Consider the following 144179-nt stretch of genomic DNA (forward strand, 5'->3'; position numbering starts at 1 on the left):
CTAAGTGTTTAATAATATATTTACTATGTGATTAACAGTAGCTCTACTAAGTGTTTAACAGTAGCTCTACTATGTGTATAACAGTAGCTTCACTAAGTGTTTAACAGTAACTCTACTATGTATTTACTAATATATTTACTATGTGATTAATAATATATTTACTATGTGATTAACAGTAACTCTACTAAGTGATTAACAGTAGCTCTACTAAGTGATTAACAGTAGCTCTACTGAGTGTTTAACAATAGCTCTACTACGTGTTTAACAATAGCTCTACTAAGTGTTTAACAATAGCTCCACTATGTGTATAACAGTAGCTTCACTAAGTGTTTAACAGTAACTCTACTATGTATTTAATAATATATTTACTACGTGTTTAACAGTAACTCTACTATGTACTTAATAGTAACCCCTCTGTATGTTAAGACAGTAGACTGATCATTGATATTGAGAAGAAAATTCACCGTGTGTTAAGGGTGTTTAACATTCTATACAAACGTTAATGGGCTGTTAATATGAACAATTATGACGTTGCTATAGCTGAAGAAGGTAACCCGTATTTACGACTAAAACGTGTTTAATAAGCTTTGGGTTTCTTTTCTCTTAAAACAATGTACTGCTAAAGTGTGAATGCAAATTTTATATGGATGGAAAGAATTTGTTAGAGGAATTTAAAATAATTATACTTGTGGAGTGTGATGCCCGTAAGTTACGTGAAGTGTGGAAACTTCTTCATGGGTATTACCTCCTTGGATTAGTGGTCGGTCAAAGCTAGTTTGTTTTGTGTGACTACACGAAAAGGGAATTAATACATCACTGAAGAGATAGATGGCCATGACCTGATCTGGAGAGAATGTTAACCCTTAAGGTGAAAAATTGTAAATAAATCTAACGATTCTTGTTGCATCCATCTTAAATTCTTGAATTTGACAAAAAAACAACAACTATTTATTAAGCGCATGAAGAGGTTAACATTGTTAGAGCACTTGGACCTCGGGTTCGAATCTTGTCTCTGAACTTGCTTGTCATTTCATTTGTGAGAGATTTATAATAGAACGGTTAATTCACTGTTGGTTGGTAAAGAGTAGCTCAAGAGTTGTCGGTGGGTGGTGATGACTAGCTGCCTTCCCTCTAGTCTTACACTGCTAAATTAGGAACGGCTAGCACAGATAGCCCTCGTGTAGCTTTGTGCGAAATTCAAAACCAAACCAAACCACATTGCCCCAGTCGAAATATCGATAAAACTTGGATAATATTTAAAGTTACACGTATATTAAGTACAACTAACTACGAGTAGCTCAAATTAAATATCTTGCAATGGTAAACGTTAGTTAGAAGTAATAATACTTGAAAAATGTGTGAAAATATTCTTAGAAGCTGAGTCTTCCTAGTCTTCTTAAAACACTTGAAACTTCTTCGAGTCAATAAATCCAAGAAGAGAAATCTTAAACCATGTGATTTGGAATTTTTTTTATGGTACGTTAATCAATTTTCGTTTCTTGAGAGCACGCAAGAAAAGGACGGGAAAGGATGAACGACAGCGACGCGAGTGTGAAAAGTGGGTGTCTGGAAGGGGTAGATTTACTCAATAATTTGAGGGAATTATGGGTGAAATTTGAAACCTGGATCGACGTAAAGAAAAAGTAATGGAATTCTATGAAAATCTTTACAGCTGTTCGGAAGTAACAACAGTGAACAACGTGATTACCGAACGTTGAATTAATACTAATAACAGTGAACAACGTGATTACCGAACGTTGAATTAATATTAATAACAGTGAACAACGTGATTACCGAACGTTGAATTAATACTAATAACAGTGAACAACGTGATTACCGAACGTTGAATTAATACTAATAACATTTTACAAGGTGATTACCGAACGTTGAATTAATACTAATAACATTTTACAAGGTGATTACCGAACGTTGAATTAATACTAATAACATTTTACAAGGTGATTACCGAACGTTGAATTAATACTAATAACATTTTACAAGGTGATTACCGAACGTTGAATTAATACTAATAACATTTTACAAGGTGATTACCGAACGTTGAATTAATACTAATAACATTTTACAAGGTGATTACCGAACGTTGAATTAATACTAATAACAGTTTACAAGGTGATTACCGAACGTTGAATTAATACTAATAACAGTTTACAAGGTGATTACCGAACGTTGAATTAATACTAATAACAGTTTATTAAAGAAAAGATATTTAATCGGCATATCATCTACGATCTAAACCTTCATGAGACATAAAGACAGAACATGTTTTCTGCCCCACTGTGACTAAGTGGTACATCTACGATCTAAACCTTCATGAGACATAAAGACAGAACGTGTTTTCTGTTTCACTGTGACCAAGTGGTACATCTACGATCTAAACCTTCATGAGACATAAAGACAGAACATGTTTTCTGTTTCACTGTGACCAAGTGGTACATCTACGATCTAAACCTTCATGAGACATAAAGACAGAACGTGTTTTCTGCCCCTCTGTGACCAAGTGGTACATCTACGATCTAAATCTTCATGAGACATAAAGACAGAACATGTTTTCTGCCCCACTGTGACCAAGTGGTACATCTACGATCTAAATCTTCATGAGACATAAAGACAGAACGTGTTTTCTGTTTCACTGTGACCAAGTGGTACATCTACGATCTAAACCTTCATGAGACATAAAGACAGAACGTGTTTTCTGTTTCACTGTGACCAAGTGGTACATCTACGATCTAAACCTTCATGAGACATAAAGACAGAACGTGTTTTCTGTTTCACTGTGACCAAGTGGTACATCTACGATCTAAACCTTCATGAGACATAAAGACAGAACGTGTTTTCTGTTTCACTGTGACCAAGTGGTACATCTACGATCTAAATCTTCATGAGACATAAAGACAGAACGTGTTTTCTGTTTCACTGTGACCAAGTGGTACATCTACGATCTAAACCTTCATGAGACATAAAGACAGAACGTGTTTTCTGTTTCACTGTGACCAAGTGGTACATCTACGAACTAAACCTTTATGAGACATAAAGACAGAACGTGTTTTCTGTTTCACTGTGACCAAGTGGTATATCTACGATCTAAACCTTCATGAGACATAAAGACAGAACATGTTTTCTGCCCCACTGTGACTAAGTGGTACATCTACGATCTAAACCTTCATGAGACATAAAGACAGAACGTGTTTTCTGTTTCACTGTGACCAAGTGGTACATCTACGATCTAAACCTTCATGAGACATAAAGACAGAACGTGTTTTCTGTTTCACTGTGACCAAGTGGTACATCTACGATCTAAACCTTTATGAGACATAAAGACAGAACATGTTTTCTGCCCCTCTGTGACCAAGTGGTGCATCTACGATCTAAATCTTCATGAGACATAAAGACAGAACATGTTTTCTGCCCCACTGTGACCAAGTGGTACATCTACGATCTAAACCTTCATGAGACATAAAGACAGAACGTGTTTTCTGTTTCACTGTGACCAAGTGGTACATCTACGATCTAAACCTTGCCCCATGAGACATAAAGACAGAACGTGTTTTCTGTTTCACTGTGACCAAGTGGTACATCTACGATCTAAACCTTCATGAGACATAAAGACAGAACGTGTTTTCTGTTTCACTGTGACCAAGTGGTACATCTACGATCTAAACCTTCATGAGACATAAAGACAGAACGTGTTTTCTGTTTCACTGTGACCAAGTGGTACATCTACGAACTAAACCTTTATGAGACATAAAGACAGAACGTGTTTTCTGTTTCACTGTGACCAAGTGGTACATCTACGATCTAAACCTTCATGAGACATAAAGACAGAACGTGTTTTCTGCCCCACTGTGACTAAGTGGTACATCTACGATCTAAACCTTCATGAGACATAAAGACAGAACATGTTTTCTGCCCCACTGTGACCAAGTGGTACATCTACGATCTAAACCTTCATGAGACATAAAGACAGAACGTGTTTTCTGTTTCACTGTGACCAAGTGGTACATCTACGATCTAAACCTTCATGAGACATAAAGACAGAACGTGTTTTCTGTTTCACTGTGACCAAGTGGTACATCTACGAACTAAACCTTTATGAGACATAAAGACAGAACGTGTTTTCTGCCCCACTGTGACCAAGTGGTACATCTACGATCTAAACCTTCATGAGACATAAAGACAGAACGTGTTTTCTGCCCCACTGTGACTAAGTGGTACATCTACGATCTAAACCTTCATGAGACATAAAGACAGAACGTGTTTTCTGCCCCACTGTGACCAAGTGGTACATCTACGATCTAAACCTTCATGAGACATAAAGACAGAACGTGTTTTCTGTTCCACTGTGACCAAGTGGTACATCTACGATCTAAACCTTCATGAGACATAAAGACAGAACGTGTTTTCTGCCCCACTGTGACTAAGTGGTACATCTACGATCTAAACCTTTATGAGACATAAAGACAGAACATGTTTTCTTCTCCACTGTGACCAAGTGGTACATCTACGATCTAAACCTTCATGAGACATAAAGACAGAACATGTTTTCTGCCCCACTGTGACTAAGTGGTACATCTACGATCTAAACCTTCATGAGACATAAAGACAGAACATGTTTTCTTCTCCACTGTGACCAAGTGGTACATCTACGATCTAAACCTTCATGAGACATGAAGACAGAACGTGTTTTCTGCCCCACTGTGACCAAGTGGTACATCTACGGAAACTATCTTTCTGTGAAAGGAATTCAAAGCAACTATTTTATTTTATTAACAAACAAATTTATGATGAACCTATAAGTATATTATACTTAGTTTTTAAACCGTTTTAAGCAGAAGAATTCTCAATGTTTACAATTGTCTAAACAGGTGAAAATAATTACCGTCATTAAACTACGTGAGAACGCTTACCCGCTTGTCCGCCTTGCGTTCTGTTCAATTTTACAGCAGACGATATTTTTGTCGCGAGTCATGACATCATTACTGACGTGTTATGAAGCCTCACCCTTACGTCTTGGCAACAACAATATATGTTTCCTCATTCCCCAACAGCTAGTTCAATAGTGACTTCAACAACCAATCACTTGGTGTTGTTACACTATTTACATGTGTCTTGTATCTTATTGTCGACAGAGGACGCTGGTAGCGATCTCGAGTGATGTTGAATGAGCGTGTTAGATGTACGCGTTATTTCACTAGACTAAACAAATATTTTGTTCATCAGTTTGATTACATATTTTTAATTTCCTAATTGGATCTTCAATAATGGAGGATATTTTGACATTTTTAAAGCATTAGCTACTAATTACGACCGGATGTTTTGCTTTGATGTGTTTTTTTTTGTCCTCAAACTAAGTTTTGATACAAAAACCAAATAAATTGGAAAATGTCATCGAACGGTCAGGTAAACAAGATTCATTCTAGGAGGTGAACACAGATAAACGTCTACGAGTCTCTGCTTTATTTTATTGGCCGGGGCGGGAGAGGTGAGGCGTTAAACGTCTTTGTACGCCCCACGATGGGAGCTATTAGAAGGGCGAGTTTGAAGCATGTCTCCCGCCGTTGGAAGACACTTTTGTTACTGGTGCTAAGCCTATCGATGATATACGTATTGTCGATGTGTACCCAAGGGAACAGCTGTGATCCCAGATGGCAGCAAGAACATAGTGAGCAAAAACTGATTGGTAAACCGCTCTTAAACCAATCGTTCCTTTTCAACAGAAGTCGTGGGTAAATCTGTACTTTTCTAGGAAACGCCTTGGAAAACTTCGGATCATAAACAAGTTCCAACACAGACGTCTGGTTCAGGATTATATCTATGATTATCACGATGAACCGTTTTCCAGTTTCCGGCAACAGCAGAAGTCTGAAGCGGAAAACGCAAAGTGGAAGCGCCGATTACCCCAAGCTCTCATCATCGGCGTGAAGAAAGGAGGGACCAGGGCCCTTCTAGAGTTTCTCCGTCTTCACCCTGATGTCCGTGCCTCAGGCCCCGAACCTCACTTCTTTGACAGACACTATCATTTAGGGCTAGGATGGTACAGGTGAGTTTTAACTCTGTTTAGAAATGTTTGGTTACTTTACGATGAGTTTACATCTGACGTTTTCTTACTGTTCACGCTAGATTGGCATGTTCCACCACATGATACACTGATTTTTTGTTCCGTGTGAAAGAAATATGAATGTGTACAAACATTAGAAACACGCCCCCGATACACTTATGCAAAAACAACAACCAAAAAAACAAGAAAACAAAAACGCTGCCATGTTTTTAGTTAACACTAACAACAATAGGCGGTCCTCATGAGGTACATGTGTATAACTAAACGGCAACAGTTAGTTAACTTTGTATTTATTACCTCAGGTATTCTTGACCAGAACTGAAACAGTTTTTATGTTTCGCAACTAAATTTGATTTCTTCTCTGTTCGTTTCTTAAAACCAGAGTTGATATTTCTCCTGAGGGGACACAAATATTTGTCTTAACCCTGAGCTAATTAGGGTTTTCTTTCAACAGAGCTTCTAATATTTGTATTTATTAGGACTCACAAACATCTCGTTGTACCACGACTCACAAACATTTGGCTGTACCAAGACACACAAACATTTGGCTGTACTGAGACACACAAACATCTCGTTGTATCAAGACACACAAACATCTCGTTGTACCAAGACACACAAACATCTCGTTGTATCAAGACACACAAACATCTCGTTGTATCAAGACACACAAACATCTCGTTGTACCAAGACACACAAACAACTCGTTGTATCAAGACACACAAACATCTCGTTGTACCAAGACACACAAACATCTCGTTGTATCAAGACACACAAACATCTCGTTGTACCAAGACACACAAACATCTCGTTGTATCAAGACACACAAACATCTCGTTGTATCAAGACACACAAACAACTCGTTGTATCAAAACACACAAACAACTCGTTGTATCAAGACACACAAACATCTCGTTGTACCAAGACACACAAACATCTCGTTGTATCAAGACACACAAACAACTCGTTGTATCAAGACACACAAACATCTCGTTGTATCAAGACACACAAACATCTCGTTGTATCAAGACACACAAACATCTCGTTGTATCAAGACACACAAACTCTTTTTGATTTTCGGTTCAATCAACATTTCTTAAGATCCGCCTACTATAGTACTGTTACATACGAAGAACGTCTGATGGAATTAAACTGCTGTTCGTTATACGAGGTCTGATAATAAAGTTCTGAGACTTCTTCTGTTACAGGTGCCAGTACAGTGAACTTCACTGAGGAACAAAGAGTGATCTATCCCACCAACAAGCCATTTCTCCAGACCTTATACCCGTGTTGAGTAAAATGTGTTCAAAAACAAACGTATCTCATGTCGTAAGTAAGACCGTCGTTTATCAGTGGATAAAACGCTTCCAAGATGGCTGGGAATCGGTCAAAGATGACCCACGTTGTGGGCGACCGTCGACATCGTCCACTGATTAAACGGTCGCTAAGGTGAGAGAAAAATTCGAAGTGATCAACGATCAGCTGTCCACAAAATTACTGATGAACTGGACATTTCATCTGGATCATGTCACTGGACATTTCATCTGGATCATGTCACTGGACATTTCATCTAGATCATGCCACTGGACATTTCATCTGGATCATGTCACTGGACATTTCATCTGGATCATGTCACTGGACATTTCATCTAGATCATGTCACTGGACATTTCATCTGGATCTTGTCACTGGACATTTCATCTAGATCATGTCACTGGACATTTCATCTGGATCTTGTCACTGGACATTTCATCTGGATCATGTCACTGGACATTTCATCTAGATCATGCCACTGGACATTTCATCTAGATCATGCCACTGGACATTTCATCTGGATCATGTCACTGGACATTTCATCTGGATCTTGTCACTGGACATTTCATCTGGATTATGTCACTGGACATTTCATCTGGATCATGTCACTGGACATTTCATCTAGATCATGTCACTGGACATTTCATCTGGATCATGTCACTGGACATTTCATCTGGATCATGTCACTGGACATTTCATCTAGATCTTGTCACTGGACATTTCATCTGGATCATGTCGACTGTACATTTCATCTAGATCTTGTCACTGGACATTTCATCTGGATCATGTCACTGGACATTTCATCTGGATCATGTCACTGGACATTTCATCTGGATCATGTCACTGGACATTTCATCTAGATCTTGTCACTGGACATTTCATCTGGATCATGTCACTGGACATTTCATCTGGATCATGTCACTGGACATTTCATCTGGATCATGTCACTGTACATTTCATCTAGATCATGTCACTGGACATTTCATCTGGATCATGTCACCTGTACATTTCATCTGGATCATGTCACTGGACATTTCATCTGGATCATGTCACTGGACATTTCATCTGGATCATGTCACCTGTACATTTCATCTGGATCATGTCACTGGACATTTCATCTGGATCATGTCGACTGTACATTTCATCTGGATCATGTCGACTGTACATTTCATCTAGATCATGTCACTGGACATTTCATCTGGATCATGTCACTGGACATTTCATCTAGACCATGTCACTGGACATTTCATCTGGATCATGTCACTGGACATTTCATCTGGATCATGTCACTGGACATTTCATCTGGATCTTGTCACTGGACATTTCATCTAGATCTTGTCACTGGACATTTCATCTAGATCTTGTCACTGGACATTTCATCTAGATCTTGTCACTGGACATTTCATCTGGATCATGTCACCTGGACATTTCATCTGGATCATGTCACCTGTACATTTCATCTGGATCATGTCACCTGTACATTTCATCTGGATCATGTCACCTGTACATTTCATCTGGATCATGTCACTGGACATTTCATCTGGATCATGTCACTGGACATTTCATCTGGATCATGTCACTGGACATTTCATCTGGATCATGTCACCTGTACATTTCATCTGGATCATGTCACTGTACATTTCATCTAGATCATGTCACTGGACATTTCATCTGGATCATGTCACTGGACATTTCATCTGGATCATGTCACCTGGACATTTCATCTGGATCATGTCACCTGTACATTTCATCTGGATCATGTCACCTGTACATTTCATCTGGATCATGTCACCTGTACATTTCATCTGGATCATGTCACTGGACATTTCATCTGGATCATGTCACTGGACATTTCATCTGGATCATGTCACTGGACATTTCATCTGGATCATGTCACCTGTACATTTCATCTGGATCATGTCACTGTACATTTCATCTAGATCATGTCACTGGACATTTCATCTGGATCATGTCACTGGACATTTCATCTGGATCATGTCACTGGACATTTCATCTGGATCATGTCACCTGTACATTTCATCTGGATCATGTCACTGGACATTTCATCTGGATCATGTCACTGGACATTTCATCTGGATCATGTCACCTGTACATTTCATCTGGATCATGTCACTGTACATTTCATCTAGATCATGTCACTGGACATTTCATCTGGATCATGTCACTGGACATTTCATCTGGATCATGTCACTGGACATTTCATCTAGATCATGTCACTGGACATTTCATCTGGATCATGTCACTGGACATTTCATCTGGATCATGTCACTGTACATTTCATCTGGATCATGTCACCTGTACATTTCATCTGGATCATGTCACTGTACATTTCATCTGGATCATGTCACTGTACATTTCATCTAGATCATGTCACTGGACATTTCATCTGGATCATGTCACTGGACATTTCATCTGGATCATGTCACTGTACACACTGCTGTGTCTGTTCAAGAATTTTCGGCAGAAGAAACATCCCCAATCTTGCCCTGTGATTTTTTTCTATTCCCAAAAATCAAAATTAATTTGAAAGATATTTGATGACATTCCAATCATCCATACTAATGTGAAAACAGAATTTAGTCGCATGACACTTGAAGACTTCCAGTATTGCTTCCGATAATGACAGGAACATTGAAACAAGTGTGTATTAGCTGGGAGAGATTACTTTAAGTGGGTTAGCATATAATACTGATGTATGTACATTATTCTTCGGAAGAAAAGTGAGGTATTAGAACTTTATGATCACATCTCGTACAATGTGTGCTTTAGTTTTCAGTGCAACCAAACGATTATCTTAACTTTTCAGTCGATCATTTTCTCTGTCTAATTAAAAAATTATGCTTTGAAGGATAACAGCGTACCATTTGGTAAACAAAACAATTGATAGTAATGCGGGAACACCCGTTGAGCACGTGGAACTGATGCTTTGATCACGCCCCCTAGGCTCATCTCGTGCTATGTATCAGTTCGTTAAGTACACATTGTCTCACAGTATAAACTACACATTTAGACCATCGCCAATAGTACAACTTACATCCGTTACAGTTTGGGCTTATGAAATTCTATTCTAAGCTTTAATATTGGCTGCTATAAGTAACCAGTAGCGACAGGAGATCGTCTGTGATATTGTGCTGGTCTATGCCACACAATGCACTAACTTATCAATGTTCTCCACCCGGAAACCGGTTTCCATTCACTTCTCTCACAGCCCGCTGAACCTTAACATAAGACCTGAATAGCTGTACGCACAGGCACGATTTGTTTTGTCTCTCATTCTTGGTTTTTGTGTTCAAAGTAAGAAACTGAATGTTCTGTAGACCTTAAAGATTATTAATGTATTTTAAGTCAGTGGAGAATTGTTAAACAAAATAAATATATGCAAAAAAACCAAAAAACACCACCAACAATAACACTAAACTTTCCAGAGACGGAAGGAACGTTCGATAGTCTACAAAGTTTATTTTAACGCAATGGCCTATTTGAGCAATGTCTTCCGCAGGGATCGAGCTCTTAATTTTAGTATTATAAACCCTCACATGTACCGCTGATCCATTAGTGTGCTGTACCTTTGAAGGAAAACAGCTTTTATGTATAGAATATGATTTTTGTACGTTCAGAATAGCACTCATTCCCGGTAGCTCAGCAGGCTATGTAAGGGCTTATAACGTCAAAATCTGGGGCTCGATACCAAAGTGGGTAGAGCGCAGATGGTACATTTTTAAATGTTAATAATGATAGATGTTTCCCATACCAGATTTGTGTTTTGTTTGTTTTGAATTAAGCACAAAGCTACACAATAGGCTACTTGTGCTCTGCCCACCACAGGTATCGAAACTCGGTTTCTAGCGGTGTGAGTCTGCAGACATCCTGCTGTGCCACTGGGGGGGTCTTGTTTTTTAGTAATCGTGACGTTCCAAGTATAGGATTCTCTTTCGTTTTGTTACTTTGCCAGCACTTTCATTACATTTTGAGACCGAGGACGTTCTATAAGAGTTGTGGTCAAATGAGAACAAATGTAACAAAAGAGACTGACCGGGAATCTGACAGTTCAATGTTCGCGTCCCGTTGGTTACTTTAGTAAGAGGTGAAAAATGAGCATTTTCTACTATAAAAATGGTTTAATGTAAAGACAATAGGAAGGTTTTAACGTTTATATTTCATGAAAATGTTTCTGTTATTGAAATGTTAAATATCTTGAGGGACCACCTTCAAATTATTACATCACTGCTAGATTTTATTTCTTGAACACGAACAAAAGAGTTTTTATGACTACACAGTGTAATAGTATAACATCATACACAATGTACCCTTATAGTATAACACCGTACACAACACTTTTTTATTGTTACACAACGTACCATTCTAGTGTAACACTGTACACTCCATTTTTTATTTTTATTGTTACACAGCGTACTCTTCCAGTGTGACACCGTACACTCTACATTTTATTGTAACACAACGTACTATTCTAGTGTACACTGTACACTCCATTTTTTATTTTTATTGTTACACAGTGTACTCTTCCAGTGTGACACCGTATACTCCACGTTTCTTTTGTCACACTTAGAATACAATAAAATAAAATACTGCATCCCTCCACCATGTTGTATTAAGACCAATCATGTATAAATACATCCTTCCCTCATGTTGTATTAAGACCAATCATGTATAAATACATCCCTCCCCATGTTGTATTAAGACCAATCTTGTATAAATACATCACTCCCCATGTTGTATTAAGACCAATCTTGTATAAATACATCCCTCCCCATGTTGTATTAAGACCAATCATGTATAAATACATCCCTCCCCATGTTGTATTAAGACCAATCTTGTATAAATACACCCCTCCCTGTGTTGTATTAAGACCAATCTTGTATAAATACGTCCCTCCCCATGTTGTATTAAGACCAATCATGTATAAATACATCCCTCCCCATGTTGTATTAAGACCAATCATGTATAAATACATCCCTCCCCGTGTTGTATTAAGACCAATCATGTATAAATACATCCCTCCCCATGTTGTATTAAGACCAATCATGTATAAATACATCCCTCCCCATGTTGTATTAAGACCAATCATGTATAAATACACCCCTCCCCCATGTTGTATTAAGACCAATCATGTATAAATACATCCCTCCCCATGTTGTATTAAGACCAATCTTGTATAAATAGATCCCTCCCCATGTTGTATTAAGACCAATCTTGTATAAATACATCCATTTCCATGTTGTATTAAGACCAATCATGTATAAATGGATCCCTCCCCATGTTGTATTAAAACCAATCTTGTATAAATAGATCCCTCCCCATGTTATATTAAGACCAATCTTGTATAAATAGATTCCTCCCTATGTTGTATTAAGACCAATCATGTATAAATACATCCATTCCCATGTTGTATTAAGACCAATTTTGTATAAATACATCCATTTCCATGTTGTATTAAGACCAATCATGTATAAATACATCCATTTCCATGTTGTATTAAGATCAATCATGTATAAATACATCCCTCCCCATGTTGTATTAAGACCAATCATGTATAAATACATCCCTCCCCATGTTGTATTAAGACCAATCATGTATAAATACATCCCTCCCCATGTTGTATTAAGACTAATCATGTATAAATAGATCCCTCCCCATGTTGTATTAAGACCAATCATGTATAAATACATCCCTCCCCATGTTGTATTAAGACCAATCTTGTATATATACACCCCTTCCCCATGTTGTATTAAGACCAATCATGTGTAAATACATCCCTCCCCATGTTGTATTAAGACCAATCATGTATAAATACATCCCTCCACCATGTTGTATTAAGACCAATCATGTATAAATATATCCCCCTCCATGTTGTATTAAGACCAATCTTGTATAAATACATCCCTCCCCATGTTGTATTAAGACCAATCTTGTATAAATACATCCCTCCCCATGTTGTATTAAGAACAATCATGTGTAAATACATCCCTCCCCATGTTTTATTAAGACCAATCATGTATAAATACATCCCTCCCCATGTTGTATTAAGACCAATCATGTATAAATACATCCCTTCCCATGTTGTATTAAGACCAATCATGTGTAAATACATTCCTCCCCATGTTGTATTAAGACCAATCTTGTATAAATACATCCCTCCCCATGTTGTATTAAGACCAATCTCGTATAAATAGGTCCCTCCCCATGTTGTATTAAGACCAATTTTGTATAAATACATCCATTTCCATGTTGTATTAAGACCAATCATGTATAAATACATCCATTTCCATGTTGTATTAAGACCAATCTTGTATAAATACATCCCTCCCCATGTTGTATTAAGACAAATCTTGTAAAAATATATCCCTCCCCATGTTGTATTAAGACCAATCTTGTATAAATAGATCCCTCCCATGTTGTATTAAGACCAATCTTGTATAAATACATCCCTCCCCATGTTGTATTAAGACCAATCATGTACAAATACATCCCTCCCCATGTTGTATTAAGACCAATCTTGTATAAATACATCACTCCCCATGTTGTATTAAGACCAGTCTTGTATAAATGCATCCCTCCCCATGTTGTATTAAGACCAATCTTGTATAAATACATCCCTCTTTATGTTGTATTAAGACCAATCTTGTATAAATACACCCCTTCCTATGTTGTATTAAGACCAATCATGTATAAATACATCCCTCCCCATGTTGTATTAAGACCAATCATGTATAAATAGATCTCTCCTCATGTTGTATTAAGACCAATCATGTATAAATACATCCATCCCAATATTGTATTAAGACCAATCATGTATAAATACAATCCTCCTTATGTTGTATTAAGACCAATCATGTATAAATAGATCCCTCTCCATGTTGTATTAAGACCAATTTTGTATAAATACATCCCTCCCCATGTTGTATTACGACCAATATTGTATAAATAAATCTCTTCCCATGTTGTATTAAGACCAATCACGGATAAATACATCCCTCCCTATGTTGTATTAAGACCAATCTTGTATAAATACATCCCTCTCTATGTTGTATTAAGATCAATCATGTATAAATACATCCCTCCCCATGTTGTATTAAGACCAATCATGTATAAATACAAGTTTGTGATCTTGAAGGTTCTGATTGTGAGTGAACTTCAAAATAAAGATGTTGATTCCCGTTTGGCAACATGGCAGATTAAACCACCAAGATCAAAAACTTGTTGACTATAAAAAGTGAACAATCTTAAATGATTTTGTTTATTTGAAAGATGGATTGATAACGGAATATTAAGGCTCTCTGCTGATACTAAAATTTCATATTTTGTTAAGTTGGTGTCTGAACAGGTTGTTTCACTAGTGATTTAAGTCTTCCCGTTATTTTCAGGAGACAGATGCCTCTAAGTATGGAAAATCAAATCACTATAGAGAAAACCCCCGGTTATTACGTCACACCTGGAGTGGCGGCACGTGTCTACAATATGTCTCGTCATGTGAAACTTATCCTTGCTGTTCGTGATCCGGTGACTCGAGCCATTTCTGATTACACGCAAGGCATTAGTAAACAGAATGGTGGCAAAACGTTCGAGGACTTGGCTTTTATAAACGTGACCACGGGCCTCGTGGATACATCTTGGAGCGCCATCAGGATCGGTCTGTATGTCAAATACCTACAAAGATGGCGTCGGTTCTTCCCAGCTTCCCAGTTCCATATCGTTAGTGGAGAAAAGTTAATTTTTGATCCCGTGGGTGAAATGGCTAAAGTACAAGACTTCCTTGGCTTGTCCAGGCTGGTGGATGAATCGTGTTTCTATTTCAACGAAACTAAAGGATTTCCATGCGTACGCAAAAGCTTAACAAAGACTCATTGCCTCGATAAAACAAAAGGTCGAGCTCACCCTAAAATTAACGTCACTACCATTCACAGATTACGAGATTTTTTACAGACCATTTAACTTGGAATTTTACCTCTTTGTTGGACAAAATTTTGGTTGGACTTAGATTTGAAAAATAATCTTCGTATAAACCACATCTATGAAAAGCATTAAGCTGGGTTTACAATAATCATCGTAACAACTGTTTGTGTAAAAACAGTAGCTATGATGAACACGTGTTTTACACTAAGCTGTAAAATCGTTTTGTTTTGTTGTTGATGAGCTCAAAACTATACAATTGTGCTCTCTACACCATCACAGGTATCGAAATCTAAATCCTGGTCTTACTGCTGAGCCACTGGGGAGGTAGGATTAAAGTTTGTTTATGAAAGTTCACTTAAAGCCACTGGAAGACTACCTGTGCTAGCCATCCCTAATTTTGAAATGATAGACTAAAGAGAAGGCAGTAAACTCCGCCCACTTCCAATAGTTGGGCCACTTTTTACAAACGAATAGAGGGATTGATTGTTACGTGGTAACACCCCCACAGATTATCAGATGAGTACTCCAACCATCCTGATATGCCAAGCTAAGGTGTATATAACTACCGTTGTTTTTACTTCGTTGAGAGGATAGAGCTACTTGACCCACTAGGGTCACCAGATGGTTCTTTAAAAGACGAGAAACTTTGGAGAACCACATTTTATGAACAACTTTTCTATTTATCTAACCAACTGTATAAGCCTATATTTGACTTTGTAGGACAAAATATCATTAGATGTTACTAGCTGAGGTACTCCTACCTTGGACGTAAGTTATGTAAATTCATGATTAATGAAAGGTTATTTTTGGACATGAAAAGTTATTTACTTTATATATAATTAAAAAAAGCCCATAAAAAACAGCAAAACACAAAATGTGAAATAGTAAATTTGCACACATCTCAACAAACCATTCAGTGAAGATCCATCAACAGTAGCGATAAAAGAAATACAAAAAAAATCCTCATAAAAACCGCAAAATGCAAAATTAAAACTTTGTGTGTATTTTCCCATTGACCTAATGAACCTTTATACCAATTTGGGTAAATATCCCTGCGAAATATTTACATGGACATACAACAGACAGTACTATAACATTTATATGGAGCCAGTGTATTAGTTCCGCGTGTGACGTATTCATGACGTCGTATCTGCACCTTGAGAATGGAGAAAAATAAAGTTCCTTTTAACGTGAACGGAGGCGAAACGGGAAAATAGTGACACATATTGCGAATCTACATGCACGCAAAATAAAAATTTCGCGAAGTTGGGGTTGTACATCATGTAATACATTTTTTTTTCCAGTATCATATAAGCAAGAGTTTCATTATAGTATGATGGTGCAACAAGAATTCTATAATTAAGGAGCACGGTGATGGAGAGGGTGCGGTACGGAAGGGCATTCACTATATTTGAAAACAAAGATTAACTTTGGTATTAAAACCCATATCTAATTTGGCAGCTATACTTCTCAACAATGACCCTCTATCGGTGTTCTTATGAGATTAGGGTTCTTTACCCCCCTCTCGTACAGCCCTCCACAGTTTCACAGACTTTGGTCCATGGTTGACTAATCGGTTCAAAATGTTGTTGTTTTTTTAAAACAAAACAAAATAACAGCAGTCTGTTGGAGAAGTGAACAGGCATAGGTACGAGAAATATCTATAGTTTATACTGTAAATAAAAGTTTATATTAAGGTTGGGAGAAGAAAAATCCTGGGGTGAGGGTATTTCATGTTGGCGCTGACTGAGTATGGCGACTCCCTTGTGCCCCTTACTCACTCCCGTGGTACCTGACTTCCTTTATCAACTTTATAAAAAAGAATTTGTTCACCGTTTTGTTAATGGGACCATAAGATATGGACCACTTTATTGGAATGGCTTTCTTGAATCAAAGGGTTCTCTATCGTGATCACAATTTTCACCTTGCAAATGACGACCTTGATTATGGATGATTAACTGTAGAGACTTCATTCCTCTGTGAACTGTGAAATGCAGTCTTTCTTTGCTCTTTAAGTATTTTTAGAAGACAACCAATCAGGTTTTCGAAACATTTTACAAACCTGATCAGTGCAGTTTGATTTCATATACAAGAGTTCATTCAGCCTATCACACGACCATAGTTGTAGAACTACCGCGCCATCTACGGAGATGTTGTAGTTAATTTACATGCATTTCCTGTATCTATAATCAAAACTGACTATTTTCAGTATTAATTAGGCTAAGAATAATTGACAATGTGTTCTTTTTTCACTTGATTCAATAATTATGAATCATATTCCACGTGCCCAACAGAATAACCTGAATTAGTGCATCATTCGTTATTGACAGGAAACTGTGTGTTTGTAGACACGTTGAAGAAAGTGACGAAATTGGTAAAGAACCAAAATAGAATACAAGAAAAAATGTTGTTTTTTTATAATTCTGTGTTTTATTACATTGTGTTTTACGTCATTTCGAGAAATCCACGTGCGCAGAGTGCCGGTTGTTAACCTACAGTGTACAAAATATCGTGCCCAATGTCTATGATAATGACCGTTAAGATATCAAATAAAGTGTTAATATTAATGACTGTATATTATCCTTGAGTAACCAGCAAGGTATTCTTTTTATCTGATAGTTACCTGATGTGTCTAAAGCAATGCTGTCAGGTAACCATTGTTAACAAAACACTAAGATCGTTCATGAACTGTATTTCAACAATGCTGTCAGATAACCATTGTAAACAAAGCACTAAGATCGTTCATGAACTGTATTTCAACAATGCTGTCAGATAACCATTGTTAACAAAACACTAAGATCGTTCATGAACTGTATTTCAACAATGCTGTCAGATAACCATTGTTAACAAAACACTAAGATCGTTCATGAACTGTATTTCAACAATGCTGTCAGATAACCATTGTTAACAAAACACTAAGATCGTTCATGAACTGTATTTTAACAATGCTGTCAGATAACCATTGTTAACAAAGCACTAAGATCGTTCATGAACTGTATTTCAACAATGCTGTCAGATAACCATTGTTAACAAAACACTAAGATCGTTCATGAACTGTATTTCAACAATGCTGTCAGATAACCATTGTTAACAAAACACTAAGATCGTTCATGAACTGTATTTCAACAATGCTGTCAGATAACCATTGTTAACAAAGCACTAAGATCGTTCATCAACTGTATTTCAACAATGCTGTCAGATAACCATTGTTAACAAAACACTAAGATCGTTCATTAACTATATTTCAACAAATTTCTAACAAAAACCACGTTAAGTGTAATTTTTACTTCAGATTAACTTAAGTTTTTTTTATTTGGGATTTTTAATAAGTTATGTGTGTAAAAAAATAGCATTAAGAGATCCATCTTTGGTACTCTCACAAATCATTGCCTAGGGGGCCTTTTCTTCAATACCAGAATTCGTTAGGGTGACCAGAGACAAAAGTCTATAAAAGTTACGATGTAAATGTCTCACGAGGTACTAAAAACTGAAGGAAGAATAACTTAAAACAAAACTCACATAAACAACAGATGTTCTTTGGTTGGAGATGTGTAAAGCTAGTCATTCAATTTACGTGTTAAGCCTCGTCAGTAAAGTATAACTGGCCCGGCATGGCCAGGTGGTCAAGGCACACACCAACATCGTAATTCGAGGGTCGCGAGTTGAACCTTTGAGCCGTGGGGGCGTTATAATATGATGGTCAACCCCACTATTCGTTGGTAAAAGAGTAGTCCAAGAGTTGGCGGAGAGTGATTACTAGCTGCCTTCTCTCTAGTCTTACACTGCTAAATTAGTGACGGCTAGCGCAGATAGCCCTCGGGTAGCTTTGTGCGAAATTCAAAAACAAACAAAAACAAGCTCCACATGATCACATTGACATGTTAGTAGCTGCACGTGTGCTCGACAGGAAGACATTAGCATGTTAAATCGTAATTAAAATCGGATAAGTGCCGATATTAAAACATTAGTATGGTAAAATGGTTGTTTACTGTACATGTAAATATTACATGATCAAACGTAGTTATTAAAATAGCTGTATGTTTGAGAGGAAAGCATTAGTATGGGATTCAATACATGAATGAATTAATTGTGTTTCAGGGTTACAGAGTCGGTCCTTTTGTGTTTGTTGGAAGTAAAATTAATTCACTTTGTCTTGTGACACGTTTTCTAAAAGCTCGTGCTCGAGCTTTTTAAATAGCAATATTTTATCTGCTAATTGTGTGTTTTCAACTGTGTAAGATAAATAACTGAGATAAGAAGAAGTAAAAGAAGTATTCCAACAGAACTTATAAAAACAAGATAAAATGGATTTAAAATATATTAAGAGGCAGAACTTTTATTAAAATAAAAAATGAAAGAGTTGACAAGACCGGAAATGTAGGTGGTGAAATAAGAAGAGAGACAATAATACATATGGTAGTGTGAGTAACGTAAGAAACTAATGAAAACAACAGTAGATCGAAGAGGAAATACATCCGGAAGGAAGTGTATGGATATGGGAAATGATGGAAGAGGAAATAAAAAAAAAACGGGTAGAAATATTGAACAGAAAGATAACTGAAGTTGTAATAAATTAATTTGGATTGGATGGAAAAATGTATTTAATTAAAAATATGGACATAATGAACGTATTGTAGAAAATTACACACCACTGGTTACAAAAATGAAATTGTACAAATAAAGTAACAAAACATGTAATATTGTCGTCTCCATTTCGAGTTCTTTTTCATCCAAGACCTCTGGAAATGTGGTTCACATTAGCAATTACACACAATAATGTAAGAGTGAAATGAATCGCACAGTATGATAGCACCACCTTAACATACTTACCAACATCACCTCAATACCCTTATAACCACCATCTCAGCACACCAACATCACCTCAATACCCTTATAACCACCATCTCAGCACACCAACATCACCTCAATACCCTTATAACCACCATCTCAGCACACCAACATCACCTCAATACCCTTATAACCACCACCTGAACACACCAATATCATCTCAATGCCCTTATAACCGCCGCCTGGACACGCCACATCGCATCAATGCCCGTATGACCGCCGCCTGGACGCGCCAGCGTCGCCTCAGTGCCTTATAACCGCCGCCTCGGCGCGCCAGCGTCGCCTCGGCGCTATTGTCGCCGCCAGTTCGACGCGCCGTCGCATCGGCGCTGTTGTCGCCGCCATTTCAGCGCGCCAGCGTCGTATCGACGCTGTTATCGCCGCCATTTCCGGCGCGGCGACGTCGCATCGGTGCCCGTATGACCGCCGCATCGACGCGCCAGCGTCGCATCGACGCCGTTGTCGCCGCCGCATCGGCGCGCCAGCGTCGCATCGGCGCTGTTATCGCCGCCATTTCCGGCGCTGACGTCGCATCGACGCTGTTAATCGCCGCCAATTCTGACGCGCCGAGCGTCGCATCGACGGTTGTTATCGCCGCCACTGACGCGCCAGCGTCGCATCGGCGCTGTTATCGCCGCCATTTCGACGCGCCAGCGTCAGCATCGACGCTGTTATCGCCGCCGGCTGACGACGCCGGCGTCGCATCGGCGCTGTTATCGCCGCCGGTTCGGACGCGCCGGCGTCGCATCGGCGCTGTTATCGCTGCCGGTTCGACGCGCCAGCGTCGCATCGGCGCTGTTAATCGCCGCCATTTCGACGCGCCAGCGTCGCATCGACGCTGTTATCGCCGCCAACCTGACGCGCCAGCGTCGCATCGACGCTGTTTGTCGCCGCCATTTCGACGCGCCGGCGTCGTCTCGACGCTGTTATCGCCGCCGCCGGACGCGCCAGCGTCGTCTCGACGCTGTTATCGCCGCCAAACCGACGCGCCGAGCGTCGCATCGACGCCGTTATCGCCGCCGGTTCGGCGCCGAGCGTCGCATCGGCGCTGTTAATTGCCGCCATTTCTGACGCGCCAGGCGTCGCATCGGCGCTGTTAATCGCCGCCATTTCGGCGCGCCAGCGTCGCATCGGCGCTGTTATCGCCGCCATTTCCGACGCGCCGAGCGTCGCATCGACGCTGTTAATCGCCGCCAGGCTTACCGACGCGCCGGCGTCGCATCGGCGCTGTTAATCGCCGCCATTTCTGACGCGCCGGCGTCAGCATCGACGCTGTTATCGCCGCCATTTCGGCGCGCCAGCGTCGCATCGGCGCCGTTATCGCCGCCATTTCGACGCGCCGGCGTCGCCTCGACGCTGTTGTCGCCGCCGCTGACGCGCCGGCGTCGCATCGACGCTGTTATCGCCGCCATTTCGACGCGCCGACGTCGCATCGACGCCGTTATCGCCGCCATTCCGACGCGCCGGCGTCGCATCGACGCTGTTAATCGCCGCCATTTCCGACGCGCCAGGCGTCGCATCGGCGCCGTTATCGCCGCCATTTCGACGCGCCAGGCGTCGCATCGGCGCTGTTATCGCCGCCATTCGACGCGCCGGCGTCGCATCGACGCTGTTAATCGCCGCCATTCCGACGCGCCGACGATCGTCTCGGTGCTGTTATCGCCGCCATTTGACGCGCCAGCGTCGCATCGGCGCTGTTATCGCCGCCATTTCGACGCGCCAGCGTCGCATCGACGCTGTTATCGCCGCCATTTCCGACGCGCCGAGCGTCGCATCGACGCTGTTATCGCCGCCATTTCGACGCGCCAGCGTCGCATCGGCGCTGTTGTCGCCGCCATTCCGACGCGCCAGGCGTCGCATCGACGCTGTTATCGCCGCCATTTCCGACGCGCCAGCGTCGCATCGACGCTGTTATCGCCGCCAATTTTCGACGCGCCGGCGTCGCATCGACGCCGTTGTCGCCGCCATTCCGACGCGCCGGCGTCGCATCGGCGCCGTTGTCGCCGCCATTTCGACGCGCCAGCGTCGTCATCGGCGCTGTTATCGCTGTGTTTCGACGCGCCAGACGTCGCATCGGCGCCGTTATCGCCGCCATTCCGACGCGCCAGCGTCGCATCGGCGCTGTTATCGTCGTGCCATTGACGCGCCGGCGTCGCATCGACGCTGTTATCGCCGCCATTCCGACGCGCCGGCGTCGCATCGACGCCGTTATCGCCGCCATTTCGACGCGCCGGCGTCGCATCGACGCCGTTGTCGCCGCCATTTCAGACGCGCCGGCGTCGCATCGGCGCTGTTAATCGCCGCCATTTCCGACGCGCCGACGTCGCATCGATGCTGTTAATCGCCGCCATTTCCCGACGCGCCAGCGTCGCATCGGCGCTGTTAATCGCCGCCATTTCGACGCGCCAGCGTCGCATCGACGCTGTTAATCGCCGCCGGCCGACGCGCCGGCGTCGCATCGGCGCTGTTATCGCCGCCATTTCCGACGCGCCAGCGTCGCCTCGGACAGTGTTATCGCCGCCATTTCCGACGCGCCGACGTCGCATCGGCGCTGTTAATCGCCGCCGTCGACGCGCCAGCGTCGCGCTCGGCGCTGTTATCGCCGCCATTTCCGACGCGCCAAGCGTCGCATCGGCGCTGTTATCGCCGCCACCTGACGCGCCGGCGTCGCATCGACGCTGTTATCGCCGCCATTTCTGACGCGCCACGTCAGCATCGGCGCTGTTATCGCCGCCATTCAGGCGCATGACGTTCGCATCGACGCTGTTATCGCCGCTGGCTTCAGACGCGCCGACGTCGCATCGACGCTGTTATCGCCGCCATTCTGACGCGCCAGCGTCGCATCGGCGCTGTTATCGCCGCCACTTCGGACGCACCAGCGTCAGCTCGGACGCTGTTATCGCCGCCGCTTCGGCGCGCCAGCGTCGCATCGACGCCGTTATCGCCGCCGCCATCGACGCGCCGACGTCGCGTCGACGCTGTTAATCGCCGCCGGCTGACGCTGACGTCGCACTGGACGCTGTTATCGCCGCCATTTCGACGCGCCGGCGTCGCGCGGACAGTGTTATCGCCGCCATTTCGACGCGCCAGCGTCGCACCGGACGCTGTTAATCGCCGCCAAGCTGACGCGCCAGCGTCGCATCGGCGCCGTTATCGCCGCCAATTCAACGCGGTACGTCGCATCGACGCTGTTATCGCCGCCACTTTGACGCACCGCGTCGCCTGGACGCTGTTATCGCCGCCATTTCGGCACAGCTGCGTCGCCTGGACGCTGTTATCGCCGCCATTTCGACGCACTGGCGTCGCCTGGACGCTGTTATCGCCGCCAAAACTGACGCACGCCATCGTCAGCAGGACGCCGTTCAACGCGCCAGCGTCAGCCGGACGCCATTATCAAGCACCAGCTTCGCACAGCTGCATCGCATCAACACCATTATCACCGCCACTTCCGGCGCAGCTGCGTCGCATCAACACGCCATTATCACCACCACTTCAACACACCAACATCACCTCAACACTATTATCACCACCACTTCAACACACCAACATCACCTCAACACTATTATCACCACCACTTCAACACACCAACATCACCTCAACACCATTATCACTACCATTTCAACACATCAATATCACCTTAACACATATCTCTACTTCTCTGTTCTCACTTCCTGTATTCATATAAGAAGTCTGACTTTTCCTGAACCGTTCTGAGAAAATCCTCAGTAACAGTTGACAGATTTAGATGACTAAGCCAAGTTTTCACAATCAAATGGTACCAGCAACTTCAGGATTAAAAATACTGAGACATCACCAGCACCAGGGGTTTAGGAACACTTAAATCGTAAATGGACACCAAATTCTCCAATTCTGAAAAGTTTGTTTCAGATATGTTCTAAGATGAAAATGGGAAATTGTTTATAAATTTTAATATAGTAAACAACTGCCAAGTGTTGCCGTATATATTACATTTATCAAATTTTAATATAGTAAACAACTGTCAAATGTTGCCGCATATATTACATTTATCAATTTTAATATAGTAAACAACTGACAAATGTTGCCGTATATATTACATTTATCAATTTTAATATAGTAAACAACTGTCAAATGTTGCCGTATATATTACATTTATCAAATTTTAATATAGTAAACAACTGACAAATGTTGCCGTATATATTACATTTATCAAATTTTAATATAGTAAACAACTGTCAAGTGTTGCCGTATATATTACATTTATCAAATTTTAATATAGTAAACAACTGTCAAATGTTGCCGTATATATTACATTTATCAATTTTAATATAGTAAACAACTGTCAAATGTTGCCGTATATATTACATTTATCAAATTTTAATATAGTAAACAACTGTCAAATGTTGCCGTATATATTACATTTATCAAATTTATTATATCTATATGCCGTATATATTACATTTATCAAATTTTAACACGGTAAATTACTGTCAAGTGTTACCGTGTATTTAATAACATTTATCAAACTGTAAAAATGTCACAACTGTCAAATGTTGCCGTATATATTACATTTATCATTTATCAAATTTTAATATAGTAAACAACTGTCAAATGTTGCCGTATATATTACATTTATCAATTTTAATATAGTAAACAACTGTCAAATGTTGCCGTATATATTACATTTATCAATTTTAATATAGTAAACAACTGCCAAATGTTTACTTACATATTACATTTATCAAATTTTAATATAGTAAACAACTGTCAAATGTTGCCGTATATATTACATTTATCAAATTTTAACACGGTAAATTACTGTCAAATGTTGCCGTATATATTACATTTATCAAATTTTAACACGGTAAATTACTGTCAAATGTTGCCGTATATATTACATTTATCAAATTTTAACACGGTAAATTACTGTCAAATGTTGCCGTATATATTACATTTATCAAATTTTAACACGGTAAATTACTGTCAAATGTTGCCGTATATATTACATTTATCAAATTTTAACACGGTAAATTACTGTCAAATGTTGCCGTGTATATTATATCTATGAAATTTTAACACGGGAAATTACTGTCAAATGTTGCCGTACATATTATATTTATGAAGCTTTAACACGGGAAATTATTGTCAAATGTTGCCGTACAAGAGAACTGCTTATACAGAAGTTAAAGGGTATAAACTGTACTTCAATAAAGGTTTGATGAACTATAGGAAACCAAGAGAACTGCTTAAACAGAAGTTAAAAGTGTATAAACTGTACTTAAATAAAGATTTGATAGACTATAGGAAACCAAGAGAACTGGTTAAACAGAAGTTAAAAGGGTATAAACTGTACTTCAATAAAGATTTGATGGACTATAGGAATCCATGAGAACTGGTTAAACAGAAGTTAAAAGGGTATAAACTGTACTTCAATAAAGGTTTGATGAACTATAGGAAACCAAGAGAACTGGTTAAACAGAAGTTAAAAGGGTATAAACTGTAATTCAATAAAGATTTGATGGACTATAGGAAACCAAGAGAACTGGTTAAACAGAAGTTAAAAGGGTATAAACTGTACTTCAATAAAGAATGAATGAGAACGTTTATCAAAGAATAAGGAATGTTTTAGGTATATATAATGGGTAAGGAAAACTGTAAAATGGGGATTGAGCCTCGTTAAAATATGGTGGGGAGCTGATCTCTGAAGATTATGAAATGGTAAAATAATAAATTAAATGTTCTCTTCAGTTTTTATGAAGGAAGTTTTAGTATTATACTTCAACCAGAGCACTTATTTATATTTTTTAAAATCAGCAGTTTTAAAATGACAACAAAGTATATTGTTTTTAATTTTCTCTTATTCGTGAAGTATAGAACTTCTATTTGTGTGAAGGTTTCTCGGCATGGCCAAGTGGATAAGGTACTCGACTTGTAATCTGACGGCGGCGGGTTTGAATCCCCATAGCTCCAAACATGCTCGCTCTTTCAGCCGTGGAGGCGTTATAATGTGACGGTCAGTCCAACTATTCGTTGGTAAAAGAATAGTCCGAGTTGGCGGTGGATGGTGATGACTAGCTGCCATCCATCTAGTCTTACAAGCAAAATTAGGGACGACTAGCGTAGAGAGCCCTTGTGTAGTTTCACGTAAAATACGTAACAAACAAGCAAAAGATTTATGCGTCTATAGCGCCATCTGCTGTTAAGACAATGAATTATATAACGTCATTCTCTAAAATATTCAAACGTTCAAGTATGGAATGAAATATTTCCAATTATCTATGTTCGATTTTTCCTCAGAGTCTTGTAAATAAGATTTTTTTAAAGCATAAGAGCATTTTATGTAAATTAAGGGACTTTATAGTTCTAATTAAAAAATTGGCAGTAGTTAATGACCCAACAATTAAAAAAAGTAAAAAAACAGATTTTTTAGAGAAAAAATACCTTTTCGCTGTAACATTCGGGACTTACAATAATGCAAGAGTACAAATAGCTTCAGTATTACAACGTAATAATTAAGATGTCAATTTTTGTTAAAACGCAAAAATACAATTTTTACACGATTTTGTTTGTATAGGGTGTTAAGACATCTAAAGTTAAATTATTTAAGTTAGTTACTACAGACTCTAAACTTTTGATCTTCCAAGTTTACAGATGAAATAGGTGTATCTGGAACTATCTATCTCAAGGAGAAACTCAAATTTACAATTCTATTTATAAGTTATTTTTAGCTTTGAACATGAAGTAGGCTTACTATTCTTGTCATAAAATGTTCGTTCGATCGGCAAAAAATATCCTATGAAAAAAGTTCATCAGACAGATGTTAGCGACATCTATTCTGGTTATCAGTTACTAAAGAATGAAATATTTTACTTGTGATTTGAGATAATACAGTAATTTCTGAACCGACCAGACGAGAGTCAACGTTGTCTTAGAAGTTTCATTCGACGTTAAGTGTTTACCTAAAACGTTTGGATGCAATTCAAATAATTCGAATCTAGAGTAAACATAACTGTATCTCTGTTTAGAAACAAACACACATACACATAATTATGACTCAAGGTTGTGACATACTTTATTAACAGTTTTCCTTTATATTTTTCTTTTCTGTCACATAGGACTGTGTCTGGCCTAATAATTAACGTTTCTGCCTCTCAATACGAAGTTAAATTTCGAGATGATTGTTATAAAAGTGGCAGTCAATGCCAAAACTAGCTGATGCAACGTTACAACTAGGTCAAATAATTACAAAAAAAAAGGCTAAACAGTGCTAGAACTAGGTCAAACAGTGATACAGCTAGGTCAAACAGTGCTACAACTAGGTAAAACAGTGATACAGCTGGATCAAACAGTGCTACAACTAGGTAAGTCAGTAATATAGCTAAGTAAAACAGTGCTACAACTAGGTAAATTAGTGCTAAAGCTAGGTCAAACAGTGATACAACTAGATCAAACAGTGATACAGATAGGTCAATCAGTGCTACAACTAGGTAAATCAGAGATACAGATAGGTCAATCAGTGCTACAACTAGGTAAATCAGTGCTATAGCTAGATCAAACAGTGATACAGCTGGGTCAAACAGTGATACAACTAGATCAAACAGTGATAGAGTTAGGTAAAACACTGACTCAACAAAGTGAAACAGTGATACAACTAGATCAAACAGTGATAGAGTTAGGTAAGACACTGACTCAACAAAGTGAAACAGTGATACAACTAGATCAAACAGTGATACAGTTAGGTAAGACACTGACTCAACAAAGTGAAACAGTGATACAACTAGATCAAACAGTGATAGAGTTAGGTAAAACACTGACTCAACAAAGTAAAACAGTGATACAACTAGATCAAACAGTGATAGAGTTAGGTAAGACACTGACTCAACAAAGTGAAACAGTGATACAACTAGATCAAACAGTGATACAGTTAGGTAAAACACTGACTCAACAATGTGAAACAGTGATACAACTAGATCAAACAGTGATAGAGTTAGGTAAAACACTGACTCAACAAAGTAAAACAGTGATACAACTAGATCAAACAGTGATAGAGTTAGGTAAAACACTGACTCAACAAAGTGAAACAGTGATACAACTAGATCAAACAGTGATAGAGTTAGGTAAGACACTGACTCAACAAAGTGAAACAGTGATACAACTAGATCAAACAGTGATACAGTTAGGTAAGACACTGACTCAACAAAGTGAAACAGTGATACAACTAGATCAAACAGTGATAGAGTTAGGTAAAACACTGACTCAACAAAGTAAAACAGTGATACAACTAGATCAAACAGTGATAGAGTTAGGTAAGACACTGACTCAACAAAGTGAAACAGTGATACAACTAGATCAAACAGTGATACAGTTAGGTAAAACACTGACTCAACAATGTGAAACAGTGATACAACTAGATCAAACAGTGATAGAGTTAGGTAAAACACTGACTCAACAAAGTAAAACAGTGATACAACTAGATCAAACAGTGATAGAGTTAGGTAAAACACTGACTCAACAATGTGAAACAGTGATACAACTAGATCAAACAGTGATAGAGTTAGGTAAAACACTGACTCAACAAAGTGAAACAGTGATACAACTAGATCAAACAGTGATAGAGTTAGGTAAAACACTGACTCAACAATGTGAAACAGTGATACAACTAGATCAAACAGTGATAGAGTTAGGTAAAACACTGACTCAACAAAGTGAAAAAGTGATACAACTAGATCAAACAGTGATAGAGTTAGGTAAAACACTGACTCAACAAAGTGAAACAGTGATACAACTAGATCAAACAGTGATAGAGTTAGGTAAAACACTGACTCAACAAAGTGAAACAGTGATACAAATAGATCAAACAGTGATAGAGTTAGGTAAAACACTGACTCAACAATGTGAAACAGTGATACAACTAGATCAAACAGTGATAGAGTTAGGTAAGACACTGACTCAACAAAGTGAAACAGTGATACAACTAGATCAGCTAAAAACAGACCATAACAATGAGTACGAATAGTGCCAGGTTAGTGGAGATAGTTCACTGTTACTAATCAGTATACCACTATCTTACTAGTCAGTATACCAATACCTTACTAGTCAGCATACCACTATCTTACTAGTCAGTATACCACTATCTTACTAGTCAGTATACCACTATGTTACTAATCAGTATACCACTATGTTACTAATCAGTATACCACTATCTTACTAGTCAGTATACCACTATCTTACTAGTCAGTATACCTCTATGTTACTAGTCAGTATACCACTATGTTACTAGTCAGTATACTATTATGTTACTAGTCAGTATACCACTATGTTACTAGCCAGTATACCATTATGTTACTAGTCAGTATACCACTATGTTACTAGTCAGTATACCATTATGTTACTAGCCAGTATACCATTATGTTACTAGTCAGTATACCATTATGTTACTAGTCAGTATACCACCATGTTACTAGCCAGTATACCATTATGTTACTAGCCAGTATACCATTATGTTACTAGTCAGTATACCATTATGTTACTAATCAGTATACCACTATGTTACTAGCCAGTATACTATTATGTTACTAGTCAGTATACCATTATGTTACTAGTCAGTATACCACTATGTCACTAGCCAGTATACCATTATGTTACTAGTCAGTATACCATTATGTTACTAGTCGGTATACCATTATGTTACTAGTCGGTATACCATTATGTTACTAGTCGGTATACCATTATGTTACTAGTCAGTATACCACTATGTTACTAGTCAGTATACCATTATGTTACTAGTCAGTATACCATTATGTTACTAGTCAGTATACCACTATGTTACTAGTCAGTATACCATTATGTTACTAGCCAGTATACCATTATGTTACTAGTCAGTATACCATTATGTTACTAGTCAGTATACCATTATGTTACTAGCCAGTATACCATTATGTTACTAGTCAGTATACCATTATGTTACTAGCCAGTATACCATTATGTTACTAGCCAGTATACCATTATGTTATTAGTCAATATACCATTATGTTACTAGTCAGTATACCACTATGTTACTAGCCAGTATACCATTATGTTACTAGTTAGTATACCATTATGTTACTAGTCAGTATACCATTATATTACTAGCCAGTATACCATTATGTTACTAGTCAGTATACCACTATGTTACTAGCCAGTATACCATTATGTTACTAGTCAGTATACCATTATGTTACTAGCCAGTATACCATTATGTTACTAGCCAGTATACCACTATGTTACTAGCCAGTATACCATTATGTTACTAGTCAGTATACCATTATATTACTAGTCAGTATACCATTATGTTACTAGTCAGTATACCATTATGTTACTAGCCAGTATACCATTATGTTACTAGTCAGTATACCATTATGTTACTAGCCACTATACCATTATGTTACTAGTCAGTATACCATTATGTTACTAGTCAGTATACCATTATGTTACTAGCCAGTATACCATTATGTTACTAGTCAGTATAGCATTATGTTACTAGTTAGTATACCATTATGTTACTAGTCAGTATACCATTATGTTACTAGTCAGTATACCATTATGTTACTAGTCAGTATACCATTATGTTACTAGCCATTATACCATTATGTTACTAGTCAGTATACCATTATGTTACTAGTCAGTATACCATTATGTTACTAGTCAGTATACCATTATGTTAATAGTCAGTATACCATTATGTTAATAGTCAGTATACCCTTCTATATACTTCAGAAGAAACAACAGATATTTTAATGTACACTTTTTATGACATCTTTTCACTAGTGAATAGTTATAGCTTTTGTGTTATAACGAAATGTCACGTCCATTGATAGAGTGGGTTATCTGAAAACATTTACAATGGTGCTGACACAACTAACGTAACTAGAACTTATCCTAGAATGATATTTTAAATAGGACAAAATAAGTTATACTTGGTTTACTATTTTTATCAAATCAAACATAAAAAACTATTTTTTTGCTTGTTTGATGCTTTACTGTTTATAGTGGTCATTAGATGTCGCTACAGAAAGATGTAGGTGGCTCAGAGGAGGCTTACGTGATGACCAGAAACCTACTTAAAGTAAAACTGTATCTGAAGACGGCTGGTATGGGTATTAAAACTTTTATTAAAGTAAAGTAAAGAACAGTGTTTCGACCAGAAGATGACCTAAGAAGAGATACAAAGGATATTTTCATTTTTTTTTGTTTGCGCAGAACTATTGAATAAGTTATCAGTGTTTTGTACACAAGGGTGAATCGAACTATGGGCTTTCCAGCTGTACGTAACTAAGCTTACTGTCGATATAAAACTATAAAACAGTTAAAAGTAAACAGAAGCCTTAGATGTTAATGGTATCCACGGGAGTTAGTTCTTCGCTATGGCGGTAGAGGGCCTAGTGGTTAAAGTGCAAACTCGCAATCTGCAGGTCAAGACTCATTCCCGTCACACTAAACATGCTTGCTCTTTCAGACATGGGTCATTATAATATGACAGTTAATCCCACTATTCGTTGGTAAGAGAGGAGCCCAAGAGTTGGTTGTGAGTGGTATTTACTTATTTCCTTCTCTCTAGCCTATCATTGGTATATTAGGAACGGCTAGCGCAGATAGCCCTCGTGTAGCTTTGCCCGATATTCAAAACAGTCCAAACTAATAAGGCAAGAACTATCTTTTACAGAAAGAAATCTACAAAAATTGAGAAATATTTACATGGATAATAAAATACGTGAATTGAAGTGGCTAAACTAAAATATTGCAAAAAATTATTTTCCAATAAAAAGACAGAGGTGATTAGAATGATTAGGACTCGGAAAGACGTCTCAGTCATGCTTTGCCTTGTCGCGTGTAGACCTATTTAAACAATCACTTGAAGCTTAGTCTATCTTTTCTCCGCTACTCGGTGTCATGCGCATAAGGGAATATTCACGTTTTCATTTCGTACGAGCGATCAATCTCTAATTGGGTAACGTGAAGTGAATTGTTTAAACCATCTTTCTATAAATAATTCACAAGATCGAAGTCTAGAAGTATTAATCTATACATTTATCAAAAGCGATGTCACTATAAAAGTTTTACTTTTCATAAGCTGGAATTGAATCGTATTTTGATTACTTAATCAGATTTATGACTCATAAAATATTATTGTGTCTTACATTAACGATATTTAGTGTATTTTTAAGTATTGTTTATATTTGTACTGAAATACGTGATAAACTTGTCATATTGCGAACTAGTTCCATTTATGTCTTTCTAATCAGCAGATAGCCCGATGTGGCTTTGCTATAAGAAAACACACACACACAAATCTCTTATTAAAAGTTGTTTTTGTAATTTTATGAGTTGAAAAATGTTTGTAAAAACACGGTTGTCAAGCGGATTAAAGAGAAATCCGTGGTCAAGTAACTTACAGTGTTTAGGCACGTACCGTAGTGAGTGAGGCTCGAACCATTAGAGAAGGAAAAAAACAAGAAGGAAAGAATTATACTGTAACTTTTCATAAGTTCAGGTGAAAGTTGGGATAAAGATTTCGTGGACAACGAACTGGCTTTAAATCCGTGTAATACCATAAAACATTCTTTGAACTTTAAGCTATAGATGCATTATAAGCGTGACAGTAAATCACTTAACATGGATTATAGGTAGTAAGGTAAGTCTGCTTCATGTGTTTGTTATTAAATGTAAAGGTACCTTGTGGGATATCTAAGTTTTTCTCCCCACGAGTATCGAAACTCGAATTTTAGTGCTATAACCTAACAGACTTAGCGATGAGCTGTTTCGGAAGGCGTGTGGTGCTACTGAGTGGGAGCTTTTCCATGAATACAAATACAAGTTATTAGCTTACAAGAAAGAACTCTAGCAAATACGCCTAGTGTAGCAACTTGTGGGTCAGGGGATCGAATCCTACCATCAAACATGCTCGCCCTTTCAGTCGTGGAGGTGTTACAAGGTTAGTACAATCCCAGTATTCATTGGTAAAAAGAGGTCTAATAGTTAATGGTGGGTTGTGATGACAAGCTGGTTTCACTTTAGTCTGTCATTTCAAGTAGCTTTACATGTAATGCAACAAACAAACAAAGTTTACTGAATGGTGATGGTTTACAGTGGTTGGTGTCATGACTCGACACTTTGTAAACAAACAAACTTTATTGAATGGTGATGGTTTACAGTGGTTGGTGTCATGCCTTGACACTTTGTAAACAAACAAACTTTATTGAATGGTGATGGTTTACAGTGGTTGGTGTCATGCCTTGACACTTTGTAAACAAACAAACTTTATTGAATGGTGATGGTTTACAGTGGTTGGTGTCATGCCTTGACACTTTGTAAACAAACAAACTTTATTGAATGGTGATGGTTTACAGTGGTTGGTGTCATGCCTTGACACTTTGTAAAAAAACAAAGTTTAGTGAATAGTGATGGTTTACAGTGGTTGTTGTCATGCCTTGACACTTTGTAAACAAACAAACTTTATTGAATGGTGATGGTTTACAGTGGTTGGTGTCATGCCTTGACACTTTGTAAACAAACAAAGTTTAGTGAATAGTGATGGTTTACAGTGGTTGGTGTCATGTCTCGACACTTTGTAAACAAACAAACTTTATTGAATGGTGATGGTTTACAGTGGTTGTTGTCATGCCTTGACACTTTGTAAACAAACAAACTTTATTGAATGGTGATGGTTTACAGTGGTTGGTGTCATGTCTCAACACTTTGTAAACAAACAAACTTTATTGAATGGTGATGGTTTACAGTGGTTGGTGTCATGTCTCGACACTTTGTAAAGAAACTTTACTGAATGGTGATGGTTTATAGTGGCTGGTGTCATACCTCGACACTTTGTAAACAAACAAACAAACTTTATTGAATGGTGATGGTTTACAGTGGTTGGTGTCATGTCTCGACACTTTGTAAACAAACAAAGTTTAGTGAATAGTGATGGTTTACAGTGGTTGGTGTCATGTCTCGACACTTTGTAAACAAACAAACTTTATTGAATGGTGATGGTTTACAGTGGTTTGTGTCATGTCTCGACACTTTGTAAACAAACAAACTTTATTGAATGGTGATGGTTTTCAGTGGTTGGTGTCATGTCTCGACACTTTGTAAAGAAACTTTACTGAATGGTGATGGTTTATAGTGGTTGGTATCATGCCTTGACACTTTGTAAAGAAACATTACTGAATGGTGATGGTTTATACTGGCTGGTGTCATACCTCAACACTTTGTAAAAAAACAAACTTTATTGAATGGTGATGGTTTACACTGGTTGGTGTCATACCTCAACACTTTGTAAACAAACAAACTTTATTGAATGGTGATGGTTTACACTGGTTGGTGTCATGTCTCGACACTTTGTAAACAAACAAACTTTATTGAATGGTGATGGTTTTCAGTGGTTGGTGTCATGTTTCGACACTTTGTAAAGAAACTTTACTGAATGGTGATGGTTTATAGTGGCTGGTGTCATACCTCGACACTTTGTAAACAAACAAACTTTATTGAATGGTGATGGTTTATAGTGGTTGGTATCATGCCTTGACACTTTGTAAAGAAACATTACTGAATGGTGATGGTTTATAGTGGCTGGTGTCATACCTCAACACTTTGTAAACAAACAAACTTTATTGAATGGTGATGGTTTACACTGGTTGGTGTCATACCTCAACACTTTGTAAACAAACAAACTTTATTGAATGGTGATGGTTTACACTGGTTGGTGTCATGCCTTGACACTTTGTAAACAAACTTTATTGAATGGTGATGGTTTATAGTGGTTGGTGTCATACCTGGACACTTTGTAAACAAACAAACTTTATTAAATGGTGATGGTTTATCGTGGTTGGTGTCATGTCTCGACACTTTGTAAACAAACAAACTTTATTGAATGGTGATGGTTTACAGTGGTTGGTGTCATGCCTTGACACTTTGTAAACAAACTTTATTGAATGGTGATGGTTTACAGTGGTTGGTGTCATGTCTCGAGAGTTTGGTTTGTGTGAGAACAGAAATACTTAATATATAATTATCTTTTTTTACTTGAGTGTCGTGATCATTATGACTATGTAGTGACAAAATTGATATTATAGATGTCGTTGTCTTCATTTTTAATTATCATATTTTATAGTAATTTTCTGTGTTTTACAACGAATCAGATATTTAAGAAAGGCATTTCTGCGTTGTACTCAATTAATAAAGTGAAACGATCGAATAACAAAACTTTTATTATTTTACTTTAGTCAACTGAACCAACAGTAATAAATTAATTTTCACACATTCTTTTCTCAAAATCCACAGGGCTTGAGTCGAACAACTAGGCTAGTCCATTGGTGTACATCATCAAAGATGTTTATCAGAAACTCTAGGTTTTGGTTTCGTTGATTAGAATTATATACACGGTGTTCATTGGTTAACAGAATCTCGTGATAATATCCTAGTCCTCAGTCAGCATCGTATATGATTACTTCATCGGGACGTTGTTTTTGTAAACAGTCGCGGACGACATCCAGGATTATTGAAAGACGTCGGTCCAAGGCTAATAAATGAGCTTCTGTTAAAACAGGACTGATAGGGTCCTTGCTTAGGGACTTCCGCATTATATCGCTGAATCTTATAGGTCCTAGATAGAGCTTTAATAATCGTTTCAGCGTAGATTGGCGAATAATACAGCATTGGTATATGGGAGCGAGAATAGATACTTCGTCGTGGTGGGCTTTTCCGAATCTGGAAAAATAATACAAGTTTCCATGCTAAAAACACACACACCAAACTTGAACACGACTTCTGCCTTTGATTTATGTGTACTATCAACTGGAAGGTAGTAAGTAGAAATTGTAAATATTCATTACTCAAAAGATGTAATACTTCAATATATATTTAATCTATGTACACAATTAGTTGAATTACTCGTGTAACAATCTATGTACACAATTAGTTGAATTACTCGTGTAACTAAATTATAAAGTCTCTTATTTTGAAGTCTACTTGACTATCTCGGATTATTATTGTTTACTTACGATTTAAAAACCGAAAGTGTCGTTTGGTAAAAAGACAGAAACATCCATACAGTTAGATATACTAGATGTCACGAGACAGGAACAAACAATCATCTGATGGCTAGTACAAAACAGTGACAAACATACACAAATTTGATAACTATTATGAAACAAGTACAACATGCAATTTTTTGACGACTGTTACATGAGAAGAACAAACGTATAATCATGAGACGACAGAAAAGGGACAACCGAACACACATTTTCTGTCAGTTAGAAGTTCGTTATATCTTTGTATTAATAACTCATCTTACGTTCCTACATCGAAGTCCAACAATTAGTTAATACAATACGTAAACTAAGTGTATAAAATAATTATTTACCCTCTTCCATGATCCAAGTGTAGAGGAAAACTGTCATTTTGGAATATCTTAAAGGTTTCATAATGATGTCTGTCCATGTTTCCTAGGTGACGAAATAGAAATGAAACATTTAATGGATGGTTGAATAGGCTTAATAACTGTTGAATAATTTAGTAGCACTGAGATATGTTTCTGTCGGCACATATTTCTGTTTGATCAGGAAATCTGTGGATGTAAATTCTGTATTACCCAGCTTAGGGATTGACACGCAAAACTGATAATAGATAACACGTTTATATCTCCGTGTCACTGTGTGTGTGTTTTCTTATAACAAAGACACATCAGACTATCTGCTGAGTCCACCGAGGAGAATCGAACCCCCTAATTTGAGGGTTGTAAAACCGTAGATTTACCGCTGTACTATTGGGATATTAAAATCCATCAGTTTTATCTAGAAAGCAACATTACTGTGAACAGAAATACAATACTACTAGGGTGAACAGAAATACAATACTACTAGGGTGAACAGTAATACAATACTACTAGGGTGAACAGTAATACAATACTACTAGGGTGAACGGTAATACAATACTACTAGGGTGAACAGAAATACAATACTACTAGGGTGAACAGTAATACAATACTACTAGGGTGAACAGTAATACAATACTACTAGGGTGAACAGTAATACAATACTACTAGGGTGAACAGTAATACAATACTAACAGCATTTAAAACTTTACATTTTCAACATACAAAGTAGGCCCGGCATGACTGGGTGGTTAAGGCGCTCGACTCGTAATCCGACGGTCGCGGGTTTGAATCTCCGTCACACCAAACAGGTTCGCTCTTTCAGCCGTGGGAGCGTTATAATGTGACTGTCAATTCCATTATTCGTTTATAAAAGAGTAGCCCAAGAGTTGGCGGTGGGTGGTAAAGACTAGCTGGCTTCCCTCTAGTCTTACTTTGCTAAATTAGGGACGGCTAGCGCAGATAGCCCTCGTGTAGCTTTGTGCGAAATTAAAAAAAAACAAACAACACAAAGAGATACAAATTATTTCATAGTTTGACAAAACATTAGATAATGACTCAAATGGTAAATATTCTAGATACATTAGTAGGAACTCAATAATTAAACAAAGATTCCGCGAAATATTGAAATTAATTTCACGAGTTGATGTTCGCGTTTCTCGTGTATTTCACGTAAACAACGAAGGACTTCATTAATTTGTTTTAATTAATTATAAGTGCGTTTTCTTATAGCAAAGCCACATCAGGCTATCTGCCGAGTCCACGAGGGGAATCGAACCCCTAATTTTAGCGTTGTAAATTCGAAGACTTACCGCTGCACCAGCGGAGAACAATTAATTATGCACACGAAATGGTGAAACAGACAAAAAATAAAGACTCACAGAATGTGACGTCACTACCGGCGTGAATTAGTCGGTGATTAGAAGTCTGGTGTATATTTAGGCTAAAGTTTAAATTTATTATCAGATTACATTTTTTGAAAGGCAAATCACGGGAATGTTTTTCGCTGCAGGAATGTTAGAAGCGACAACAATATAAGAAATGATTTTAAAACTAATATCAAACTATAAAGTAGTTAAGTACCATTTCAACTGAAATATATTAATTATTTTCAAGTTACGGCGAACAGTTCGAAACATCTTTACAAGTAATCAACAGATGTCAGCAGTATTCGAATCAAGTCACGGGTGACTTTACCAGTGTTCGAATCGAGTCACAGGAGACTGTACCAGTGTTGAACGGAGTCACGGGTGACTGTATCATAGTTCGAATCGAGTCACGGGAGACTGTACCAGTGTTGAACGGTGTCACGGGTGACTGTATCATTGTTCGAATCGAGTCACAGGAGACTGTACCAGTGTTGAACAGAGTTACGGGTGGCTGTATCATAGTTCGAATCGAGTAACTGGAGACTGAACCATTGTTAAACAGAGTCACGGGTGACTGTATCATAGTTCGAATCGAGTCACAGGAGACTGTACCAGTGTTGAACGGAGTCACGGGTGACTGTATCATAGTTCGAATCGAGTCACAGGAGACTGTACCAGTGTTGAACGGAGTCACGGGTGACTGTATCATAGTTCGAATCGAGTCACAGGAGACTGTACCAGTGTTGAACAGAGTTACGGGTGGCTGTATCATAGTTCGAATCGAGTCACAGGAGACTGTACCAGTGTTGAACGGAGTCACGGGTGACTGTATCATAGTTCGAATCGGGTCATGGGTGACTGTACCGGTGTTCGATTTAAGTTACATGTGGCTATAACAGGAAAACATTTGTTTGAAAATAACGTCTTGAAGTTAAATATTTTATTTTTACCTATTAAGAAGTCCAGAATAGCCATGTCCATGATATCTGCTAGTCGTCTACCTTCACTGTATATCGTTTTTCTCCTGACGACGCTACAATAGTCGTCGCTCTGTTCCCACTCAGCTTTCCGTCTCTTGTGATACGACCTTCTCCATGGATGGCGCCAAATTTTCCTGGGAGCGAGGATTTTTGATGGTAGATACCCAGCAAAGCTACCCTCGAGTGTGTCTGGGTGCCCACAGATGGCGTGGCCAGTGTCACAATAGTATTCACACTTTCCGTGAAAACACACGTTGTTAGCTGCGAGGAAAAAGGAAAGGTTATTATATTTTACCCCATCTTCCAGGGTGTGACCTAATAATTATCATGCCTGGACTCTTAATCTGGTTCATGCTCAGTTGTTGCAAAAAACGCATTTCGATTAACAGTTGACGGCGAGTGAGTGTTGATTACTTGCTACCCTATTATTATCTTTGAATTAGGGACAGCTATGCGCAGATAGCCTTTCTGTAACTTTGTGCGAAGTTTCCAGTTGAAAAGAAACTCCTACAATGTCAATATTGTGTAACACTCTCCTGCGTGAGTTAAATGTATTGTTGTTCAACACCTCTTCCATTTGACGTCCATCTTAGGAGTTGCCACAAGAAAACAAAAGAAGTTGGTTTGGATTAATGGAGTTATGGGTGTAACAAATATATTTAGAAACAAAACTTTATTTCACGATCATATAGCCACGTATTCTAGAGTAACATTATACAACTATTAGTGAAACAAGCAAACGTTCTTTAATTACACCTTATGTACAGGATATCACACAACTAAACAAAGGTTCTTTAATTACACCTTATGTACAGGATAACACACAGCTAAACAAACGTTCTTTAATTACACCTTATGTACAGGATATCACACAACTAAACAAAGGTTCTTTAATTACACCTTATGTACAGGATATCACACAGTTAAACAAACGTTCTTTAATTACACCTTATGTACAGGATAACACACAGCTAAACAAACGTTCTTTAATTACACCTTATGTACAGGATATCACACAACTAAACAAAGGTTCTTTAATTACACCTTATGTACAGGATATCACACAGCTAAACAAACGTTCTTTAATTACACCTTATGTACAGGATAACACACAGCTAAACAAACGTTCTTTAATTACACCTTATGTACAGGATACCACACAACTAAACAAACGTTCTTTAATTACTCCTTATGTACAGGATAACACACAGCTAAACAAACGTTCTTTAATTACACCTTATGTACAGGATACCACACAACTAAACAAAGGTTCTTTAATTACTCCTTATGTACAGGATAACACACAGCTAAACAAACGTTCTTTAATTACACCTTATGTACAGGATACCACACAACTAAACAAAGGTTCTTTAATTACACCTTATGTACAGGATAACACACAGCTAAACAAACGTTCTTTAATTACACCTTATGTACAGGATAACACACAGCTAAACAAACGTTCTTTAATTACACCTTATGTACAGGATATCACACAACTAAACAAAGGTTCTTTAATTACACCTTATGTACAGGATATCACACAGCTAAACAAACGTTCTTTAATTACACCTTATGTACAGGATAACACACAGCTAAACAAACGTTCTTTAATTACACCTTATGTACAGGATATCACACAACTAAACAAACGTTCTTTAATTACTCCTTATGTACAGGATAACACACAACTAAACAAACGTTCTTTAATTACACCTTATGTACAGGATATCACACAACTAAACAAAGGTTCTTTAATTACACCTTATGTACAGGATATCACACAGCTAAACAAACGTTCTTTAATTACACCTTATGTACAGGATAACACACAGCTAAACAAACGTTCTTTAATTACACCTTATGTACAGGATACCACACAACTAAACAAACGTTCTTTAATTACTCCTTATGTACAGGATAACACACAGCTAAACAAACGTTCTTTAATTACACCTTATGTACAGGATACCACACAACTAAACAAAGGTTCTTTAATTACTCCTTATGTACAGGATAACACACAGCTAAACAAACGTTCTTTAATTACACCTTATGTACAGGATACCACACAACTAAACAAAGGTTCTTTAATTACACCTTATGTACAGGATAACACACAGCTAAACAAACGTTCTTTAATTACACCTTATGTACAGGATAACACACAGCTAAACAAACGTTCTTTAATTACACCTTATGTACAGGATATCACACAACTAAACAAAGGTTCTTTAATTACACCTTATGTACAGGATATCACACAGCTAAACAAACGTTCTTTAATTACACCTTATGTACAGGATAACACACAGCTAAACAAACGTTCTTTAATTACACCTTATGTACAGGATATCACACAACTAAACAAACGTTCTTTAATTACTCCTTATGTACAGGATAACACACAACTAAACAAACGTTCTTTAATTACACCTTATGTACAGGATATCACACAACTAAACAAACGTTCTTTAATTACACCTTATGTACAGGATATCACACAGCTAAACAAACATTCTTTAATTACACCTTATGTACAGGATATCACACAACTAAACAAACGTTCTTTAATTACACCTTATGTACAGGATAACACACAACTAAACAAACGTTCTTTAATTACACCTTATGTACAGGATATCACACAGCTAAACAAACGTTCTTTAATTACACCTTATGTACAGGATATCACACAGCTAAACAAACGTTCTTTAATTACACCTTATGTACAGGATAACACACAACTAAACAAACGTTCTTTAATTACACCTTATGTACAGGATATCACACAACTAAACAAACGTTCTTTAATTACACCTTATGTACAGGATATCACACAGCTAAACAAACATTCTTTAATTACACCTTATGTACAGGATATCACACAACTAAACAAACGTTTTTTAATTACACCTTATGTACAGGATAACACACAACTAAACAAACGTTCTTTAATTACACCTTATGTACAGGATATCACACAGCTAAACAAACGTTCTTTAATTACACCTTATGTACAGGATATCACACAACTAAACAAACGTTCTTTAATTACACCTTATGTATAGGATAACACACAACTAAACAAACGTTCTTTAATTACACCTTATGTACAGAATAACACACAACTAAACAAACGTTCTTTAATTACACCTTATGTACAGGATATCACACAACTAAACAAACGTTCTTTAATTACTCCTTATGTATAGGATAACACACAGCTAAACAAACGTTCTTTAATTACACCTTATGTACAGGATATCACACAACTAAACAGACGTTCTTTAATTACTCCTTATGTATAGGATAACACACAACTAAAGAAACGTTCTTTAATTACACCTTATGTACAGAATAACACACAACTAAACAAACGTTCTTTAATTACACCTTATGTACAGGATAACACACAACTAAACAAACGTTCTTTAATTACACCTTATGTACAGGATATCACACAACTAAACAAAGGTTCTTTAATTACACCTTATGTACAGGATATCACACAACTAAACAAACGTTCTTTAATTACTCCTTATGTACAGGATATTACACAACTAAACAAAGGTTCTTTAATTACACCTTATGTACAGGATATCACACAGCTAAACAAACGTTCTTTAATTACACCTTATGTACAGGATATCACATAACTCAACAAACGTTCTTTAATTACACCTTATGTACAGGATAACACACAACTAAACAAACGTTCTTTAATTACACCTTATGTGCAGGATAACAGACAACTAAACAAACTTTCTCTAATTACACCTTAGGTACAGGATAACACACAACTAAACAAACGTTCTTTAGTTACACCTTATGTGCTGGATAACACACAACTAAACAAACGTTCTTTAATTACACCTTATGTACAGGATAACACACAACAATGCTGAGAACTCCTTTGTTAAGATCTTGACTTTGATTTTCGGTGTGACATAACAATTAAATTTAAATAATTACCATGCCAACAAATAGATTAAGTAACTATACGATTATTGTTACTCTGAATTATAAACGGATCCTACTGAGTACGTGGTTTATGGTTGGTAGTTTCATGACAAGAATCATCTTACAGATTTGTGATCCGTCTATGAAATATTGTTGGATATTTTGGAATCTATATATACAGCTTTATGACGAAAAATATCACAGAAGTCATAAACAAGGAAGGAAAACAATCTGAAGGATTACAAACTGGCAGAAACTTTTACTACATTCATTATCAGCCATATCACAACATGTTAACATGGTGTCAAATTGTTACGATGTAGGTGACATTTTAACACGTTGTTATTTTATTAGTGTGACAAAATATTGTTAATAAGTTCGAAATCACATTAATGAGACAGTGGTAAGGGGTTGGATTTAGAACGCTAAAATCAGGGGTTCGACTTCATGATAAACGTGTCACTGCTGTAAGAAAGAAGTCAACTTTTTGTTTTCTTGAAAGTAATCTAACGTTGACGATCAATGTATTAGGAATATTGAACCTCAAACCAAACTCTGAATGTTAAAGTTAAATGCTCCGAACCGTAGCGGCTTGGCATAGCCAGGAGGTTATGGCGCTCAACTCACAATCCGAAAGTCGCAGGTTCGAATCCACGTCACAACAATCATGCTCGCCCTTTCAGCCGTGGGGCGTTATAACATTACGGTCAATCCCACTAGTCGTTGATAAATTAGTAGCCCAAGAGATGGCGGTGGATAGTAATGATTAGTTGTTTTCCCTCTAGTCTTATACTGCTAAACTAGGGACAACAAGAGCAGATAGCCTTCGTGTAGCTTTGCGTGAGATTCAGAACAAACCAAATCAATCCATGGTGATGTCTCACACAAGCCTAATTCACAATAATTATTAATAAGAAAATAAGTCTAAATACAAACGGATAAAGTAATGGTTTGATAAAGATAGTTTTTATATGTTCCAATTTCGGTTCTTACACCGATTAATAATATTTTGATGTAGTGATCTACCAGAACCAGAAAACGTGTCCGATTTTATTGTTTACATTGGCAAAATTATCTGATGTTTTGATATATTAGATCCAAAGAAAAGTGTCTGATTTCAATGTTTAGACATTAGATGAATTAGGTACATAGAAAAGAGTCCTAGAATAACGAAAAGAAAATTAAAGTATTTTATTTGCATGAGCGACTCCTTGTGAATACAATGGCCTTATTGTGGCCAGGTTAGAGGCCTTTATGGCCCAACAGACACTAAATTTGAACTTAGGAGAACATTGCAAATTATAGTATTTTATTTACATGAGCGACATCTTACGAATAAAATGAGCTGATTGTGGCCAGGCCAGAAACCTTTATGGCCCAATCATAACAGACCCTAAATTTGAATTTAAGAGCAAAGTTAGCGAGACCAATCGACAGCACAAGCTGCTCGAACCAGTTGTTTTTTAAGAATAGCGGGATGTACTTTCATGGTTATAACAAACATTCCAAAGTAAAATGCGAAGCGTGTTTGGTAGTTCTACGTATGGTCCTCATTCGTCCATTTCAAAAGGTCGTGTTTTTGTCTTCACATTTATGTTTCTACTATCATTTTTCTGTCGCAGGTTTGAAGACGGTTTATTTTCTTACTTCGGATACTTGCACAGAGCTGTTTGTTTTTTTTTCGTTCTTGGAATTTCGCACAAAGCTACTCGAGGGCTATCTGTGCTAGCCGTCCCTAATTTAGCAGTGTTAGGCTAATGGGAAGGCAGCTAGTCATCACCACCCACCGTCAACTCTTGGGCTACTCTTTTACCAACGAATAGTGGGATTGACCGTCACATTATAACGCCTCCACGGCTGAAAGGGCGAGCATGTTTGTCGCGACGGGGATGCGAACCCGCGACCCTCAGATTACGAGTCGCACGCCTTAACACGCTTGGCCATGCCGGACCTGCACAGAGCTACACAAGTATATCTGAAGCGATAGACCAGAGGTAAAGTGACCAGTGATATGTGTGGACCGTCAACTGTTAGGATCAAACGGTGCGAACTGACAGTCACTATTATCACGAATTTATGACCATAAAGTATCGAGAGAGAATTCTGGGAGTCACGGCACGCTAACTTCTAAACTTCGAACGACAAGGTAATGCCTTGAATTTTGTTTAACATTTAAATATCTGTTTATTTTAAAAGTTAGAGGAACCTTATTAACAGCGAACGTGAAACTTTCTATCTAAATCTACTCAGTACGTGTTAATAGTTTATCGTACTAAACTAACACAGTCCTACCTGGTGAAATAAAAAACGTTTTAAGAAGATCTGTTTCTGCTAATTCATAAATTTCGGAAGTAATATTCAGATTTCTTCCAACTACAGGTGGCGCTCGTCGAAATCCTAATATTCTAGAAATTAAACTCAAATAGTTATCAGAATAATAAACACAATATTTCTAACAACTATATATCCTTTATAAATAAATATTTAAAATATTTACAATAACAATTCAAAGTGGTCGCTTTATTTTTACATTCATTACGTTATGGAATAGCTATCCATAATGGGTGACTGACTGTCCGGTACGTAATGCACGTGTATGTTTCATTTATATTTAAGCTTAACTGACTTTGAATAAGTTTGTTTTTTTAATTACAGGTAAATAAAAAAAAATTCTTGATTTATTTTAACTTGAAATATTCAAGAAATGATAAACGTTTTTCGTGAAATGAAATACATGTTAACAATACGTTTATGTTAATTAGAAGCTATTTTTACCTATCGAGGTGAAAAGCTGCAATTTCGCTGTTGTGTCTCTCAAAGTCCACAAAATAAAAATGATCTGGTTCTGTTTCTTTGTCCCGTGGAAACCTTTGGATACAAAAGTAGATTAGAAGGTAGTTATTGTGAGCACAGGAAAACAACAACTAAACACTATCAGACACTAATAGCTGAGTACATTATATGAAAATGGTTTTAGAGCCTCACCACGTCGTTACTGTTCAGGTCATCGTATCCTGTCATGTTCTATTTGACAACTGTACACCCTGGCAATAGCCTCACAGAGTAGTTTATATCACAAAAGGCTCCATCGTACAGATGACATGTCCTTAACACACCACTCATCTCTGCTTGTTTTACACAATCCATTATCTAATGTACGTGAACAAATGGTTTCCACGGGCGCTGCACTTGGCAACTTGGCTCACATGTCTCCATGTGATATAGCATGAATACTCGTTTCATTCTTCAACTGTTTGAGACATGCAATGGGAGAATTGGAGGTATGACTGGAAGCCTCGTCCTGGTGAAACGATGTCCTGTTGGTCTCGTTCTAGAACTAAAATCTTAATTATGTTAAGTACTGGTATCTGGGACACGTTGACGGCTTTTGTCGCTGAACTAGATTCTTACTGCGTTGTGTTTGTCACGGATGGAGTGTGAATTGTTGCAGACTCTATCTGGACGGTCCAGGTACCCCAAAATAATCTTTATTCCTTTGTCTTCCAGAGTTATAACGTGCAAGATGTATTCTGTATTAGAAATTCTAAGCCCCCGATCTAGGCACATCGTCATAATTTAAGGAAAGGGCTGTTACGTGCCATTCCGAAGCGACTGGTTTTCGGTGGCATCGCATAAGCTACAAAAAACGCCAAATAATGCAAAAAATGTATCCTCCTCCTATAAAAGGGCCGGGTATGGCCAGGTGGTTAAGGCACTCGACTCGTAATCCGAGGGTCGAGGGCTCGTATCTCCGTGACACCAAACATGCTCGTCTTTTCAGCCGTGGGAGCGTTATAATGTGACGGTCAATCCCACTATTCGTCGGTAAAAGAGTAGCCCAAGAGTTGGCGGTGGGTAGTGATAACTAGTTGCCTTCCCTCTAGTCTCACACTGCTAAATTAGGGACGGCTAGCGCAGATAGCCCTCGTGTAGTTTTGCGCGAAATTCAAAAACAAACAAACTACCCACACAAAAAAAGTTAAAATATACTTCTGACACATTCTATTCCACAGTAATTTTTATAGCGGCTGTGGTTGTCACGTGACCTGTTGTTTTGCACATTTAAATATTCCTTACTGTTAAACAATGAAACAAAACAACAAAAAACACAGAAATTATCTGATGAACAATAAATTCCTAGCACGCCACCTGCAGCGAAGGAGGAAGTCGATATAGCATTAAATCAACAATTCTGAGTTGGGTTTTATTGCTTTAGGTACCTTAACAATTGTCACGAAGAAAAAAGACCTTTACAATCTGTAGCTGAGTAAGTGGAAAGTTCTGGAACCGTCTTCTTTTTCTATCTAGCGACAACTGAAACTGACGGAAAGTCACTGCATTCATTGAAAATAGTTTGCGCATGTGCTTTGTCAGCAAACATTGAAAATACACTTATTTTTGCTAACCAGCTGACTAAATGCTTTATTTGTGAGACCATACTGCATGTCCAACTAATAGTTTCACACATTTAAACGTGTATGATTTTGAATTTCGCGTAAATCTACACGACAATTATATATAGTAGTCGTCCCTACTTTAGTGGTGACAGAGTTGAAGGAAGGCAACCAATCTCCACCACCAACCACCAACTATTATTTTTAACCTCAGTGTTTACCTTCAGTGACACAGTGGTGTGTATGCAGATTCATGACGTCAGAAACCGGCAGAGCACGGATAGCTAATTATAAACAACATTTCACCAACGAATAGTTGGAATCACTATCACATTATAACGCCCCAAGGCTTAAAAGCGAGCACTAATAATTCCTCGTAACACCAGGTGTTCTACACTGAATTAAAAATACGTATGATTAGTTGATGACTTCATTCTTATTGCCATTTCTTACATAATCACATTTCAACTTTCGTTTCTAATAATCTTAGTGAAGAACAAAAATAGAGAGGTAATGTGGTTTATCCATTTGGTGTGGTAATTAGACAGGTAATGTGGTTTATCCATTTGGTGTGGTAATTAGACAGGTAATGTGGTTTATCCATTTGGTGTGGTAATTAGACAGGTAATGTGGTTTATCCATTTGGTGTGGTAATTAGACATGTGGTTTATCCATCTGGTGTGGTAACTAGACAGGTAATGTGGTTTATCCATTTGGTGTGGTAACTAGACAGGTAATGTGGTTTATCCATTTGGTGTGGTAATTAGACAGGTAATGTGGTTTATCCATTTCGTGTGGTAATTAGACAGGTGATGTGGTTTATCCATTTCGTGTGGTAATTAGACAGGTAATGTGGTTTATCCATTTCGTGTGGTAATTAGACAGGTAATGTGGTTTATCCATTTGGTGTGGTAATTAGACAGGTAATGTGGTTTATCCATTTGGTGTGGTAATTAGACATGTGGTTTATCCATTTGGTGTGGTAACTAGACAGGGAATGTGGTTTATCCATTTGGTGTGGTAATTAGACAGGTAATGTGGTTTATCCATTTGGTGTGGTAATTAGACATGTAATGTCGTTTATCCATTTGGTGTGGTAATTAGACATGTAATGTGGTTTATCCATTTGGTGAGGTAATTAGACATGTAATGTGGTTTATCCATTTGGTGTGGTAATTAGACAGATAATGTGGTTTATCCATTTGGTGTGGTAATTAGACATGTTCAGGTGCTTCAGTTCATTGTGTTTCTAATAAGACACATTCAGGTACTACCACACTCCTAATATGAAACTCCAGACGCTTCCATTTCAGTTTACTGTAGGTTATATTCCTAATATGACACTCCAGACGCTTACATTTCAGTTTACTGTAGGTTATATTCCTAATATGACACTCCAGACTTTTCCACTGCAGTTCACTGAAGGTTATATTCCTAATATGACACTCCAGACTCTTCCATTTCAGTTCACTCTAGGTTATATTCCTAATATTACACTGCGTACTGTTCCATTTCAATTCACTGAAGGTTAAATTGCTAATAAGATACATCCATGTATTTTCATATCAGTTCGAACACTGAATGTTATATTCCTGACAAGACATGGTCGGGTTGATGGCTTGATTTTCATCTTAGTGTTTGTTCGATGAGACGTGAATAGAAAAGAACATTTTGATGAAGATCCGTTTGATTGCAGTGTGGTGTGTCAACTGAAGAAATGGTGACATCATGAAAACTGTTTAGTAAAGTGTATTTGTGTGGGGAATCCAGACTTGGTTGTGAGGTTTACTCATGCATTAGAAATGAGATTATGAAGACTAGTGACCGCCTACCCTGTTAAGTTTACAGTTGTTTTATTTAGGGTTAAGCTTTATTTAGGCTTAAGCTTTACTTAGGGTTAAGTTTTATTTAGGCTTAAGTTTTACTTAGGGTTAAGCTTTATTTACAGTTAAACCTTGCTTAGGGTTAAGCTTTATTTGCGGTTAAACTTTACTTCGAGTTAAGCTTAATTTAGGGTTATGGTTTATTTACAGTTGAGCTTTACTTAGGGTTAAGGATTGTATCTCAAGACGGCTGATATCGGTATTAAAACTTTTATTAAAATAAAGTAGAGAACAACGTTTCTACATTCTTCGGCCATCTTTATGTTAACCTGAACTTTTACTTCAAGTGGGTTTCTCATCATCACCTTACGATTCTCAATGTGCGTCTGGTGAAATTTAGTTACCCTACAAGTAAAAGTTTTTAACCCTTAATTATTTGAAATATTTTTTTTTAATTTTTACTCGCCCTTTACTTTCGGCGAGCCCCCCGCTGGAACAATGGTCATTTTTCGGATTTACAATGCTAAAATCAGAGGTTCGATTCCCTTCGGTGGACACAGCAGATAACCCTATGTGGTTTTGCTATAAGAAAAACACACACACACACTTACGATGATAAAGGAAAGCGCAAAACTAAAAATACGCGCCAATAGATTTAATTTTTTTTTATTGTCTGGAATGCATTTCATTGATTTGAAAATCAATGTTCGTGAGTACATTCTCCTTTGTCTCTCCATCAGATATTGTTTATATCACACAAGAAGAAAGAAACATAATGAATTAATGGAAACTTGTCCATGAAATCTAAATTATTTTTCTTTATAAAATATGTCAAGGAAATCGATCCATTTTTTTAGATCAATACATAACACTGTGTAGAAACCACTGTCCGACGACTTCGAAATGACTTTTCCAAAAGACATCTTGGATTATATAAGAAGACGTGATTTAAAAAAAAATAAAGACACACAATTGCTCATCAGTCAACTGGAAACACATCCAAAGTAAAATAATCCGAACTTCTGTCGCTATTTTGTTTTTGAAAAGTGTCAGTGGAGTCGAATGTCTGAGTAGGACATGCACTACGTGTGAATTCCACCAAGAGAATCAACGTGATGGTTTAGATATCAATAATTTGAACGAAGTGTTTTAACAAATCACCCACTGTGGGGTCGACCATGATAGATAAAGTACAGTAATTACGTTAGGCTTCACACGAGATGTTGCATTAAAAATGCGCAAGAAAGATCTGAATTTATCTAGTTATTAAAGCGAAAAAAAATAGAAACATTCTTCAATAAATACCAAACAATTCACGAACATTTTACACGAGAGTTATATAAATATGGTCCCTAAAGTTGAGCTGATAAACTGGAACAGTAGTGCGCAAACGTTTTTATGGCGTCCACATTTTCTAAACGTGTCTCCCCTCATATAAAAATAAAACAAATCTTAAACTAAGATACACATCATAAGGTAAACAGTTTCGTCTACTTATTGTGGAGGATAGACTTGAGGTTGAGATAAGATTAGGTCCGTTCTTGGTTAAACTATTGACATATCAACTAGAATAAACATTCCTCTCTACCTGAATGCGAGAACGATGTTTTGTGTTGGTTGTTTTAAAAAGAGACCTCTGACTCAAACGTATATGTTGATACAAAATTCAGAAGCACATCCATCTTTCTTCGTGACAGGTCAGGGTATTCTTTGTGAACCAACATCCAGACTTGAATCCATACTAAAGAGTTTGACCAGTGAATAGTTCTACAAGCTGTCATTGGAAGGTGAGATCTCATTAAATGGATTCCAGACCTGTTCCGCCGTTGAATCTTAGATGTAGAACTGTTCTGTAAATTTATGCCGAGAGTTTCCTGTTTTATACACTTGCTTGTGGAGAGACCAGTTTGAGAATAAAAACTGTCAAGTGTCTGTTTGCATCTTTGGAGAAAGATAAGTTACTTCACAGCCATATTCGTGACGTTGTTTCTATTCCCTTCAGGAAACTCTCGGCATAAATTTACAGAACAGTTCTACATCTAAGATTCAACGGCGGAACAGGATTGGGTCTGGAATCCATTTAATGAGATCTCACCTTCCAATGACAGCTCCTAGAACTATTCACTGGTCAAACTCTTTAGTATGGATTCAAGTCTGGATGTTGGTTCGCAAAGAATACCCTGACCTGTCACGAAGAAAGATGGATGTGCTTCTGAATTTTGTATCAACATATACGTTTGAGTCAGAGGTCTCTTTTTAAAACAACCAACACAAAACATCGTTCTCGCATTCAGGTAGAGAGGAATGTTTATTCTAGTTGCTATGCCAACAGTTTAACCAAGAACGGACCTAATCTTATCTCAACATCCAGTAAACAGCGAGGTAAGTGTTTTGTTACAGTCAACATCCAGGAAATAGCGAGGTAAGTGTTCTGTTACAACCGACATCCAGTAAACAGTGAGGTAAGTGTTTTGTTACAGTCAACATCAGTAAACAGCGAGGTAAGTGTTTTAGTAAGTGAACATCCAGTAAACAGTGAGGTAAGTGTTTTGTTACAACCGACATCCAGTAAACAGTGAGGTAAGTGTTTTGTTACAGTCAACATCCAGTAAACAGTGAGGTAAGTGTTTTGTTACAACCGATATCCAGTAAACAGCGAGGTAAGTGTTTTTGTAAGTCAACATCCAGTAAACAGTGAGGTAAGTGTTTTGTTACAACCGACATCCAGTAAACAGCGAGGTAAGTGTTTTAGTAAGTCAACATCAGTAAACAGCGAGGTAAGTGTTTTAGTAAGTCAACATCCAGTAAACAGTGAGGTAAGTGTTTTGTTACAACTGACATCCAGTAAGCAGCGAGGTAAGTGTTTTAGTAAGTCAACATCCAGTAAACAGTGAGGTAAGTTTTTTGTTACAACCGACATCCAGTAAACAGCGAGGTAAGTGTTTTAGTAAGTCAACATCCAGTAAACAGTGAGGTAAGTGTTTTGTTACAACCGACATCCAGTAAACAGTGAGGTAAGTGTTTTGTTACAACCGACATCCAGTAAACAGTGAGGTGTTTTGTTACAACCGACATCCAGTAAACAGTGAGGTAAGTGTTTTGTTACAGTAAACATCCGGTAAACAGTGAGATGTTTTGTTACAGTGATCAATCAATATTTAGAAGTAAAACAAGTATTGGATCTTCTACACCTAATTGAGTGGAGTCTTTAGTTGTTTGTATAAAAATGAAATACCCAATGTTTCGGGTGTGTACCTCTTTCTATTTATTTTTAAGCATGGAACTGACCTCTAATTGTTCCTTTTGCAGCCCACGTTCTTACACGATTCCCCATTTTAACCTATTTGTGTATACATTACACACAACTTTCTCACGTGTTAGTTGACAACAGTAATATCTGTACAGTAGATCTTCAGGCTTTGTTACCTGTAAATCTTTGTAATCGGTTTCGTTTCATATACTTGCAGAGTCACAGTTAGATTCCCTTCTCCATCGACTCTTTGTGCCCCCTTTAGGGCGCACCACAGAACTACAAGGTGGCCCGTAAGTCCCTACCCATGCATATGTTATTATGTTATATTCAATTACGCACGTATTATAAATTTGTTTCTTTTTTCAGAGAAATATGGCCGATGTAAGTCCATTTACACTTGAAGATCGTATTGTGCATAATATTATGCAGCGAGAATGAGGGACAGCACACAGATACACTGGATACATAAGATATAGAGATGGGTAGGGACTTACGGGTCACCCTGTAGAAAGGAGGCAGCTAGTTAAAAGTTCAGTGACTTTGATAGAGTTGTGAGATTTAGCTATCGGTGATGATGCTGTTCATTTCTCACTGGATTCTGGTTTACAACCATGAGACTCTTACGAGTTCTCATTTGTACTTCACCCAACGATTTGCTCATTATAGGGAAGTTGTGTAAAAAAACTAGCATTGCAATCAGTCATTATGTGATCTTCTGCTCCATTCAGGCGATGGCTGCCTAACGGTGGATCTCATAAGGACGTGAAAATTCACTGTTCTAAGCCTAAACTAATCTTCTATTCTACAACATGCTGCTTTAGGCCTAAACTAATCTTCTATTATACAACATACTGCTTTAGGCCTAAACTAATCTTCTATTCTACAACATACTGCTTTAAACCTAAACTAATCTTCTATTCTACAACATACAGCTTTAGGCCTAAACTAATCTTCTATTCTAAAACATACTGCTTTAGGCCTAAACTAATCTTCTATTCTAAAACATACTGCTTTAGGCCTAAACTAATCTTCTATTCTAAAACACTGTTTTAGGCGTAAACTAATATTCTATTCTAAAACACATTGCCAAGGAAATCAAACCTTTTTGTAAACTGTAAATAAGAACCCAGAGTTAAATCAACGATATGTGACGTACACGATTCTCTGCAACTGTGAATGTAAATGAGTACACCAATCACCACATTTCTTCAATGTCATATGACCTGAATTAATGTAAATTAAACTAAAGCTTACCTCATTGGTTTAAACAGCGCTTCCTCCCCATTGTCGTATTCGATTATCAACTTAAACTGGGTCCCGCCTTCTTTTTGTTCTGAAATATACGTAGAATTAAAACCTTTAAGTGTTCGAAGTATCAATGAAAAAATGTATACATTTTTGCCACGTATGTAAACACTTTATATTGCAGTATGGTTTACGAAACAACTTGAAAAGTGTCTTGGTGATCTGAACACTTGTTATAAACAAAGAAAATAAAATAAAATATTCCTTTTTCCAATTCATTATATGCATAGTAATATATTCTTAAATAAAGAAAAGGTTGCCTATGGAATTCAGTACATAATACATCAGTCAGTTAACCATGAGGGTAAAAATAGGTTAAAACTAAGTATATAAGCATGAGGGGGTAAAAATACAACAACACAAAACATTGTAACACAACTAACCATGTTAAGAGCTTTGTTTCTGTAGTACAAGTACGTTAACCATGTTACAGAGCTTTGTTTCTGTAGTACAAGTACATTAACCATGTTAAGAGCTTTGTTTCTGTAGTACAAGTACGTTAACCATGTTAAGAGCTTTGTTTCTGTAGTACAAGTACCTAAATCATGTTAAGAGCTTTGTTTCTGTAATACAAGTACCTAAATCATGTTAAGAGCTTTGTTTGTGTTGTACAAGTACGTTAACCATGTTACAGAGCTTTGTTTCTGTTGTACAAGTACGTTAACCACGTTACTTTGTTTCTGTAGTACAAGTACGTTAACCATGTCACAGAGCTTTGTTTCTGTAGTGCAAGTATGTTAACCATGTTAAGAGCTTTGTTTCTGTGGTACAAGTACATTAACAATGTTACAGAGCTTTGTTTCTGTAGTACAAGTACGTTAACCATGTTAAGAGCTTTGTTTCTGTAGTACAAGTACGTTAACCATGTTTAGAACTTTGTTTCTGTTGTACAAGTACATTAACCATGTTAAGAGCTTTGTTTCTGTGGTACAAGTACATTAACCATGTTAAAAGCTTTGTTTCTGTGGTACAAGTACATTAACCATGTTAAAAGCTTTGTTTCTGTGGTACAAGTACATTAACCATGTTACAGAGCTTTATTTCTGTAGTACAAGTACGTTAACCATGTTTAGAGCTTTGTTTCTGTAGTACAAGTACGTTAACCATGTTACAGAGCTTTGTTTCTGTAGTACAAGTACGTTAACCATGTTACAGAGCTTTGTTTCTGTAGTACAAGTACGTTAACCATGTTAAGAGCTTTGTTTATGTGGTACAAGTACATTAACCATGTTACAAAGCTTTGTTTCTGTAGTACAAGTACATTAACCATGTTAAGAGCTTTGTTTCTGTAGTACAAGTACGTTAATCATGTTAAGAGCTTTGTTTCTGTAGTACAAGTACGTTAACCATGTTAAGAGCTTTGTTTCTGTAGTACAAGTACGCTAATCATGTTAAGAGCTTTGTTTCTGTAGTACAAGTACGTTAACCATGTTACAGAGCTTTGTTTCTGTTGTACAAGTACGTTAACCATGTTACAGAGCTTTGTTTCTGTAGTACAAGTACGTTAACCATGTTAAGAGCTTTGTTTCTGTAGTACAAGTACGTTAATCATGTTAAGAGCTTTGTTTCTGTAGTACAAGTACGTTAACCATGTTACAGAGCTTTGTTTCTGTTGTACAAGTACGTTAACCATGTTACAGAGCTTTGTTTCTGTAGTACAAGTACGTTAACCATGTTAAGAGCTTTGTTTCTGTAGTACAAGTACGTTAACCATGTTAAGAGCTTTGTTTCTGTAGTACAAGTACGTTAATCATGTTAAGAGCTTTGTTTCTGTTGTACAAGTACGTTAACCATGTTACAGAGCTTTGTTTCTGTTGTACAAGTACGTTAACCATGTTAAGAGCTTTGTTTCTGTAGTACAAGTACGTTAATCATGTTAAGAGCTTTGTTTCTGTTGTACAAGTACGTTAACCATGTTACAGAGCTTTGTTTCTGTTGTACAACTACGTTAACCATGTTAAGAGCTTTGTTTCTGTAGTACAAGTACGTTAACCATGTTAAGAGCTTTGTTTCTGTAGTACAAGTACGTTAATCATGTTAAGAGCTTTGTTTCTGTTGTACAAGTACGTTAATCATGTTACAGAGCTTTGTTTCTGTAGTACAAGTACGTTAACCATGTTACAGAGCTTTGTTTCTGTTGTACAAGTACGTTAACCATGTTACAGAGCTTTGTTTCTGTAGTACAAGTACGTTAACCATGTTAAGAGCTTTGTTTCTGTAGTACAAGTACGTTAATCATGTTAAGAGCTTTGTTTCTGTTGTACAAGTACGTTAATCATGTTAAGAGCTTTGTTTCTGTAGTACAAGTACGTTAACCATGTTACAGAGCTTTGTTTCTGTTGTACAAGCACGTTAACCATGTTACAGAGCTTTGTTTCTGTAGTACAAAGTACGTTAACCATGTTAACAGCTTTGTTTCTGTAGTACAAGTACGTTAACCATGTTACAGAGCTTTGTTTCTGTTGTACAAGTACGTTAACCATGTTACAGAGCTTTGTTTCTGTAGTACAATTACGTTAACCATGTTAAGAGCTTTGTTTCTGTAGTACAAGTACGTTAACCATGTTAAGAGCTTTGTTTCTGTAGTACAAGTACGTTAATCATGTTAAGAGCTTTGTTTCTGTTGTACAAGTACGTTAATCATGTTACAGAGCTTTGTTTCTGTAGTACAAGTACGTTAACCATGTTAAGAGCTTTGTTTCTGTTGTACAAGTACGTTAATCATGTTAAGAGCTTTGTTTCTGTTGTACAAGTACGTTAACCATGTTACAGAGCTTTGTTTCTGTAGTACAAGTACGTTAATCATGTTAAGAGCTTTGTTTCTGTTGTACAAGTACGTTAACCATGTTAAGAGCTTTGTTTCTGTAGTACAAGTACGTTAACCATGTTAAGAGATTGTTTCTGTAGTACAAGTACGTTAACCATGTTAAGAGCTTTGTTTCTGTAGTACAAGTACGTTAATCATGTTAAGAGCTTTGTTTCTGTTGTACAAGTACGTTAACCATGTTACAGAGCTTTGTTTCTGTAGTACAAGTACGTTAACCATGTTACAGAGCTTTGTTTCTGTAGTACAAGTACGTTAATCATGTTAAGAGCTTTGTTTCTGTAGTACAAGTACGTTAACCATGTTACAGAGCTTTGTTTCTGTAGTACAAGTACGTTAACCTTGTTAAGAGCTTTGTTTCTGTAGTACAAGTACGTTAACCATGTTTAGAGCTTTGTTTCTGTTGTACAAGTACATTAACCATGTTAAGAGCTTTGTTTCTGTGGTACAAGTACATTAACCATGTTAAAAGCTTTGTTTCTGTGGTACAAGTACATTAACCATGTTACAGAGCTTTATTTCTGTAGTACAAGTACGTTAACATTGTTTAGAGCTTTGTTTCTGTTGTACAAGTACGTTAACCATGTTACAGAGCTTTGTTTCTGTAGTACAAGTACGTTAACCATGTTACAGAGCTTTGTTTCTGTTGTACAAGTACGTTAATCATGTTAAGAGCTTTGTTTCTGTAGTACAAGTACGTTAACCATGTTACAGAGCTTTGTTTCTGTTGTACAAGTACGTTAACCATGTTACAGAGCTTTGTTTCTGTAGTACAAGTACGTTAACCATGTTAAGAGCTTTGTTTCTGTAGTACAAGTACGTTAATCATGTTAAGAGCTTTGTTTCTGTTGTACAAGTACGTTAACCATGTTACAGAGCTTTGTTTCTGTTGTACAAGTACGTTAACCATGTTAAGAGCTTTGTTTTTGTAGTACAAGTACGTTAACCATGTTAAGAGCTTTGTTTCTGTAGTACAAGTACGTTAATCATGTTAAGAGCTTTGTTTCTGTTGTACAAGTACGTTAATCATGTTACAGAGCTTTGTTTCTGTAGTACAAGTGCGTTAACCATGTTACAGAGCTTTGTTTCTGTTGTACAAGTACGTTATCCATGTTACAGAGCTTTGTTTCTGTAGTACAAGTACGTTAACCATGTTAAGAGCTTTGTTTCTGTAGTACAAGTACGTTAATCATGTTAAGAGCTTTGTTTCTGTTGTACAAGTACGTTAATCATGTTAAGAGCTTTGTTTCTGTAGTACAAGTACGTTAACCATGTTACACAGCTTTGTTTCTGTTGTACAAGTACGTTAACCATGTTACAGAGCTTTGTTTCTGTTGTACAAGTACGTTAACCATGTTACAGAGCTTTGTTTCTGTAGTACAAGTACGTTAACCATGTTAAGAGCTTTGTTTCTGTAGTACAAGTACGTTAACCATGTTAAGAGCTTTGTTTCTGTAGTACAAGTACGTTAATCATGTTAAGAGCTTTGTTTCTGTTGTACAAGTACGTTAACCATGTTACAGAGCTTTGTTTCTGTTGTACAAGTACGTTAATCATGTTAAGAGCTTTGTTTCTGTTGTACAAGTACGTTAATCATGTTAAGAGCTTTGTTTCTGTAGTACAAGTACGTTAACCATGTTACAGAGCTTTGTTTCTGTTGTACAAGTACGTTAACCATGTTACAGAGCTTTGTTTCTGTAGTACAAGTACGTTAACCATGTTAAGAGCTTTGTTTCTGTAGTACAAGTACGTTAATCATGTTAAGAGCTTTGTTTCTGTTGTACAAGTACGTTAATCATGTTACAGAGCTTTGTTTCTGTAGTACAAGTACGTTAACCATGTTAAGAGCTTTGTTTCTGTTGTACAAGTACGTTAATCATGTTAAGAGCTTTGTTTCTGTTGTACAAGTACGTTAACCATGTTACAGAGCTTTCTTTCTGTAGTACAAGTACGTTAATCATGTTAAGAGCTTTGTTTCTGTTGTACAAGTACGTTAACCATGTTACAGAGCTTTGTTTCTGTAGTACAAGTACGTTAACCATGTTAAGAGCTTTGTTTCTGTAGTACAAGTACGTTAATGATGTTAAGAGCTTTGTTTCTGTTGTACAAGTACGTTAACCATGTTACAGAGCTTTGTTTCTGTAGTACAAGTACGTTAACCATGTTACAGAGCTTTGTTTCTGTAGTACAAGTACGTTAATCATGTTAAGAGCTTTGTTTCTGTAGTACAAGTACGTTAACCATGTTACAGAGCTTTGTTTCTGTAGTACAAGTACGTTAACCTTGTTAAGAGCTTTGTTTCTGTAGTACAAGTACGTTAACCATGTTTAGAGCTTTGTTTCTGTTGTACAAGTACATTAACCATGTTAAGAGCTTTGTTTCTGTGGTACAAGTACATTAACCATGTTAAAAGCTTTGTTTCTGTGGTACAAGTACATTAACCATGTTACAAAGCTTTATTTCTGTAGTACAAGTACGTTAACATTGTTTAGAGCTTTGTTTCTGTTGTACAAGTACGTTAACCATGTTACAGAGCTTTGTTTCTGTAGTACAAGTACGTTAACCATGTTACAGAGCTTTGTTTCTGTTGTACAAGTACGTTAATCATGTTAAGAGCTTTGTTTCTGTAGTACAAGTACGTTAACCATGTTACAGAGCTTTGTTTCTGTTGTACAAGTACGTTAACCATGTTACAGAGCTTTGTTTCTGTAGTACAAGTACGTTAACGATGTTAAGAGCTTTGTTTCTGTAGTACAAGTACATTAACCATGTTACAGAGCTTTATTTCTGTAGTACAAGTACGTTAACATTGTTTAGAGCTTTGTTTCTGTTGTACAAGTACGTTAACCATGTTACAGAGCTTTGTTTCTGTAGTACAAGTTACGTTAACCATGTTACAGAGCTTTGTTTCTGTTGTACAAGTACGTTAATCATGTTAAGAGCTTTGTTTCTGTAGTACAAGTACGTTAACCATGTTACAGAGCTTTGTTTCTGTTGTACAAGTACGTTAACCATGTTACAGAGCTTTGTTTCTGTAGTACAAGCACGTTAACCATGTTAAGAGCTTTGTTTCTGTAGTACAAGTACGTTAATCATGTTAAGAGCTTTGTTTCTGTTGTACAAGTACGTTAACCATGTTACAGAGCTTTGTTTCTGTTGTACAAGTACGTTAACCATGTTAAGAGCTTTGTTTTTTGTAGTACAAGTACGTTAACCATGTTAAGAGCTTTGTTTCTGTAGTACAAGTACGTTAATCATGTTAAGAGCTTTGTTTCTGTTGTACAAGTACGTTAATCATGTTACAGAGCTTTGTTTCTGTAGTACAAGTGCGTTAACCATGTTACAGAGCTTTGTTTCTGTTGTACAAGTACGTTATCCATGTTACAGAGCTTTGTTTCTGTAGTACAAGTACGTTAACCATGTTAAGAGCTTTGTTTCTGTAGTACAAGTACGTTAATCATGTTAAGAGCTTTGTTTCTGTTGTACAAGTACGTTAATCATGTTAAGAGCTTTGTTTCTGTAGTACAAGTACGTTAACCATGTTACAGAGCTTTGTTTCTGTTGTACAAGTACGTTAACCATGTTACAGAGCTTTGTTTCTGTTGTACAAGTACGTTAACCATGTTACAGAGCTTTGTTTCTGTAGTACAAGTACGTTAACCATGTTAAGAGCTTTGTTTCTGTAGTACAAGTACGTTAACCATGTTAAGAGCTTTGTTTCTGTAGTACAAGTACGTTAATCATGTTAAGAGCTTTGTTTCTGTTGTACAAGTACGTTAACCATGTTACAGAGCTTTGTTTCTGTTGTACAAGTACGTTAACCATGTTAAGAGCTTTGTTTTTGTAGTACAAGTACGTTAACCATGTTAAGAGCTTTGTTTCTGTAGTACAAGTACGTTAATCATGTTAAGAGCTTTGTTTCTGTAGTACAAGTACGTTAATCGTGTTAAGAGCTTTGTTTCTGTTGTACAAGTACGTTAACCATGTTAAGAGCTTTGTTTCTGTAGTACAAGTACGTTAATCATGTTAAGAGCTTTGTTTCTGTACTACAAGTACGTTAACCATGTTACAGAGCTTTGTTTTTGTAGTACAAGTACGTTAACCATGTTACAGAGCTTTGTTTCTGTAGTACAAATTACGTTAACCATGTTACAGAGCTTTGTTTTTTGTAGTACAAGTACGTTAACCATGTTACAGAGCTTTGTTTCTGTAGTACAAGTACGTTAATCATGTTAAGAGCTTTGTTTCTGTAGTACAAATACGTTAACCATGTTACAGAGCTTTGTTTCTGTAGTACAAGTACGTTAATCATGTTACAGAGCTTTGTTTCTGTAGTACAAGTACGTTAACCATGTTAAGAGCTTTGTTTCTGTAGTACAAGTACGTTAATCATGTTAAGAGCTTTGTTTCTGTAGTACAAGTACGTTAACCATGTTACAGAGCTTTGTTTCTGTTGTACAAGTACGTTAACCATGTTACAGAGCTTTGTTTCTGTAGTACAAGTACGTTAACCATGTTAAGAGCTTTGTTTCTGTTGTACAAGTACGTTAACCATGTTACAGAGCTTTGTTTCTGTAGTACAAGTACGTTAACCATGTTACAGAGCTTTGTTTCTGTTGTACAAGTACGTTAATCATGTTAAGAGCTTTGTTTCTGTTGTACAAGTACGTTAACCATGTTACAGAGCTTTGTTTCTGTAGTACAAGTACGTTAACCATGTTAAGAGCTTTGTTTCTGTTGTAGAAGTACGTTAACCATGTTAAGAGCTTTGTTTCTGTAGTACAAGTACGTTAACCATGTTAAGAGCTTTGTTTCTGTAGTACAAGTACGTTAACCATGTTAAGAGCTTTGTTTCTGTAGTACAAGTACGTTAATCATGTTAAGAGCTTTGTTTCTGTTGTACAAGTACGTTAACCATGTTACAGAGCTTTTTTTCTGTTGTACAAGTACGTTAACCATGTTAAGAGCTTTGTTTCTGTAGTACAAGTACGTTAATCATGTTAAGAGCTTTGTTTCTGTTGTACAAGTACGTTAACCATGTTACAGAGCTTTGTTTCTGTTGTACAACTACGTTAACCATGTTAAGAGCTTTGTTTCTGTAGTACAAATTACGTTAACCATGTTAAGAGCTTTGTTTCTGTAGTACAAGTACGTTAATCATGTTAAGAGCTTTGTTTCTGTTGTACAAGTACGTTAATCATGTTACAGAGCTTTGTTTCTGTAGTACAAGTACGTTAACCATGTTACAGAGCTTTGTTTCTGTTGTACAAGTACGTTAACCATGTTACAGAGCTTTGTTTCTGTAGTACAAGTACGTTAACCATGTTAAGAGCTTTGTTTCTGTAGTACAAGTACGTTAATCATGTTAAGAGCTTTGTTTCTGTTGTACAAGTACGTTAATCATGTTAAGAGCTTTGTTTCTGTAGTACAAGTACATTAACCATGTTAAGAGCTTTGTTTCTGTAGTACAAGTACGTTAACCATGTTAAGAGCTTTGTTTCTGTAGTACAAGTACCTAAATCATGTTAAGAGCTTTGTTTCTGTAATACAAGTACCTAAATCATGTTAAGAGCTTTGTTTGTGTTGTACAAGTACGTTAACCATGTTACAGAGCTTTGTTTCTGTTGTACAAGTACGTTAACCACGTTACTTTGTTTCTGTAGTACAAGTACGTTAACCATGTCACAGAGCTTTGTTTCTGTAGTGCAATTATGTTAACCATGTTAAGAGCTTTGTTTCTGTGGTACAAGTACATTAACCATGTTACAGAGCTTTGTTTCTGTAGTACAAGTACGTTAACCATGTTAAGAGCTTTGTTTCTGTAGTACAAGTACGTTAACCATGTTTAGAACTTTGTTTCTGTTGTACAAGTACATTAACCATGTTAAGAGCTTTGTTTCTGTGGTACAAGTACATTAACCATGTTAAAAGCTTTGTTTCTGTGGTACAAGTACATTAACCATGTTAAGAGCTTTGTTTCTGTGGTACAAGTACATTAACCATGTTACAGAGCTTTATTTCTGTAGTACAAGTACGTTAACCATGTTTAGAGCTTTGTTTCTGTAGTACAAGTACGTTAACCATGTTACAGAGCTTTGTTTCTGTAGTACAAGTACGTTAACCATGTTACAGAGCTTTGTTTCTGTAGTACAAGTACGTTAACCATGTTAAGAGCTTTGTTTCTGTGGTACAAGTACATTAACCATGTTACAGAGCTTTGTTTCTGTAGTACAAGTACATTAACCATGTTAAGAGCTTTGTTTCTGTAGTACAAGTACGTTAATCATGTTAAGAGCTTTGTTTCTGTAGTACAAGTACGTTAACCATGTTAAGAGCTTTGTTTCTGTAGTACAAGTACGTTAATCATGTTAAGAGCTTTGTTTCTGTAGTACAAGTACGTTAACCATGTTACAGAGCTTTGTTTCTCTAGTACAAGTACGTTAACCATGTTAAGAGCTTTGTTTCTGTAGTACAAGTACGTTAATCATGTTAAGAGCTTTGTTTCTGTAGTACAAGTACGTTAATCATGTTAAGAGCTTTGTTTCTGTAGTACAAGTACGTTAAACATGTTACAGAGCTTTGTTTCTGTTGTACAAGTACGTTAACTATGTTACAGAGCTTTGTTTCTGTAGTACAAGTACGTTAACCATGTTAAGAGCTTTGTTTCTGTAGTACAAGTACGTTAACCATGTTAAGAGCTTTGTTTCTGTAGTACAAGTACGTTAATCATGTTAAGAGCTTTGTTTCTGTTGTACAAGTACGTTAACCATGTTACAGAGCTTTGTTTCTGTTGTACAAGTACGTTAACCATGTTAAGAGCTTTGTTTCTGTAGTACAAGTACGTTAATCATGTTAAGAGCTTTGTTTCTGTTGTACAAGTACGTTAACCATGTTACAGAGCTTTGTTTCTGTTGTACAACTACGTTAACCATGTTAAGAGCTTTGTTTCTGTAGTACAAGTACGTTAACCATGTTAAGAGCTTTGTTTCTGTAGTACAAGTACGTTAATCATGTTAAGAGCTTTGTTTCTGTTGTACAAGTACGTTAATCATGTTACAGAGCTTTGTTTCTGTAGTACAAGTACGTTAACCATGTTACAGAGCTTTGTTTCTGTTGTACAAGTACGTTAACCATGTTTAGAGCTTTGTTTCTGTTGTACAAGTACATTAACCATGTTAAGAGCTTTGTTTCTGTGGTACAAGTACGTTAACCATGTTAAAAGCTTTGTTTCTGTGGTACAAGTACATTAACCATGTTACAGAGCTTTATTTCTGTAGTACAAGTACGTTAACATTGTTTAGAGCTTTGTTTCTGTTGTACAAGTACGTTAACCATGTTACAGAGCTTTGTTTCTGTAGTACAAGTACGTTAACCATGTTACAGAGCTTTGTTTCTGTTGTACAAGTACGTTAATCATGTTAAGAGCTTTGTTTCTGTAGTACAAGTACGTTAACCATGTTACAGAGCTTTGTTTCTGTTGTACAAGTACGTTAACCATGTTACAGAGCTTTGTTTCTGTAGTACAAGTACGTTAACCATGTTAAGAGCTTTGTTTCTGTAGTACAAGTACGTTAATCATGTTAAGAGCTTTGTTTCTGTTGTACAAGTACGTTAACCATGTTACAGAGCTTTGTTTCTGTTGTACAAGTACGTTAACCATGTTAAGAGCTTTGTTTTGTAGTACAAGTACGTTAACCATGTTAAGAGCTTTGTTTCTGTAGTACAAGTACGTTAATCATGTTAAGAGCTTTGTTTCTGTTGTACAAGTACGTTAATCATGTTACAGAGCTTTGTTTCTGTAGTACAAGTGCGTTAACCATGTTACAGAGCTTTGTTTCTGTTGTACAAGTACGTTATAAATGTTACAGAGCTTTGTTTCTGTAGTAAAAGTACGTTAACCATGTTAAGAGCTTTGTTTCTGTAGTACAAGTACGTTAATCATGTTAAGAGCTTTGTTTCTGTTGTACAAGTACGTTAATCATGTTAAGAGCTTTGTTTCTGTAGTACAAGCACGTTAACCATGTTACAGAGCTTTGTTTCTGTTGTACAAGTACGTTAACCATGTTACAGAGCTTTGTTTCTGTTGTACAAGTACGTTAACCATGTTACAGAGCTTTGTTTCTGTAGTACAAGTACGTTAACCATGTTAAGAGCTTTGTTTCTGTAGTACAAGTACGTTAACCATGTTAAGAGCTTTGTTTCTGTAGTACAAGTACGTTAATCATGTTAAGAGCTTTGTTTCTGTTGTACAAGTACGTTAACCATGTTACAGAGCTTTGTTTCTGTTGTACAAGTACGTTAACCATGTTAAGAGCTTTGTTTTTGTAGTACAAGTACGTTAACCATGTTAAGAGCTTTGTTTCTGTAGTACAAGTACGTTAATCATGTTAAGAGCTTTGTTTCTGTAGTACAAGTACGTTAATCGTGTTAAGAGCTTTGTTTCTGTTGTACAAGTACGTTAACCATGTTAAGAGCTTTGTTTCTGTAGTACAAGTACGTTAATCATGTTAAGAGCTTTGTTTCTGTAGTACAAGTACGTTAACCATGTTACAGAGCTTTGTTTTTGTAGTACAAGTACGTTAACCATGTTACAGAGCTTTGTTTCTGTAGTACAAGTACGTTAATCATGTTAAGAGCTTTGTTTCTGTAGTACAAGTACGTTAACCATGTTACAGAGCTTTGTTTCTGTAGTACAAGTACGTTAATCATGTTACAGAGCTTCGTTTCTGTAGTACAAGTACGTTAACCATGTTAAGAGCTTTGTTTCTGTAGTACAAGTACGTTAACCATGTTACAGAGCTTTGTTTCTGTAGTACAAGAACGTTAATCATGTTAAGAGCTTTGTTTCTGTAGTACAAGTACGTTAACCATGTTACAGAGCTTTGTTTCTGTTGTACAAGTACGTTAACCATGTTACAGAGCTTTGTTTCTGTTGTACAAGTACGTTAACCATGTTACAGAGCTTTGTTTCTGTAGTACAAGTACGTTAACCATGTTAAGAGCTTTGTTTCTCTAGTACAAGTACGTTAATCATGTTAAGAGCTTTGTTTCTGTTGTACAAGTACGTTAATCATGTTAAGAGCTTTGTTTCTGTAGTACAAGTACGTTAACCATGTTACAGAGCTTTGTTTCTGTTGTACAAGTACGTTAACCATGTTACAGAGCTTTGTTTCTGTAGTACAAGTACGTTAACCATGTTAAGAGCTTTGTTTCTGTAGTACAAGTACGTTAACCATGTTACAGAGCTTTGTTTCTGTTGTACAAGTACGTTAACCATGTTACAGAGCTTTGTTTCTGTAGTACAAGTACGTTAATCATGTTAAGAGCTTTGTTTCTGTACTACAAGTACGTTAACCATGTTAAGAGCTTTGTTTGTGTAGTACAAGTACGTTAATCATGTTAAGAGCTTTGTTTCTGTTGTACAAGTACGTTAACCATGTTACAGAGCTTTGTTTCTGTTGTACAAGTACGTTAATCATGTTAAGAGCTTTGTTTCTGTAGTACAAGTACGTTATTCATGTTAAGAGCTTTGTTTCTGTTGTACAAGTACGTTAACCATGTTACAGAGCTTTGTTTCTGTTGTACAAGTACGTTAACCATGTTAAGAGCTTTGTTTCTGTAGTACAAGTACGTTAACCATGTTACAGAGCTTTGTTTCTGTTGTACAAGTACGTTAACCATGTTACAGAGCTTTGTTTCTGTAGTACAAGTACGTTAACCATGTTAAGAGCTTTGTTTCTGTAGTACAAGTACGTTAATCATGTTAAGAGCTTTGTTTCTGTTGTACAAGTACGTTAATCATGTTAAGAGCTTTGTTTCTGTAGTACAAGTACGTTAACCATGTTAAGAGCTTTGTTTCTGTAGTACAAGTACGTTAACCATGTTAAGAGCTTTGTTTCTGTATTACAAGTACGTTAATCATGTTAAGAGCTTTGTTTCTGTTGTACAAGTACGTTAACCATGTTACAGAGCTTTGTTTCTGTAGTACAAGTACGTTAACCATGTTAAGAGCTTTGTTTCTGTAGTACAAGTACGTTAACCATGTTAAGAGCTTTGTTTCTGTAGTACAAGTACGTTAATCATGTTAAGAGCTTTGTTTCTGTTGTATAAGTACGTTAACCATGTTACAGAGCTTTGTTTCTGTTGTACAAGTACGTTAACCATGTTACAGAGCTTTGTTTCTGTTGTACAAGTACGTTAACCATGCTACAGAGCTTTGTTTCTGTAGTACAAGTACGTTAATCGTGTTAAGAGATTTGTTTCTGTTGTACAAGTACGTTAACCATGTTACAGAGCTTTGTTTCTGTTGTACAAGTACGTTAACCATGTTACAGAGCTTTGTTTCTGTTGTACAAGTACGTTAACCATGCTACAGAGCTTTGTTTCTGTAGTACAAGTACGTTAATCGTGTTAAGAGATTTGTTTCTGTTGTACAAGTACGTTAACCATGTTAAGAGCTTGGAAATGTCATGTAGAAGATCAGTAATTGTAACAATACCTACCAACGTGAACAATAGACATGGTAGCCATGTCATGTAGAAGATCAGTAATTGTAACAATACCTACCAACGTGAACAATAGACATGGTAGCCATGTCATGTAGAAGATCAGTAATTGTAACAATACCTACCAACGTGAACAATAGACATGGTAGAAATGTCATGTAGAAGATCAGTAATTGTAACAATACCTACCAACGTGAACAATAGACATGGTAGCCATGTCATGTAGAAGATCAGTAATTGTAACAATAACTAGCAACGTGAACAATAGACATGGTAGCCATGTCATGTAGAAGATCAGTAATTGTAACAATACCTACCAACGTGAACAATAGACATGGTAGCCATGTCATGTAGAAGATCAGTAATTGTAACAATACCTACCAACATGAACAATAGACATGGTAGCCATGTCATGTAGAAGATCAGTAATTGTAACAATACCTACCAACGTGAACAATAGACATGGTAGCCATGTCATGTAGAAGATCAGTAATTGTAACAATACCTACCAACGTGAACAATAGACATGGTAGCCATGTCATGTAGAAGATCAGTAATTGTAACAATACCTACCAACGTGAACAATAGACATGGTAGCCATGTCATGTAGAAGATCAGTAATTGTAACAATAGCTACCAACATGAACAATAGACATGGTAGCCATGTCATGTAGAAGATCAGTAATTGTAACAATACTTACCAACGTGAACAATAGACATGGTAGCCATGTCATGTAGAAGATCAGTAATTGTAACAATACCTACCAACGTGAACAATAGACATGGTAACCATGTCATGTAGAAGATCAGTAATTCTAACAATACCTACCAACGTGAACAATAGACATGGTAGCCATGTCATGTAGAAGATCAGTAATTGTAACAATACCTACCAACGTGAATAATAGACATGGTAGCCATGTCATGTAGAAGATCAGTAATTGTAACAATACCTGCCAACATGAACAATAGACATGGTAGAAATGTCATGTACAAAATCATTAATTGTAACAATAGACATAGTAGCCATGTCATGTAGAAGATCAGTAATTGTAACAATACCTACCAACGTGAACAATAGACATGGTAGCCATGTCATGTAGAAGATCAGTAATTGTAACAATACCTACCAACGTGAACAATAGACATGGTAGCCATGTCATGTAGAAGATCAGTAATTGTAACAATACCTACCAACGTGAACAATAGACATGGTAGAAATGTCATGTAGAAGATCAGTAATTGTAACAATACCTACCAACGTGAACAATAGACATGGTAGCCATGTCATGTAGAAGATTAGTAATTGTAACAGTACCTACCAACGTGAACAATAGACATGGTAGCCATGTCATGTAGAAGATCAGTAATTGTAACAATACCTACCAACGTGAACAATAGACATGGTAGCCATGTCATGTAGAAGATCAGTAATTGTAACAATACTTACCAACGTGAACAACAGACATGGTAGCCATGTCATGTAGAAGATCAGTAATTGTAACAATACCTACCAACGTGAACAATAGACATGGTAGCCATGTCATGTAGAAGATCAGTAATTCTAAAAATACCTACCAACGTGAACAATAGACATGGTAGAAATGTCATGTAGAAGATCAGTAATTGTAACAATACCTACCAACGTGAACAATAGACATGGTAGACATGTCATGTAGAAGATCAGTAATTGTAACAATACCTGCCAACATGAACAATAGACATGGTAGAAATGTCATGTAGAAGATCAGTAATTGTAACAATACCTAGCAACGTGAACAATAGACATGGTAGCCATGTCATGTAGAAGATCAGTAATTGTAACAATACCTGCCAACATGAACAATAGACATGGTAGAAATGTCATGTACAAAATCATTAATTGTAACAATAGACATGGTAGCTATGTCATGTAGAAGATCAGTAATTGTAACAATACCTACCAACGTGAACAATAGACATGGTAGCCATGTCATGTAGAAGATCAGTAATTGTAACAATACCTACCAACGTGAACAATGGACATGGTAGCCATGTCATGTAGAAGATCAGTAATTGTAACAATACCTACCAACATGAACAATAGACATGGTAGCCATGTCATGTAGAAGATCAGTAATTGTAACAATACCTACCAACGTGAACAATAGACATGGTAGCCATGTCATGTAGAAGATCAGTAATTGTAACAATACCTACCAACGTGAACAATAGACATGGTAGCCATGTCATGTAGAAGATCAGTAATTGTAACAATACCTACCAACGTGAACAATAGACATGGTAGCCATGTCATGTAGAAGATCATCTATAACTTTGTCTTCTTCCTTATACAATTCGTTCTGACTTATTCCAAGGTGAAAGATCTCCCAGTTTGAAAGATTTCTTCTACTATAAAGAAGAAAGCATTTTGTGTATTATATTAATATTAACCATTTAGTGAAGTTTTCTCTTCTGTTATCAAAAAATATTTTATTTTCTATATGAATATAAACGAGTTGGTAAAGTTTTTTCTACTATAGAACATTTGACTTACAGACTTCAGTCATGTTAAGAATAGGAAACTTTCAGCTTACCCATTCTGAACTCAGAATCGTAAATAAGTTAGATATGTGTATTTCACGTGGAATACCAAGTTATGTATTCATATTCTGATATAACAACATTTTGAAGAAGAAAGACTTGATATCCATTTGATTTTTGTAGTCAGAGTATTGGAAGTGAAGAGGTTGTGGTGTGTGAACCACAGATATCTAAACCTGGGTTGTAACTTTCCAAGTCTTTAGATTAGAAGTGAAGAGGTTGTGGTGTGTGAACCACAGATATATAAACCTGGGTTGTAACTTTCCAATTCTTTAATTTAGAAGTGAAGAAGTTGTGGTGTGTGAACCACAGATATCTAAACCTGGGTTGTAACTTTCTAAGTCTTTAGATTAGAAGTGAAGAGGTTGTGGTGTGTGAACCACAGATATCTAAACCTGGGTTGTAACTTTCTAAGTCTTTAGACTTGCCGCTGAACCATTGTGTTTGGGTTTTGGAATGAGACGGAAAGAGGATCTTGTTTTTGGGCCTACATTTTTGGGAGGGGGGTTGAGAAATTGCTTCGTGTATGTTTCGGGTTGATTGCTACAAATGCCTAAAACACCAACGCTCAGCAGAGCCACTTTCCGACTTCATTACTAGTTAACTAAAATATGAACTAATTAGCAACAAGCCATATGCGCATTTACCAAAACGTTTACCGCCCCAGACCCATAGTTTCGATAGTCATGGTGGGCACAGCACAGATAGCCCATTATGTAGCTTTGAGCTTACTTCCAAATAATCATTCATATAGCAAGTGTTACAGAATTTAATATATTACAGTTACATCACATTCAGAGACTATTAACAAACAATACTTAGATGTTTGCCGTCCGTTTTCTTATTATTTACCATCAACAAATTATTTCTTCAGTCAGTAGAAAATAAGAAAAAAAAACGAAAAAAAATCTTACTTGGGATTGATCCCTAGTAACTCCGCCAGTGTGGGATTGAACTTTTTTTGGCGTTTTCCTCTCCTGGTCCGTCGTACCTTTGGGGGTATTTTTGTCACTAGGTTTAACAGGTCAGAAAAATCATCTACTGCTTCGTCATGTGGCTTCACTTTCGTCTCTTCTAAACCTTTGGCTAATCTGAGACTTTCGTTGTCATACGACTCCTCTTCTTTGGTATTCGTCACGCTCGCGAAAGGACTTTTAACGGCAGATGCGGCCGTTCCTTCTCTTGAAATATTCACTTCTCCGTCTCTGTTGAGGAACCATTTGTTAAAATTGCTAGGGGTTAAGTCGTTAAGTTCACCTGAATAATTAACCCTGAGCCTTATCCTAGTTTCTCGCAGGTGAAATTCTATCAATACCACTACCATTGTTACAAGAACCACACCACCAACGATACGATGTTTTAACTTCATTTCACTGATGTCAGAAACCTAAGGATGTTCACACATTATCTTTATTACCAGTTTTGAGAGGGCTTTAAAACCTTGTCACCATCGAAGTAAAGCCAGTCTGTGTAAGAACAGCTTTTGCTGTGAGCAAAGCTCCAGTCTTTACAAGCTGAGCGATAGATACATCATTCTCGTGTGATGGTTTTCACAGTAACAAATCTCTACCTCATGGGGACATCATCCGCTCCATCCAGTCTTTTCTTACATTCGTGTAGAAAGATTTACAAACTCGAACTGCGCAAGTCTTTCCTCGTGCATCGTGCGTGCTACCAGAAAGACAAAAGACATTTGTATTGTTAATTCATAGTCAGTGTTAATTACACCATTAACCATAAGGACACATCAATAGTTTTATTTACACCATTAACCATAAGGACACATCACTAGTTTTATATACACCATTAACCATAAGGACACATCAATAGTTTTATTTACACCATTAACCATAAGGACACATCACTAGTTTTATATACACCATTAACCATAAGGACACATCAATAGTTTTATTTACACCATTAACCATAAGGACACATCAATAGTTTTATATACACCATTAACCATAAGGACACATGAATAGTTTTATTTACACCATTAACCATAAGGACACATCAGTAGTCTTATATACACCATTAACCATAAGGACACATCAGTAGTTTTATATACACCATTAACCATAAGGACACATCAATAGTTTTATTTACACCATTAACCATAAGGACACATCAATAGTTTTATTTACACCATTAACCATAGGGACACATCAATAGTTTTATATACACCATTAACCATAAGGACACATCAGTAGTTTTATTTACACCATTAACCATAAGGACACATCAATAGTTTTATTTACACCATTAACCATTAGGACACATCAGTAGTTTTCTATACACCATTAACCATAAGGACACATGAATAGTTTTATTTACACCATTAACCATAAGGACACATCAATAGTTTTATTTACACCATTAACCATAAGGACACATCAATAGTTTTATGTACACCATTAACCATAAGGACACATCAGTAGTTTTATTTACAACATTAACCATAAGGACACATCAATAGTTTTATTTACACCATTAACCATAAGGACACATCAGTAGTTTTATATACATCATTAACCATAAGGACACATCAATAGTTTTATTTACACCATTAACCATTAGGACACATCAGTAGTTTTCTATACACCATTAACCATAAGGACACATGAATAGTTTTATTTACACCATTATCCATAAGGACACATCAATAGTTTTATTTACACCATTAACCATAAGGACACATCAATAGTTTTATTTACACCATTAACCATGGGACACATCAATAGTTTTATTTACACCATTAACCATAAGGACACATCAATAGTTTTATTTACACCATTAACCATAAGGACACATCAATAGTTTTATTTACACCATTAACCATAAGGACACATCAATAGTTTTATTTACACCATTAACCATAAGGACACATCAATAGTTTTATTTACACCATTAACCATAAGGACACATAAATAGTTTTATTTACACCATTAACCATAAGGACACATCAATAGTTTTATATACACCATTAACCATAAGGACACATCAGTAGTTTTATTTACACCATTAACCATAACGACACATCAATAGTTTTATTTACACCATTAACCATAAGGACACATCAGTAGTTTTATATACACCATTAACCATAAGGACACATCAGTAGTTTTATATACACCATTAACCATAAGGACACATCAATAGTTTTATTTACACCATTAACCATTAGGACACATCAGTAGTTTTCTATACACCATTAACCATAAGGACACATGAATAGTTTTATTTACACCATTAACCATAAGGACACATCAATAGTTTTATTTACACCATTAACCATAAGGACACATTAATAGTTTTATTTACACCATTAACCATAAGGACACATCAATAGTTTTATTTACACCATTAACCATAAGGACACATCAATAGTTTTATTTACACCATTAACCATAAGGACACATCAATAGTTTTATTTACACCATTAACCATAAGGACGCATCAATAGTTTTATTTACACAATTAACCATAAGGACACATCAATAGTTTTATTTACACTATTAACCATAAGGACACATCAATAGTTTTATTTACATCATTAACCATAAGGACACATCAATAGTTTTATTTACACCATTAACCATTAGGACACATCAGTAGTTTTCTATACACCATTAACCATAAGGACACATCAATAGTTTTATTTACACCATTAACCGTAAGGACACATCAGTAGTTTTATATACATCATTAACCATAAGGACACATCAATAGTTTTATTTACACCATTAACCATAAGGACACATCAATAGTTTTATTTACACCATTAACCATAAGGACACATCAATAGTTTTATTTACACCATTAACCATAAGGACACATCAATAGTTTTATTTACACCATTAACCATAAGGACACATCAATAGTTTTATTTACACCATTAACCATAAGGACACATCAATAGTTTTATTTACACCATTAACCATAAGGACACATCAATAGTTCTATTTATACAATTAACCATAAGGACACATCAATAGTTTTATTTACACTATTAAGCATAAGGACACATCAATAGTTTTATTTACATCATTAACAATAAGGACACATCAATAGTTTTGTTTACACCATGAACCATAAGGACACATCAGTAGTTTTCTATACACCATTAACCATAAGGACACATCAATAGTTTTATTTACACCATTAAATATAAGGACACATCAATAGTTTTATTTACACCATTAACCGTAAGGACACATCAGTTGTATTATATACACCATTAACCATAAGGACACATCAATAGTTTTATTTACACCATTAACCATAAGGACACATCAATAGTTTTATTTACACCATTAACTATAAGGACACATCAATAGTTTTATTTACACCATTAACCATAAGGACACATCAGTAGTTTTATATACACCATTAACCATAAGGACACATCAATAGTTTTATTTACATCATTAACCATAAGGACACATCAATAGTTTTATTTACATCATTAACCATAAGGACACATCAATAGTTTTATTTACACCATTAAACAGAAAAATATTTTATATCAGTTTTATTTACACCATTAAACAGAAAAAATATTTTATATCAATTTTATTTACACAATTAACAATGAAGATGCATCATATAAATGTTATTTATACCATTAACCAGAAGAATAAATCACACAGAAATTTAAACTTATCCGAAAGTAATTTTAGTTTGGTTTGAATTTCGCGCAAAGCCACACGAGGGCTGTCTGCGCTAGCCGTCCCTAATTTAGTAGTGTAAGGTTAGAGGGAAGGCAGCTAGTTATTACCATTCACCGCCAACTCTTGGCTACTCTTTTTCCAACGAATAGTGCAATTGAACGTCACATTATAACGCCCCCATCGGTGAAAGGGCGAGCACGTTTGGTTCGACAAGTATTTGAATGCGTGACCCTCTGATTAAGAGTCTAGTGTCTTAACTACCTGTCCATGCCGGGTCAGTAATCGTGGTATTTATAATTATAGTTTTACGATAAACAGATAGATAAATTTGTTCTACCCAGAGCCACAGATAACAACGTTATTAACCAAAAGTACTATCAGGAAGGTGAGAGCAAATTTAACTTTAAAATATTCGCTTACATTTTTGATATACAAAAACAATTAAAATACAAAACGTTCTATGGAAATACCTTGGTTACAAAACTATTTGATTTAAGCGTTTTTGATTAACAATGATGCGAAACAAGAGATATAATTACTGTTTGATTTGCTAATTGACTTTTGGCGCAAAACGCTATGTTTCAAGTAGTCTTTTAAACCGATGTGAAATGCTGGAATAATTTGGTTTTCACTTCGTTGTGTCTACAATTTTAAAAATGTCTAAACTTTATCTCATTATGTTGTTAACAATAAGTGCTAAAAGCTTAATTAAGAAATTGGGTAAATTTATTATCCTTTTTTTTATTTATTAAACTTAATTTAATAATAGCCTAACGACGAATATTATCCTAATCGCCAAGTTCTTGACACGATCGTACCTGAAAAAGACACACATGGTAACAAATTAGTCAACTTTGAAGTTAACAAGAATTGCCGGCATGAAACCTAAGGTCTAACTTATAATTACTCACAAAAAGTATTTCCAACACTAGAATTAGTGACTTTATTACGACTCTTTTGTTTGTTTTTCCCATTACATATAATTTAATCAATATATTTGATCTTCCCCACCAAAGGCGGACGGAGGCTATGCTTTCATCTCTTTGTTTCTTTGTGAGTGTGTGCTTTTCAGCAAGAATTCTCATAAACAGCTGAATGGATTTAGACGAAAATTGGTATATATTTGAACTATGACCCAACGTAGAATTGTTTAGTTTTGGAAGGTCAAAGTCAAAGCCAGGGACCCATTGGTTTTACACTATATTTGCTCTATAACTTAGTAAAAAATGATCCCATTTTGATGAAAGTTGGCGGATTTATGCAGTATAGTATTCTTAACCGAGCTGCGAAAAAAAGTTCGCATCTATTGAAAACGACGGACATGCGGACAAAATTTCATATTTTATGAGGGCCAAGTATGATCAGTGTTGTGTGGCAGGGTTATGTATGCCCCTCTAATTCAGAACTGTTTGATATTTTCCCATTACAAAAGACTTAACCAAGCGTTTCATTATAGTTTTCTTTTGTTTTATACAATTATAAGTGATTTAATGGATAATTTAATTCGTTCTTTAGAGGGTCAGCGAAAATTTTACGATCTTACAACGCTAAAATTCGAGATTTGATTCTCGTGGACAAAATGAAGGTTATCCCTTGTGTAGCTTTGTGCTAAAACAGACAAACTGTAATTTCATGATAAATTTCTTTGGTTTCAATCCATTACAAAGATTTGCATTGTTTGTTTTTAAGTGAAAAGCTACATAACAGGTTCTCTGTTCTGTGACAGCCATGAGTCTAGAAACCCAGTTCCTAGGGTAGTAATACTGCTGAGCCACTGGGGTACTATTGAAAAGATCCTAACCAATAAATTAATAACAACATTAATTTATTCCATCAAAATTACCCAACGAAATTAAGAGTGAACACAAATGCGACGTTTTTAATCTAAACTAATATTGTGGACACTAGTCCTAATTAGGTTAAATTAACATTGTGAATATTAACCCTAGTTAAGTTAAACTAACATTGTGGGTACTAGCCCTAGTTAGGTTAAATTAACATTGTGGATACTAACCCTAGTTAGGTTAAAATAACATTGTGGGTACTAGCTCTAGTTAGGTTAAACTAACATAGTGGAAGGTTTTATTTTTGTTTTTAACTCTTAATATATGGCACAAAGTGTCTGAAAAGGAATTACGTCCTCCAAATGCATTTTTTTTAATTATTAAACGGACATAACTGATAATTAGAGGAAACTATACTTTGTCAAAAGTTTTAAAAACTAATTATTCGTGTGTTTTTTTTTTATAGTAAAGCCACATTGGGCTATCTGCTCAGCCTACCCAGTGGGATCGAACCCCCCATTCTAGCATTGTAAACCCGTAGACTTACCGCTGTACTAGCGGGTTGATTGATTATTCGTCGCTTGCTTTTTCTTTTCTCAGAACAAAACCAAATGAACCCATTCTGCTCGGTTCATGGCGAGGAATTGAACCCAGGATTTTAGCATTATGAGTCTTTAAACTTACTGCTGTTCCAGCAGGTGAACAAATTTAGTAATTGTAAATTTTGAAACCAGCAACAAATATTTCTCTAGAATAAAAAAATTAAAACAAAAATATGAGTAAGTAACAACATGACATACACTTTTCAAATTTTTCTTTAGCCGAAATCTTGAATCTATTTATATGTAAGGCTAATTGTTCTTTGCTCACTACGGGTATTGAAATCCGGTTTCCAGCGATGCGAGTTCTTAAACATATGAATATGCTACTGGGATTACATCAAAGGATAACACAAAGATTACATCAGAAATATTTATATATTATATGAACAGTGTTCTTCAGGCTATCAAATAGTTGTGTTTCATTGGTAAATTATCATTTTGTTCCAGGACAGAGCTTGTGTTTCATTGGTAGATTATCATTTTGTTCCAGGACAGAGCTTGTGTTTCATTGGTAAATTATCATTTTGTTCCAGGACAGAGCTTGTGTTTCATTGGTAGATTATCATTTTGTTCCAGGACAGAGCTTGTGTTTCATTGGTAGATTATCATTTCGTTCCAGGACAGAGCTTGTGTTTCATTGGTAGATTATCATTTCGTTCCAGGACAGAGCTTGTGTTTCATTGGTAAGTTATCATTTCGTTCCAGGACAGAGCTTGTGTTTCATTGGTAAGTTATCATTTTGTTCCAGGACAGAGCTTGTGTTCCATTGGTAAGTTATCATTTCGTTCCAGGACAGAGCTTGTGTTTCATTGGTAAGTTATCATTTCGTTCCAGGACAGAGCTTGTGTTTCATTGGTAGATTATCATTTTGTTCCAGGACAGAGCTTGTGTTTCATTGGTAAGTTATCATTTCGTTCCAGGACAGAGCTTGTGTTTCATTGGTAAGTTATCATTTCGTTCCAGGACAGAGCTTGTGTTTCATTGGTAGATTATCATTTTGTTCCAGGACAGAGCTTGTGTTTCATTGGTAAGTTATCATTTCGTTCCAGGACAGAGCTTGTGTTTCATTGGTAAGTTATCATTTCGTTCCAGGACAGAGCTTGTGTTTCATTGGTAGATTATCATTTTGTTCCAGGACAGAGCTTGTGTTTCATTGGTAAGTTATCATTTCGTTCCAGGACAGAGCTTGTGTTTCATTGGTAAGTTATCATTTCATTCAAGGACAGAGCTTGTGTTTCATTGGTAAGTTATCATTTCATTCAAGGACAGAGCTTGTGTTTCATTGGTAAATTATATTTTCGTTCCAGGACAGAGCTTGTGTTTCATTGGATAATTCACAGATTCTCATGTTATTCGTATAACATCCAATTTTTATACTACAACATTTTATTTGCATGCCATTCAGTTGTTACACATCAAAGTCTCCACTTACTTTGGTTCACATTTTACGTCAAATTCCCGTGAAAATATTTCAGTTGCTTGTAACAAATAACTCGATTTTTTGGAAATGAAGCTAAAACGGTGTTTTTTGTGTCGCTGACATGTTTTCTTTATATTCCCAGCCTTTAGTTTAACATGTAGTTGCTTTGTTTGCATAACGTACCACAGGCCATCTCGGTTTCTATTTTTTGGTAGACCAAGTAAGGTAGTAGCAAAGTCACAATAGGGGCGAGGCACGCAAGAATGAGGCATTCAAAGTGAGCCGAGAGAAATATTCCCAACGAGTCATAAACTGAGTTCACATAGACCACTAGACGGCTGCATGCTGAGAAAGTTACAATTTGTGACGCTTGTGGCGCCACCTGTGGCTCTGTTCACACTTCACGTAATTAAGTCTATTGTTGAAGTTGGTATTGTGAGTGACTGTGAAAATTGTGGTATGTAGTTCGAATCCGTCTAACAGCTCAAACTTCGACAGTGATTGCACCGCCGAGATTTACACTCAAAGCGAAACTGGTGCTTCGTTAGATGAGTATACAGCTTGTATGAGACTAGTCAAAAGGGTTCATTAATTATGACAGCCTCGGTCTGAGTTAGCAAGTGTGAAAAAAACCCACAAAATCTATCTTTGTTTTTTAGTAAACTAAAAATAAGTGAAGTTATCTAGACAGATGAGTTTCGTCTAAAACTTGACTAGAAGATTTATAACAAAATAAATTACTATTATTTATTTGTAAATATCTTTGCCACAGTCATACATTCAGATAGATATCCGTAACTTAAATACATTTCTAGATTTCGTTGGCTGAAACTGTGGTGACAACTGGATCACTTTTTTGGTTAAAGACTATTCGGTTTGCTGCTTGTTTAATTAAAACCGATTTGATAATCATTGATTGCCAGATTTATCTAAAACAGTTTTAATATTTCAGGTTTTGGCTCAAATTGTGCAACTGGATGTATAAAAATGACAAAACAAATCTGTAGCAGTCGTATAAAGGGTTGAGTTCGTTTATGCATATTAATGTAAGTCGTGTGAGAATCCAGTCGATATACAGTGTGGTGGAACGGATTGTATCAGAAATACATTTAGACATTATATGGCATTCGTAGGTAGTGTGATTCCACTGACATTTGATCGCTTTTTAGGACATTATTTAACAACCCCTTTTGGCGTAAAATATTCATAGATGTAAATCATAAAAATGTATTTAGGTCGTAGATTTAGAATTTCGAAGTAAGTGGTTAAAGCTGTCCATGTACTCCAGGCAACAGTATACAACACAATAAAGAAGGATCTTTGTCTGAAAAAGCGACATAACTCACGTTTACACAAGCTTCTTAAACGAATGTTTGCCCCATCCTTGCATTCCCTAAGTACTAAGAGATAAAGTAGGTATCCATGATATTTCTTGTAAAGAATGACATATCAAGTCAATGGATACTAAGTATATGGATTTCTTGTGACTATATTTGATTACTTTAATTTTGCGCAAAACTGTTTGAGGGCTAGCTGGTTCTTATCTTCTAACTGTGAAGTGATAAACTGTAGAGAAACCAGTCAACATCACTCACCACTATAGAATAGAGGGATTGACCATCACATTATAAAATTCTCTTGGTTGAGAGGGCGAGCATGTACGGTAATGTTATCCAAATCTACGACCCGCAAATTGCAAACCGAGTATTAGGACATGCCAAATATAGTTGAAACTTGGAAACAATCCATCATTCTTACACACTAAGTGACTTATGGAGAGCAACAAGGAGAAGGGGTTCGCTTAGACACGAAAGTCTTACGGTGGGTCGTTTTGCAATGGAAAAAATGATACACCCTCGAAATTCAACAATAAAAATAAAAATTGCGAGAGGTAGCGTTTCCTACACTTCATCAGTGGTTTATGCGTCAGTTATTAACTGACTAAATTATTACAAGTATTAGTTCATCTTTGCGATTCTGAAACGTTTCTGTATTTCACTTTTTTTTTAAAGTGAAGTAAAAAGTTTTCAAATGGTTCGCGAGTTTCAGAAGAAAATTCAAGTTATGAATTAGTATAAAGAGTAAATATTTAAACAGTAATATATGAAGTTGAATTCATATCAATTCAATAAAGTTACAGCTATAAAGTCTGTCAGTGGAACAGCGTTAAGTCTGTGGTTTGTTTGTTTGATTTTGGATTTCGCGCAAAGCTCCACGAGGACTATCTGCGCTAGCCGTCCCTCATTTAGCAGTGTAGGACTGGAGAGAAGGCAGCTAGTCATCACCACCCACTGCCAACTCTTTGGCTACTTTTTCACCACCGAATAGTGGGATTGACCGTCACATTATGATGCACCCATGACTAAAATGGCGCACATGTTTGGTGTGACAGGGATTGGAACCCAGGACTCTCAGATTACGAGTCGAGCATCCTACGTCTATGGATTTACAACGCTAAAGTCCGTGGTTTCATTCCCCTCAGTGGACACAGAAATTAGCCAGGTGTGGCTTTGCTATAAGAAAAACACACACACACACACACACAACAGAAAGTTAAGTGATTTAAAAATGAACTAGTGACATATACACAAAGTAAATTATATGTGTACGAAGAAAAAACTTTAAATCAAGATTTATGGACGTAAATTAATTGTTCAAGTATTAAAACCAGTTAAAATAAAGTAAATTTCAAAAGCTCAAGCCCTCGTTTTTGAAACTGTTTAGGCTACTTATAAAACTTCGTACTGCGTTAGAACTTGTTTCTACTAAACGCTTATCAGTGGCTCAGAGACAAATTGTAAAACTCACAACTCTAAAACTCAGGTATTGATTCTTGTGGTGGGGAAAACACGGATAGTCTATTCTAGAGATATACGTTTAAAGAAAACAAATCCTTATCAAACTTCTTATTGTGTAAAAATGTACACTATATCTCTTGTTTTAACACATTAATATACAGTATTTCTCATGTTTTAACACCTTAATGTACAGTATTTCTCATGTTTTAACACCTTAATGTACAGTATTTCTCAAGTTTTAACACATCAATGTACAGCATTTCTCAAGTTTTAACACGTTAATGTACAGTATTTCTCAAGTTTTAACACCTTAATGTACACTATTTCTCAAGTTTTAACACGTTAATGTACAGTATTTCTCAAGTTTTAACACGTTAATGTACAGTATTTCTCAAGTTTTAACACCTTAATGTACACTATTTCTCAAGTTTTAACACGTTAATGTACAGTATTTCTCAAGTTTTAACACCTTAATGTACACTATTTCTCAAGTTTTAACACCTTAATGTACAGTATTTCTCAAGTTTTAACACGTTAATGTACAGTATTTCTCAAGTTTTAACACCTTAATGTACAGTATTTCTCAAGTTTTAACACCTTAATGTACAGTATTTCTCAAGTTTTAACAAGGTAATGTATTGTAAATTCTTAACCATACCCACTTCCAACTTTCAAGGGTTTCGAGATGTCCCAGTGACATGCATAGTCGAAATTTATTGGAATGGATGTTGACATGTCTCATGACATTTCTGTATGTAAAAATCAAGGAGAGGGAGAAATCCTACATGCCAAGACTTACAGGGTATTTCCAGTTAATAAACAAGGCAAAATGGAGGTAATTGTAAGAAAAGGTTACGCTAAGAAGGTCACTTGTACACGATCCGCTAAACCAAGCATGTTCTACGTTATTGGTAAGGAAAAACCACAGTAAACACAACCACACACACATAACAAAAAACTAAACTTATTTGGGATAAACTGAAAACTGAACATGTTACATTGCGAATAACACTATTAGTAAGAGTTTAATAAAAACTAAAGAAACAATTATGTGAGAAATAGCTCAATATTTGTCATGGTGTTATTACATAAACACATTAAATGAAATTTAACAGGAAATGATAAAATATTAAAATCTGTGTCCACAGATGAATGCGTTGTGCCGAACAATCAATTTGCAGCCCGAAACGTTAACCACTAGACCACAAGAAAGTTACAAAAATATCACAATCAAAGGAAAACTGATATCGATCTAAAATACGTCAAGAAGTGAAAAGGCTTAGCCACAGACGTTTTACTAACACCTTTCGGCGACCTGGCATGGCCAAGTGGTTGAGGTACTCGATTTGTAATCTGAGGGTCACGGGTTCGAATCCTCGTCACACCAAGCATACTCGCCTTTTCAACCGTGGGGGCGTTATACGTAACGGTCAATCCCACTATTCGTTGGTCAAAGAAGTAGCTCAAGAATTGTCGGTGGGTGGTGATAACTAGCTGCCTTCCCTCTAGTCTTACACTGCTACATTAGGAACGGCTAGCACAGATATCCCTCGTGCAGCTTTGCGCGAAATTCAAACCGAACTTCGTTTCGGTTGTAATGACTGACACCTATTTTCTAAGTACTGTATCATGATATCTAACTAACAAAGCAATCTCCAGATGTGTGCATATATTTTTTTGTAATTCAATGTTTCGACCACGTAGTATTTAGTTGTTTATCATTGAATTAGAAACTATTCCTTATCAGTACAACCGTTTGTTCTATTTAACATAGATCAAGTTAGTTAGATCTTAGTGACTTATCGTTATAATCTAGTGACACAACGTGCTCTTTTCCTCTCTGATCTAAACAAGAACATTGTTGTTATCGCTACTTTGACACATCTGAATATTTTCAAATATTAAAACCACTTTCTAGTAGCGGAGAATTGTTTCATCGTTCAAGTCTCGAGGAAATATGATTTTGAAATAAACTCAATTTTACTTAATTCGGCGAATGCAGTGTTCTTTATACAACAATGAAACTATGTACCAAAATATAGCACCAACTGTTACTAGACCTGGTTACTAGACCTTATTAGGAAGTACTAACTGCTTTGTATTGGTTACTAGGCCTTGTTAGGAAGTACTAACTAGTTTTTATTGGTTACTAGAGCTTGTTAGGAAGTACTAACTAGTTTTTATTGGTTACTAGAGCTTGTTAGGAAGTACTAACTAGTTTTTATTGGTTACTAGGCCTTGTTAGGAAGTACTAACTAGTTTTTATTAGTTACTAGGCCTTGTTAGGAAGTACTAACTAGTTTTTATTGGTTACTAGGCCTTGTTATGAAGTACTAACTAGTTTTTATTGGTTACTAGACCTTGTTAGGAAGTACTAACTAGTTTTTATTGGTTACTAGAGCTTGTTAGGAAGTACTAACTAGTTTTTATTGGTTACTAGAGCTTGTTAGGAAGTACTAACTGCTTTTTATTGGTTACTAGGCTTTGTTAGGAAGTACTAACTAGTTTTTATTGGTTACTAGAGCTTGTTAGGAAGTACTAACTGCTTTTTATTGGTTACTAGGCCTTGTTAGGAAGTACTAACTAGTTTTTATTGGTTACTAGGCCTTGTTATGAAGTACTAACTAGTTTTTATTGGTTACTAGGCCTTGTTAGGAAGTACTAACTAGTTTTTATTGGTTACTAGGCCTTGTTAGGAAGTACTAACTAGTTTTTATTGGTTACTAGGCCTTGTTAGGAAGTACTAACTAGTTTTTATTGGTTACTAGGCCTTGTTAGGAAGTACTAACTGGTTTTTATTGGTTACTAGGCCTTGTTAGGAAGTACTAACTGGTATTTATTGATTACTAGGCCTTGCTAGGAAGTACTAACTAGTTTTTATTGGTTACTAGAGCTTGTTAGGAAGTACTAACTAGTTTTTATTTGTTACTAGGCCGTGTTAGGAAGTACTAACTAGTTTTTATTGGTTACTAGAGCTTGTTAGGGTGTACTAACTAGTTTTTATTGGTTACTAGAGCTTGTTAGGAAGTACTAACTGGTTTTTATTGGCTACTAGGCCTTGTTAGGAAGTACTAAATAGTTTTTATTGGTTACTAGGTTTTGTTAGGAAGTACTAACTAGTTTTTATTGGTTATTAGGCCTTGTTAGGAAGTACTAACTAGTTTTTATTGGTTACTAGAGCTTGTTAGGGAGTACTAACTAGTTTTTATTGGTTACTAGGCCTTGTTAGCGAGTAATAACTGGTTTTTAGTAGTCATTAGACTTTGTAAGAAGGTACTCTAGTGTCTCTAGTTTTTATGTGTCCAATTAAGTAATGTTATATTTCAGACTTTCCAAAGTTTGATTCAGAGTATTAACGATAATGCCGGTTTCTCTATTCTCTGTTCTTTTCTTAAATATAAAGGCTGTTATATCCGTATTGATAAAACAGCATATATTATTTCAATAGGTACATTCCTAGTATATCTTAAAATATTGCTCGCTATCCAGTTCACGTCAAACAAAAAACAACAACTGATATGTTTTGAAACAGAGCATGCTCTGATGTTGTTCCCCAGAGTATAGTTACTAGTGTGAGGGTTACATTAATAACATAACGTTCAACTTCTAGTCATCCATCTTCTCAAGTTGCGAAAGTCGGGAACAAATACTAAATTACTTCTTGAGGTTAAAGATACGAGCTTACAAGTTATAGAAGAATCGAACAGAAAATCTGGTACCTACAAGAGTTGGAACAACTTAACATCGATTGAGATGATTTGGTAAACTGTAAATTTAATAAACCATGTGCTAAGAAAAAAGTAAAAAAAGTAACAGTCTAATTCTTTACCCGGGTATACACTATTTGATGAATCGAACATAAAATCTGGTACCTACAAGAGTTGGAACAACTAAACATCGATTGAGATGATTTGGTAAACTGTAAATTTAATAAACCACGTGCTAAGAAAAAAAGTAAAAAAAGTAACAGTCTAACTCTTTACCCGGGTATACACTATTTGATGAATCGAACATAAAATCTGGTACCTACAAGAGTTGGAACAACTAAACATCGATTGAGATGATTTGGTAAACTGAAAATTTAATAAACCACGTGCTAAGAAAAAAAGTAAAAAAGTAACAGTCTAACTCTTTACCCGGGTATACACTATTTGATGAATCGAACATAAAATGTATGGGTTACGCGGAAACAGTCCGTAGCACTTATCACCAATTTACTCGATTCACGGTATAGAAAGCACAATTTAGCACGTACTCAAAAAGTTTCTTTTTTGTTTTTTGACTTTCATGCAAAGCTACAGGAGAGCTATCTGCGATAGCCGTCCCTAATTTACCAGTATAAGACTAGAGAGAAGGCAGCTAGACATCACCACCCACCGTCAAATCTTGGGCTACTCTTTTACCAACGAATAGTGGGATTGACTGTAACATTATAATGTCCCATGGCTGAAAAGGCTAGCATGTTTGGTGCGACGGGGATACGAACCCATGACCCTTAGATTACGAGTCGAGCGCCCCTAACCACCTAGCCATGCTGAGGCCCTACAGACGATACGAACAGTACAGATTGAGAACGATCTGGCCATGCAGAGCCTACTCGGAAGGAGTTGAATTGTTTACCAGGGTTAATATGACTTGATGAATCGAACACAAAATTTGTTTTGTACTCGAAAAGAGCTGAACTGGTTATTCACATTTTACATTACATAATGAATCGAACACAAACTCAGTAAGAGTAAAAAATATTTATAATCGGTCCCACTGAATCAAAAACATAATACAGCATGTATTTGGATTGATTGACTGATTGTTTTGAATTAAGCACAAAGCTGCACAGTGGGCTGTTTGTGCTCTGTCTACCACGGGTATCGAAACCCGGTTTTTAAGGGGAAAGAGTTCGCAGAAATTCCGCTGTGCCACTAGGAAGCCAACATAGTCAGAAATAGTGGAACTGTTTACCGAAATGTATACCATTTGATGAATCGAATACAATATATTATGTACTGACATGATTCGCTGATAGAAAACAAAATAAATGGAAACCCAGAGAGGAGAGCACATGCTAAAACACGGCACTTAACGATGTTACGAAGAAATGTGTGCAACAAGTGTTAGCACACGATTGGTCCGGTAATTCACGCTTTCAGATAGACCATTAGGACCCTGTCTTATACTTTATTCAAAAATGGAAGATAACTTTGTTTGTTTGTTTTCGAATTTCGCGCAAAGTTACTCGAGAGCTATCTGTGCTAGCCGTCCCTAAGTTAGCAGTGTAAGACTAGAGGGAAGGCAGCTAGTCATCACCACCCACCGCCAACTCTTGAACTACTCTTTTACCAACGAATAGTGGGATTGACCGTTACATTATAACGCCCCTACGGCCGAAAGGGCGAGCATGTTTGGCGCGATGGAGATGCGAACCCGCGACCCTCAGATTACGAGTCGCACGCCTTAACACGCTTGGCCATGCCGGGCCGGAAGATAAGTAAGTTAAATACATTGTTTTAAGTTTTATCCGTAATCGTACTTGTAATATCTGCGCATTATGCACTTACACTATTTTTATTCAAACAATATATTGTAATCATTATACGTCATTACACTTATGAAATATACACTTAATATTGGCTTATTTAAATTGTTTAATTCAGTTCCTATGTACCATATACATTATAAACTGAAACTGTTTATTTAAACAATGTGATTTAATCCTTATGTTTCATTAAACGTATAACTGCTAAAACCTGCACATTTAAACTGTGTTTCCTTATTCAGTAATGATTACAACTAAATTATTACTCAAGTTTAATCGTCCACTAATTAAGGAGCGCCACCTGCTTGGCCTCGGAAGAAAGACTACATCATCTATTGATTTCATCACGCTGTATAGAGGGCGAGGTGTCAAGGAAAGCACGGCTTTATTAACAAACCTATCGAGTGTGTGATTTGATATCACGTGACATACTTTCATTACCTGGTCTTCACACCTATGTGAAAGGTTCTTAAAATTCGACTTTCGTGATGGATATGACACAAATGAAATAGAAAACGACATGTTCATGACGTAAGATGTTTTACCGTTTATGACTCGCATATCTTTACCTCCTCCTTCCAATGTTGTCATACTGAAGCAGTTTTATTTTTTTGTTATCTTTAAAATACTGTGTTACAGATCCTACTTACAATATCTTTATGGACGAATTTGGACGTTCGTATTAAAATTTAGACTTTCGTCCTTATTACAGTAATTATGTCCGTGTTAGTTTGATAGAACTTTATAATGTGTTTGTTCTGTATAACATATGTATCTGTATGATATTTCACTCTATTCCTACATAATGTATACAAGTACATACACACAAATAACACATAATCTATAAAACATATTACAGTGTACAGGAGACACACACGTATATAGAACCACGAAGAAATCCGGTAAATCTTTAACCAATTTAAATAACAATCAATGTTTTATAATCTATCGAACAACAGCTAAAAATATAACAAAGAAATATGATCGTTTTGTAAAAATCATTAAAACTGTGTATTTTTTAACAAAATAAGATATGTCACGATTTTCCCTTTCATCACGTAACTGTTCCTCTCAGCAACGCACGAGGAAAGATAGAATGACAGCAATTACTTCTTCAACCATAATCTGTACATATTTACCTGCTATACTGCTCAAAAGAATGTGTTGCTTACACATGGAAACACCTTCAGTAAAACAGTGAACATGAATGGAGTGATTAAACTTTACTGATGGAAACACCTTTAGTAAAACAGTGAACATAAATGGAGTGATTAAACTTTACTGATGGAAACACCTTTAGTAAAACAGTGAACATGAATTGAGTGATTAAACTTTACTGATGGAAACACCTTTAGTAAAACAGTGAACATGAATGGAGTGATAAACTTTACTGATGGAAACACCTTTAGTAAAACAGTGAACATGAATGGAGTGATAAACTTTACTGATGGAAACACCTTTAGTAAAACAGTGAACATAAATCGAGTGATAAACTTTACTGATGGAAACACCTTCAGTAAAACAGTGAACATAAATGGAGTGATAAACTTTACTGATGGAAACACCATTAGTAAAACAATGAACATGAATGGAGTGATAAACTTTACTGAAGGAAACACCTTTAGTAAAACAGTGAACATAAATGGAGTGATAAACTTTACTGATGGAAACACCATTAGTAAAACAGTGAACATGAATGGAGTGATAAACTTTACTGATGGAAACACTATTAGTAAAACAGTGAACATAAATGGAGTGATAAACTTTACTGATGGAAACACCATTAGTAAAACAGTGAACATGAATGGAGTGATAAACTTTACTGATGGATACACCTTTAGTAAAACAGTGAACATGAATGGAGTGATAAACTTTACTGATGGATACACCTTTAGTAAAACAGTGAACATGAATGGAGTGATAAACTTTACTGATGGAAACACCTTTAGTAAAACAGTGAACATGAATGGAGTGATAAACTTTACTGATGGAAACACCTTTAGTAAAACAGTGAACATAAATGGAGTGATAAACTTTACTGATGGAAACACCTTCAGTAAAACAGTGAACATAAATGGAGTGATAAACTTTACTGATGGAAACACCATTAGTAAAACAATGAACATGAATGGAGTGATAAACTTTACTGAAGGAAACACCTTTAGTAAAACAGTGAACATAAATGGAGTGATAAACTTTACTGATGGAAACACCATTAGTAAAACAGTGAACATGAATGGAGTGATAAACTTTACTGATGGAAACACTATTAGTAAAACAGTGAACATAAATGGAGTGATAAACTTTACTGATGGAAACACCATTAGTAAAACAGTGAACATGAATGGAGTGATAAACTTTACTGATGGATACACCTTTAGTAAAACAGTGAACATGAATGGAGTGATAAACTTTACTGATGGATACACCTTTAGTAAAACAGTGAACATGAATGGAGTGATAAACTTTACTGATGGAAACACCATTAGTAAAACAGTGAACATAAATGGAGTGATAAACTTTACTGATGGAAACACCATTAGTAAAACAGTGAACATGAATGGAGTGATAAACTTTACTGATGGATACACCTTTAGTAAAACAGTGAACATAAATGGAGTGATAAACTTTACTGATGGATACAGCTTTAGTAAAACAGTGAACATGAATGGAGTGATAAACTTTACTGATGGAAACACCATTAGTAAAACAGTGAACATAAATGGAGTGATAAACTTTACTGATGGAAACACCATTAGTAAAACAGTGAACATGAATGGAGTGATAAACTTTACTGATGGATACACCTTTAGTAAAACAGTGAACATGAATGGAGTGATAAACTTTACTGATGGATACACCTTTAGTAAAACAGTGAACATGAATGGAGTGATAAACTTTACTGATGGAAACCCCATTAGTAAAACAGTGAACATAAATGGAGTGATAAACTTTACTGATGGATACACCTTTAGTAAAACAGTGAACATGAATGGAGTGATAAACTTTACTGATGGATACACCTTTAGTAAAACAGTGAACATAAATGGAGTGATAAACTTTACTGATGGATACACCTTTAGTAAAACAGTGAACATAAATGGAGTGACAAACTTTACTGATGGAAACACCTTTAGTAAAACAGTGAACATAAATGGAGTGATAAACTTTACTGATGGAAACACCATTAGTAAAACAGTGAACATGAATGGAGTGACAAACTTTACTGATGTATACACCTTTAGTAGAACAGTGAACATAAATGGAGTGATAAACTTTACTGAAGGAAACACCATTAGTAAAACAGTGAACATGAATGGAGTGATAAACTTTACTGATGGATACACCTTTAGTAAAACAGTGAACATGAATGGAGTGACAAACTTTACTGATGGATACACCTTTAGTAGAACAGTGAACATAAATGGAGTGATAAACTTTACTGATGGAAACACCATTAGTAAAACAGTGAACATGAATGGAGTGATAAACTTTACTGATGGATACACCTTTAGTAAAACAGTGAACATAAATGGAGTGATAAACTTTACTGAAGGAAACACCATTAGTAAAACAGTGAACATGAATGGAGTGATAAACTTTACTGATGGATACACCTTTAGTAAAACAGTGAACATGAATGGAGTGATAAACTTTACTGATGGATACAGCTTTAGTAAAACAGTGAACATAAATGGAGTGATTAAACTTTACTGATGGAAACACCTTTAGTAAAACAGTGAACATGAATGGAGTGATTAAACTTTACTGATGGAAACACCTTTAGTAAAACAGTGAACATGAATGGAGTGATAAACTTTACTGATGGATACACCTTTAGTAAAACAGTGAACATGAATGGAGTGATAAACTTTACTGATGGATACACCTTTAGTAAAACAGTGAACATAAATGGAGTGATAAACTTTACTGATGGATACACCTTTAGTAAAACAGTGAACATAAATGGAGTGATAAACTTTACTGATGGATACACCTTTAGTAAAACAGTGAACATGAATGGAGTGATAAACTTTACTGATGGATACACCTTTAGTAAAACAGTGAACATGAATGGAGTGATAAACTTTACTGATGGATACACCTTTAGTAAAACAGTGAACATAAATGGAGTGATAAACTTTACTGATGGATACACCTTTAGTAAAACAGTGAACATAAATGGAGTGATAAACTTTACTGATGGATACACCTTTAGTAAAACAGTGAACATGAATGGAGTGATAAACTTTACTGATTGAAACACCATTAGTAAAACAATGAACATGAATGGAGTGATTAAAACTCTCCAAACATTACAACAGATAAACTACTAGTAGATCTGGTTAGATATGACATATAGATTTAGTGATATTTTTTTAAAGTAATTATTTCGTATATCCTATGATTGACAGTAAGAGATGCAATACCTGAATACGTTTTTGTTATAATGACACGAATTCTCCCTGAGAGGAATTTCCTTTCGGAAAAAGTACTGAAAGTTAAATTTGCTTTTATATATTTAAGGAAGGATGCAGTATTGAAATGGACATTTGGATTTATTATCTAACCTCATGGAGTGCCAACTATAGGGCGTACACGTAAGTACGGTGCAGAAAATCGGTATGGAACATATAAAGTATATATATATATATATATGTATGTATATACACATATATCTGAATGTACAAGTAGATTAATTAAAAATAACCGTACAATTATCACTACTACAAATAATACAGTAACATCAGTTATTACGTGGAAATGATACATACAGTATATATACCAACAGGTTAGAGTGGAGAGCTGTGTCATGTACGTTACTGCTCAACAACAACAAAATAGTTGCAAGGTTATAATTTAGTTGTTTCTTAGCTACAGTATTACTCGCTGCTAAGCTACAACTTTAATTTTTCTAAGCTGCAGTATTACTCGTTTCTAAGCTACAACTTTAGTTTTTCTAAGCTACAGTATTACTCGTTGCTAAGCTACAACTTTAGTTTTTCTAAGCTACAGTATTACTCGTTGCTGAGCTACAACTTTAGTTTTTCTAAGCTACAGTATTACTCGTTGCTAAGCTACAACTTTAGTTTTCCTAAGCTACAGTATTACTCGTTGCTAAGCTACAACTTTAGTTTTTTAAGCTGCAGTATTACTCGTTGCTGAGCTACAACTTCAGTTTTTCTAAGCTACAGTATTACTCGTTGCTAAGCTACAACTTTAGTTTTTCTTAGCTACAGTATTACTCGTTGCTAAGCTACAACTCTAGTTTTTCTAAGCTACAGTATTTGTCGTTCCTGAGCTAGAACCCACATGTCACACACAGCACTTCGACTTCCCTCTCCAAAAGGAAACATAAGTGAAGGTCACCAGAAAAACATAACTCACGTTGTTTCGTAACTTTCTGAATGACTCGTCACTTTACTGGTACTCGCGCATGCGTAAATCGTCTTACTAGTTATATGTGTCAGCTGTTAGTAAGCATATTTGTAAATAACATGCTCAAGCTACACGAAAATTATTTAATTACGTACATCCAGCTGTATATGGGCAGCTGGACCTTAAGTTCCGAATTAAAACTACCAATTACTAAATCACACACGACGTATAATTCAGCTGTTCTTCAAATGATTACGTAAACAGAACACACCTGATTTACATAAGGTATATGTAGCTTTCAAAAGCTAAAATATTTTTTGAATGACCATTTCAGGATGCCTAGTGATCTGGGGTTTTGGAGAGACGATGACGTCAAATGTTTTCAGGCCCAGTTTTCTTTCCATAGAAAATTAGTGATAGCAAATGTAAATTATTTTATGTGTGAGTGTGTATTTATATACACATATGTACATTTTATCAGAGGTAGCAACAGGTAGTAGTGAAAATATTTTATCAGAGGTAGCAACAACAGCTAGTTTTGGAAACATTTTATCAGAGATAATAACAGCTAGTTGTGGAATATGTGACCAGATATTGTAACAGCTAGTTGTAGAAACAGTTCGTTAGAACTTGTTACAGCTAGTTGTGGAAACATAATTATTATTATTATCTATTATTATGAGATATTAATAGGTATTTGTGAAAATATCTTCTTTTCATCTACAATCGAGAGTCGAATCTCTGATTTTAACGTCGTAACTCCATAATATTTCTACTGTTCCACCGGTGGATAATTTGTTAAGATTAATATTAAGTTGTTTAAAGAACACGCCTGGAAGTGCCAATGGATAACGTCGTTTTTTGTTATTAACCGTGAATGTACACATAGGTTATTTGTGCTGTTGCAAACCATGAGTGTCAAAATCGTGGTTTTAACTTTAAATTTACTACTGAGTCTCTGAGATTATTTTATAATGTAATTCATTTCCAAATGGCTTTACAGGATGATAGACAAAACAACAACAACAAAATATCTCGTTTTAAATATCTTAGTGAACTTCAGAAACCTATTCTAAAGATATTGAGCATAACTGTGCATTATAACTGAACATATGGTCTTGTATTTGGTTGGGGAAAATGAAGAAAGCACTTTCTCCACAAGGAGGCGTTACATATCATAAGTTATACTGCACATACAGGTAAAGTGAATAGACCTTTCTTTAAGTTACAAACAAGTAAAAGAGATAGTTCTGATGTATCTGTTTGCACACACACAAAGTGGTTTAGAGAGCAATCAAACATTGTGATTATACAACTGGGTTGGTGAGAACGGTACGAGATGCATTATTAGGTTTTGCTTTCTTCATTAAATCTGTTTGTCTTGTATTGTTTGACAATACTTTTCGACTTGTTTCTCTGAGTCGATTAATCAGTAAACATTTCAACTGATTTCCCTTTCTGCACACGGTATTAATTGCCAAGTCTAGCTCGGCGTAACGTGTATAATGAATATCCCCTAAAGCTTTGTTTTCGTGTTTTATTTCGTGATCGTCTGTCTGACCGTATTTCAGTACTCTAAAGTCAAGATGGAGGCGAGTCGTAACTGACGACGAAAAGCATTTTTAATCCAGGATCGAAGTCTATACATCGTTCATTTTTTTGTTTTACGAGGTGTCTCAATATTTTGACAATTGTGTAAAGGGATGCCTTGAATGGTTTGATAAAACAGGCACTTTAGCAACAGCGATTTCGTTTTGTCTTTAAAGAAAACAAACAAACAAGAAACAAACATAAAGAAGCATTATAATAACTTTTAGATAGTCAATGTTTGTTTCAGAGGAGTATTCAACCTGAATGGCAAATTACGATATCAGGAGCTAGATGGCAAGGTGAAAGGTTTCGTTACGAAACCAGGTGCTAAACGGCCAGCCAGGTGAAAGACTCCTAAGGTTACATCATGAAACCAGGGGCTAAGCGGCGAGGTAAAAGACCTCTGAAGTTTAGGTATATCGGTATCTAATTTATAACTACTTACCAGAGGGAAAACACACGGTAAGCACTATCTTCTTACCACTAAGGTCGTGTATAGTGATGTGAAGTGAATAATGCAGTTGAGCACCACTGTCAAATATGCCCATGGCTGAGTTAAAAGCATTTTCAGTGGCATCGTGGCTCGAAGAGTGGACACTTCGCTATACTATTTATCAAGCTACTGGATATAAAAACACTCGTTTTTGTATCCATACGTATGGGTCACATTAGAGACAGCTTTGTAGAGACATACAAAACTTTCACTTGTGTTTTTATACCCATACGTATGGGTCACATTAGTGACAGCTTTGTGGAGACATACAAAACTTTCACTTGTGTTTTTATACCCATACGTATGGGTCACATTAGTGACAGCTTTGTAGAGACATACAAAACTTTCACTTGTGTTTTTATATCCATACGTATGGGTCACATTAGTGACAGCTTTGTGGAGACATACAAAACTTTCACTTGTGTTTTTATACCCATACGTATGGGTCACATTAGTGACAGCTTTGTGGAGACATACAAAACTTTCACTTGTGTTTTTATATCCATACGTATGGGTCACATTAGTGACAGCTTTGTGGAGACATACAAAACTTTCACTTGTGTTTTTATATCCATACGTATGGGTCACATTAGTGACAGCTTTGTAGAGATATACAAAACTTTCACTTGTGTTTTTATATCCATACGTATGGGTCACATTAGTGACAGCTTTGTAGAGATATACAAAACTTTCACTTGTGTTTTTATACCCATACGTATGGGTCACATTAGTGACAGCTTTGTGGAGACATACAAAACTTTCACTTGTGTTTTATATCCATACGTATGGGTCACATTAGTGACAGCTTTGTAGAGATATACAAAACTTTCACTTTGTGTTTTTATATCCATACGTATGGGTCACATTAGTGACAGCTTTGTAGAGATATACAAAACTTTCACTTGTGTTTTTATACCCATACGTATGGGTCACATTAGTGACAGCTTTGTGGAGACATACAAAACTTTCACTTGTGTTTTTATACCCATACGTATGGGTCACATTAGTGACAGCTTTGTAGAGACATACAAAACTTTCACTTGTGTTTTTATATCCATACGTATGGGTCACATTAGTGACAGCTTTGTGGAGACATACAAAACTTTCACTTGTGTTTTTATACCCATACGTATGGGTCACATTAGTGACAGCTTTGTGGAGACATACAAAACTTTCACTTGTGTTTTTATACCATACGTATGGGTCACATTAGTGACAGCTTTGTAGAGACATACAAAACTTTCACTTGTGTTTTTATATCCATACGTATGGGTCACATTAGTGACAGCTTTGTGGAGACATACAAAACTTTCACTTGTGTTTTTATACCCATACGTATGGGTCACATTAGTGACAGCTTTGTGGAGACATACAAAACTTTAACTTGTGTTTTTATACTCATACGTATGGGTCACATTAGTGACAGCTTTGTGGAGACATACAAAACTTTCACTTGTGTTTTTATATCCATACGTATGGGTCACATTAGTGACAGCTTTGTGGAGACATACAAAACTTTCACTTGTGTTTTTATACCCATACGTATGGGTCACATTAGTGACAGCTTTGTGGAGACATACAAAACTTTCACTTGTGTTTTTATATCCATACGTATGGGTCACATTAGTGACAGCTTTGTAGAGACATACAAAACTTTCACTTGTGTTTTTATACCCATACGTATGGGTCACATTAGTGACAGCTTTGTGGAGACATACAAAACTTTCACTTGTGTTTTATACCCATACGTATGGGTCACATTAGTGACAGCTTTGTGGAGACATACAAAACTTTCACTTGTGTTTTTATACCATACGTATGGGTCACATTAGTGACAGCTTTGTGGAGACATACAAAACTTTCACTTGTGTTTTTATACCCATACGTATGGGTCACATTAGTGACAGCTTTGTGGAGACATACAAAACTTTCACTTGTGTTTTTATATCCATACGTATGGGTCACATTAGTGACAGCTTTGTAGAGACATACAAAACTTTCACTTGTGTTTTTATACCCATACGTATGGGTCACATTAGTGACAGCTTTGTGGAGACATACAAAACTTTCACTTGTGTTTTTATACCCATACGTATGGGTCACATTAGTGACAGCTTTGTGGAGACATACAAAACTTTCACTTGTGTTTTTATATCCATACGTATGGGTCACATTAGTGACAGCTTTGTAGAGACATACAAAACTTTCACTTGTGTTTTTATACCCATACGTATGGGTCACATTAGTGACAGCTTTGTGGAGACATACAAAACTTTCACTTGTGTTTTATACCCATACGTATGGGTCACATTAGTGACAGCTTTCTGGAGACATACAAAACTTTCACTTGTGTTTTTATACCCATACGTATGGGTCACATTAGTGACAGCTTTGTGGAGACATACAAAACTTTCACTTGTGTTTTTATATCCATACGTATGGGTCACATTAGTGACAGCTTTGTAGAGACATACAAAACTTTCACTTGTGTTTTATACCCATACGTATGGGTCACATTAATGACAGCTTTGTGGAGACATACAAAACTTTCACTTGTGTTTTTATATCCATACGTATGGGTCACATTAGTGACAGCTTTGTAGAGACATACAAAACTTTCACTTGTGTTTTTATACCCATACGTATGGGTCACATTAGTGACAGCTTTGTGGAGACATACAAAACTTTCACTTGTGTTTTTATACCCATACGTATGGGTCACATTAGTGACAGCTTTGTGGAGACATACAAACTTTCACTTGTGTTTTTATACCCATACGTATGGGTCACATTAGTGACAGCTTTGTGGAGACATACAAAACTTTCACTTGTGTTTTTATACCATACGTATGGGTCACATTAGTGACAGCTTTGTGGAGACATACAAAACTTTCACTTGTGTTTTATACCCATACGTATGGGTCACATTAGTGACAGCTTTGTGGAGACATACAAAACTTTCACTTGTGTTTTATATCCATACGTATGGGTCACATTAGTGACAGCTTTGTAGAGACATACAAAACTTTCACTTGTGTTTTTATACCCATACGTATGGGTCACATTAGTGACAGCTTTGTGGAGACATACAAAACTTTCACTTGTGTTTTTATACCCATACGTATGGGTCACATTAGTGACAGCTTTGTGGAGACATACAAAACTTTCACTTGTGTTTTATACCCATACGTATGGGTCACATTAGTGACAGCTTTGTGGAGACATACAAAACTTTCACTTGTGTTTTTATACCCATACGTATGGGTCACATTAGTGACAGCTTTGTGGAGACATACAAAACTTTCACTTGTGTTTTATATCCATACGTATGGGTCACATTAGTGACAGCTTTGTAGAGACATACAAAACTTTCACTTGTGTTTTATACCCATACGTATGGGTCACATTAGTGACAGCTTTGTGGAGACATACAAAACTTTCACTTGTGTTTTTATATCCATACGTATGGGTCACATTAGTGACAGCTTTGTGGAGACATACAAAACTTTCACTTGTGTTTTATACCCATACGTATGGGTCACATTAGTGACAGCTTTGTGGAGACATACAAAACTTTCACTTGTGTTTTTTATACCCATACGTATGGGTCACATTAGTGACAGCTTTGTGGAGACATACAAAACTTTCACTTGTGTTTTTATACCCATACGTATGGGTCACATTATACCGAAATAAAAATTTTCAACATCAAACCAAAAATTTCCAAAGTCACTTTCCTTGTTTTCTCAAAATGTTTTTGACATATACATATATACATATAATTGCAAAGTAACATATAATACAGAGCACTGTTTTGAACAGCCTCAAATAGATTAATATATCAATCCATCTCAGATTAGATGGGTTTACTCTGTGACTATGGGTTTGACTATCTGGTTAGTGACAACGCACTGTTTACACAACCTCTGCTAAGAGTGTACTATGATAAAGTTAAGAAATATCAACAGCTGGTGAAGTCTGCATATCGGACAAGTGTTATCCCTGTGTTCCTAGAACTTTGTCATCGAGTCTGGCCCACTGCCAACAAAAGAGTCAGATACGGGAACAATCACGTGTGCATGGAACATGGAAATTCGCCTTTAAGCTGGCTTTATGTAGAGTTCACTGTGAGAGATAGGTTTGTGAGGAACGAGTGAATCTCATACAATGAAGTTAAACAAAAGAAGCTCGTTTGTGACGAATTCACGTGCTTAAAACAGCATAAGGATTGTGTTAGTACACTGACCAGTCACGAATCATGTTACAATAGTCTAACAAATGTAAGTGTTCAACCAATTACCAATGACAATACATTTACATACAGAAAACATGGAATTCAGCCAATCGCGTTGTAGATAATATTAAAAAACGTATTTCCTTTCTACGACAGGAAGAAAACTCACTTTGATTTGACAGAAAAGATGCTGTTTTTATATTTTAATTTTCAAACATGACTGTGAAGCGTACTTCCTGGTTAGAGAATTACAAAGTATATCAAACTGTTTAATGAACAGAAACAATAAAATATTCTAAGAAGAAGCAAAAAAAAATAAAATGTGTCGATTGGTTCATTACCTGAGAGTTTTATAAGTAGCCATAGTGACGTGCTTGAAAGGAAGGTAAGAACAAGGAACTACATAGAACTGCACGGGTTCTTAGTATGTTAACATAGAATTCAATACAACTTAAACTACGCTGACCCTTTAGATACGTGATGATGGAGAGATTATCTCTCCAGATATAGAACAAGAGATGGCATAGACCATATTTCAAGGATTGTTTTAGGACTTTGAAAGTTGTAAACCTGTTGTAGTTTGTGTAACGAGGTACATACAATACCCCATGGTACATACACTTCTAGTAAAGCTTTAGTTATATACGTTATGACGCACGTACCGATAAAATGACTTAAAACTGTATGTATTTTTGTTTTTGTCTTAATTACAGGAAAGACGTACCACTATTTTAACTACAGGAGAGAGGTACCACTTTTTTAACTACAGGATAGTGGTGCCACTGTTTTAACTACAGGATAGAGGTACCACTGTTTCAACTACAGGATAGAGGTACCACTGTTTTAACTACAGGATAGAGGTACCACTGTTTCAACTACAGGAGAGAGGTACCACTATTTTAACTACAGGATAGTGGTGCCACTGTTTTAACTACAGGATAGAGGTACCACTGTTTCAACTACAATATAGAGGTATCACTATTTTAACTACAGGATAGAGGCACCACTGTTTCAACTTCAAGATAGAGGTGCCACTGTTTTTACTACAGTATAGTAGTGCCACTGTTTTAAAACTTACCTTATCATTTGCTGCAGCGTCCTTTAGAGAGCCGACTTACGTGATAGGGTGCACCTTCGTACTGTCTAATGATAAAACACTTGTATTATGAGGCAAAATCGATCGCCAGTAACGCGCTTCTCTGTTCAAGAGACAAAGTACACTGGTGTCTCTCGAGTTTTGATTCACGTTTTGGAACAGAACTCGTAACACATGTGTAATGTAAACTTTAAAACTACTCGCAACATTACGATCCAACAAGTGTCAACAGAGAGTATTAATATTAATAATATACAGCACCTTCTTCTTGCTTTTCTTATTCGTCGCTCAAACAGAACGTTGGCACGCGCCGGTGTTGCTTGCCAATTTTACTAGAACGCAAGAAAGTGTCTTCTACCGCGTCCTAAAGCTTCCGTTCCAAATCCAAAGGTGAAAGACGTCCTGCCCTCTAGCGCAGAACGTGGAAGTTATCTCTAGAGCAGTGGTAGTATCTCATAAATATTAATGGTAGTATATCTCTTAACTCTACAAACTTGCACTTTTTAAGTTTAACAACTGAACCGTTAAACTGTTCTAAGTCTTTAGGTTCATGATTTAAGCTTTGTTATAGTAATTTCTTTCTTTCTCACGAGCTCTGATCATCCCTTTCCCTTTCATCTTATCATTATTACATCTTAAATCTACGACTTAAAACAGTTGAAATGTTCTCCTTGGCGGGTTAGCGATAAAAGTTAAAATTATTGGTTTGTTACCTGCGTTGGGCGCAAATAGTCAATTGGAAAGCTTTAGATTTAATTACAAACAATGAATCTGGTAATGTAAGAAGGACACTTTTATAGAGTGTTTGTTGAAGTAGTCAGCTCTTGTTTATCTCCGCAAAGATCGAACATCTTCTGAAATGTTTTCATTTGGAGAAGTTGAGCTTTTGCCAAGTTAACTCCTACCGTAGCCAGTTTGAGTTCTTCATGAGTTAGTTAGTTCAACATGTTGTTTCCAAAGCACGCAAAAGTTGTCGAAGTATGTGTGGTCTTATCAACCAGTGGGAAGCGAAATGTATTAACCATGGAACCACCTTATGGTAATTAGTTAGCCTTATAAATATATTGTGACGAATTATGGTTTCTTTTTATTCGTGTGGTTTCTTGTCTAAACATTAATACCATACTTGTGTTACGGAAAGTAGATACGAGTCACGAAAATAAAAGATATGACAAAAACACAATACTCTAGTCACAAAAAAACAGGCATTTTGATGAAACTATACACATGTCGTTAAAATCATACAAGACTCAAGAAATAAATAAAATAGTCGACAGAACAAATGAGTCAAAAAAATGACACACGAGTCAGGAAAACAACAGACAAGTGAAAAAAGAAAGACCCGAGCCAATAAAACAACATACATATGAAACAACTTACGTATTTGATGATTCAAATCATATATCCAACTCGTGTAGTGAGTCAGTCATGTTTTTCAGACCACAATAATCAGAATTTTAAACAACTTTTGACTGTTTTGCCCTGGGTGACCCATGGCATAAACTATAATGTCAGTGACTACTTCTTATATGGCTCTTCCGGTTGCCAGTCAGACGTAAAACCACAGCATCGACCATCTGCATGACTATTTTAAACCAAGTAGCAAAATTTACTGTCGCTTTTATAACGCGCCCACTGCGAAAAGTGCGAAGCGAGTTCAACGATACATCGCGGCTCGAACTATGCATCTTCTGACCCGACTGACGTCCGCCAACTTCATTCTCCAGTGCTATTTAAAACGACAAACTGAAACGTTTACTCCTGGCATTTGGAGAAGTCGAGTTCTGAACGTTACACTTTGTACTTGTTTAACATTAACCTGCTATGTAGCACGAGACTGTTTGTTTACTTCTTTACCAGAACACAGAATTAGTGTAAACACCTGCCAACGTATTGTGCAAAAGGTAATTATGATGATAAAACCGAAACCATGGTAATGGTTGAACTTCGTAGCAACAGAAAACATCTACTGGAATATGATGTTGAATCTAAATGGATTTCATTTATATACTTGAAGGCACGTAAGTGACAAAGATATTTAAGGTCACAAGTTTTACTATGTTTGAGGGATCTAGACAATGGTTGAGGGATCTAGACAATGGTTAATGGATCCAGATCATGGTTGAGGGATCTAGACAATAGTTGAGGTATCTAGACAATGGTTGATGGATCCAGACCATGGTTGAGGGATCTATACAATGGTTGATGGATCTAGACCATGGTTGATGGATCCAGACAATGGTTGAGGGATCCAGACCATGGTTGAGGGATCTAGACAACGTTTGAGGGATCTAGACAATGGTTGAGGGATCTAGACAATGGTTGATGGATCCAGACCATGGTTGAGGGATCTAGACAATGGTTGATGGATCTAGACAATGGTTGATGGATCTAGACAATGGTTGAGGGATCTAGACAATGGTTGAGGGATATAGACCATGGTTGATGCATCCAGATCATGGTTGAGGGACTAGACAATGGTTGAGGGATCCAGACAATGGTTGAGGGATCCAGACCATGGTTGAGGGATCTAGACAATGTTTGAGGGATCTGGACAATGGTTGAGGGATCTAGACAATGGTATTTAGGGGAATACATTTCCGAAATTCCCTCCGTCCCAACGAAAGAAGAAGAAAGAAAGACAAGAGGGAAGAGCAAATACAATTTTGTTCATCGTTTGTGTTCAGACATATCGTTTGTGTTCAGACATATCATTTGTGTTCAGGCATATCGTTTGTGTTCAGACATATCGTTTGTGTTCAGGCATATCGTTTGTGTTCAGGCATATTGTTGACATATAATGCAATTTGCAAGTTTGTAAGTTATACTCACATTGACAAAATATTGTAGTTTTCTAATGGGGCTGCTCCACATTGACAGTTTTGAAAGGCCAGAACTCATTTCTTCAGAAACGGAATCCATCCAGATGTTAAATATAACAAAACGGAGTTATGGGACATGTCCTTCTATCCTCAAACAGAAATTCTGGTTGTGACCTTGATTTTGTTTTTTTTTTATTTTATGTTTCAAATAAAGGAAGAAATGATTAAGAAACTGTGTTTTGTGTTAAACACAAACTCACACAAAAGAAATGCACGAAACTGGGACCGACTTAAAGGTAAGAATAAAACTGACAAAAGACAACATCACGATTATTTATTATACAGAAATGTGAAGATTCAGCAAATTTATCTTTTGGCAGCTTCTAGTTTTAACAATAAAACGATGGAAAAACATTTCAAATTGAGTTCTGTTACTAGCCCCACATCACCTCTTGGTTTGGACACTCGAATAACATTTTTGTTTCCACCACTGCCCAGTCTGTACATTTTTTTTTTCTAGAACGATTCTTAGAGATTGAAACGATACTAAATATTTGTTTCATGTAGGAAAATCTGAGATCTAATGGAGGATGAATTATCTTAGTGGTTGATGCATAGCAACTGTCCACCAATGACAACCTCCTGAGGTACCTTTCAGACAATCACTGCTTCTTCTATTAAATACGGTGATAAATATTTAGTTTTACAAAAGAACTTTTCTCAGCTGGAGGGATCGGGGGTATTTGTATCCCCTTCGCACACGAGTTAGTTTTGTATCTGAGCAAACGTATTAAACTATAATTGTGAGAAGAGAGGTGTCGGTTTGTTTTGTATCTGAGTGAAAGTACGAACTGTTCACCGGTATTTTAAACTTAACGTTTCACTACATCTTCTGACCACATTGGTAATAATCATCGTTTGAAGATTCTTAGGTAACAGTGAACTGTATCTGGAAAGACGTCTGCTGAAAATAAAAACAGCGTACTTTGACAAATGAAAACCCTAGATTGGTCTATTCGAGATCAAATAAAAGGACGAATACATTTTTATTTACATTCTTTTAATACCTAGAAATGTCAGACATTACGATTATTATTATTAAATAAAATATCTAATCTTCAGAGACCACTCTTTACGTTCTTCAAACGTTTATCGTTAAGACGTGAAACACCAAAAATTACTACCTTTGCTGGGACCTAGAGTTTAAAGGCACGTGCAGAGAACCATCGTCCAATCAAATTGTCACATGAAACACCCACCTCGTGATGGATGCCAGAGAATGGTCCTCGTTTTCCTGAGGATTTTACGGTTGAGATCTTTTGGATGCTGTACGTCAAACAGATAACATTTTCCCTGTCAGCCTTTTATCTGGATAAATGATGGCCAAATCTGGTTGGGTAAATGTTCGAATTTTATTCTTTTTTTTTATGTTTCATAAAATATATTTTATATAGATTTCGCTATTTTCCGGTATCATAATTTTCTTCATTGATTAGGGATCTCTAAGTGAACATTTCAATACAAATTTTCATGGATAGAACTTATGACACTTTTGTCATGAAATAAAAACTGTGAGCCTGATTAATCGCAAAAAACATGACAGTAAGATCAAATAAATAAGCGGACTCTTCTGTCATAGGTACCTTTATGTATGTATATACTTGTTTATATTTTCTGTTTAACTTGCAATTACGTATAAGTATTATTATAAACAAGAACAGAACAGTAGAGTAACAAAGAACAATATGGATGTGAAAACACCACTCAATTATGAACCAGTTAGGTTTAATGCTGACGTAAAACATAATTATAAGTTTAAATTATGGAATAAAACTCAACACATACGTAAACCACTGATATGCAGTAGTAATAATAATAAAAACACCAACAAAGCAAAACTCTCAAATAAGTAAACTATGGTACTTACAAAAATAGAGTAACACTCATAAGTTATGTAACCACCAGACTAAACTGTGTTAACTGATAAGTAAACTATGGTACTTAGACAGATGTAGTAACACTCATAAGTTATGTAACCACCAGACTAAACTGTGTTAACTGATAAGTAAACTATGGAACTTACAGGGATAGAGTAACACTTATAAGTTATGTAACCACCAGACCAAACAGTGTTAACTGATAAGTAAACTATGGAACTTACAGGGATAGAGTAACACTCATAAGTTATGTAACCACCAAACTAAACTGTGTTAACTGATAAATATACTATGGTACTTAGACAGATGTAGTAACACTCATAAGTTATGTAACCACCAAACTAAACTGTGTTAACTGATAAGTATACTATGGTACTACTTAGACAGATGTAGTAACACTCATAAGTTATGTAACCACCAGACTAAACAGTGTTAACTGATAATTAAACTATGGAACTTACAGGGATAGAGTAACACTCATAAGTTATGTAACCACCAGACTAAACTGTGTTAACTGATAAGTAAACTATGAAACTTACAGGGATAGAGTAACACTCATAAGTTATGTAACCACCAGACTAAACTGTGTTAACTGATAAGTATACTATGGTACTTAGACAGATTTAGTAACACTCATAAGTTATATAACCACCAGACTAAACGTAGTTAACTGATAAGTATACTATGGTACTTAGACAGATGTAGTAACACTCATAAGTTATGTAACCACCAGACTAAACTGTGTTAACTGATAAGTAAACTATGGAACATACAGGGATAGAGTAACACTCATAAGTTATGTAACCACCAGAATAAACAGTGTTAACTGATAATTAAACTATGGAACTTACAGGGATAGAGTAACACTCATAAGTTATGTAACCACCAGACTAAACTGTGTTAACTGATAAGTAAACTATGGAACGTACAGGGATAGAGTAACACTTATAAGTTATGTAACCACCAGACTAAACTGTGTTAAGTGATAATTAAACCATGGTACTTACAGGGATAGAGTAACACTCATAAGTTATGTAACCACCAAACTAAACTGTGTTAACTGATAAGTATACTATGGTACTACTTAGACAGATGTAGTAACACTCATAAGTTATGTAACCACCAGACTAAACAGTGTTAACTGATAAGTAAACTATGGAACGTACAGGGATAGAGTAACACTCATAAATTATGTAACCACCAGACTAAACAGTGTTAACTGATAATTAAACTATGGAACTTACAGGCATAGAGTAACACTCATAAGTTATGTAACCACCAGACTAAACTGTGTTAACTGATAAGTAAACTATGGAACTTACAGGGATAGAGTAACACTCATAAGTTATGTAACCACCAGACTAAACTGTGTTAACTGATAAGTATATTATGGAACTTAGAGAGATGTAGTAACACCCATAAGAGGAATAACGTTTTCATAGTTCCAGGTTTCTATGTCACTTTAATCTCTCATGAAACCAGTGTTTTTCAGTCTTACATAAACTTATCTTCGGAACTCTGTTAACATTAAGTTGTTGACTGATCAGATATATGACTAATATATTAAACACACAGGACGTTATTTTGTTGATTTCACTGCATTATCCGTTTCCTCAACAACATCTCGTCGGATAAAGCCTTCTTATTACTTGAGAAAATGTATCTTAAGACGGATGGTACGGGTATTAAAACTTTCATTAAAATAAAGTAAAGTAACAACAATTTGACCTTGTGTCATCTTCAGGTCTAAACGTTATTCTCTACCTTATTTTAATAGAAGTTTTAATATCCGTATCAGCCGTCTTGAGAGGCAGCGTTCGTATTACTTAGAGTTTCAGTAACTCTAAATTAATACCTTCCACAGTTCTAAAGCTAGCTGAACTACACTTGTATAGTGGCTTCGGGTCGCCAGGAGGTGATCTTAACTATATGGTTCAGCCTCTTACAAAGGGGGATTTCAAGGGGCGAGATAAAGATTTAATTAAGAGTCAGAATTTAGGTTCTCTGTATCACCTGCCATTGAAGATAAGAACCATGGCCATTATACGGATCTGGGGTTTAAGACGGATCAGCGGAACCTAACTTTTTGAAAGTGCCGAGGTAACAAGAGCTGAAGTAACAAGTACTCAGGTAACAAGATCTAAAGTAACAAGAACTGAAGTAACAAGAGCTAAGGTAACAAGAGCTGAAGTGACAAGAGCTGATGTAACAAGAGCTGATGTAACAAGTGTTGAAGTAACAAGAGCTGAAGTAACAAGTGCTGATGTAACAAGTGTTGAATTAACAAGAGCTGAAGTAACAAGAGCTAAAGTAACAAGAGCTGAGGTAACAAGAGCTGAAGTAACAAGTGTTGAAGTAACAAGAGCTGAAGTAACAATAGCTGAAGTAACAAAAGCTGATGTAACAAGTGTTGAAGTAACAAGAACTGAAGTAACAAGAGCTGAGGTAACAAGAGCTGAATTAATAAGTATTGAGGTAACAAGAGCTGAAGTAACAAGTGTTGAAGTAACAAGAGCTGAAGTAACAAGTGTTGAAGTAACAAGAACTGAAGTAACAAGAGCTGAGGTAACAAGAGCTAAATTAATAAGTATTGAGGTAACAAGAGCTGAGGTTACAAGTGCTGGGGTAACAAGAGATGAAGTAACATGTGCTGAAGTAACAAGACCTGAGGTAACAAGAGCTGATGTAACAAGTGTTTAAGTAACAAAAGCAGAGGTAAAAAGAGCTGAGGAAACAAGTGCTGAAATAACAAGAGCTGGGGTAACAAGTGCTGAAGTAACAAGTGCTGAAGTAATAGGAGCTGGAATATCAAGAATAAAAATACCAAGCGCTGAGCTAACAAGAGCTGAAGTCACAAGAACTGGGATATGAAGAATAAAAATAACTAGTTCTGAGGTAACAAGTGCTGAGGTAACAAAAGCTGAGGTAACAGGTGCTGAAGTAACAAGAGCTGAGGTAACGAGAGCTGAAGTAAGAAGTATTCAGGTAACAAGAGCTAAAGTAACAAGTGCTGAAGAAACAAGAGCTGAGGAAACAAGATCTGAAGTAACAAGTGCTGAGGTAAATAGAGCTGACGTAACAAGTGCTGAAGTAACAAGAGCTGGGGTAACAAGTACTGAAGTAACAAGAGCTGGGTTAACAAGTGCTGAAGTAACAAGAGCTGAGGTAAAAAGAGCTTTGGTAAAAAGTGCTGAGGTAACAAGTGTTGAGGTAACAAGTGCTGAAGTAACAAGAGCTGGGGCAACAAGAGCTGAAGAAAGAAATGTTGAGGTAACAAAAGCTGATGTAACAAGTGCTGAGGTAAGAAGAGCTGAAGTAACAAGTGCTGAGGTAACAAGAGCTGAAGTAACAAGTGCTGAAGTAACAATAGCTGAGGTATCAAGAGATGAGGTAACAAGTGCTGAGGTGAAGGAGCTGAAGTAACAAGTGCTGAAGTAACAAGAGCTAAGATATCTAGAACAGAAATTAGAAGTGCTGAGGTAAAAAGTGCTGGGGTAACAAGTGCTGCGGTAACAAGTGCTGAAGTAACAATAGCTGAGGTAACAAGAGGTGAGGTAACAAATGTTGAGGTAAGAAGTGATGAAGTAACAAGAGCTGAAATAACAAGTGCTGAAGTGTAGGAGCTGAAGTAACAAGAGCTGGAGTAACAAGAGCTGAGGTAACAAGAGCTAAAGTAACAATAGCTGAAGTAACGTCCTGAAGTAACAAGTGCTGATGTAAAAGAACTGAAGTAACAAGTGCTGAAGTAACAAGAGCTGAGGTAACAAGTGGTGAAGTAACAAGAACTGAGGTAACGTCCTAAAGTAACAAGTGCTGATGTAAAAGAGCTGAGGTTACAAGTGGTGAAGTAACAAGAACTGAGGTAACAAGTGCTGAAATAATAAGAGCTGAAGTCCTAACAGTAATTTAATTCGGATACGTGGCACCTTGTAGTTGGTAAAATAAAATAGTGATTTTTAATAGAACTTATTTGGTATACAGAGACCTGTAAATCAAGTGCCTTTTCTGATATTTTATGCTAGAATTTATAATCAGTAGTTAATTCATATATGTCCAAAATAAGAAGGGTTAGAATATCTGCATACACTAAAAGTTTTAATATGTTTGTTTGTTTTGTATTTCACACAAAGCTACACGAGGGCTATCTGTGCTAGCCGTCCCTAGTCTAGCAGTGTAAGACTAGAGGGAAGGCAGTTAGTCATCACCACCCACCGCCATCCTCTGGGCTGCGCTTTTATCAACAAATAGTGGAATTGACCCGTCACATTATAATGCCCTCACTGCTGAGAAAACAAACATGTTTAAGTTGAAATGAAATAAACGTATCCCAACATTAAATATGATTACAGATTAGTAACCAGATATATATATCAATATTTCTGTCTGTACCCTTGCTTATCCAAGAATTTTCTAGTGCTATAAAAAAGTCAGATTGTGACGCCTTGTTAACGCCAATCGTAAATATCGCCACTCTGACGTGTTACTATTTGAGTTTATTGAGTATATGTTAGCAGATACAAGTGCTGAATCAAACAGAAAATATTTTGATGAAATTAGTAATTCTAGTGTGATGCGTGAGGTATCCGGTGTCCGATGTTATTAAAATAAAAACCAACAAAAAATATTCTTGTGTTAAGCCTAACCTAGCTCCACTATGGTATTCAAACTTAAAATAACAAAACGTAGCTTCTGGGTGAACAGTAACCCAAATCTCTTAGACCATTCAAACTTACATCAATAAAATTTTCCTTTCACACATAAAACCCAGGTTTCTTATGTTATTGAAATTTAAAGCAACAAAACGTAGCTTATAAAATTAAACTATGGACTAATATATCTTACATCATTCAAACTTACATATTAAAATGTTCCTTTCTGACATATAACCCGGGTACCTTATGTTATTTAAATTTAAAGAAACTAAAGGTACCTTATAAAGTGAACTGTTGATGATTTAAACGTAAAGTGTTCCTTTCACAGATACAAGAGATCACATGATCTATATAGCACATTATAGTGTATGAATGTTACCTTGGAGATGTTTAATAACTCTTAATTCAATTGAGCTGTATATGAATCAGTCTGTAACGTTTAAAGTCAATGACAGAAGGATGTATAGACATAAATAGTGACAAACAGAAGTGTGGACATTCTAAAATAATTCTGTATCAAGTCTTGTATCAAAAGACTGTTATTTTCAAACTGGAAAATGTTATAAAAATTCATTCATATCGTGATGACTGTTGATACTTAATAAAGGATGTGACGTAGTTCATGATAATTCAGTGACTGTTCGTACTTAATAAAAAATGTGACGTAGTTCATGATAACCCTAGTGACTGTTCGTACTTAATAAAGGATGTGACGTAGTTCATGATTATAATATCTTAAGACTTGTTTAATTCTAGTCGAATGTTTGTAATACTCTGATTTCGAAATTATATTTATTTTCACCACTCAACAATGAAAACAACTACTAGTTATAAAGGAATCGAGCGCTGCGCACTGTGAATTGTTTGACTGTTTAAACTGAAATGAAACAAATAACTCATTATACTCAGACAAAGATGAATTCCTATTAATAATAAGGAACAATGAAACGGTCGCTTAATCCAGTTCATTGGAGGAAAAATACAATTTTTGATCGGAAGAAAAGTTTGATCTATAGATTTCAGTTATACGATTTGAATTATATTGTAATGATATTAGTCGTCAGTTGTCTACGTTTTTTAATTTGCCTTCAGTTTTAAGAAAACATAGGATTGCCTTAACATATCCATTACAGACTCAACTTGAACACGATATTTTTTAAATATTAAATACTCTTTTACCGATTACTGAACAAAATACCGATAACACCGAAGTGCCCGCAACGTTTGCACATGAAAGTAAACTTAACATTCATTCCGAAACGTCTTACAAGAAAACAGTTTTAGATTTTGTTGGAAAATGAAAACAAGTTGGTTTAAGACTGATGCCAGACGATAATAAAAATATCTCAGATTTTTAACTTTCTATAAACCTCAGATAACAGGAACGTTACCGCGTAAATTAGTCTAGCTTCCCTTAGGCTTACTTGCTCACATAAATTAGTTTGCTCTGATTGTCGCATTAGACCTATCGACCCGGATTACTGTCAGACACATGTTGTTTTATTTGTACAGCTACTCGAGAGCTATCTGTACTTGAAGTTTAAAATACAGGATGACAGACTATATAGTATTATTATCATATTAACAGGTAATGTGATATTATTACATTATTATATATTGTGTTATTATCATATTAACAGGTGGTGATATTATTACTTTATTATATATTGTGTTATTGTCGTATTAATGAGTAATGTGATATTATTACCTCATTATGTATTGTATTATTATCATATTAATGAATAACGTGATATTATTACCTCATTATGTATTGTATTATTATCATATTAATGATTAACGTGATATTATTACCTCATTATGTATTGTATTATTATAATATTAATGACTAACGTGATATTATTCCCTGATTATGTATTGTATTATTATCATAATAATGGGTAACGTGATATTATTACCTCATTATGTATTGTATTATTATAATATTAATGATTAACGTGATATTATTACCTGATTATGTATTGTATTATTATCATAATAATGGGTAACGTGATATTATTACCTCATTATGTATTGTAATATTATCATATTAATGGTTAACGTGATATTATTACCTTATTATGTATTGTATTATTATCATATTAATGAATAACGTGATATTATTACCTCATTATGTATTGTATTATTATCATATTAATCAGTAATGTGATATTATTACCTTATTATATAATGTATTATTATCATATTAATGGTTAACGTGATATTATTATCTCCTTATCTATTGTATTATTATCATATTAATCAGTAATGTGATATTATTACCTTATTATATAATGTATTATTATCATATTAATGGTTAACGTGATATTATTATCTCCTTATCTATTGTATTATTATCATATTAATAAGTAATGTGATATTATTACCTTATTATGTATTGTATTATTATCATATTAATGATTAACGTGATATTATTACATCATTATGTATTGTATTATTATCATATTAATGATTAACGTGATATTATTACATCATTATGTATTGTATTATTATAATATTTATGGGTAACGTGCTTGTGCTGCTATGATGAATGCTTGTATCTAAGTTGATAATTGCATATCTTTTATGATTCAAATTATTTTTATATATTAAGAACATTACATATTGAAGCAACTCATACAACAGCTTATAAATGTTGGGATCTTTATGTAGAGCCTTTATTTGTTGATTTAGACTCCAAACACTGTTGTGGACTTTGTGAGGGTTCACTTACTTATAAGGGGAGTAGTTTGTAAGTCACGACAAACACGTTTATTTCTTGTCATTAAATTTTATAGATAAGAGTAAACTATCAAAACATTCTTGTTTATTCAACTACAAAAATATAAGTTGTCAGCAAGTAACAATAGTAAACAAAAATGTTACTGAATCAACGAATTTGTGAAATGCTACTGATATTGGAGACAAAGATAAGATCCTAAAACCTCAGCTAGATCTGGATATCTCAGTATGGTCTACAGAACCCAGTGGTAGCTACTGTGTAAGATCCTAGAACTCAGCCACATCTGGATATGTCAGTGTGGTCTACAGAAAACAGTGGTAGCTACTGTATAAGATCCTAGAACTCAGCCACTTCTGGATATGTAAGTGTGGTCTACAGAACCCAGTGGTAGCTACTGTATAAGATCCTAGAACTCAGCCACATCTGGATATCTCAGTATGGTCTACAGAACCCAGTGGTAGCTACTGTGTAAGATCCTAGAACTCAGCCACATCTGGATATGTCAGTGTGGTCTACAGAACCCAGTGGTAGCTACTGTATAAGATCCTAAAAACCCAGCCACATCTGGATATGTAAGTATGGTCTACAGAACCCAGTGGTAGCTACTGTATAAGATCCTAGAACTCAGCCTCTTCTGGATATGTAAGTGTGGTCTACAGAACCCAGTGGTAGCTACTGTATAAGATCCTAGAACTCAGCCACATCTGGATATGTAAGTATGGTCTACAGAACCCACTGGTATCTACTGTATAAGATCTTAAACTCAGCTAAATCTGGATATGTCAGTATGGTCTACAGAACCCAGTGGTAGCTACTGTATAAGATCTTAAACTCAGCCACATCTGGATATGTAAGTATGGTCTACAGAACCCACTGGTATCTACTGTATAAGATCTTAAACTCAGCTAAATCTGGATATGTCAGTATGGTCTACAGAACCCAGTGGTAGCTACTGTATAAGATCTTAAACTCAGCTAAATCTGGATATGTCAGTGTGGTCTGCAGAACCCAGTGGTAGCTACTGTATAAGATCTTAAAACTCAGCTAAATCTGGATATGTCAGTGTGGTCTACAGAACCCAGTGGTAGCTACTGTACAAGATCTTAAAACTCAGCTAGATCTGGATATGTCAGTATGGTCTACAGAACCCAGTGGTAGCTGCTGTGTAAGATCTTAAAAACTCAGCTAAATCTGGATATCTCAGTATGGTCTACAGAACCCAGTGGTAGCTACTGTATAAGATCCTAAAAACCCAGCCACATCTGGATATGTAAGTATGGTCTACAGAACCCAGTGGTAGCTACTGTATAAGATCCTAGAACTCAGCCTCTTCTGGATATGTAAGTGTGGTCTACAGAACCCAGTGGTAGCTACTGTATAAGATCCTAGAACTCAGCCACATCTGGATATGTAAGTATGGTCTACAGAACCCACTGGTATCTACTGTATAAGATCTTAAACTCAGCTAAATCTGGATATGTCAGTATGGTCTACAGAACCCAGTGGTAGCTACTGTATAAGATCTTAAACTCAGCCACATCTGGATATGTAAGTATGGTCTACAGAACCCACTGGTATCTACTGTATAAGATCTTAAACTCAGCTAAATCTGGATATGTCAGTACGGTCTACAGAACCCAGTGGTAGCTACTGTATAAGATCTTAAAACTCAGCTAAATCTGGATATGTCAGTGTGGTCTACAGAACCCAGTGGTAGCTACTGTGTAAGATCTTAAAAACTCAGCTAGATCTGGATATGTCAGTGTGGTCTACAGAACCCAGTGGTAGCTACTGTGTAAGATCTTTATCATAGTTTTACTGTTCAGCGTGTATTGTGAGTGAAGTATCATGGTTTTACTGTTTGTGTATTGTGAGTGAAGTATCATAGTTTTACTGTTTGTGTATTGAGTGAAAGTATCATAGTTTTACTGTTTGTATGTATTGTCAGTGAAAGTATCATAGTTTTACTGTTTATGTATTGTGAGTGAAGTATCATAGTTTTACTGTTTATGTATTGTGAGTGAAGTATCATAGTTTTACTGTTTGTGTATTGTGAGTGAAGTATCATAGTTTTACTGTTTGTGTATTGTGAGTGAAAGTATCAAGTTTTATCTAGTGAGTAAGTATCTGTTTTACTGTTTAAAAAGTATCATAGTTTTACTGTTTGTGTATTGTGAGTGAAGTATCATAGTTTTACTGTTTGTGTATTGTGAGTGAAGTATCATAGTTTTACTGTTTATGTATTGTGAGTGAAGTATCAGTTTTAGTATTGTGAGTGAAGTATCATAGTTTTACTGTATTTGAGTGTATTGTGAGTGAAGTATCATAGTTTTACTGTTTGTGTATTATGAGTGAAGTATCATAGTTTTACTGTTTATGTATTGTGAGTGAAGTATCATAGTTTTACTGTTTGTGTATTGTGAGTGAAGTATCATAGTTTTACTGTTTGTGTATTGTGAGTGAAGTATCATAGTTTTACTGTTTATGTATTGTGAGTGAAGTATCATAGTTTTACTGTTTGTGTATTGTGAGTGAAGTATCATAGTTTTACTGTTTATATATTGTGAGTGAAGTATCATAGTTTTACTGTTTATGTATTGTGAGTGAAGTATCATAGTTTTACTGTTTGTGTATTGTGAGTGAAGTATCATAGTTTTACTGTTTGTGTATTGTGAGTGAAGTATCAGTTTTACTGTTTGTGTTGAGTTATCATGTTTTACTGTTTGTGTATTGTGAGTGAAGTATCATAGTTTTACTGTTTGTGTATTGTGAGTGAAGTATCATAGTTTTACTGTTTTATGTATTGTGAGTGAAGTATCATAGTTTTACTGTTTATATATTGTGAGTGAAGTATCATAGTTTTACTGTTTGTGTATTGTGAGTGAAGTATCATAGTTTTACTGTTTATGTATTGTGAGTGAAGTATCATAGTTTTACTGTTTATGTATTGTGAGTGAAGTATCATAGTTTTACTGTTTGTGTATTGTGAGTGAAGTATCATAGTTTTACTGTTTGTGTATTGTGAGTGAAGTATCATAGTTTTACTGTTTGTGTATTGTGAGTGAAGTATCATAGTTTTACTGTTTGTGTATTGTGAGTGAAGTATCATAGTTTTACTGTTTGTATTTTGTGAGTGAAGTATCATAGTTTTACTGTTTATGTATTGTGAGTGAAGTATCATAGTTTTACTGTTTGTGTATTGTGAGTGAAGTATCATAGTTTTACTGTTTCATGTACTGTTTTGTGAGTGAAGTATCATAGTTTTACTGTTTTATGTATTGTGAGTGAAGTATCATAGTTTTACTGTTTGTGTATTGTGAGTGAAGTATCATAGTTTTACTGTTCATGTATATTGTGAGTGAAGTATCATAGTTTTACTGTTTATGTATTGTGAGTGAAGTATCATATGTAGTTTTACTGTTTGTGTATTGTGAGTGAAGTATCATAGTTTTACTGTTTATGTATTGTGAGTGAAGTATCATAGTTTTACTGTTTGTGTATTGTGAGTGAAGTATCATAGTTTTACTGTTTGTGTATTGTGAGTGAAGTATCATAGTTTTACTGTTTATGTATTGTGAGTGAAGTATCATAGTTTTACTGTTTGTGTATTGTGAGTGAAGTATCATAGTTTTACTGTTTGTGTATTTGTGAAGTATCAAGTATCATAGTATTTTTACTGTTTTTTATGTATTGTGAGTGAAGTATCATAGTTTTACTGTTTATGTATTGTGAGTGAAGTATCATAGTTTTACTGTTTGTGTATTGTGAGTGAAGTATCATAGTTTTACTGTTTGTGTATTGTGATTGTGAAGTATCATAGTTTTACTGTTTGTGTATTGTGAGTGAAGTATCATAGTTTTACTGTTTGTGTATTGTGAGTGAAGTATCATAGTTTTACTGTTTGTGTATTGTGAGTGAAGTATCATAGTTTTACTGTTTGTGTATTGTGAGTGAAGTATCATAGTTTTACTGTTTCATGTTTTACTGTTTGTGTATTTGTGAGTGAAGTATCATAGTTTTACTGTTTATGTATTGTGAGTGAAGTATCATAGTTTTACTGTTTTGTATTATTGTGAGTGAAGTATCATAGTTTTACTGTTTGTATATTGTGAGTGAAGTATCATAGTTTTACTGTTTATGTATTGTGAGTGAAGTATCATAGTTTTACTGTTTATATATTGTGAGTGAAGTATCATAGTTTTACTGTTTGTATATTGTGAGTGAAGTATCATAGTTTTACTGTTTATATTGTGAGTGAAGTATCATAGTTTTACTGTTTACTGTATTGTGAGTGAAGTATCATAGTTTTACTGTTTGTGATTGTGAGTGAAGTATCATAGTTTTACTGTTTGTGTATTGTGAGTGAAGTATCATAGTTTTACTGTTTGTGTATTGTGAGTGAAGTATCATAGTTTTACTGTTTGTGTATTGTGAGTGAAGTATCATAGTTTTACTGTTTGTGTATTGTGAGTGAAGTATCATAGTTTTACTGTTTATGTATTGTGAGTGAAGTATCATAGTTTTACTGTTTATGTATTGTGAGTGAAGTATCATAGTTTTACTGTTTGTGTATTGTGAGTGAAGTATCATAGTTTTACTGTTTCATGTATTGTGAGTGAAGTATCATAGTTTTACTGTTTGTATTGTGAGTGAAGTATCATAGTTTTACTGTTTATGTATTGTGAGTGAAGTATCATAGTTTTACTGTTTGTGTATTGTGAGTGAAGTATCATAGTTTTACTGTTTGTGTATTGTGAGTGAAGTATCATAGTTTTATAGTTTTAGTGTATCATAGTTTTACTGTTTATGTATTGTGAGTGAAGTATCATAGTTTTACTGTTTGTGTATTTTTATCATAGTTTTACTGTTTTATGTATTGTGAGTGAAGTATCATAGTTTTACTGTTTATGTATTGTGAGTGAAGTATCATAGTTTTACTGTTTGTGTATTGTGAGTGAAGTATCATAGTTTTACTGTTTGTGTATTGTGAGTGAAGTATCATAGTTTTACTGTTTATGTATTGTGAGTGAAGTATCATAGTTTTACTGTTTGTGTGTATTGTGAGTGAAGTATCATAGTTTTACTGTTTGTGTATTGTGAGTGAAGTATCATAGTTTTACTGTTTATGTATTGTGAGTGAAGTATCATAGTTTTACTGTTTATGTATTATGAGTGAAGTATCATAGTTTTACTGTTTATATATTGTGAGTGAAGTATCATAGTTTTACTGTTTACTGTATTGTGAGTGAAGTATCATAGTTTTACTGTTGTGAGTGTATTGTGAGTGAAGTATCATAGTTTTACTGTTTGTGTATTGTGAGTGAAGTATCATAGTTTTACTGTTTGTGTATATGTATTGTGAGTGAAGTATCATAGTTTTACTGTTTGTGTATTGTGTTTGTGTATTGTGAGTGAAGTATCATAGTTTTACTGTTTATGTATTGTGAGTGAAGTATCATAGTTTTACTGTTTGTGTATTGTGAGTGAAGTATCATAGTTTTACTGTTTATGTATTGTGAGTGAAGTATCATAGTTTTATCATAGTTTTACTGTTTGTGTATTGTGAGTGAAGTATCATAGTTTTACTGTTTGTGTATTGTGAGTGAAGTATCATAGTTTTACATGTATTGTGAGTGAAGTATCATAGTTTTACTGTTTATGTATTGTGAGTAAAGTATCATAGTTTTACTGTTTGTGTATTGTGAGTGAAGTATCATAGTTTTACTGTTTGTGTATTGTGAGTGAAGTATCATAGTTTTACTGTTTGTGTATTGTGAGTGAAGTATCATAGTTTTACTGTTTGTGTATTGTGAGTGAAGTATCATAGTTTTACTGTTTGTGTATTGTGAGTGAAGTATCATAGTTTTACTGTTTATGTATTGTGAGTGAAGTATCATAGTTTTACTGTTTATGTATTGTGAGTGAAGTATCATAGTTTTACTGTTTGTGTATTGTGAGTGAAGTATCATAGTTTTACTGTATTGTGAGTGAAGTATCATAGTTTTACTGTTTGTGTATTGTGAGTGAAGTATCATAGTTTTACTGTTTATATATTGTGAGTGAAGTATCATAGTTTTACTGTTTGTATATTGTGAGTGAAGTATCATAGTTTTACTGTTTATATATTGTGAGTGAAGTATCATAGTTTTACTGTTTGTGTATTGTGAGTGAAGTATCATAGTTTTACTGTTTGTGTATTGTGAGTGAAGTATCATAGTTTTACATTGTGAGTGAAGTATCATAGTTTTACTGTTTATGTATTGTGAGTGAAGTATCATAGTTTTACTGTTTGTGTATTGTGAGTGAAGTGTGAGTGAAGTATCATAGTTTTACTGTTTGTGTATTGTGAGTGAAGTATCATGGTTTTACTGTTTGTGTATTGTGAGTGAAGTATCATAGTTTTACTGTTTGTGTATTGTGAGTGAAGTATCATAGTTTTACTGTTTGTGTATTGTGAGTGAAGTATCATAGTTTTACTGTTTATGTATTGTGAGTGAAGTGAAGTATCATAGTTTTACTGTATTGTGAGTGAAGTATCATAGTTTTGTGTATTGTGAGTGAAGTATCATAGTTTTACTGTTTATGTATTGTGAGTGAAGTATCATAGTTTTACTGTTTGTGTATTGTGAGTGAAGTATCATAGTTTTACTGTTTGTGTATTGTGAGTGAAGTATCATAGTTTTACTGTTTATGTATTGTGAGTGAAGTATCATAGTTTTACTGTTTGTGTATTGTGAGTGAAGTATCATAGTTTTACTGTTTGTGTATTGTGAGTGAAGTATCATAGTTTTACTGTTTGTGTATTGTGAGTGAAGTATCATAGTTTTACTGTTTGTGTATTGTGAATAAAGTATCATAGTTTTACTGTTTGTGTATTGTGAGTGAAGTATCATAGTTTTACTGTTTGTGTATTGTGAGTGAAGTATCATAGTTTTACTGTTTGTGTGTTGTGAGTGAAGTATCATAGTTTTACTGTTTATGTATTGTGAGTGAAGTATCATAGTTTTACTGTTTGTGTATTGTGAGTGAAGTATCATAGTTTTACTGTTTGTGTATTGTGAGTGAAGTATCATAGTTTTACTGTTTATGTATTGTGAGTGAAGTATCATAGTTTTACTGTTTGTGTATTGTGAGTGAAGTATCATAGTTTTACTGTTTGTGTATTGTGAGTGAAGTATCATAGTTTTACTGTTTATGTATTGTGAGTGAAGTATCATAGTTTTACTGTTTGTGTATTGTGAGTGAAGTATCATAGTTTTACTGTTTATGTATTGTGAGTGAAGTATCATAGTTTTACTGTTTGTGTATTGTGAGTGAAGTATCATAGTTTTACTGTTTGTGTATTGTGAGTGAAGTATCATAGTTTTACTGTTTGTGTATTGTGAGTGAAGTATCATAGTTTTACTGTTTGTGTATTGTGAGTGAAGTATCATAGTTTTACTGTTTGTGTATTGTGAGTGAAGTATCATGGTTTTACTGTTTGTGTATTGTGAGTGAAGTATCATAGTTTTACTGTTTATATATTGTGAGTGAAGTATCATAGTTTTACTGTTTGTGTATTGTGAGTGAAGTATCATAGTTTTACTGTTTGTGTATTGTGAGTGAAGTATCATAGTTTTACTGTTTATGTATTGTGAGTGAAGTATCATAGTTTTACTGTTTATGTATTGTGAGTGAAGTATCATAGTTTTACTGTTTGTGTATTGTGAGTGAAGTATCATAGTTTTACTGTTTGTGTATTGTGAGTGAAGTATCATAGTTTTACTGTTTGTGTATTGTGAGTGAAGTATCATAGTTTTACTGTTTGTGTATTGTGAGTGAAGTATCATAGTTTTACTGTTTGTGTATTGTGAGTGAAGTATCATAGTTTTACTGTTTATGTATTGTGAGTGAAGTATCATAGTTTTACTGTTTATGTATTGTGAGTGAAGTATCATAGTTTTACTGTTTATGTATTGTGAGTGAAGTATCATAGTTTTACTGTTTGTGTATTGTGAGTGAAGTATCATAGTTTTACTGTTTATGTATTGTGAGTGAAGTATCATAGTTTTACTGTTTGTGTATTGTGAGTGAAGTATCATAGTTTTACTGTTTGTGTATTGTGAGTGAAGTATCATAGTTTTACTGTTTGTGTATTGTGAGTGAAGTATCATAGTTTTACTGTTTGTGTATTGTGAGTGAAGTATCATAGTTTTACTGTTTGTGTATTGTGAGTGAAGTATCATAGTTTTACTGTTTGTGTATTGTGAGTGAAGTATCATAGTTTTACTGTTTTTATTGTGTGAAGTATCATAGTTTTACTGTTTTGTGTATTGTGAGTGAAGTATCATAGTTTTACTGTTTGTGTATTGTGAGTGAAGTATCATAGTTTTACTGTTTGTGTATTGTGAGTGAAGTATCATAGTTTTACTGTTTTATGTATTGTGAGTGAAGTATCATAGTTTTACTGTTTGTGTATTGTGAGTGAAGTATCATAGTTTTACTGTTTGTGTATTGTGAGTGAAGTATCATAGTTTTACTGTTTGTGTATTGTGAGTGAAGTATCATAGTTTTACTGTTTGTGTATTGTGAGTGAAGTATCATAGTTTTACTGTTTGTATTGTGAGTGAAGTATCATAGTTTTACTGTTTATGTATTGTGAGTGAAGTATCATAGTTTTACTGTTTATGTATTGTGAGTGAAGTAGTTTTATAGTTTTACTGTTTTACTGTTTATGTATTGTGAGTGAAGTATCATAGTTTTACTGTTTGTGTATTGTGAGTGAAGTATCATAGTTTTACTGTTTGTGTATTGTGAGTGAAGTATCATAGTTTTACTGTTTGTGTATTGTGAGTGAAGTATCATAGTTTTACTGTTTGTGTATTGTGAGTGAAGTATCATAGTTTTACTGTTTGTGTATTGTGAGTGAAGTATCATAGTTTTACTGTTTGTGTATTGTGAGTGAAGTATCATAGTTTTACTGTTTGTGTATTGTGAGTAAAGTATCATAGTTTTACTGTTTATATATTGTGAGTGAAGTATCATAGTTTTACTGTTTATGTATTATGAGTAAAGTATCATAGTTTTACTGTTTGTATATTGTGAGTGAAGTATCATAGTTTTACTGTTTGTATATTGTGAGTGAAGTATCATAGTTTTACTGTTTATGTATTATGAGTAAAGTATCATAGTTTTGCTGTTTATATATTGTGAGTGAAGTATCATGGTTTTACTGTTTGTATATTGTGAATAAAGTATCATAGTTTTACTGTTTATATATTGTGAGTGAAGTATCATAGTTTTACTGTTTGTGTATTGTGAGTGAAGTATCATAGTTTTACTGTTTGTGTATTGTGAGTGAAGTATCATAGTTTTACTGTTTGTGTATTGTGAGTGAAGTATCATAGTTTTACTGTTTGTGTATTGTGAGTGAAGTATCATAGTTTTACTGTTTATGTATTGTGAGTGAAGTATCATAGTTTTACTGTTTGTGTATTGTGAGTGAAGTATCATGGTTTTACTGTTTATATATTGTGAGTAAAGTATCATAGTTTTACTGTTTATGTATTGTGAGTGAAGTATCATAGTTTTACTGTTTGTGTATTATGAGTGAAGTATCATAGTTTTACTGTTTGTGTATTATGAGTGAAGTATCATAGTTTTACTGTTTATATATTGTGAGTGAAGTATCATAGTTTTACTGTTTGTGTATTGTGAGTGAAGTATCATAGTTTTACTGTTTGTGTATTGTGAGTGAAGTATCATAGTTTTACTGTTTGTGTATTGTGAGTGAAGTATCATAGTTTTACTGTTTGTGTATTGTGAGTGAAGTATCATAGTTTTACTGTTTATGTATTGTGAGTGAAGTATCATAGTTTTACTGTTTATGTATTGTGAGTGAAGTATCATAGTTTTACTGTTTATGTATTGTGAGTGAAGTATCATAGTTTTACTGTTTATGTATTATGAGTGAAGTATCATAGTTTTACTGTTTATGTATTGTGAGTGAAGTATCATAGTTTTACTGTTTGTGTATTGTGAGTGAAGTATCATAGTTTTACTGTTTGTGTATTGTGAGTGAAGTATCATAGTTTTACTGTTTGTGTATTGTGAGTGAAGTATCATAGTTTTACTGTTTATGTATTGTGAGTGAAGTATCATAGTTTTACTATTGTGAGTGAAGTATCATAGTTTTACTGTTTGTGTATTGTGAGTGAAGTATCATAGTTTTACTGTTTTGTGTATTGTGAGTGAAGTATCATAGTTTCACTCTTTGTGTATTGTGAGTGAAGTGTCATAGTTTTACTGTTTGTGTATTGTGAGTGAAGTATCATAGTTTTACTGTTTGTGTATTGTGAGTGAAGTATCATAGTTTTACTGTTTGTGTATTGTGAGTGAAGTATCATAGTTTTACTGTTTATGTATTGTGAGTGAAGTATCATAGTTTTACTGTTTGTGTATTGTGAGTGAAGTATCATAGTTTTACTGTTTATGTATTGTGAGTGAAGTATCATAGTTTTACTGTTTGTGTATTGTGAGTGAAGTATCATAGTTTTACTGTTTGTGTATTGTGAGTGAAGTATCATAGTTTTACTGTTTGTGTATTGTGAGTGAAGTATCATAGTTTTACTGTTTATGTATTGTGAGTGAAGTATCATAGTTTTACTGTTTGTGTATTGTGAGTGAAGTATCATAGTTTTACTGTTTGTGTATTGTGAGTGAAGTATCATAGTTTTACTGTTTGTGTATTGTGAGTGAAGTATCATAGTTTTACTGTTTGTGTATTGTGAGTGAAGTATCATAGTTTTACTGTTTATGTATTGTGAGTGAAGTATCATAGTTTTACTGTTTATGTATTGTGAGTAAAGTATCATAGTTTTACTGTTTTGTATTGTGAGTGAAGTATCATAGTTTTACTGTGTATTGTGAGTATCATAAGTATCATAGTTTTACTGTTTGTGTATTGTGAGTGAAGTATCATAGTTTTACTGTTTGTGTATTGTGAGTGAAGTATCATAGTTTTACTGTTTATGTATTGTGAGTGAAGTATCATAGTTTTACTGTTTATGTATTGTGAGTGAAGTATCATAGTTTTACTGTTTGTGTATTGTGAGTGAAGTATCATAGTTTTACTGTTTGTGTATTGTGAGTGAAGTATCATAGTTTTACTGTTTGTGTATTTGTGAGTGAAGTATCATAGTTTTACTGTTTGTGTATTGTGAGTGAAGTATCATAGTTTTACTGTTTGTGTATTGTGAGTGATGTATCATAGTTTTACTGTTTGTGTATTGTGAGTGAAGTATCATAGTTTTACTGTTTGTGTATTGTGAGTGAAGTATCATAGTTTTACTGTTTGTGTATTGTGAGTGAAGTATCATAGTTTTACTGTTTATGTATTGTGAGTGAAGTATCATAGTTTTACTGTTTATGTATTGTGAGTGAAGTATCATAGTTTTACTGTTTATGTATTGTGAGTGAAGTATCATAGTTTTACTGTTTATGTATTGTGAGTGAAGTATCATAGTTTTACTGTTTGTGTATTGTGAGTGAAGTATTATAGTTTTACTGTTTATGTATTATGAGTTAAGTATCGTAGTTTTACTGTTTGTGTATTGTGAGTGAAGTATCATAGTTTTACTGTTTGTGTATTGTGAGTGAAGTATCATAGTTTTACATGTTTTACTGTTTATATATTGTGAGTGAAGTATCATAGTTTTACTGTTTAGTGTATTGTGAGTGAAGTATCATAGTTTTACTGTATTGTGAGTGAAGTATCATAGTTTTACTGTTTGTATATTGTGAGTGAAGTATCATAGTTTTACTGTTTGTGTATTGTGAGTGAAGTATCATAGTTTTACTGTTTTGTATTGTGAGTGAAGTATCATAGTTTTACTGTTTGTGTATTGTGAGTGAAGTATCATAGTTTTACTGTTTGTGTATTGTGAGTGAAGTATCATAGTTTTATCTGTTTTTGTATTGTGAGTGAAGTATCATAGTTTTACTATTTGTGTATTGTGAGTGAAGTATCATAGTTTTACTGTTTATGTATTGTGAATGAAGTATCATAGTTTTACTGTTTGTGTATTGTGAGTGAAGTATCATAGTTTTACTGTTTGTGTATTGTGAGTGAAGTATCATAGTTTTACTGTATTTGAGTGAAGTATCATGTTTTACTGTTTGTGTAGTGAAGTATCATAGTTTTACTGTTTGTGTATTGTGAGTGAAGTATCATAGTTTTACTGTTTGTGTATTGTGAGTGAAGTATCATAGTTTTACTGTTTGTGTATTGTGAGTGAAGTATCATAGTTTTACTGTTTATGTATTGTGAGTGAAGTATCATAGTTTTACTGTTTATGTATTGTGAGTGAAGTATCATAGTTTTACTGTTTATGTATTGTGAGTGAAGTATCATAGTTTTACTGTTTGTGTATTGTGAGTGAAGTATGATAGTTTTACTGTTTATGTATTCTTAGTGAAGTATCATAGTTTTACTGTTTATGTATTGTGAGTGAAGTATCATAGTTTTACTGTTTGTGTATTGTGAGTGAAGTATCATAGTTTTACTGTTTGTGTATTGTGAGTGAAGTATCATAGTTTTACTGTTTGTGTATTGTGAGTGAAGTATCATAGTTTTATATCATAGTTTTACTGTTTGTGTATTGTGAGTGAAGTATATCATAGTTTTACTGTTTGTTTTACTGTATTGTGAGTGAAGTATCATAGTTTTACTGTTTGTGTATTGTGAGTGAAGTATCATAGTTTTACTGTTTGAGTGAAGTATTGTGAGTGAAGTATCATAGTTTTACTGTTTATATATTGTGAGTGAAGTATCATAGTTTTACTGTTTGTGTATTGTGAGTGAAGTATCATAGTTTTACTGTTTAGTTTTGTATTGTGAGTGAAGTATCATAGTTTTACTGTTTATGTATTGTGAGTGAAGTATCATAGTTTTACTGTTTGTGTATTGTGAGTGAAGTATCATAGTTTTACTGTTTGTGTATTTGAGTGAAGTATCATAGTTTTACTGTTTGTGTATTGTGAGTGAAGTATCATAGTTTTACTGTTTGTGTATTGTGAGTGAAGTATCATAGTTTTACTGTTTTACTGTATTGTGAGTGAAGTATCATAGTTTTACTGTTTGTGTATTGTGTATTGTGAGTGAAGTATCATAGTTTTACTGTTTGTGTATTGTGAGTGAAGTATCATAGTTTTACTGTTTGTGTATTGTGAGTGAAGTATCATAGTTTTACTGTTTGTGTATTGTGAGTGAAGTATCATAGTTTTACAGTGAAGTATCATAGTTTTACTGTTTGTGTATTGTGAGTGAAGTATCATAGTTTTACTGTTTGTGTATTGTGAGTGAAGTATCATAGTTTTATGAGTGAAGTATCATAGTTTTACTGTTTGTGTATTGTGAGTGAAGTATCATAGTTTTACTGTTTATGTATTGTGAGTGAAGTATCATAGTTTTACTGTTTATGTATTGTGAGTGAAGTATCATAGTTTTACTGTTTTTGTGTATTGTGAGTGAAGTATCAGTTTTACTGTTTGTGTATTTGAGTGAAGTATCATGTTTTACTGTTTATGTATTGTGAGTGAAGTATCATAGTTTTACTGTTTATATATTGTGAGTGAAGTATCATAGTTTTATGTATTGTGAGTGAAGTATCATAGTTTTACTGTTTGTGTATTGAAGTATCATGTTTTACTGTGAAGTATCATAGTTTTACTGTTTGTGTATTGTGAGTGAAGTATCATAGTTTTACTGTTTATGTATTGTGAGTGAAGTATCATAGTTTTACTGTTTATGTATTGTGAGTGAAGTATCATAGTTTTACTGTTTATGTATTGTGAGTGAAGTATCATAGTTTTACTGTTTATGTATTGTGAGTGAAGTATCATAGTTTTACTGTTTGTGTATTGTGAGTGAAGTATCATAGTTTTACTGTTTGTGTATTGTGAGTGAAGTATCATAGTTTTACTGTTTGTGTATTGTGAGTGAAGTATCATAGTTTTACTGTTTGTGTATTGTGAGTGAAGTATCATAGTTTTACTGTTTGTGTATTGTGAGTGAAGTATCATAGTTTTACTGTTTGTGTATTGTGAGTGAAGTATCATAGTTTTACTGTTTATATATTGTGAGTGAAGTATCATAGTTTTACTGTTTGTGTATTGTGAGTGAAGTATCATAGTTTTACTGTTTATGTATTGTGAGTGAAGTATCATAGTTTTACTGTTTATGTATTATGAGTGAAGTATCATAGTTTTACTGTTTTGTATTGTGAGTGAAGTATCATAGTTTTACTGTTTGAAGTATCATGTATTGTGAGTGAAGTATCATAGTTTTACTGTTTGTGTATTGTGAGTGAAGTATCATAGTTTTACTGTTTGTGTATTGTGAGTGAAGTATCATAGTTTTACTGTTTGTGTATTGTGAGTGAAGTATCATAGTTTTACTGTTTGTGTATTGTGAGTGAAGTATCATAGTTTTACTGTTTGAGTGTATTGTTTTACTGTTTTGTGAGTGAAGTATCATAGTTTTACTGTTTGTGTATTGTGAGTGAAGTATCATAGTTTTACTGTTTATGTATTGTGAGTGAAGTATCATAGTTTTACTGTTTATATATTGTGAGTGAAGTATCATAGTTTTACTGTTTATGTATTGTGAGTGAAGTATCATAGTTTTACTGTTTGTGTATTGTGAGTGTATGTGAGTGAAGTATCATAGTTTTACTGTTTGTGTATTGTGAGTGAAGTATCATAGTTTTACTGTTTATGTATTGTGAGTGAAGTATCATAGTTTTACATGAAGTATCATAGTTTTACTGTTTCATAGTTTTATATTGTGAGTGAAGTATCATAGTTTTACTGTTTGTGTATTGTGAGTGAAGTATCATAGTTTTACTGTTTGTGTATTGTGAGTGAAGTATCATAGTTTTACTGTTTATGTATTGTGAGTGAGAAGTATCAGTTTTACTGTTTATGTATTTGAGTTATCATGTTTTTGTGTATTGTGAGTGAAGTATCATAGTTTTACTGTTTGTGTATTGTGAGTGAAGTATCATAGTTTTACTGTTTGTGTATTGTGAGTGAAGTATCATAGTTTTACTGTTTGTGTATTGTGAGTGAAGTATCATAGTTTTACTGTTTATGTATTGTGAGTGAAGTGTTTTAAGTATCATAGTTTTACTGTTTGTGTATTGTGAGTGAAGTATCATAGTTTTACTGTTTGTGTATTCTGAATGAAGTATCATAGTTTTACTGTTTGTGTATTGTGAGTGAAGTATCATAGTTTTACTGTTTATGTATTGTGAGTGAAGTATCATAGTTTTACTGTTTATGTATTGTGAGTGAAGTATCATAGTTTTACTGTTTGTGTATTGTGAGTGAAGTATCATAGTTTTACTGTTTATGTATTGTGAGTGAAGTATCATAGTTTTACTGTTTATGTATTGTGAGTGAAGTATCATAGTTTTACTGTTTATGTATTGTGAGTGAAGTATCATAGTTTTACTGTTTGTGTATTGTGAGTGAAGTATCATAGTTTTACTGTTTGTGTATTGTGAGTGAAGTATCATAGTTTTACTACTGTTTGTATATTGTGAGTGAAGTATCATAGTTTTACTGTTTGTGTATTGTGAGTGAAGTATCATAGTTTTACTGTTTGTGTATTGTGAGTGAAGTATCATAGTTTTACTGTTTATGTATTGTGAGTGAAGTATCATAGTTTTACTGTTTGTGTATTGTGAGTGAAGTATCATAGTTTTACTGTTTGTGTATTGTGAGTGAAGTATCATAGTTTTACTGTTTGTGTATTGTGAGTGAAGTATCATAGTTTTACTGTTTGTGTATTGTGAGTGAAGTATCATAGTTTTACTGTTTGTGTATTGTGAGTGAAGTATCATAGTTTTACTGTTTGTGTATTGTGAGTGAAGTATCATAGTTTTACTGTTTGTGTATTGTGAGTGAAGTATCATAGTTTTACTGTTTATGTATTGTGAGTGAAGTATCATAGTTTTACTGTTTATGTATTGTGAGTGAAGTATCATAGTTTTACTGTTTATGTATTATGAGTTAAGTATCGTAGTTTTACTGTTTGTGTATTGTGAGTGAAGTATCATAGTTTTACTGTTTGTGAATATTGTGAGTGAAGTATCATAGTTTTACTGTTTGTGTATTGTGAGTGAAGTATCATAGTTTTACTGTTTGTGTATTGTGAGTGAAGTATCATAGTTTTACTGTTTGTGTATTGTGAGTGAAGTATCATAGTTTTACTGTTTATGTATTGTGAGTGAAGTATCATAGTTTTACTGTTTGTGTATTGTGAGTGAGTGAAGTATCATAGTTTTACTGTTTATGTATTGTGAGTGAAGTATCATAGTTTTACTGTTTGAGTGAAGTATCATAGTTTTACTGTGTAGTGAAGTATCATAGTTTTACTGTATTGTGAGTGAAGTATCATAGTTTTACTGTTTGTGTATTGTGAGTGAAGTATCATAGTTTTACTGTTTGTGTATTGTGAGTGAAGTATCATAGTTTTACTGTTTATGTATAGTTTTACTGTTTGTGTATTGTGAGTGAAGTATCATAGTTTTACTGTTTGTGTATTGTGAGTGAAGTATCATAGTTTTACTGTTATCATAGTTTTACTGTTTGTGTATTGTGAGTGAAGTATCATAGTTTTACTGTTTATGTATTGTGAGTGAAGTATCATAGTTTTACTGTTTGTGTATTGTGAGTGAAGTATCATAGTTTTACTGTTTTACTGTTATTGTGAGTGAAGTATATTGTGTATTGTGAAGTATCATAGTTTTACTGTTTGTGTATTGTGAGTGAAGTATCATAGTTTTACTGTTTATGTATTGTGAGTGAAGTATCATAGTTTTACTGTTTGTGTATTGTGAGTGAAGTATCATAGTTTTACTGTTTGTATATTGTGAGTGAAGTATCATAGTTTTACTGTTTATATATTGTGAGTGAAGTATCATAGTTTTACTGTTTATGTATTATGAGTAAAGTATCATAGTTTTACTGTTTATATATTGTGAGTGAAGTATCATGGTTTTACTGTTTGTATATTGTGAGTGAAGTATCATAGTTTTACTGTTTATGTATTGTGAGTGAAGTATCATAGTTTTACTGTTTGTGTATTGTGAGTGAAGTATCATAGTTTTACTGTTTGTGTATTGTGAGTGAAGTATCATAGTTTTACTGTTTGTGTATTGTGAGTGAAGTATCATAGTTTTACTGTTTGTGTATTGTGAGTGAAGTATCATAGTTTTACTGTTTATGTATTGTGAGTGAAGTATCATAGTTTTACTGTTTATGTATTGTGAGTGAAGTATCATAGTTTTACTGTTTATGTATTGTGAGTACTGTTTATGTAAGTATCATAGTTTTACTGTTTATGTATTGTGAGTGAAGTATCATAGTTTTACTGTTTGTGTATTGTGAGTGAAGTATCATAGTTTTACTGTTTGTGTATTGTGAGTGAAGTATCATAGTTTTACTGTTTATATATTGTGAGTGAAGTATCATAGTTTTACTGTATTGTGAGTGTATCATAGTTTTACTGTTTGTATATTGTGAGTGAAGTATCATAGTTTTACTGTTTGTGTATTGTGAGTGAAGTATCATAGTTTTACTGTTTGTGTATGAAGTATCATAGTTTTACTGTTTGTGTATTGTGAGTGAAGTATCATAGTTTTACTGTTTATGTATTATGAGTGAAGTATCATAGTTTTACTGTTTATGTATTGTGAGTGAAGTATCATAGTTTTACTGTTTATGTATTGTGAGTGAAGTATCATAGTTTTACTGTTTATGTATTATGAGTTAAGTATCGTAGTTTTACTGTTTGTGTATTGTGAGTGAAGTATCATAGTTTTACTGTTTGTGTATTGTGAGTGAAGTATCATAGTTTTACTGTTTGTGTATTGTGAGTGAAGTATCATAGTTTTACTGTTTGTGTATTGTGAGTGAAGTATCATAGTTTTACTGTTTGTGTATTGTGAGTGAAGTGTCATAGTTTTACTGTTTGTGTATTGTGAGTGAAGTATCATAGTTTTACTGTTTGTGTATTGTGAGTGAAGTATCATAGTTTTACTGTTTATGTATTGTGAGTGAAGTATCATAGTTTTACTGTTTATGTATTGTGAGTGAAGTATCATAGTTTTACTGTTTATGTATTGTGAGTGAAGTATCATAGTTTTACTGTTTATGTATTGTGAGTGAAGTATCATAGTTTTACTGTTTGTGTATTGTGAGTGAAGTATCATAGTTTTACTGTTTGTGTATTGTGAGTGAAGTATCATAGTTTTACTGTTTGTGTATTGTGAGTGAAGTATCATAGTTTTACTGTTTGTGTATTGTGAGTGAAGTATCATAGTTTTACTGTTTGTGTATTGTGAGTGAAGTATCATAGTTTTACTGTTTGTGTATTGTGAGTGTATCATGATTGTGAGTGAAGTATCATAGTTTTACTGTTTGTGTATTGTGAGTGAAGTATCATAGTTTTACTGTTTGTGTATTGTGAGTGAAGTATCATAGTTTTACTGTTTATGTATTGTGAGTGAAGTATCATAGTTTTACTGTTTATGTATTGTGAGTGAAGTATCATAGTTTTACTGTTTGTATATTGTGAGTGAAGTATCATAGTTTTACTGTTTGTGTATTGTGAGTGAAGTATCATAGTTTTACTGTTTGTGTATTGTGAGTGAAGTATCATAGTTTTACTGTTTGTGTATTGTGAGTGAAGTATCATAGTTTTACTGTTTGTGTATTGTGAGTGAAGTATCATAGTTTTACTGTTTATGTATTGTGAGTGAAGTATCATAGTTTTACTGTTTGTGTATTGTGAGTGAAGTATCATAGTTTTACTGTTTCATATTGTGAGTGAAGTATCATAGTTTTACTGTTTGTGTATTGTGAGTGAAGTATCATAGTTTTACTGTTTGTGTATTGTGAGTGAAGTATCATAGTTTTACTGTTTATGTATTGTGAGTGAAGTATCATAGTTTTACTGTTTATGTATTGTGAGTGAAGTATCATAGTTTTACTGTTTGTGTATTGTGAGTGAAGTATCATAGTTTTACTGTTTATATATTGTGAGTGAAGTATCATAGTTTTACTGTTTTTGTTTATGTATTGTGAGTGAAGTATCATAGTTTTACTGTTTGTGTATTGTGAGTGAAGTATCATAGTTTTACTGTTTGTGTATTGTTATCATAGTTTTACTGTTTGTGTATTGTGAGTGAAGTATCATAGTTTTACTGTTTGTGTATTGTGAGTGAAGTATCATAGTTTTACTGTTTATGTATTGTGAGTGAAGTATCATAGTTTTACATCAGTTTTACTGTTTGTGTATTGTGAGTGAAGTATCATAGTTTTACTGTTTGTGTATTGTGAGTGAAGTATCATAGTTTTACTGTTTGTGTATTGTGAGTGAAGTATCATAGTTTTACTGTTTGTGTATTGTGAGTGAAGTATCATAGTTTTACTGTTTGTGTATTGTGAGTGAAGTATCATAGTTTTACTGTTTATGTATTGTGAGTGAAGTATCATAGTTTTACTGTTTGTGTATTGTGAGTGAAGTATCATAGTTTTACTGTTTATGTATTATGAGTGAAGTATCATAGTTTTACTGTTTGTGTATTTGAGTGAAGTATCATAGTTTTACTGTTTGTGTATTGTGAGTGAAGTATCATAGTTTTACTGTTTATGTATTGTGAGTGAAGTATCATAGTTTTACTGTTTGTGTATTGTGAGTGAAGTATCATAGTTTTACTGTTTGTGTATTGTGAGTGAAGTATCATAGTTTTACTGTTTTTGTGTATTGTGAGTGAAGTATCATAGTTTTACTGTATTGTGAGTGAAGTGTTTTACTGTTTTGTATATTGTGAGTGAAGTATCATAGTTTTACTGTTTGTGTATTGTGAGTGAAGTATCATAGTTTTACTGTTTATGTATTGTGAGTGAAGTATCATAGTTTTACTGTTTGTGTATTGTGAGTGAAGTATCATAGTTTTTGTTTATGTAGTGAAGTATCATAGTTTTACTGTTTGTGTATTGTGAGTGAAGTATCATAGTTTTACTGTTTGTGTATTGTGAGTGAAGTATCATAGTTTTACTGTTTGTGTATTGTGAGTGAAGTATCATAGTTTTACTGTTTGTGTATTGTGAGTGTAGTTTTACTGTTTGTGTATTGTGAGTGAAGTATCATAGTTTTACTGTTTGTGTATTGTGAGTGAAGTATCATAGTTTTACTGTTTGTGTATTGTGAGTGAAGTATCATAGTTTTACTGTTTGTGTATTGTGAGTGAAGTATCATAGTTTTACTGTTTGTGTATTGTGAGTGAAGTATCATAGTTTTACTGTTTGTGTATTGTGAGTGAAGTATCATAGTTTTACTGTTTGTGTATTGTGAGTGAAGTATCATAGTTTTACTGTTTGTGTATTGTGAGTGAAGTATCATAGTTTTACTGTTTGTGTATTGTGAGTGAAGTATCATAGTTTTACTGTTTGTGTATTGTGAGTGAAGTATCATAGTTTTACTGTTTATGTATTGTGAGTGAAGTATCATAGTTTTACTGTTTATGTATTGTGAGTGAAGTATCATAGTTTTACTGTTTGTATATTGTGAGTGAAGTATCATAGTTTTACTGTTTGTGTATGTGAGTGAAGTATCATAGTTTTACTGTTTGTGTATTGTGAGTGAAGTATCATAGTTTTACTGTTTGTGTATTGTGAGTGAAGTATCATAGTTTTACTGTTTTTATTGTGAGTGAAGTATCATAGTTTTACTGTGTGTATTGTGAGTGAAGTATCATAGTTTTACTGTTTGTGTATTGTGAGTGAAGTATCATAGTTTTACTGTTTGTGTATTGTGAGTGAAGTATCATAGTTTTACTGTTTGTGTATTGTGAGTGAAGTATCATAGTTTTACTGTGTATTGTGAGTGAAGTATCATAGTTTTACTGTTTATGTATTGTGAGTGAAGTATCATAGTTTTACTGTTTCATAGTTTTACTGTTTGTGTATTGTGAGTGAAGTATCATAGTTTTACTGTTTGTGTATTGTGAGTGAAGTATCATAGTTTTACTGTTTGTGTATTGTGAGTGAAGTATCATAGTTTTACTGTTTGTGTATTGTGAGTGAAGTATCATAGTTTTACTGTTTGTGTATTGTGAGTGAAGTATCATAGTTTTACTGTTTATGTATTGTGAGTGAAGTATCATAGTTTTACTGTTTATGTATTGTGAGTGAAGTATCATAGTTTTACTGTTTGTGTATTGTGAGTGAAGTATCATAGTTTTACTGTTTATGTATTGTGAGTGAAGTATCATAGTTTTACTGTTTATGTATTGTGAGTGAAGTATCATAGTTTTACTGTTTATGTATTATGAGTGAAGTATCATAGTTTTACTGTTTGTGTATTGTGAGTGAAGTATCATAGTTTTACTGTTTATGTATTGTGAGTGAAGTATCATAGTTTTACTGTTTGTGTATTGTGAGTGAAGTATCATAGTTTTACTGTTTGTGTATTGTGAGTGAAGTATCATAGTTTTACTGTTTGTGTATTGTGAGTGAAGTATCATAGTTTTACTGTTTGTGTATTGTGAGTGAAGTATCATAGTTTTACTGTTTATGTATTGTGAGTGAAGTATCATAGTTTTACTGTTTATGTATTGTGAGTGAAGTATCATAGTTTTACTGTTTATGTATTATTGTGAGTGAAGTATCATAGTTTTACTGTTTGTGTATTGTGAGTGAAGTATCATAGTTTTACTGTTTGTGTATTGTGAGTGAAGTATCATAGTTTTACTGTTTGTGTATTGTGAGTGAAGTATCATAGTTTTACTGTTTATGTATTGTGAGTGAAGTATCATAGTTTTACTGTTTATGTATTGTGAGTGAAGTATCATAGTTTTACTGTTTGTGTATTGTGAGTGAAGTATCATAGTTTTACTGTTTGTGTATTGTGAGTGAAGTATCATAGTTTTACTGTTTGTGTATTGTGAGTGAAGTATCATAGTTTTACTGTTTGTGTATTGTGAGTGAAGTATCATAGTTTTACTGTTTGTGTATTGTGAGTGAAGTATCATAGTTTTACTGTTTGTGTATTGTGAGTGAAGTATCATAGTTTTACTGTTTATGTATTGTGAGTGAAGTATCATAGTTTTACTGTTTAGTTTTGTGTATTGTGAGTGAAGTATCATAGTTTTACTGTTTGTGTATTGTGAGTGAAGTATCATAGTTTTACTGTTTGTGTATTGTGAGTGAAGTATCATAGTTTTACTGTTTGTGTATTGTGAGTGAAGTATCATAGTTTTACTGTTTATGTATTGTGAGTGAAGTATCATAGTTTTACTGTTTATGTATTGTGAGTGAAGTATCATAGTTTTACTGTTTGTGTATTGTGAGTGAAGTATCATAGTTTTACTGTTTATGTATTGTGAGTGAAGTATCATAGTTTTACTGTTTATGTATTGTGAGTGAAGTATCATAGTTTTACTGTTTGTGTATTGTGAGTGAAGTATCATAGTTTTACTGTTTGTGTATTGTGAGTGAAGTATCATAGTTTTACTGTTTGTGTATTGTGAGTGAAGTATCATAGTTTTACTGTTTGTGTATTGTGAGTGAAGTATCATAGTTTTACTGTTTGTGTATTGTGAGTGAAGTATCATAGTTTTACTGTTGTGTGAAGTATCATAGTGTATTGTGAGTGAAGTATCATAGTTTTACTGTTTGTGTATTGTGAGTGAAGTATCATAGTTTTACTGTTTGTGTATTGTGAGTGAAGTATCATAGTTTTACTGTTTATGTATTGTGAGTGAAGTATCATAGTTTTACTGTTTGTGTATTGTGAGTGAAGTATCATAGTTTTACTGTTTGTGTATTGTGAGTGAAGTATCATAGTTTTACTGTTTGTGTATTGTGAGTGAAGTATCATAGTTTTACTGTTTGTGTATTGTGAGTGAAGTATCATAGTTTTACTGTTTGTGTATTGTGAGTGAAGTATCATAGTTTTACTGTTTGTGTATTGTGAGTGAAGTATCATAGTTTTACTGTTTGTGTATTGTGAGTGAAGTATCATAGTTTTACTGTTTATGTATTGTGAGTGAAGTATCATAGTTTTACTGTTTATGTATTGTGAGTGAAGTATCATAGTTTTACTGTTTATGTATTGTGAGTGAAGTATCATAGTTTTACTGTTTGTGTATTGTGAGTGAAGTATCATAGTTTTACTGTTTGTGTATTGTGAGTGAAGTATCATAGTTTTACTGTTTGTGTATTGTGAGTGAAGTATCATAGTTTTACTGTTTGTGTATTGTGAGTGAAGTATCATAGTTTTACTGTTTGTGTATTGTGAGTGAAGTATCATAGTTTTACTGTTTATGTATTGTGAGTGAAGTATCATAGTTTTACTGTTTGTGTATTGTGAGTGAAGTATCATAGTTTTACTGTTTGTGTATTGTGAGTGAAGTATCATAGTTTTACTGTTTATGTATTGTGAGTGAAGTATCATAGTTTTACTGTTTATGTATTGTGAGTGAAGTATCATAGTTTTACTGTTTGTGTATTGTGAGTGAAGTATCATAGTTTTACTGTTTGTGTATTGTGAGTGAAGTATCATAGTTTTACTGTTTGTGTATTGTGAGTGAAGTATCATAGTTTTACTGTTTGTGTATTGTGAGTGAAGTATCATAGTTTTACTGTTTATGTATTGTGAGTGAAGTATCATAGTTTTACTGTTTATGTATTGTGAGTGAAGTATCATAGTTTTACTGTTTGTATATTGTGAGTGAAGTATCATAGTTTTACTGTTTGTATATTGTGAGTGAAGTATCATAGTTTTACTGTTTATGTATTGTGAGTAAAGTATCATAGTTTTACTGTTTATATATTGTGAGTGAAGTATCATAGTTTTACTGTTTGTATATTGTGAGTGAAGTATCATAGTTTTACTGTTTATATATTGTGAGTGAAGTATCATAGTTTTACTGTTTGTGTATTGTGAGTGAAGTATCATAGTTTTACTGTTTGTGTATTGTGAGTGAAGTATCATAGTTTTACTGTTTGTGTATTGTGAGTGAAGTATCATAGTTTTACTGTTTGTGTATTGTGAGTGAAGTATCATAGTTTTACTGTTTATGTATTGTGAGTGAAGTATCATAGTTTTACTGTTTATGTATTATGAGTAAAGTATCATAGTTTTGCTGTTTATGTATTGTGAGTGAAGTATCATAGTTTTACTGTATTTGAGTGAAGTAGTTTTTGTGAGTGAAGTATCATAGTTTTACTGTTTGTGTATTTGTGAGTGAAGTATCATAGTTTTACTGTTTGTGTATTTGAGTGAAGTATCATAGTTTTACTGTTTGTGTATTGTGAGTGAAGTATCATAGTTTTACTGTTTATGTATTGTGAGTGAAGTATCATAGTTTTACTGTTTGTGTATTGTGAGTGAAGTATCATAGTTTTACTGTTTGTGTATTGTGAGTGAAGTATCATAGTTTTACTGTTTGTGTATTGTGAGTGAAGTATCATAGTTTTACTGTTTGTGTATTGTGAGTGAAGTATCATAGTTTTACTGTTTATGTATTGTGAGTGAAGTATCATAGTTTTACTGTTTTGTATTGTGAGTGAAGTATCATAGTTTTACTGTTTATGTATTGTGAGTGAAGTATCATAGTTTTACTGTTTGTGTATTGTGAGTGAAGTATCATAGTTTTACTGTTTATGTATTGTGAGTGAAGTATCATAGTTTTACTGTTTATGTATTGTGAGTGAAGTATCATAGTTTTACTGTTTGTGTATTGTGAGTGAAGTATCATAGTTTTACTGTTTGTGTATTGTGAGTGAAGTATCATAGTTTTACTGTTTGTGTATTGTGAGTGAAGTATCATAGTTTTACTGTTTGTGTATTGTGAGTGAAGTATCGTAGTTTTACTGTTTATGTATTGTGAGTAAAATATCATAGTTTTACTGTTTATGTATTGTGAGTGAAGTATCATAGTTTTACTGTTTGTGTATTGTGAGTGAAGTATCATAGTTTTACTGTTTGTGTATTGTGAGTGAAGTATCATAGTTTTACTGTTTGTGTATTGTGAGTGAAGTATCATAGTTTTACTGTTTATGTATTGTGAGTGAAGTATCATAGTTTTACTGTTTGTGTATTGTGAGTGAAGTATCATAGTTTTACTGTTTGTGTATTGTGAGTGAAGTATCATAGTTTTACTGTTTATGTATTGTGAGTGAAGTATCATAGTTTTACTGTTTGTGTATTGTGAGTGAAGTATCATAGTTTTACTGTTTGTATTTTGTGAGTGAAGTATCATAGTTTTACTGTTTATGTATTGTGAGTGAAGTATCATAGTTTTACTGTTTGTGTATTGTGAGTGAAGTATCATAGTTTTACTGTTTGTGTATTGTGAGTGAAGTATCATAGTTTTACTGTTTGTGTATTGTGAGTGAAGTATCATAGTTTTAAGTGTATTATGAGTGAAGTATCATAGTTTTACTGTTTGTGTATTGTGAGTGAAGTATCATAGTTTTACTGTTTGTGTATTGTGAGTGAAGTATCATAGTTTTACTGTTTATGTATTGTGAGTGAAGTATCATAGTTTTACTGTTTATGTATTGTGAGTGAAGTATCATAGTTTTACTGTTTATGTATTGTGAGTGAAGTATCATAGTTTTACTGTTTGTGTATTGTGAGTGAAGTATCATAGTTTTACTGTTTGTGTATTGTGAGTGAAGTATCATAGTTTTACTGTTTGTGTATTGTGAGTGAAGTATCATAGTTTTACTGTTTGTGTATTGTGAGTGAAGTATCATAGTTTTACTGTTTGTGTATTGTGAGTGAAGTATCATAGTTTTACTGTTTACTGTATTGTGAGTGAAGTATCATAGTTTTACTGTTTGTGTATTGTGAGTGAAGTATCATAGTTTTACTGTTTGTGTATTGTGAGTGAAGTATCATAGTTTTACTGTTTGTGTATTGTGAGTGAAGTATCATAGTTTTACTGTTTATGTATTGTGAGTGAAGTATCATAGTTTTACTGTTTGTGTATTGTGAGTGAAGTATCATAGTTTTACTGTTTGTGTATTGTGAATAAGTATCATAGTTTTACTGTTTATGTATTGTGAATGAAGTATCATGGTTTTATTGTTTATATATTGTGAGTGAAGTATCATAGTTTTACTGTTTTTGTATTGTGAGTGAAGTATCATAGTTTTACTGTTTGTGTATTGTGAGTGAAGTATCATAGTTTTACTGTTTATGTATTGTGAGTGAAGTATCATAGTTTTACTGTTTGTGTATTGTGAGTGAAGTATCATAGTTTTACTGTTTGTGTATTGTGAGTGAAGTATCATAGTTTTAGTTTTATCATGTTTTTGTGTATTGTGAGTGAAGTATCATAGTTTTACTGTTTGTGTATTGTGAGTGAAGTATCATAGTTTTACTGTTTGTGTATTGTGAGTGAAGTATCATAGTTTTACTGTTTGTGTATTGTGAGTGAAGTATCATAGTTTTACTGTTTATGTATTGTGAGTGAAGTATCATAGTTTTACTGTTTGTGTATTGTGAGTGAAGTATCATAGTTTTACTACTGTATTGTGAGTGAAGTATCATAGTTTTACTGTTTGTGTATTGTGAGTGAAGTATCATAGTTTTACTGTTTGTGTATTGTGAGTGAAGTATCATAGTTTTACTGTTTATGTATTGTGAGTGAAGTATCATAGTTTTACTGTTTGAGTGAAGTATCATAGTTTTACTGTGTATTGTGAGTGAAGTATCATAGTTTTACTGTTTGTGTATTGTGAGTGAAGTATCATAGTTTTACTGTTTGTGTATTGTGAGTGAAGTATCATAGTTTTACTGTTTATGTATTGTGAGTGAAGTATCATAGTTTTACTGTTGTGTATTGTGAGTGAAGTATCATAGTTTTACTGTTTGTGTATTGTGAGTGAAGTATCATAGTTTTACTGTTTGTGTATTGTGAGTGAAGTATCATAGTTTTACTGTTTGTGTATTGTGAGTGAAGTATCATAGTTTTACTGTTTGTGTATTGTGAGTGAAGTATCATAGTTTTACTGTTTGTGTATTGTGAGTGAAGTATCATAGTTTTACTGTTTGTGTATTGTGAGTGAAGTATCATAGTTTTACTGTTTGTGTATTGTGAGTGAAGTATCATAGTTTTACTGTTTATGTATTGTGAGTGAAGTATCATAGTTTTACTGTTTATGTATTGTGAGTGAAGTATCATAGTTTTACTGTTTGTGTATTGTGAGTGAAGTATCATAGTTTTACTGTTTGTGTATTGTGAGTGAAGTATCATAGTTTTACTGTTTATGTATTGTGAGTGAAGTATCATAGTTTTACTGTTTGTGTATTGTGAGTGAAGTATCATAGTTTTACTGTTTGTGTATTGTGAGTGAAGTATCATAGTTTTACTGTTTATGTATTGTGAGTGAAGTATCATAGTTTTACTGTTTGTGTATTGTGAGTGAAGTATCATAGTTTTACTGTTTATGTATTGTGAGTGAAGTATCATAGTTTTACTGTTTATGTATTGTGAGTGAAGTATCATAGTTTTACTGTTTATGTATTGTGAGTGAAGTATCATAGTTTTACTGTTTGTGTATTGTGAGTGAAGTATCATAGTTTTACTGTTTGTATATTGTGAGTGAAGTATCATAGTTTTACTGTTTGTGTATTGTGAGTGAAGTATCATAGTTTTACTGTTTGTGTATTGTGAGTGAAGTATCATAGTTTTACTGTTTGTGTATTGTGAGTGAAGTATCATAGTTTTACTGTTTCATGTATTGTGTATTGTGAGTGAAGTATCATAGTTTTACTGTTTGTGTATTGTGAGTGAAGTATCATAGTTTTACTGTTTGTGTATTGTGAGTGAAGTATCATAGTTTTACTGTTTGTGTATTGTGAGTGAAGTATCATAGTTTTACTGTTTGTGTATTGTGAGTGAAGTATCATGTTTTACTGTTTATGTATTGTGAGTGAAGTATCATAGTTTTACTGTTTTGTGTATTGTGAGTGAAGTATCATAGTTTTACTGTTTGTGTATTGTGAGTGAAGTATCATAGTTTTACTGTTTTGTGTATTGTGAGTGAAGTATCATAGTTTTACTGTTTGTGTATTGTGAGTGAAGTATCATAGTTTTACTGTTTGTGTATTGTGAGTGAAGTATCATAGTTTTACTGTTTGTATATTGTGAGTGAAGTATCATAGTTTTACTGTGTATTGTGAGTGAAGTATCATAGTTTTACTGTTTGTGTATTGTGAGTGAAGTATCATAGTTTTACTGTTTGTGTATTGTGAGTGAAGTATCATAGTTTTACTGTTTGTGTATTGTTTTACTGTTTGTGTGAAGTATCATAGTTTTACTGTTTGTGTATTGTGAGTGAAGTATCATAGTTTTACTGTTTCATGTATTGTGAGTGAAGTATCATAGTTTTACTGTTTATGTATTGTGAGTGAAGTATCATAGTTTTACTGTTTGTGTATTGTGAGTGAAGTATCATAGTTTTACTGTTTGTGTATTGTGAGTGAAGTATCATAGTTTTACTGTTTGTGTATTGTGAGTGAAGTATCATAGTTTTACTGTTTATGTATTGTGAATGATGTATCATAGTTTTACTGTTTGTGTATTGTGAGTGAAGTATCATAGTTTTACTGTTTGTGTATTGTGAGTGAAGTATCATAGTTTTACTGTATTGTGAGTGAAGTATCATGTGTTTTACTGTTTGTGTATTGTGAGTGAAGTATCATAGTTTTACTGTTTGAGTGTATATTGTGATTGTGAGTGAAGTATCATAGTTTTACTGTTTATGTATTGTGAGTGAAGTATCATAGTTTTACTGTTTGTGTATTGTGAGTGAAGTATCATAGTTTTACTGTTTGTGTATTGTGAGTGAAGTATCATAGTTTTACTGTTTGTGTATTCTGAATGAAGTATCATAGTTTTACTGTTTGTGTATTGTGAGTGAAGTATCATAGTTTTACTGTTTATGTATTGTGAGTGAAGTATCATAGTTTTACTGTTTATGTATTGTGAGTGAAGTATCATAGTTTTACTGTTTATGTATTGTGAGTGAAGTATCATAGTTTTACTGTTTATGTATTGTGAGTGAAGTATCATAGTTTTACTGTTTATGTATTGTGAGTGAAGTATCATAGTTTTACTGTTTGTGTATTGTGAGTGAAGTATCATAGTTTTACTGTTTGTGTATTGTGAGTGAAGTATCATAGTTTTACTGTTTATGTATTGTGAGTGAAGTATCATAGTTTTACTGTTTGTGTATTGTGAGTGAAGTATCATAGTTTTACTGTTTGTGTATTGTGAGTGAAGTATCATAGTTTTACTGTTTGTGTATTGTGAGTGAAGTATCATAGTTTTACTGTTTGTGTATTGTGAGTGAAGTATCATAGTTTTACTGTTTATGTATTGTGAGTGAAGTATCATAGTTTTATTGTGTGAAGTATCATAGTTTTACTGTTTATGTATTGTGTAAAGTATCATAGTTTTACTGTTTGTATATTGTGAGTGAAGTATCATAGTTTTACTGTTTATGTATTGTGAGTGAAGTATCATAGTTTTACTGTTTATGTATTGTGAGTGAAGTATCATAGTTTTACTGTTTATATATTGTGAGTGAAGTATCATGGTTTTACTGTTTGTATATTGTGAATAAAGTATCATAGTTTTACTGTTTATATATTGTGAGTGAAGTATCATAGTTTTACTGTTTGTGTATTGTGAGTGAAGTATCATAGTTTTACTGTTTGTGTATTGTGAGTGAAGTATCATAGTTTTACTGTTTGTGTATTGTGAGTGAAGTATCATAGTTTTACTGTTTGTGTATTGTGAGTGAAGTATCATAGTTTTACTGTTTGTGTATTGTGAGTGAAGTATCATAGTTTTACTGTTTGTGTATTGTGAGTGAAGTATCATAGTTTTACTGTTTATGTATTGTGAGTGAAGTATCATAGTTTTACTGTTTTGTATTGTGAGTGAAGTATCATAGTTTTACTGTTTGTGTATTGTGAGTGAAGTATCATAGTTTTACTGTTTGTGTATTGTGAGTGAAGTATCATAGTTTTACTGTTTGTGTATTGTGAGTGAAGTATCATAGTTTTACTGTTTATATATTGTGAGTGAAGTATCATAGTTTTACTGTTTGTGTATTGTGAGTGAAGTATCATAGTTTTACTGTTTGTGTATTGTGAGTGAAGTATCATAGTTTTACTGTTTGTGTATTGTGAGTGAAGTATCATAGTTTTACTGTTTGTGTATTGTGAGTGAAGTATCATAGTTTTACTGTTTATGTATTGTGAGTGAAAGTATCATAGTTTTACTGTTTGTTTGTATTGTGAGTGAAGTATCATAGTTTTACTGTTTGTGTATTGTGAGTGAAGTATCATAGTTTTACTGTTTGTGTATTGTGAGTGAAGTATCATAGTTTTACTGTTTGTGTATTGTGAGTGAAGTATCATAGTTTTACTGTTTGTGTATTGTGAGTGAAGTATCATAGTTTTACTGTTTATGTATTGTGAGTGAAGTATCATAGTTTTACTGTTTGTGTATTGTGAGTGAAGTATCATAGTTTTACTGTTTGTGTATTGTGAGTGAAGTATCATAGTTTTACTGTTTATGTATTGTGAGTGAAGTATCATAGTTTTACTGTTTATGTATTATGAGTAAAGTATCATAGTTTTACTGTTTATGTATTGTGAGTGAAGTATCATAGTTTTACTGTTTTTGTATATATTGTGAGTGAAGTATCATAGTTTTACTGTTTGTGTATTGTGAGTGAAGTATCATAGTTTTACTGTTTGTGTATTGTGAGTGAAGTATCATAGTTTTACTGTTTGTGTATTGTGAGTGAAGTATCATAGTTTTACTGTTTGTGTATTGTGAGTGAAGTATCATAGTTTTACTGTTTGTGTATTGTGAGTGAAGTATCATAGTTTTACTGTTTGTGTATTGTGAGTGAAGTATCATAGTTTTACTGTTTATGTATTGTGAGTGAAGTATCATAGTTTTACTGTTTGTGTATTGTGAGTGAAGTATCATAGTTTTACTGTTTGTATATATTGTGAGTGAAGTATCATAGTTTTACTGTTTGTGTATTGTGAGTGAAGTATCATAGTTTTACTGTTTGTGTATTGTGAGTGAAGTATCATAGTTTTACTGTTTATGTATTGTGAGTGAAGTATCATAGTTTTACTGTTTGTGTATTGTGAGTGAAGTATCATAGTTTTACTGTTTGTGTATTGTGAGTGAAGTATCATAGTTTTACTGTTTGTGTATTGTGAGTGAAGTATCATAGTTTTACTGTTTATGTATTGTGAGTGATGTATCATAGTTTTACTGTTTGTGTATTGTGAGTGAAGTATCATAGTTTTACTGTTTGTGTATTGTGAGTGAAGTATCATAGTTTTACTGTTTGTGTATTTGAGTGTATTGTGTTTGTGAAGTATCATAGTTTTACTGTTTGTGTATTGTGAGTGAAGTATCATAGTTTTACTGTTTGTGTATTGTGAGTGAAGTATCATAGTTTTACTGTTTGTGTATTGTGAGTGAAGTATCATAGTTTTACTGTTTGTGTATTGTGAGTGAAGTATCATAGTTTTACTGTTTATGTATTGTGAGTGAAGTATCATAGTTTTACTGTTTGTGTATTGTGAGTGAAGTATCATAGTTTTACTGTTTGTGTATTGTGAGTGAAGTATCATAGTTTTACTGTTTGTGTATTGTGAGTGAAGTATCATAGTTTTACTGTTTGTGTATTGTGAGTGAAGTATCATAGTTTTACTGTTTATGTATTGTGAGTGAAGTATCATAGTTTTACTGTTTATGTATTGTGAGTGAAGTATCATAGTTTTACTGTTTGTGTATTGTGAGTGAAGTATCATAGTTTTACTGTTTGTGTATTGTGAGTGAAGTATCATAGTTTTACTGTTTGTGTATTGTGAGTGAAGTATCATAGTTTTACTGTTTGTGTATTGTGAGTGAAGTATCATAGTTTTACTGTTTATGTATTGTGAGTGAAGTATCATAGTTTTACTGTTTGTGTATTGTGAGTGAAGTATCATAGTTTTACTGTTTGTGTATTGTGAGTGAAGTATCATAGTTTTACTGTTTGTGTATTGTGAGTGAAGTATCATAGTTTTACTGTTTGTGTATTGTGAGTGAAGTATCATAGTTTTACTGTTTGTGTATTGTGAGTGAAGTATCATAGTTTTACTGTTTGTGTATTGTGAGTGAAGTATCATAGTTTTACTGTTTATGTATTGTGAGTGAAGTATCATAGTTTTACTGTTTGTGTATTGTGAGTGAAGTATCATAGTTTTACTGTTTGTGTATTGTGAGTGAAGTATCATAGTTTTACTGTTTGTGTATTGTGAGTGAAGTATCATAGTTTTACTGTTTGTGTATTGTGAGTGAAGTATCATAGTTTTACTGTTTGTGTATTGTGAGTGAAGTATCATAGTTTTACTGTTTGTGTATTGTGAGTGAAGTATCATAGTTTTACTGTTTTGTGTATTGTGAGTGAAGTATCATAGTTTTACTGTTTATGTATTGTGAGTGAAGTATCATAGTTTTACTGTTTATGTATTGTGAGTGAAGTATCATAGTTTTACTCTTTGTGTATTGTGAGTGAAGTATCATAGTTTTACTGTTTGTGTATTAGTTTTACTGTGAGTGAAGTATCATAGTTTTACTGTTTGTGTATTGTGAGTGAAGTATCATAGTTTTACTGTTTGTGTATTGTGAGTGAAGTATCATAGTTTTACTGTTTGTGTATTGTGAGTGAGTGAAGTATCATAGTTTTACTGTTTATGTATTGTGAGTGAAGTATCATAGTTTTAC

The 144179-nt window shown here is 34.8% G+C and overlaps 2 protein-coding genes across 5 annotated transcripts; one reads left to right on the forward strand and one right to left on the reverse strand.

Moving 5' to 3' along the window:
* Positions 1-5702: 5702 nt before the first annotated feature.
* LOC143226984 (heparan sulfate glucosamine 3-O-sulfotransferase 3B1-like) lies at positions 5703-17885 on the forward strand (the record flags this gene model as incomplete). Its single annotated transcript, XM_076458534.1, is given in 3 exon segments — positions 5703-6058; positions 14790-15339; positions 15341-17885. Coding segments are annotated over 3 exon segments (969 nt in total), but the record flags the coding sequence as incomplete, so codon positions are not given.
* A 17489-nt stretch (positions 17886-35374) lies between these two features.
* On the reverse strand, positions 35375-100911 carry LOC143224733 (extracellular serine/threonine protein CG31145-like). 4 transcript variants are annotated; one of them, XM_076452996.1, is made up of 9 exons: positions 100533-100911; positions 70468-71224; positions 69234-69361; positions 53591-53669; positions 45642-45734; positions 45159-45271; positions 38874-39164; positions 36545-36626; positions 35375-35889 (listed from the first exon to the last, which is right to left on the reverse strand). In XM_076452996.1, the coding sequence occupies exons 2-9, from the start codon at positions 70920-70922 to the stop codon at positions 35607-35609; spliced, it is 1524 nt and encodes a 507-aa protein (XP_076309111.1). In that variant the 5' UTR covers positions 70923-71224; positions 100533-100911; the 3' UTR covers positions 35375-35606. The 4 variants fall into 4 exon arrangements, with proteins under 4 accessions (XP_076309111.1, XP_076309110.1, XP_076309113.1 ...); XM_076452995.1 differs by lacking the exon at positions 100533-100911 and adding an exon at positions 99135-99533; XM_076452998.1 differs by lacking the exons at positions 38874-39164; positions 100533-100911 and adding an exon at positions 99135-99535.
* Positions 100912-144179: the final 43268 nt, after the last annotated feature.

The sequence above is a fragment of the Tachypleus tridentatus genome, chromosome 9, assembly GCF_004210375.1.
Source record: "Tachypleus tridentatus isolate NWPU-2018 chromosome 9, ASM421037v1, whole genome shotgun sequence".
Lineage (NCBI taxonomy): Eukaryota > Metazoa > Arthropoda > Merostomata > Xiphosura > Limulidae > Tachypleus > Tachypleus tridentatus.

What these genes read in the sequence shown, in the direction of transcription:
- LOC143224733 (XM_076452996.1), bottom strand. Translation starts at nt 70,922, where the DNA reads ATGAAGTTAAAACATCGTATCGTTGGTGGTGTGGTTCTTGTAACAATG. An exon ending in GCGCTGTTTAAACCAATGAG is followed by an intron (nt 45,735 to 53,590) that starts GTAAGCTTTAGT and finishes TTGTATCCAAAG; the next exon opens with GTTTCCACGGGACAAAGAAA. An exon ending in GCAGCTTTTCACCTCGATAG is followed by an intron (nt 45,272 to 45,641) that starts GTAAAAATAGCT and finishes TTTAATTTCTAG; the next exon opens with AATATTAGGATTTCGACGAG.